Source organism: Marmota monax, unplaced genomic scaffold, assembly GCF_021218885.2.
Source record: "Marmota monax isolate L192 unplaced genomic scaffold, Marmota_monax_Labrador192_F-V1.1 WCK01_AAM20220418_F8-fsc00055, whole genome shotgun sequence".
NCBI classification, from domain to species: domain Eukaryota; kingdom Metazoa; phylum Chordata; class Mammalia; order Rodentia; family Sciuridae; genus Marmota; species Marmota monax.
In genome coordinates this window covers 7,650,704-7,791,355 of record NW_026695205.1, presented here as the reverse complement: position 1 = coordinate 7,791,355, position 140,652 = coordinate 7,650,704, and the positions used below count along the sequence as shown (strand labels likewise).

The following is a 140,652-nucleotide window of genomic DNA, read 5'->3' as shown; positions in this document are numbered from 1 at the left end:
TTGTTGGAATTGCAGGTATGCACTACCATGCCTGATCTGTTTATTTAATTTTTAATTGATAAAAATTGTAGACCTTTATCATGTTAAACATAATGTTTTGATTAAGTGTACAGCGTGGAATGACTGAATCTAGCTAAGCAATTTGTGCATCCTTATCATATTTTGTGGTAAAAACACTGACAATCTGTTATCAATTTTTAAGGATTCAATACATTGTTGTTAACTGTAGTCACCATGTTATATAATAAATTTTCTAACTTATTTTTCCCATCTAACTGGCTAACATCATTCCAGCCTCTGGTAAGAACCATCTACTCTCTGCCTCTATGAGTTTAGCTTTTTATAGGTTCCGCCCATAACTTAGCTCATGTGTCATTTGTCTTTCCGTGTCTAGCTTGTTCTTGACATAGTGACCCCAGGTTCATCCATGTTGTTGCAAATAATAGAATTTCCTTCTTTTCTAAGGCTCACTAGTTTTCCATTGTGTATATGTGCCACATTTTCTTCACCAATTGATTGGTAGACACTTAAGTTAATTCTGTATCATGGCTAATGTAGTGAAGACAGGAGTGCAGCTATCTCTTTGACGTATTGATTTCATTTCCTGACTATGTACTGAAAGTCAGTCATTCTAACTCAACAACAGCTGAGTGATAAAAGTTGGCTTTGGTTCAATTTGTTTTTCAGAGTTGGTAACCCTCCCCTCAATCCTTTCCTCTTCCAAATTTCCAACTAGTTTTTAGAACTTTTAAGAGTCGTATTTTAGTCAGCTTTCATTGATATGACAAAATACATGAGATAATCAACATAAAGTTAAGAAGGAGACACTTATTTTGGCTCAAGGATTCAGAGATTTCAATCCATGGTTGCTGGGTCCTGTTGTTCTGGGGCCTCTGCAGGCACATCATGGCAGAGGTACATGACAGAGGACACCTGTTCACCTCATGATGACTGGGAAGTGAAAATGGGAGAGGAGGAGCCAGGGTCCCAATGTGCCCTTCAAGTGACCTAACTTCCTTACAGGAGGCCCCACTCCCCAAATGTCCCCCCCCCCTCCCAATAGTGCACGGCTGGTGACTGAGCCTTCACACATGGCCTTTGGGGGACATTTAAGATCCAAACCATAAAAAACTGCCTCTCAGGTTCCTCTGAACATGTTCTCTCTGCCACTGGCACCACCCTCATGCATCTCTTTTTGGAGGCTTTCCTCTGAAGATGTGGAGAGTCTCCACTGCAGCCGCCAATGCCGGGTTACTTCCTGCTGCTGGAGTTGCCACCGTGGCCTGCAGAGGAGTGCTCTGAGGAACTAGGGGGACCTCTGGCCTTCTGTCCTGAGGGTGCATATTTGTGCCATGACCAGCATCTTAAAGGGGGCCTCTTGCACTTCTCGTTACTCAGGGGAGTGCTTATTGGCACGTCCTTTTTTTGAAGATTCAAACTACTTCATGCAGATGGTTAAAAAGGCCAGTTTCTCTGAGGACTCATGCTTCCCTCTGTCTGATTCAGGCTGTCTAGGAAAATGGGTCCTGAGGAAAGAGCTGCTGGTGCTCCTCAGGAAGGCAGCTCAGAGAGGAAGAAGGGAGTGGGGGGCGGTGACAGGAGTGGCAGCAGTGTCCCACTGGCTACTGCTTCGCTTGACCACAGGGTGCTTGCTGGGCGTGTAGGGGTGCATCCAGTAGGAGCAGCTGTGGACAGGCTCTGGTGTGAAGAAGGCTTGGTTTGGAAAAACGTCCCAGTGCATAGTGCCGAAGTCAACCACCACGCAGGCCTAGAAACGCTCGACTGAGTTTTTCCCATTTGTACAGGGCTAACGCGCCATATTAAATACGTAAGGCCTTATGGATGTGGGTTTGATTTACAGAAACAAGTAAAGTATCCTCTAAATAATAAAAAATAAATTTTAAAAGGAAAAAAGATAAATGATGTTTGGGCTGGGCATATGGCTCCGTGGCAGAGCACTTGCCTGGCTGTACAAGGCCCTGGGTTCCATCCCCAGCAGTGCATGCATACACACACACACACACACACACACACACACATACACACACATGTGCGCATGCATGAGCCTCAGAGTGGCCCAGGGGTGAGGAAGAAGAGGATGTCCACCAGGGTCACGCACACCTGCTTCCCTCGCCCTCTGTGGATGTTTGCTTCCTGGCTGGGGGATCCTGTCATCTTGAGGGCTGCAGGGAGGTCAGATTCTGGACTCTGTTGCACACTTGTGCATGTTCTCCGAGTCGGTAAGTAATGGATGGCACAGACACCCAGGTGTCTGCCGGTTGGCTGGGGGAGAGGACTTGGTGTCCACAAAGCAGAGTCTGCCCACCTAGCAAAGGCCACTTGGTGGGCTGTGGCAAAACAGTGAGGGCCCCAGGGTGCTCTCCAGAGGCGCTTATGGCAGTGGGATGCCCCCTCACATCTCCACCCACTCTTCCCCCAGTTTCTGGTCATTTGAAATCCACCAAGAACTCCATGATTTGGCAGAGTTGGTTTTCTAGAGATTTGTGCTACATACATACAATCCATGAACTTTTAAAAGTTTCAGGTATGAATCAGTTACAAAGCTCTGGATCATGTCTTTTTTTTTTTTTTTAAACTAAAGTACAGAAATGAACAGCTTTAATTGAATAATGTTTTGAGGGTTTTGTTACATACTTTAAAGATGAAAACAGAAGTATCTAGCCAGGCACAGGGGCACACACCTGTAATCCCAGTAGCTAGGGAGGCTAAGGCAGGAGGATTGCAGGTTGGAAGTCAGCCTGAACAACTTAGTGAGGTTGTAAGCAACCCAGTGAGACCCTATCTCAAAAAATAAAAGGCTGGGGATGTGCCTCAGTGGTTAATCACTCTTGGACTTAATCCCAGGAAGGAAGGAAGGAAGGAAGGAAGGAAGGAAGGAAGGAAGGAAGGAAGGAAGGGAGGGAGGGAGGGAGGAAGGGAGGGAGGGAGGGAGGGAGGAAGAAAATATCCGATATCTCACATAACAATCAAGATGACACCATGAAAGCTTCTAACATAAATAACCTAGAAAAATTCATGTCCACCTTTAAAATGCCTCAGACTTTTTCAAAGAGAGGCAGAATGGATGCCAAAATGTAAACAAACTAAAATAAAAACCAATGTACCCTGAAGGATAGGATGGTTTAGCTCACACGGAGGAATGAAAAGTGGTTTTTGTTTGGGTCTTTCAGTTTGTTTTATTGTTATGGTTTTAAGTTCTCTGAGGTTAGAGCTCTAGTAATTTTCTCCTTTCCTGCTTTAAAGAAGATGGTAAAGATTTTATTTCATTCTAATGTTTGGAGAAAAAGATCTTCCTATTCCACATCCAGAGATAAAAATATCTCCCAGCTGAAGACTGTGGGGGCCGGGGCCAGGTGCCTTCTCAGGAATTTCCTTCCTGAACTTGGCCCTTCAGCTTCTGAGATAATGATTGTTTTTCAGCTTTTAAAAAAATCAAAATATTTACCAATAGGGGTTTGTTTTCTGACACTGCTTGCCTTCTTCAGCCTGTTGTGACAGTTGTGTCAAACTGGCTGACGCTGAGAAGGCAAAGTGCCAGAAGAAAACCTCTGAGGTCAAAGGAAGAGGCAGAAGAGCACCAGGAGGAGCAGCCTGGGCCATCTGATGTGCAGAGGGACCTCAGATGCGCTGCCAGGCCCAGCCCACAGAGAGGAGTTCCCTCCATCGAGACCCTGCCCTTAGAATGCAGTTCCTTTTGGCAAAGCCCTTTCTCTTTAATGCCCTTGATAGAAACTGACTGCTTGTTGCCGTTCATGAAGAACAAACAACAATATTTTAACATCTCCTGATACTACCAGAATAGCAATTGGTAATAAGTACGACATAATAAGCAGTAAATGTAGTATATAACAGCAATAGGAGCTGGTCACATAGCAGCACCTCCCAGGGGGATTGCAGCTCACTGGTGCTGTCCGTACTGTTTTTGGCTTGGTTTCATATTTAAAAATGGATTTGGCAAAATAACTAGATGCTTCTGCCTGCCTCCCCTCTATCCCATCCAAGTCCTCTTCATTTTAATAAACCGAGATCAGAGAAATTTGGCAGGATACTTAATAATAGTCTGTCACATTTACACATGAAGAAGGCGGACGTGGCCTTTTGGAGAGCACCTCTGATGTTGGTTCCCCAATAACTAACATTAAATACTTAGTAATGGCAGAGCTAGGCAGTGTTGGAGACCCACTGAGGCGGTTTGTGGTGGAGAGGGATCGCACTGTTTGGTGTGTACTTTTCAGATCAGGATAACATCCTTCAGGGCAGACATTCACAACAGGAGAACATTTCATCTGTGGACCAACCTCAGGGACAATCTAATACCCTTACATCTTCTTTCTTCTTTTGAAACCACCCTTAGACATAAAGAAGGCTGATTATTTGAAAGGAGAGGAAGGTAGAACTAAGGTTTAAAGAGAGCCCATTCTGCATCAGACACGGCCAAATGTTCTACGAATCTTATTTCTTCAGTCTTCACAACTTCACCTGGTTCTCTTATTTCTAAATTAGATATGAGCAAAGTATAGGTTCAGAGGGCAATAATTATCTTGTCCAAGGTCATACATCTGGAAAGAGGGAAGGTACAATAATAACCTCAGAACCATGTTACATTTGCTTCCTGGTGGAAGGTGTGGTACTGCTGCTGCCCAGTTCCCCCTCGGGACTGATCACCCCTCCCCTAGCAAGAGAGTGGCCGTCCTGAAGGGCACCTGCAACCAAAGGCCAGTGGTTGTGAGGATAAGTCCCCTCGCCTTGATGAGAGGAAAGGGTGTGTGGGTAGAAGGCCCCCGGGATCTGCTGAGGCCTTTGGGGTATTGCAGCTCAATCTGCCACTCTGCCCAGGGCTGCTTTCTTGGCCCTCCTGTAGCTGTGCTCAAACATACTCCCCAGGAAACTTCAGGACACACATCTCCATTTCAGAGTGTGTTTCTTTGAAAACCCTGATTCTCACAGCCTTCTGGGTCCAGAGCACACATCAAAACAAACAACAAATAAAAAGTCCAGATAACAATAAAAATCTAAATGTCAGGACATGAAGACAAGAAAAATAAAAATCACCTTTTCCATAATGTCAGTATAGTGCTTCAGTACTGTACATAGGAATATCCAGAAATGGCACGTATTTCAGGTAGAATTTCATAAATCATAGGTTTTACGCTTTCTAGGAAAAAGAAGAATATTGGGTTCTTTTCTCCTATCCTACCCTCATCTGCCTCCACATCATCATTCAAAAAAAATAAATGAGGCTTGGGAAGTCATGGCTCCTGCTGTGGTCACAGGGCCCTTGGTAGGTTAGGACCCAGAGCTGTGTCTGAGACCTCACCACACAACAGCCAAGGTCATACAACATTTTAACTCAATTTCATTGAAAAGGCTTTAATGCTAGATGTCCCATCCCAGTTATAGAACTACTGACACAGAGCTGTTATCAAAACCACAGATGATGGCCCCCTCCGTGTGTGGGAGTAGACGTGACCATCCAGGACTTGGCGCAGACCTGCCCTGTTCACTGTGCTGAGCTACTCCACACAGCTTTAGGTAACGCATTTCCTGTGCTAATTTTAATAGATTTCACCACATCAACGATTACTTGTTATCCTCCTCAGAGGGAGTGTGTCCAGTGTGCCTCCCAGGGCCCTAGTGTTCCTTTCCCTTGGTTTATAAGCAGGGATCTCAAAACAGAAAGATTTGGTTCTGAGAGAAAACCTTCCCTCCAGGATTCTGCCCGGTGACTGCCACCTCCTCCTTAGGCACAGGACCCCGTCCTCCATCCCTCCATCATGAGAGGACGTGGCCTTTTGTTTCACAGTGTGGATTAGCACTGCTGCGTTGCTTGAAGGGAGAAAAGACTTTCCAAGCTGTAACATGCTGGACGTGTTGAGAGTGCGTGGTTATGTAACACCATATTTTTTAATACAACTGACAGTCTGTCTTGAGATTTAAGTGTTTTTTGACAGTTTTTATGCACCTGTTAATTCAAAGCTCTTAACATATGCCAGTTAAAAAGAGCCAGGCACTAAAACATCTAACTTTAGAGGCTAAATATGGCTCAGCTGCAGTCTCAGGCCGGCAGGCTGACGGAAACAGTTTCTTCCTCCAAGATGGAAATCAGCTGTAGCCTCCTCTGCGACAGAACAGGCTATTTCTAGGTGTGAGTGTCTGTATGTGCACCAGTGTGTGTGTGCGTGCATACATGTGTGTGTGTGTGTGTGTGTGTGTGTGTGTGTGTGTTTGGGGGTGAATGCAACACCATTTGATTTCTTAAGAAACAGGCCTCAGGGGGCCAACTCAGGTCTTCAACATGGTAGGTGACTCTGGATAGTTCAGTGGTGTTCTGATGGCTAGTGAGGGGTTTGGAAAGACGTTTATGTTCCTGTGGATGCTCAGGGTGGTGCTTGAGCAACCCTGGCCCTAGCGTCTGTTCACTGCAGCTCTCTGTGGGTCACCCACTCTTCTGCTCCTCTCCCTACCCACTCACCCACACCCAGTAAAACTGAAGGCAAATGCCTGATTTTTTTTTTTTTTAAGAAGTAAGGCCCTGCATTCATCCACAATATAAACTGCAGTATTTTCTGGTGTAAATAATTAGTTCTCATAGACCTTAAATGATTATGAGATATTCACTTTAGCGCCCACCACATGTCAAAATATAATCTCTCCATGCATACAGAGAACCTGTAAGTCAACAGACAAGAGCACTATAGGACAGAAGCTAAGTAAGCATTTGCTTCTATTGCTTCTGAGACAACCTGGAGCAAGGGGTGGACTTAACACATTGAACTTCTGAGATTCTAGATCAGTCTGGTCCAGCAGAAATACAATGCAAAAATGTAAATGTAAGCCAGGCGTGGTGGTGTAATCCCAGAGGCTCAGGAGGCTGAGGCAGGAGGATCGTGAGTTCAAAGCCAGCTTCAGCAAAATCAAGGCACTAGGCAACTCAGTGAGACCCTGTCTCTAAATAAAATAAAAAATAGGGCTGGGATGTGGCTCAGTGGTTGAGAGCCCCTGAGTTCAATTCCCAGTACCAAAAAAAAAAAAAAAAAAGCAAATGTGAGCCATGTATGTAATTTAAAATTTTCTAGCAGCCACATTTAAAAGAGTAAGAACGAACAAGTAGCTACTCAGGATGCTGAAGCAGGAGGATTGCAAATTCAAGGACAACTTCTGTGAGACCGTGTCTCAAAAAATAAAAAGGACTGAGGATATAGCTTAGTGATACAGTGCCCCTGGGTTCCATCCCCAGTGCTGCAAAAATAAATAAATAAATAGGAAAAATAAGAAATAAGTGAAAAGATTTTGGATAATGTGTTTAACTCATATCTCAGATATTATCATTTTGATATGCAATAAATTAATTTTGAAGTATTTTATATATATATATATATATATATATATTTTTTTTGTGTGTGTGTGTGTGTGTGTGCTATCTGGAATCCAGTGTATGTTTTGCACATCTCAATGAAGAATAGTCACATTTCAGGTTCTTGATATTTCAAGTCACATGTAGCAAGTGTAGTTCTAATTTGTCTGCCATGAAAATTTTTCAACAGATAACATTTAATGACCCTGGATAATATTACTAGCAACAAGCTAGTGGCCAGGAAACCTAGAGAGTAATTTAGCAGCTTTTCTTTTTCACCCTATATCATAAACATTATTGTTCCATGTAGTTAATTGTTTCTTTTGCCTTCACAGTGATGGTCAGGATAGCATCTGAGCACGGTTTCAGTGGTGATCTGCAGTGATGCTATGGTGGCTTTGTGCTGTGTTCAAGCTGCATCAGATCCAGGACACAGTATTTAAGAGCTTGCGGTTTCACCAAATAGACCTGGATTTGAATCTCAGACTTAGCCATCCACATCTGTGCCCCTGGTTTCCATCTGTGTAGTGGCAAAAATTTTTACCATTTTGGGGTCTCCATTTCCTATTTGCAAAATGGAAATAAATATTTCATAAAATTGTTAGAAGAAATAAGTGAAATAATTTATCTATAGCTCTCAACCTATGTTGCAAAAGATATATTATGATTATAATGCAAGCATCAGAAAACTACCTATGGATATTTGACACTAAAGGTAAATTCAGAGTATGTTTGCCATTTAAGATATTATTCATTATGCCAGACTACGGCAGCCTCCTATAGCGTTTTCTCAACATGACCATCATGATCCTATAGACCTAGTTAATGGTAGAGCACGATCGTCCTTTGTGAAGGAAAGTTGGTAACTAGACTTCAAGACAATTTGAACCAAAATGCTTCACTGCAAAATAATTAGTCTTATTTTCTTCATAGGGTGGAGGAAAGAACTAACTTTCATTGAGTGTTATGTTTTATTTCCATGGACCAAGCACTTTCTGGATTTTATCTTAAGAATCTCTGGATATGATGTTCATTTGAGGTGTAAAGAAATGAGGTTCAAGAAGCCAAGGCTCACACGTTCAGTGCATGTCATGGTTAGTGTGTGGATGCAAAGCTGTGGGAGTGGCAGGCTTTGGCCTCACTGATCTGGAGCCTCCAGTCAGTAGCAGAAACTGATAGAGTATTTCAATCAACACTGAAAAGCAAGCATAATGGTTGATTTTTTGACTGTGGTGAAAATCCTTGTCTCCTAGTCACCACTTTCTACCCCTAAAAGGGATTTGTGCTGCACTTATAGATCACCACTGCTGTCCACATCATGATCCGCTGGGACTTGGTCTCTTGGACTTGGTGCAGTACCTCTGAAAGTTTCAGCCTGTGGAGGGGCTGATGTGAAGCATCCTGGAAATGCGGACACATTAAGCAAAACAGGTATTTCATAAGACTTCTCTCAGAGGCACAGGGAACTCTTGGGCAGGGTGGCTGCCTTAGAGGCAACCTTCCTCTTGTGTCTGTCCCAGCACAACCTGAGTAAGGCTGGTGATGGGGCCGGCAGGGGAGTGGAGTGTCAAGGGAGACCCATATGAAATAGATGCTTGAATGCCACCCTGGACAGTCGTCACTGTCGGCCTGTGAGTAGTCACCACTGGTGCCTTTGGAACATGTCTGTCTCAGAAGAAAACAGAAGTCTCCGGCAGCTGAGGATCTGCGCTTCATCAAGTCTGGTCTCTGTGGCCTGCAGGGGAAGGGCCAACAAGAATGGCCTCACTGTTGCCCTAGCTTTCAGAGAAGCCGAACTTCCCAGTGCTTTGATAACAAGGAAGAGGGGAATGATCCAGTTCAAACTGCATTTGTATTTCTTATCTGGAAGGTTTTCAATTTAGTTTAAACAAATTCCTGGAGCTGGGGGCTGCTCAGTGGCAGAACACTTGCCTAGCATGCATGAAGCCCTGGGTTCAACCCCAGCACTCAGGGGGGAAAATGTGTTTCCTTTATGTTTTCTCATTCCAGAAGAACTCTTTGCACAAATTATACATAATCACTGATCCTGGTCAAAGGTGAGAGTGGAATTAGCATCACAATGGAGAACTTTCTCTTTGGGTGTCCCAGATTGCACAGTTCAGGGTGACTGGAGAGTGCTAAGCCTCCCTTGACAAACAGGAAAGTCCAGCAGAACCCATGAGGACAGTGTTAGAGATTCCTAATCACAGACAAGCATTTCAGACATTCATTACCACACAAACCATCAGTGGATTAGATCTAATAAGCCAAATACTTTCAACCCTCAGCCCTAGGCTGCCCAGCCTACTCAAAGCAATGCAGACTCAAAACTGGCCCTCTTGCATCCGCCTGGTTTTGAAACAGCTATTCTTCCTTTGTTACAATGGCCTGGAAAAAAAGAAAAATCCAGTGGTCCCCAACCTCCTCAAAAGGATTTGTTAGGAGACTAGTTGGAAGACAGTAAGCCCAGACATTTGGGTTTTACTACTTTATTTGGTTGGACACCCCAGGAAATGAACTACACACACACACACACACACATTAAAACTGTAGTAAATTAGAGGAGGTAGAATTGGGGGAATGTGGAGAAGATGGGGGTGGTCTATCCACTATTTTAAAGAAGAAAAACAAGTCATCTTTTTTTATTAAGAAATTGCTAAACATTCTTCCAGAAGTAAAAATTTTTATTTTTAAAAATAAAATACCTCTGAGATAGAGGCCAAGTCCCGCTCTGAAGCCATGTGAATCTTTCTCTCGTGCTTTTGTCAGACTGACTCCAAAACCATTGTATTCTCTCCTCATTTCTGCCTCTGTTCAGTCTGTTTTGAGTTAGTCGCTTCTTGGCATGGCTTCTGTTGGAGCTGGATGTGCCTGTTCTTTCTTTTTTTTTCTCCTCCTCCTTTTTCTCTCTTTCATTTTCAAACATCTCTTTTGGTGTTTTTTCTTAAGAGCTCCACAGTGGCTTTGCAAAAGTTGCCAAGACCAGAGTAGACAGTGTCTGGATGTCACACTGTCCACCTGCATCAGGCCTTCTCCCGGAACCCAAGGAGCAGCTCCCAGACGTGTTGGAGAATGCCAATGCCAGCTACCTGGACCCACTGCTCTGCAAGTCTGCGCTCCCACAGCCTTGAGCAGACCTGCTGCCATTTTGTGTGGAGGATTGCCTTCAGAGGAGCCTTTGACTCTCTGAAGAATTTCTTTTGGGGGAAACCCAGAGAGCAGAGGTTACTACGATCCTTATTTATAGGACTCCTTTATCTTTTATCGAAACGCCTTTTTTTTTTAACTGGGTATGTCACAATGTTTCAAGTTGTAGAAGAGTGGAAAATATCATCCTACTACTCATATAACCACATATAGACCTGCCAAGAAGATATATATTTAAATTTAAGCAAACAAGTTTTGAACATATATGGAGTAAGTTTTAAAGAGCATCTTGAATACTATTCTGTAATGTGGAGTGCAACACCCTGCCAGGACACACCTTTGAGGTTTGGGGAGCTAGTGTAGATTTTAGCTGGTGGTCAGACTTCAGAAAGTCCACTTAATTTCAGAGTACACTCATGTATGCTTCAGATTAGCAAGTGAGGGAAAAAAAGCAAAGTTAATTCCTCTAACAAATCAAGAGTTACTTAAACTTGAATTTGATCTGTAGTCATAGGGTGCAGTAGAAACCAGACTGTGTCTGGCTACATGGCCCCAAGTTCACGGACATTCTGCTTTGTGGGGAAGAATGATGGTAAAGTAGGGATCCCCGCTGTGTTCCCGTAACCCTTGAAGTGAGGAGTCTTTCCCTCTAAGCTCAACTGACAAATTTTTTTTAAGAGATGGAGGAATTTTTAGCTTATGTGCATAGGACTTATAAGCAAGATCGAACCCCCCCCCCATTGTATATAGATTTATGTTTTTTCAGGAACCCAAAATAAAGTAATTGATACACACAAATGCAAAGATGGATGGAGGAGAAAGTCTTGTCAGGGTTAGAAGAGAGAAATGTAAACTGGGATAATGAGGCTTGGCTACCTGCAAGAAACATTGTCCAAACCTCCCCCCTTTATTCGTGCAGCCTGGAGAATGTCACTTCAATCACTTTGCAACTGCTCCACCAAGGCCTTTTGAAATGCCCTGCCTCTATGGATGCCAGGCCCCCTCAGCAGAGAGGGAGCAGAGCTTGTGACTGTGTCTGCATGATGCCTAACACCTGGATAAAAACTGAAAACACTAGGCCAATACCTTGGCTTCAGACTCGCAGGGCTTTGGCTTTGTAAAGGGAAACAATCCAGATAGCTGGCCACACCTCTCAGTTTTCATTCTGATATTTGTTGTTGAGTGGCTATATGCAGTGGCTTGGTAAGTATATGTTCTCCCCAACCAAAAAAGAAAAAAGTTCTATATGCAATAGCTGGTCCAAGAGAAGTAAATGACAGAAAAGACAAAATAAGCAGCTCACCCATGATGACGTAGTCACTTCTGTATCTTCGTTATATGCAGAAACACACACTGAAGATCAACAAAAATACCCAAGCAGGCCAGAATTCCCCCTCTACCTATTTGATATATTATTTTAGCCATGCTCATCCATAAGCCAGATAAGGCCTTTAAGCAGAATCCTGGGAAAGTACATGATTTCTCTTTGTAAATCTGTGAACCATTTTTCCTTCTAGTACTTGAAATATTGTTTCTGTGGTTTTGGTTATGTGTGGAGTATAGTTTAAAGGCATGGTTCAAACCAGAATTCTCTGAATTGCTATGTTATTTTAGTGATCATATAGATACTGAAATGTAAAAATCGATATGCAGAAAAAAAAAATTTAGCTTTAATTCCTAAAAATATGCTTAATTTTTTAAAATATTTTATTTTTTAGTGTAGATGGACACAATATCTTTATTTTATTTTTATGAGGTGCTGAGGATCGAACCTAGGGCCTTGCATGTGCTAGGTGAGCGCTCTACCACTTAGCCACAACCCCAGCCCGTGCTTAATGTTTTTAGCAGAAATTTTTATCCAAAGAGTATGTGATTAATAATCTTAAATTAATGCATTTGAAATCAAGATGATGAGAATAAATATTTTGTGTTTTTGTAGCATAATGTATTTGCCAAAGGAGTTCCCTTAACTTATACTAATTAGAAAATGTATAAATGATGTGCTACATTTAAAGTGAAGAAACACATTATGGTTGATTTTTTTAAATGGAGTTTTAATGATTTGTAAAATAAATGGAAAGAAAATGTTTAAACTGTTTGATAAAAGTTGCTTTCCAGAGCCACGTGGTGTTCCACCTACAGACCTTTCCCTGGCATTCCCGGAGTTCTCCTGCTGAATCCTGTTCATAGCCTGGGCCTATGGGGACGTCCTCATCACACCCAACCTTGTGTTTCAGCCATTAATTTTTCAGGAATAATTCCTCCTCCTGTTTTCTCATTTTTAAGTGCTGTTGCCTGAAGGTCATATGTACATGAGGTGGCATTCATCTTCAAGATATTAAATAATTGAGGTCATTTTTAGATAAGAATCAGCATTTTCAAGGCAATGCACTTGATGATCTGTGCAAAGACATATTGTGTGTCTTTAAATAAGGTTGGGATTGTGTGGGGTCATCTATAAAATTGTAAATTACAGTGCTTGAGAAAACAGTTGGAATGGGCACTGAGAAACCATATAATTAAATAAAAGAGGAAAGCTTTGAACATGTCCAGATTACTGTAAATGGCTTCGCAGACATAGATTTCATGTTTTAATTTTAATAGAAATAAAATATTTTGTGAATGTTTATTCACTTTACTCAATTTAGAAAGTATGGCATATAGAGCATTTATGAACATGTTTACCACATATTTAAAGACAGATTTTAATGAGGCATAGATAGAAATCCATTAAGGTTGGCATGTCAACACTGTTCTGTTGTAGAAAAGATTTTCCTTCCTCTATTTCATTTCTGAAAATATGAAATGTTTGAAGAGCAGGGCGAGCAGGAGGAAAGAGTGCTGTGATTCTGAAGGTGGGTCGGCTTCCCTTCTTTTTTTTCCCCACTGGGAACAGAAATAAACGTATTTGTGCAGTGGTGGAATGACATAGAAAATAAGAAGTGAGATGCAGGGTTCCTACAGTGACGACGGAGGGATATTATGGTGACAATGTTAGCAGCTCAGTCGACCGTCCGGCATCACCGTGTATCTGCTGGGTCAGATAAACCTTGGGAGATCTGTTTGTCAGACTATGAACAGAGTTTCATGATTTTGAAGAAGGCAAATTAAAGTGATTGCAAGCAAAATGTTATTGTAGAAAATAAACTTTTAAAAATATCCAGAAAAGAGAAGAAAGAAAGAGAAAGACGTTATAACCTGGGAATGGTATGAGAACGGAGAAATGACTTAGAGGAAGGGCAAAAGAAAAGGGGGGGGGGCAAAGTTAAAAGCAGATCAAAAGAGTCTGATAAAAGAATGGAACATAAACTTTAAAAATATAGAAGCAGAATGAACATTCCAAGTACGGCCTTAACAAACCCCAGTTTTCAGGCTTTTCTGCTGCCACACGAAAGTGTATTTTTCAAGAAAATTGGTTACAGCAGTTCCGCGCCTCCCAGCAGCAGTGAGCAGAAATGAGGCGCAGGTCTGAAAGGCTCCCAGAGCTGTCCTCTCCACCTCTCCAGCCCCTGCGTCTCCTCCTCCCCATATGGAATCCATCCCATTCAAGGACGCAGCTTGGAAGAGGGGCCTGAGGAAGCCGGGCTGCTGCTGGCTGTTTTAAGGCATGCCACAGGGAAGTTTTATTTCCAATTGATTGGTTACAAATCAGATAAATATCGCTTCTAATGAAAGCAGCTTTGAACTGCTGGAAATGTTATCTATAGGAGTCTGGGGTTTATCAAAAGTCAAATGTAGCTTTAATCACATCAGCATGCTAATTACAGGCAAACAGTAAAAGCTTTAAGAAATGATTGTGTGGGTTTTATTACTATTGACAGTCACTGAGGTATATTTATTTCAGGAGGTAATTGTCAGAAGACTTTCTCCAGAAAGGCTTGTTTGTATAATTAAGTGTGTGTTATGCAAGCTTATCTGCGGATCGGCTTCTGCTAGTTATGTCCCTGCTCCCCCAATGCCACAGGACACAGAAGCAATTAAGAACAAACGGCTCAGGGAGATGGCTTCTCAGTAGTTCATTCGTGAGGGATAAAAAAAATAAAAGAGCTAAAATAGCCTGAAGAAACAGAATGTATTAGAATGAGAAATGAATGAATCAAACAGTAAAGGTGAGTAGGAGCCCTTCTTGATCTGTGATGTAAAAATAGGAACAATTAGAGTAGAGCATCACAGCTTCACTGAGAGTCAATTTGGGGTGGTGGGTGGCAGGGTTTTTCTCTTGGGTGTGAAATGATCATTCAGTGGAATGGTGTGTCCGACCTCAACCTGAGGGAAGCATACAGAACAAAACAACGCGCGACTGTGTACACCCCATGCATGGGGTCTGTTATTTAATGTGGATTTGTTATGCAATTCAAAAATGCCTCAGTTAAAACTTTTTTGGTTCTAAAAATTTGAAAACAACACCCCAAGGCTGCACAGACAGACCCTGATGCTTCTCCTTCCAAATAAACAACAAAGGCAAACTAGGGGTTGCAGTTGCCTGCTCTGAGCAGTTTTTTTTTTTTTTTAATTTTTATTTTATTTTTTAGGGCAGGACACCTGAATTTTTAAGAATTTTTTTCCATTTTATTTTTAATGACAAACTGACTGCACTGTGACTGGAACAGAAGGGGAGAAATAAACCTTACAAACTATGAACTCTTTGTGCCATAAAGAATCCTTCAACTGCAAAAAGGGGTAAAAAAAAAATACCTAATTTAAAAAATATCATAATTATATTGAAAGGTGTTGGACTGGATTTAATTCTTTCCATTCCCAAATATTGGACTCAGTTCAGTTTCAAAAGCAATTAAAAATGTGGTAAATCCTTGATCATTTTTTTACCCTTAAACAGGGTCAGTTCTGAAGTTGTTGTCACATTTTAATGGGTTCAGACTCAGTTTATGCAAGAGACAATCAAATGTTTGCTTTTAAAAGCCCTATAAAATGTAAGAGCTTTTAACCTTTTGAATGCATTAATAAAATGCTAATGACATCATGGCCGAGACCACATTTGGAGGTCCCCAAAACTCCAAATGACTGTTGTGAAAAGAAAACAGAATTTTAATCAAATGATCTGTTATTTTAATGGCCACTTACAAAACAGGAGATTTATTGAGAAGCATAAAGTTTGTTTGCATGAGTGGAGGGAAAGCTTTTAAGAATTACCTTCTCCTGGTTCCCTCCACCCCCAGTTGCTTGCAACATAATACTACCAAGTATTTGCGAATGTGACTGAGTCTGCAGTCTTATTTCTCACAGAAAATAAAAAGAGAGGCTGGAGAGTGAAGATGGTGGTGCCAATTTGTCTGCCCAGGCTCTGATTTTTGGATGCAGATTTTTTTCTGTCTTTCTTTCAGGGGAGAAGGATTTAGTGCGAATGTTTCTCCCTTCAGGGTGAGATATCCGATATCCATCCTGAGACCAGTCATCAGGCCAAACTTGCATGCAAAACTGCACAAGGAGGGAAAAATTAAGTCTTTGGGTAACATTCTTGTCTAAATTTGCCACAGATCGCTAGTTTCCGCTGGGCAATTATGGCTCTTTTTACCATTTCTGATTGCAAAACACATTGATTTTTTTAAAGTTATTCCTGATAACTTGAGAACCTTCGATCCTTTCCCCTGCCCCCAACTCTTCTTCCTCCCCTTTGAATCTCTGTTCCTCATTTCTTTCTCTCCTGTCTAGAAGTGCTATCCAGTGACCCCTGGTGCTGATTAAAGTTTCTCGGGTGACCCCTGAATGCATTTTATTGCACGGCTGGTCATAAAATCTGCTTGAACGGCTGCCTTATCCAAACTCCTGACTCTTCTGTGGATAGCCCCACAGTCAGTCCCCCTCAGACAGAGAAGCCACACCGAGCAAACCAGGGAAAGACAGAGAAGACTGGAAGGCAGTCCAGAGAGCCTCCGGTGGGTGAGACAGAACAGCTTGGAAAGACAGCAGACACCTGCACGTGTCCAGAGGAAGCTGATTTAATACTGTGTAGGGGGGACACCGAGAGGTAGAAACACAGGTAAAACAAGAAACAAAACTCTAAAGTCATATGTTGCAACACTGAAATAGCTTGCAAGATACTATAAGATAGTATAGTGTGACTCTTGATTCTCCCAAAGGTGTTAAAGGCTTGGTCACCAGAGTGGCACTATTGGGAATTAGGGCCTAGAGCAGGTCTTTAGGTCCATACCCTTGGAAGGGGATTACAGGACCTGGGCCCCCTCCTCACCCTCTCTCTTGCTTCCTGGTCCTGAGGTGAGCAGCTTTGCTCTGCTTCATGCTCCTGTCGTAAGAGGTCCTGCCTCACACCAGGTCCCAAGCAGCTATGGTCTGGAATGTCAAAAATTGCAAGTCAAAACAAAACTTTTCTATTTGTAAGTTGATCATCTCAGGTATTTTGTTATAGTGATGGAAAACACAGGGAGAAGGTGGGGCATCACTAACTCAGGTTAGTGTAAGATGATCCCCAGGAAGACATTTACTTGGATCTTGGAAACAGAGAGGTTGCTGGAAGCCTTACCAAATTTCTGTATTTACTACATTTGGATAAAAACACATATTATTTTATTTACATGATTCAGAAAACAATTTACAGTTAGCTTCAACTTAGCTGTTTGTTTTCATGAGCTGCTGGGTGCTGAAGGGAGACAAATCTGTCACATTCACCACCCTCCGTGGACAGATTGCAGGGGCAGGGAAGGAGTGGTAATGCTTGTCGGAAGGGCCAGAGAAGTCAGCCTTGAAAAGGAGCATGGTGCTATTCGTAACCCAAGAGTACCAAGCCCTGGGCTCCCTGGCACTAAGACTGTAAGACTGTGTGTGTGTGTGTGTGTGTGTGTGTGTGAAGTCCAGTTTAACATTTGAAAGTAAGAATGTTTTAAATTCCATTCCCACTCACGAAGTATGAAAACAAATCAGCAGGGCCAGTTTTGATTCCTGAGCCAGAGCTGGACACAGTGAACGCTGGCCCAGGGCAGTCCACTCAGCCTGGTTTTGATCTGCATCGCCCTGATGATTAGGATGGAGAGCGATTTTTTCACACACTGGTTGTCTATTTATAGCTTGTTTTATAGAAACATCTCTTTAGGTCTATCACCAATTTTAAAAATCGTATTATTGCTGTTATTTTGCTGTTTGATTTCTTATAGATTCTGGATATCCACCTTTGTCAATATTTCCTGCCATTCTGTAAGTTGTTTCTTAACTTTGTCATTTGCTTCTTTCACTGTCCAGGAGCTTTTTAGTTTGAAGGAATCTCATTCTTCTCTTTTTACTTGTGTTGCCTGTCATTTTGGGGTCTTGACCAAAATATCCTTGCCTGTTTCAGTGTCTCAAAGTGTCCTACCTGTTCTCTTCGAGTACTTTCACAGTTTTAGGTCTCACGTTGGGTCTTGGATTTATGCTGGGTTGAATTTTGTAACTAATGAGAGCTATGGGTCTAGTTTCACGCCTCTGCTCTCTGAAGAGACTGCCCTTTCTGCAGTGTGAGTGTGTGGCAACCTTGTTGGAGATCAGCTGGCTACAGAGGCTTGTGCTTACTTCTAGAATCTCCATTCTGTTCTCTTTGTCCTGTGTCTACTTGTTTATGCCCATACCATGCTGTTTTAATTACTATTGTTTTTTAACACCTTCAAAAATAGTGTAATGAGATGTCTCCTGTTTTTGTTCTTTTTACTCAAGATTTCTTTGGCTATTTAGGGTATTTGTGGTCACACATGAATTCTTTCCTACTTCCGGAAGAATGTCATTAGTATTTTAAGGGGCATGGCATTGAATCTACAGGTCACAATAATGTTTATGCATATTCATGAATACAGGGTGTCTTCCAGGTTTTCTCTCTTCTTTCTTTAATGTTTCCTAGCTTTCCTCTCCTGAGGCTTTCTGGCTATTCTCAGTCTTTTATGGTTCCATATAAATTTTAGGATTGTTTTTTCTATTTCTGTGAAAAAGTCCTTGGTATTTTGATACGAATTACATTTTATCTGTAGATCAATTTGGGTACTATGGTCATTTAAACAATATTGATTCTTCTGATTCGTGAACATGGGATATGTCTTGTGTGTGTGTGTGTGTGTGTGTGTGTGTCCTCTACAATCTCTTTAATCAGTGATTTATAATTTTCATTGTAGAGCTCTTTTACTTCCTTGGATAAATTTATTTCTAAATATTCTATTTTTTAGCAATTGTGAATGGAATTGCTTGCTCAATTTACTTTTAACAAGTTAATTAATAGTATATAGTGAACTCTTTTTGTATGTTGATTTCGTATTCTGAAACTGTACTGAATTCATTTGTCAGTTCTAATGGCTTTTCAATGGAGTATTTAGGTTTTTCTGTAGAGGAAATCATGTCACCTGCAAACATGGATAATTTTAATTTTCCTTTCCAATTTCTTTCTTTTTCTTATCTCATTGCTCTTGCTAAGATTGCTAAGAGTGATGAAAGTGGACATCCTTCCTTGTCCTGTTCCTACCCTTAGAGGAAACACTGTTAGCTCTTTGCACATCTTGTAATTGAAGCAACTGTGCATTCTGTTATTTTCCATTCTAAAAATTGTTGTCTTTCTTTTGTCAATCACTTGAGCTACATGGTGAAATCTGACTCCCCTTTGGAATGTAGTCGTAGATATCTCTGGCCAGTTCAGTTTTTGTTTGTTGGTTTTAGTTCCTATTTGCATCTTGTTTTAGTCAGCCTTTTCATTGCTGTAACCAAAAGACCTGACAAGAACAATAAAGAGAAGGAAAAGTTTATTTTGTTCAGAGTTTCAGAGATTCAGTCCATGGTTGGCCTGCTCCATAGCTCTGGGCCCAAGGTGAGGCTGGACTCCTCGTCAAAGGGTATGGCAAAGGAAGGCAGCTCAGGACATGGCAGTTGGAGAGCAGAGAGAATGCTCCATGTACCAAGGACAAATATAAATCCCAAAGGCACACCCCCAGTTACCTCTTCTTCAGCCACACTCTACCTGCCCACAATTACTCCCAGTTAATCCATATCTGCGGGATTAATCCTCTGATTAGGTTATACCTCTTATAATCTAATCATTTTCCTCTGAAGATTCTCACATTGTCTCACACACGAGCTTTTGGGGGACACCTTATGTCTAACCACAACTCCTAGTGACCTCCCCTGCACTGTGTAGCCCCAGCCAACAGTTAGCCAGAAGAAATGCTCAAGCATCTCAAGACATGGTCTCCTGACCTCCATAAGGAATCTGCGGGTAAGAGAGCACATTCATCCCCTTCCAAGTCTTTCTCGGGCTCTGCTTCTCACCAGCCCTTTCCTAGCTTCCTTAAGCTCATGCACAGCCTCCCCGTCGGCCAGGGGTGCAGGGATCATTGGCCTCTCTTTGGTCTGACTAGAGTGTGTGCAGTTTCAGCAAGGAATAAGTTTGTGCCAACCACAAGTGGAGCCCCAGGCTAAAAGAGACAAGCTGTTGGCCCCCCTCTGCCCTCTGGCCTCCCACAAGTCACTAGTAATGACAATACCACTGCAGTGGGCACCACACAGACCTCCACACTGGTGGAAAGAATGCTACTTCCCACTCACTGTGTGCCGGCTCTCACAGAGCCTCATGCTGGCAGACGTGGGGGAGCAGGAAGGGCCAAGCCCCAGGCCAGAAGCAACTGAACTTCTGAAAGTCTCAACTGAACTTCAGCTTTTTCAAGAATAATCATTCTCTGATTGCTACATGCCTTTGGTTGGTTTCCAGAAGCCAAAAATGACCATTTCTGTTAATTTCCCCAGTTTTAGGTTGCTTTTTGAGAGCGGGTTTGCCAAATCCCACACTTGGCCAAAGCTAGAAGTTAATTACCTTTACACAAAATGTCTTTATATTTACCCACATAATTGCCATTTCTGGTGCTCTTCTTCTTTTATATGAATCCAAATGTCCATCTGGAATAATTCCTTAAAGTGCAGGCCTGGTGTGACAAATTCTTTTAGTTTTTTTTTTATATCTGAAAATGTCTTCATTGAACTTTTGGTTTTGAAAAATATTTTTACTGAATAAAGGATTCTATGGTTGGCAGTTTGTTTTTCCTTTTTAAAAAACACTTCAAAGATTTGCTCTAGTGTTTTCTCACTTTCATTACTTCTGATGCACTGCAATGCCAGTGCTGGGGAGGCTGAGGCAGGAGACTGAAGCTTGAGGCCAGCCCCAGGGACTTAGCAAGACCCTGTCTCAAAGTTTAAAAAGAAAGAAAGAAGAAAAGAAAAATTAAAACATCTCTTTTTCCTTTGTATGTAATGAGTCTTGTTTGGCGTGCATGTGTGTGTGTTTGTGTGTGTGTGTGTTGCTGTGGATTGAATCCAGGCCTCTGCTCCGCTAGGGCTAGCACTCTACCACTGAGCCACATCTCCAGCCCTTTCTATGTCGTATTTTGATAGAGGGGTTTTCTGGGTGGCCCAGGCCAGTCTCTAACTTGCAGTCAGTCCTCCTGCCATAGCTTCTCGAGTCACTGAACCTACAGGCATGCACCATCAGACCAAGCTTATTTGGCCATTTTAAATAAATTTTCTTTATTCATATTTTTAAGAAATTTAAGTTTGATGGTTCTTGGTGTAGTTCTTTTCATATTTTTTGTTTCTTTGGGTTCTTTGAGCTCCTTAGATATGAAAGTTTATACTTTTCATCACATTTGAAATTGTTTTGGCCATTATTTTGGCATTACTTTTTCAGTGTTTTTACTGTTTCTTTCCTACTTTGAGGACTAGAATTGTGTGTATACCTGGCTTTTTGAATTGTTTGTTGAGAGGATTTAATAATACTGTTTTGTTTTTCTTTTTCAAAAACATAATCTTTTAAGTTTTTTTTCTCATTAGTCCTTTTAATTTCAGGTTATATCTTTATTTAAACTTGAGTAAAATCTATTATTTTGTTTTTATTTTTTGTAGTTCTTCTTCTTCTAAAAAATTCCATTATTGATACATGGGAATCTATATTTCAAGGTTTTTTTTTTGTGTGTGTGTATGTGTGTGTGTGTATGTGACGTGGGGGGAGGATAGATTTCCACATTTTTGAAATATTATGCTGTGCTTTCTGATATTATTCTTACTTGATATTCTGGGCTATTGCCCTAAGTCTCAGTAGTAACCATCCAGCCCATCAAATCAATGCATTGTTGAGTTCAGAAATTATGGTTTTAGACACAGGAAGTGCCTTTGGGCTGTATTTAAATCTCTTTAAATTGTCATTTGACCTCTTTCTCAGCTAGGTGATGTGTTCTGCGCATTGCGATTGTCTTCATGTGAGCCACAGGCTTTCCTCAGTAGATCATTTTCATCAAGAGATCAGTGTCTAAGTATGAGCATATCTCAAGTGACTCTACCCCCCATACACACACAACTTGAAATACAGAGCAGGAGTACCATGTAATGGAACTTCCCTGAGAAGGCAGGAGGTGAAGGAGACTTTACAAAGGGACAGGCAACAGGTGACACTCGACGTGGGCCCATGCCAACATCCCGTGCCCCTGCTCTCCTCCCTCAGTCCCAGGAACAATGATAGTTCGACATGCTCTGCTCCTCCTCAGTTCCTGAAGCTCAGAAGACCAGGTTGTCTCTGTGGAACCAGTGACACTTCTCTTAGAGATCCACGCTATATGAGGACCGGGAACCTTCTTTTGAGGATCCACAGGTTTCCAATCTCCACCCTGGGGATCTTGGTCTAACTTCCAGGCTCTCCTGACCACTCAGAGGAAAGCCCTCTGTAGGGCTTCTCTGCTGGGTGTCCCAGGGAGCTCAGTTTCCCGGCGTGTGAGTGTGTATCTATCAGCCTTAGCAACTCTGTAGCTCAACAAACAGTAGAGTGACATTGAAAGAAGACAGAAAGCAAGCTACATGCAGGTTTCCCTTTCCTAGAAACTCCTGAGTACGTTCTGTAGAAATTATTCCCACTGACAGCATACAGCAGAAGAGCAACAGACACTGTGGGAAACCAGGGCACTCCACCAGCTGTGGATGGCCCCTGGAGAGGGAAGCTTGTGCTGCCACCTTTCTCCACTTTTATTTTTTTTGAGACAAAACAGAAATCCTGAATCTCATGTGGTATCTTTCCATTTCAGAATGTTAGTGATTTGCTAAATTGTTGATTTGAATACTGTGTGAGCCAAACCAAACAGGACTGAAAGGGGAATTCATCCTGTAGGGTCAGAGGTTAGGATTTATGCTGTAGATGGTTCTTGTATTACAGATGGACACTTCTATGTTTTGTGTCTTGGAAGGCCACTGTCATGCTTTCTCCTTGGGCAAGCTCCTTGGAGGCACAGGCATGACCTCTACTTACTTCTGGGTCATCCAGGCTACCAAGGAGAGCATAGGATTTATATGGGACATTTAAGGCACATTTAGGAAATGAAGACAGACAACCCTTTGTCACTAGCAGAGACTAATGGATCACTGGTCTCTGTGAATATAAACAGTGCTTCAGTAAAGGGATCTGCAATGTGGCAATTGAAAATTAGGAAGGATGAAGCATGAGGGCACTAAAATAAAATTCCCTGAAGTTGATTTTAATAGAGGTAAATTAAATGTACACTTAGGTGCTCTCTGTAAGACCAGAATATTTTCAAAATTTCAACTGTCCAAATTTTCCACCAAAAATAATTAGCTGGACCGTGGATCCCGATTAATGAGGAAGAAAGGAAGTTTTGCCCCAACCTGTTCATCTGAAATTTTCACAGTGTGACAGCCATCTAAATGCAAAGCCTTGTCTACTAAGGCAGAGTCTGAGAATGAGCTCAAAACAGTAGATTTTATTTTTTTCTCTATATCTGTGCTTCTGTAAGAAAAGAAAACAATGAAATAATTGCTCTGTGTTTTATAAACCATGCACTATATTATAATACTGAAGAAATAGTTGAGATGATTCATATGATTTCAAAATAAGGCAGAAAGGGGGGAAATAAGTTTTGAATTACAAATCTACTTAATCCTCCATTGGTCTCTGACAGTCTGTTCACCCTGCTATCATCTGTTAACCCGAGCCCTATTCCTAAGTACGCCCTGCTTTTAGTTTTCCTAGATGGTATACATGGGATTAACTAGACAGCGGTAGACACACCATGTAACAACTATGAACACCGTATCCCCTCAAGAGTGTACAGAGAGAACGATTTTCTGGGTCCAAATATTAACGTCTGGACTCCAAGGCTTCTGTTTTATATTATTATTCTGAAAACAACAATAAAGTGTCATTCTGTTGAGTCAGCAACTGTCTTGTGTGTATCATTCAACCCATGTCATTCTCCCTCCTCCCTCCCTCCTCCCTCCCTCTCTCTCTCTCTCTTTTTTTTTTTTTTTTTTGTGTGTGTGTGTGGTGCTAGGGATGGAACCCAGGGCCTTTTGCATGCTAGGCAGTGCTCTACTACTGAGCTACATCCCCACTCTCATATTTTACCCCTCATCTCAAAAGTTTTTGTTCATTAAGTTTCTCAGAGTTCAAAAACATGAACTTCAAAACATACTATTAACACAATACTAAAGAGTATGGGGAGCACTTGTGCAGGATAAGATCACAGTGTGTGCAATACCACAGCCCACATGGCTTGTCACTCGCAAAGTGAGGTGCTGTTCAGAATACACAAATGAGACAAGATCATCTCTGCCTGGAAATTCCAGGGCTCTTGTGTGCCCCAAGAATACTACAGATGGCAGTTTCTCTAGCACTGTCACAGTGCCCTGCCTCCAAAGAGTGTGACACCCAAGGAGGGCACAGCTGTGCCATCATCACAAGTTTAAATTTGACACTGGTGATATCATAGCCATGGAATATGGTCTCTGAAAAATATCACAGCTGAGTTTTCAGATTGCATAACTTGTCAATAAGAAGTGAGCTCCATGGGGCCGGCTGGGACTGCTGACATTCAAGGACACGTGATGGAGGGAGTCTGCTTTGTTGAGGCCTCAGCTGCACACACTGTGTGGGGCTGTAATACCCACTGCCTCACTTGGCCTCATGACAGCCCCTGAGCTGAGCAGTATTGTCCTTCCCCCACAGATGAGCAACCGAGGCTCTGAAGAGGTTAAGTTGCTTCCCAGCACAGCTGTTAAGTGACAGCTCAAGGAGGCTCACCAGGTCCCACTGACTCCAAAGCATGTGCTCTTCCCATTACAACTGGAATGTTTGGAATTCAGATTAAATTTCATCTGGGCCTGAATTAGAGACCTGCTCTGGGCATCTCTCAGAAGCCAAATAAAACAGAGGATAATGAAAACAGCTGATTCGACTCCTAACGAAGCACAGCACACCTTCGTAACAAGGAGCAGACCCCACTGTTGGACTCAAAGCCGCAGCAGCACCAGGAGCTCTGTGCCCATGCGTTCCAAACGCTCACAGATGCTGGGGTTGCTGAGCCTCAGTCACGAGTGTTCTTTCCTGTGTTCCCTCAAATAAAAAGCGAGCAACTGCAATTTCTCTGGAGGATAAGAGGACGTTGTACAAGAACTCATTTCCCGCTCAGGTGTTTGGTGGCCAGTCAGATGGCCGCCTTCTGAGGAAGAGCAGCCCACACGTTTTAGGTGTGCAGAAGGCCGTGAGGTGAGAATGGAGTGAGACCAGGGAGGAGTTGAAGGAAGCCTGTCTCACCTTCTTCTTGGGTCAAGCCCTAGACGCAGTATTGAAAAAAGGGAAAAGATTCTGATGTTCCCTCCTTTGGGTACAGCAGACACAAGGGCTGCAGTTTGTGGCCGTGTCCTTGATTTGAAAGATGTCTGCCTGAAGATAATCATGCTGCTTATACTGTGTTCTAGAGTAAGCTGATGATTTGAGTCACTTTAAAGCGAAGCACTGGCAATAGGTCTTCTGTGAATCATTTATTTTAACAATTTTGATAACATCGTGCATGCAAAGTACAGTTTGAGAACTTAAGAGATTTCTTCCTCTCATGAAATTTGCCCTTTGAGCATCACTAAGTTTGAAGCATAAATCATGGATTTGACTAACTTTGATACTAGACAGAAAGCTGTGCAAAAACGTAGAGGGAGACAGTGAATTATTCTGTGTCACTGGCTTTCCCACTCTACTGAATGCCGGGAGCATCATGTAACTAGATCTAGAAGGCATCGCAGACGGTAAGGGTTAAAGGACAAGAACCAAATTCCTGCCCATAGTTGGTAGAACGTGAAGTTCCGTTTTTAAGGCTTCTGAAAAATCACTCTGCTCTTCAGGAGGCAGCACCAAGGGTTGTCACAAGGAGACAAGCCCGTGGACTTGGCAGCCACGTTGTGCAGTGAGAGATGGAGGGTCTGGCTCTGTGCCAAGGAGGCCAAAGCGATCAATATGACATTCTGCAAGCACCAATGGATCCTTTGTCCCAGCGCTCGCACTTCTGGGAGATGTGCCAGAAGATTCACGTGTGCACATGTGTGCACACACAGCAACACGATGATTCAGGAAATTCAGTCATATGGGAAGATCAAAAGCACAGCAGGCAATTCCTGTGACTCTGGCATTGGTCAGCAATCCTTCAATGTCCACATCCAAATATGAAGGCCGCCGAAAGAGTCTGCAGATGGAAGAAAAACAGAAACTTGAAAAAGCGTACCAAGGCAGCTTATTTTTCTCCCCTTGTCCTTCCACCTACCACGAGCTGTCCTGGTGCATTGTCAATCATTCTCTCACACCCTTTGAAGTATGACTCTGTCCCTGAGTCCCACAGAGTGGGTGCCAGCCTGGCCTGATCTCACCTCTTTGAGCCTTCTGCCCTCCGGCGCACTCACAAGTGTTTGGACATATACTGGTGACTGGAGGGAATACGATCCCAGACCCAAGTGGAGACGGCTACTAGACCACGCCATGTGTCTGGCACTGAACAAGAATGCATTGCCAACTGAAAAATCAACCAGGTGACCTCAGTTTTCTTGGGGGAAATAAAAAGAAAGGCCATGTGTTTAATGAGAGAATAATGAAAAGATAACCCCTTTCCACACAAAGATCATTCAGCTGAAAATTGGGCCATATTTGGGGTCAGAAAAAGATGTTTAGTGGGTAGCCTTAGCGGAAGGGCCTCATCAGGCTGTCCTGCTACTGTGGTCTTTACAGATAAATTTTAAGGACATGTGGAGCCAGGGAGGAAGTGAATATTCAATTTAGAACATTTTTAAAAAGACATTTAATATCTGCTTCTCTCATCATGTGTGTGGTTTTTACAGGCTTTGTTGTGAATAGCTTCTTATCACATCTTGAAGAGGGAGATCATCATAATTACAACCTTATGTTATGCAGAACAGAAAGAAATGACTTGGCAAAGGTCGTGTGGCAACGTGGTGTCCTAGACAGCCAGGGAACTGACGATCTGGACGTGGTTGTGAGCTGTGCACTCCAGCGTGCCTGGCAGGAAGCCGGGCTCAGACTGCCCTGTCACTGCCTGCGCTTCCTCTAGGCACGGGTGCGGGGCATGATCATGACGTCACCAAGAGGAAGTTGAACGTGAGTGGTAACAACATGAGCAAACTTAATGGAAGACATTTCCAAATTACTGTTACTAATATGAACATAGGAATGGGACGGGGAAGGATGAACTGCCCTTTAGTCCTGGTTTAGCATTGAACGGATGCAAAACCGACCCCTAGCCAACAACCTATCCTTTGCAAAGGTGTTGAGTCAGGTAAGGGTGGGTGTTCTTTCAGGATATCCTCCAGGGACTTACTTCTCAGGGTTCTCTTGTGGTCCACATGGCTGTGTGGTAGACCCAAACTTAGAACCTAGCATACTGCTTAGCAGCAGGAGTTAGATGTTCAAATAATTTTGGAAATGAAATATGAAATCCATATTTCTGCACAATGAATGAGACATTTTCAGATCTTACCCAAATTTAGAGGTATTTTTTCCCACCAGAATTAAAGAATAACAAACCCATCTCCACCCACAATACAGAAGAGAGTTAAGATTGAAAACTCAGATGAAACAAAAAAGCTGTAGAATCAGTATCTTCCAGAATCTCCTTATGAGTGTAGTTGGATAAAAACAAAAGCAAATCAGAAAAAAAATCCTGCATTTACTGTATGAACTTTGAAATATTTAAAAGAGAGAAACCAAGTACTTTCTGTAGTATTACAATTCTGAGGCATGGAAGTACACATTTAAACATAAGATACAGGACAAGAACTTCACTAGGGTCAGGAAAAGTCTACCAAAGGAAAATCACAACCCAAAGTACATAGGATAGACACATCTCCCCTGGCCAGATCTGAACAAGTGTCTTCCCCAGTTCCCCATGAAGAAGGATTAAATGTTAATGTTCTGTGTGTTTTCTATGTTTGTTTCTAATATTTAAAAGAATTTATTGCAAAATATTCCAAGCATATAGAAAGTAGTATAGGATCACCGGTTGTATTTCAGCACCTTAGGATTTTGTTTTGTGTTAGACCTAATTTTTTTGTCAGAAAGAAGACAGAGCAGGAACATGGAAGCCTGCAAAGGAGATTCTCCTCCCCCACAACTGAATTTCCTCCCCTTTCTGCACAGTGTAACCTGAAATGATGTGGGTTTGTTTGATTGTTTGTTTTTGGTACTGGGGACTGAACCCAGGGGTGCTTTACCACTAAGCCACATTCTCCAGCCCTTTTTATGTTTTATTTTGAGACAGGTCTCATTAAGTTGCTGAGGCTGGCCTCTAACCCCAAATCACTGGGATTATAGGCGGGCACCACCACATTATTTTCATGTTTTATTATATGTGAAAGTATCCAAATCATTATGTAGTAATTGTTTGTTCATTTTAAAACTCTGCCTAAATGGTTCATTTTTACATTCTTTTTTATTTGTTTTTAGCCTTGCACAGTTTCCAACAGTTAGCCATGTTGGGTTATATGTATCTAGTTTAATCACTGTAAACACTGAAATTATCTTGTATGTGTGTTTGGAGGCAGATAATACCTTTAAAATTGGTGCACTACTATTATTTTTAGTCTTTGTTGTACATTTTATTTTACTGTTTTATTTTTAATTTCCTTGATTATAGTGAGATTCATTTTCTTTTCTGTGATTTTCCTGATCATGTTCTTTGCCCATTTTTCCTCTGGGTTGTTTGACTTCCTGAAATTAACTTGAAGGAGTTTTTTTTGACATATTCTAGATACCAATTCTTTGACAATTATTTGCCTTGCAAATAACTTCTTTTTAGCTCATCTGTGTCTTAATTTCTGGACTGCTGTATGTAAAGGCAAGCCCCAGCTCTATTTCTTGAATCAGCCCTATTCTCCATACACAGGTGAAGAGCAAAAATGCAGTACAGCACCTTCACTTGACCTTTCCTATCAACCCTATTCCTGTTTGTGCTGACACACATTGCTTCTGACCCATGGCTCCATTTCCTTTCTTCAGCTTCACATACGATCTTTTGTTTGACATTTGAACTTAAATGCTATATATATATATATATATATATATATATATATATATATATATATATATATATATTTACATTCTGTGCTTCTTAAAAATGTTGTCAAGCACTCAATCTGTGTCATCTCTGCTGTTTCCCTCTGTGTACAGATTTTTGAGATCTTAAGTAGCTCGCTTCCCATGTTCTATGATTGTGGTAAACCAGGTTCCGTGGTCTAGCATGCAGCTTCCTATCAAATGCTCAGGGTTCCTCCCTGATTTTCCTTTGGTTGTACATCTGTGTCTTGAACCATCATGCTCATGTGTTCTATTGCTTCTTTAGCATCTATTTCCTTACTCTCCATCAGCCTACAAGAGTTTAAGCTTCATAAGAACAAGAACTCTTTTTTTTCCACCACGGTATTCTTGATATTTTTTGAATGAATGAACAAATCCAGATAATATGCTTTTTGCATAAAATCTGATCTTTGGAAATCTAACTCTAGCACAAGTCTTTCCAGTTGAAGTTCAATCCCATCCTTGTACCATAATACACAGTGAGTCAACCTTAGTTAATCATTTTTGTTCTTATTTCATTCTCATAAAACCCTGATAAGTTTACTAAACACATTCTTTGTTGAGCTTCCATGAATAGGTTGATTCTACATCCCCTTTTGATTCAGGTGAGCTTGTGATGCTCCCTGGCCCTGAGGTTAGGCTATGCAGTTTCCACCTTGTTTGTTGGAATACTTGTTCATGGTGTCTGAACCATCATGTAAGAAGTTCAGCTATCCTGAGGCCACCGTGCTGTGAGGAAACCCAAGCCATATGCGAAGGTCACATGGTCACATGTAGGAGCTCTAGGTGACAGTCCCAGCTGAGGCCTGCCTTTGATTTATCTTAGACCAATTGCCAGACATGTAAGGAGTCTCAAATGATTATGACCCTCAGCTGTCAAGTCATACCCAGCCATTTAAGTGTCTTCAGCTGAGGCCACATATGCAGCAGAGCAGAGACAGGCCATATTTTCTGTGCTTTGCTGAAAGTCAAAATATACTTGGACAAGAGGCATGACACACTGATGCTGAAGGCCAAAATTCTGCTATTTAGAGTGGACAAACTGAATCAACCATATCTTTAATTAAGAATTATATCCAAGTTGATGATTATTGAGATTTACTACGAATGAAAATTCAACCCAATATGTCAACTATCCAAAGAAGAAATATTGCTTTCAATACTTTTTGGCTATTATCATATGTTAGGAGAAATAGGAAGAAACATTTTAAAATAGAAGACTCTAGCAGATATGTTTTGAAGATTTCCTATTTGAACAAATTACTGTGGAAGTACACTTCATCAAGTTGCCCAACGTAACAAGACCCTTTGGCCCAATAGTATCTGGGAGCTTATATAATGAAGACCCAAGGACCTATTGTTGATCAACATCAGAATACCTGTGAAGACTCTTAATATAGAAATGATGAAGAGTCAGTACAAATGAACCAATATCCAGGACATATTCATGCTTGTCCCTAAGTCCTCCTCTAACACCAGTGGGACACTATCGGCCCATGCTATAAATACCTCTTAGAGGCATTTTATCCTATTAGTTGTTCTCTTTGAAACTCTCTTCTCCTTGGGAATCTGTGATTCCTGCCAACTATCTAGCTTCATATTCTGCTCTGTGGGTAGACATGTGTACCTTGATGGCCTATGGATGCCCTAGCATTTCTGAAAATTGAATTTAATTTTAGACAGTAAGCTATATGAGAACTTTGTCTGATTTATTCAACATTGTCTATCCACACTTAATAGATTGCCTAATGCAGGAAGGCAGTCACTATTGACTGAAGAGATGAGTGAATGAATAGATGAGTGGATAAAGTAATTTCAACACCATCTCCTTCCCAGCAGCACTCCGTGTTTTAGGAATGGAGTCGTCATCTCCATTTCCCCAAGTCAGGACCCTCAGTGACCTCTTAGACCTTCTTCTATGAGCCCCAACACACTCAATCGTTCATTGGTCTGTCTGTTCTACTTTTGGACTGTCTATCCCTTTTCTCCATTGCCATGACCATTGCCCTAGTTTATCACCACCTCCTTTGTCTTGCACATAGCTATCAGAGGGGTCAACACGAGCTGTCTACATCACATCCTACCCAGCACTGCCAGCGAGCTGCAGGACCTAAGACGAGTAGCTTAATCACACTGGCCTTGCTGTGAGTGTGGCGCTTCAATGCATTGTCCTAGGTAAATGGTTTAGAACAGAGGCTTGGTGACAGTGACCTTTGATATCACTCAGTGCTTCTGTTTTCAGAGCCCACTATTCTTCAGTGAATCCACTTTGCCCATAGGTAAACAAAAGGAAGTCCACACAGAACAACAGTCCAGTTGCCAGGCATGCAAGGCCTTTCCCATCTGATGGCTCACTGGTCCTGCGTCATTTCCCACTCTTCTCCTTCTGAATTCTAGTGATGCTGAATCGCTTTGCATTCTCTGTACCTGCCATGCTTCTTCGTACAGTCGCATACACTGTGTCATCTCTTTGCAAACTCCTCTGACCGTTTAGATCTCAGCTGTAACACTGTGTTCTCTGCCGAAGCTTTCCTGACACCTCTAGATGAGGCCAGGTGCTTCCTTGAAAGTGTCCCTTAACTTTGTGCCTATGCCACTTACAGCAACTGCTTCAAGTGCTGTAATCTTCCTGTAAAATTAATTGTTAAGGTAGCATTTCTCTATATTAATGAAATTGTATACTCATTTTAGAAGTAGTAGTTATTCTTGTCTGGCATATAGTATGTTATGTTTAATAATTATTTGTTGAATAAATAAGTCATGCTGTCATTAAATCGTTAGGAATGACCTATATTATTGATAGGTGAATATTTTGAACAAAGGAAAACCTTGCCATCACTATTCATGACTCTGCTGACAGTCTGTCTAGTGATTTAAGTATGTACATAAAACTTTTCTTTTGAATAGTCTCTATGTTTTGTTATATAGTTTACCTTCATATATTGTATCTATAATAGGAATACAGGTAGGATTCAAATTTCTGACAGATCACTTTCCTTATTTCTGAAGAATTTCTTCTAATTTTTTTTTGCAAAGCAGATCTGCTGACTGCAAATTTCCCCAATTTTTGTCTGAGAAAATCTTTATTTCCTTTTACTTTTGAAGGATAATCTCATACTATTTTAAAAAACTATATTAATAGGAGGAATGTCAAGAAAGTAGAGGAAGGCAATCGGGGAGGGAGGAGGGAGATAAGGGGACATACTGGGGATTGAAATGGAGCCATTTATGAGTATGAAAAAACGAACCCCATAACTATGTAAAACTGCAATGTACCAATAAAACATAAACTAAAAAAAGAATTCTAAAATGTTTTTTCCCCCAACCATTAAATACACTTCACTCTTCTCTTAGTTATGGTTTCTGGGAAGTCCAGTGTAATTCTTACTTTTGCTCTTCTTTAGGTAGAATTTTTCCCCTCTGTCTGGTTTCTTTCAAGATTTCTTCTGTATCTTTGATTTTCTCCAGTTTGAATATTATATGTGCTGGTCTACATTTTGGTTTTGATCTTTCTTGATATTCTCTGCACTTTCTGGATCTTTGGTTTGGTATCTGTCATTAATTAATGAGCATATTCTTGAGCTGTGAGTTTCCTAAGTACTTTTCAAGCTTTTCTCCCATAGGTGAGTGAGAAATCCTCAGTCACGATTGCCTCAAATATTTCTTCTGTCCCTTCTTCTACTCTCTTTCTACGATTCTATTATGTACTCGCTGTACATGTTGTAGTAGGTCCATGGTTTTTGGATATTCTGTTGTCTTTTTCATTCCTTTTTCTCTATGTATTTTACAAGTTCTACTGACATTTCTTCAAATTCACAACAATTTCTTCAGTTGTGCTCATTTTTTTTTGAAGAGCCAATCATAGGAATCCTCCACTCTTGCTAGTGTTTTTGATTTCTAGAATCTCCTTTTGATTCTTAATATCCACACCTACACCTAAATCACCTATCTGTCCTTGCATGTTATCCACTGAAAAGGCATTAAAGATCTTTCTCCGTTACAGATTCCTGCATATTAGTCATAGTTGTTTTAAATTTTCAGTCTAATAAGTTCAAAATCCCTGATGAGAGTCTGGTTTTGATGCTTGGTCTGTCTCTTCAAACTGTGTTTTCTGACCTTTAGTATACTTTACAACTTTTTGTTGAGATCAAAACATAATATACTGAATAATGAAACATAGGTAAATAGGTATCTTGTGAAATTTTTATGTTCCTCAGACTTGGAGTTAGGCTGTGCTTCATGTTTGATGTATCTGTAGGTATTAGGGGTCAAAATTTCCTTTGGTATCCTCCTATCTGTTCTCTCTGTTGTCTTTTTGTTTCCCTAGAGGTATCTTCTTAGATGGAGTCTGAGACCTGTAATTCTGTGGGTTGCATTCCCTAGTTGTCCTCCGCGGACTGTACTGATGCCATGGTAAGGTGTGGGGAGAGAGGAACTTTCCTATGGTCCTGTTGTTAGGTCTGGGGTTTTAATGAGCATGTTCTTGAGCTGTAAGTTTCCCAAGTACTTTTCAAGCTTTTCCGCCTTGGGTGAGTGAGAAATGCTAGAGGGGACTGGAGTCGGATATTTCCCTTCTCCAGGTCAGTTAGGTTTTGGCAAAAATCACAGCTGTTTAGACTCAGGTAAATTATTTCTCTAGAGCAGGCCCTGTTGATGCTCTGGGTGAATTTAAATGGCAACTTTTATCCTTTCCTGCTGGAAACAGAAGAGTTTTACCAGATTTTTCCCCTACCCTGCTAGGGCTCTTGGAGGTAAACTTACTAAAGCATAGGTGCTCCCTTAAGACTGGGCCCCTCTGGGGTTTTTAACTCCCAAACTTGTCCACAGGATCCTCAGCAATCTGTCAGTCATAGTGTAAAACTTTCTGTGTTCGTACCGGTTCTTGTAGAAGTTGATTCCTGCGCTTTGGCTCTGCTAACTTGTGATTCTCTGTCATCCCTGCCTCTCCAAGTTTGGGCAGTGGTTTTCCACATGACCCCAATTTTCTGATGGATACAAGAAGAATTGCTGATTTTCACTTTGTTCATCTTTTTTTCCTTGTTTTCAGGATAAGATTGACATTTTCCAAGTTCCCTACATGCTGAGCTAGAAACCAGAAATCTAGTTTGTGATATCAAAAATTATAAACCATGCTCATGAAGTTGCTAATAGTTTGTTCTCTAAGATAATAGTGACCATTTATTTGTCCAACTGTGCCTAAATGACATGGTTGCGGAGAGATGGGTAAATAATATCCCAGTGTCATCTATAATCTGTGTTGAGTGTTGGTACCCACTGTGTCAGATAAGTATTGTCTTTTAGCAGTATTACTTATACTCATCGTGATGTGAGAACAGAAATTCTGAAATCAGTAGCTGCTTAAAAGTCTAAAAGAATTCTTATTCTGGTAAGCTAAATTCCACAGGATGACTTTTTTTCCTGGTAAATGATGGGGCAGCTCAGGAATGGCTGCTTTTTGTGAGAGAGGAAAAGTGTGGAAGAAAGTGATCCCAAGAAAGCTGGAGTCCTTCCTTAAAAAAAATATTTTTGATAAATACATCTTTCATGAGGCAACTACAACACAGACCAAGGCATACAGTTTTCTGGATAGCAACTACAATTTTTCAATATATGTTTTTTCTTTTTTACCACAAATCCTGATGTTTGAATAGAATAGAGTGCTTTCTGTTGGGTTAGTCTTTGCTAATGCTCCAACAAGGACATCACCAATGTACAAACTCCATACAAATTCTAGAAAGCAGGGTCGCAGTGAAGCACTGGGAAATCCCCGAGGTGCCAGAGTCTGAATGAAGTGTGATTTTGCTCATACTGTTATCAGAAAACAACAATAGCTGTTGATCATTTTAATGAACTCAGATTGTACTGAGTTTTTCTACCCAGCAAGATAAGGAAGAAGTTTCGATTGGATGTGTCTTCGTGGATGGTATGAACTCTGGTGTTGACTGTCAGTCAATGCGTGAAGGTGTAACTGGTTTGAGACCACTTGAACCTCAGTCGTGTGCCTGGAATTCTATTTTTATATTAACTTATCTTTTTCTGTATTTTTTACCTTCTCCACATCCAAGACTTCTAGTCCTTCTCTCATTACCTCAGAAATACAATACAGGATAGGGAAATGAGCAAAAATAGACCAAAGTTCTGCCTAGTGTTTCCTAAAAGCCCAAATTTAGGAGAATTCATTGGTTATGGAGTTTGCTGAGGAGGTAGAAAGAACCTTTGACAATATGGACACAATGGAAATGATTTCCATTATATTGCTGTCCCCTTGAGCTAGGGGAATGGAAAGAGAAGTCAGAGATCTGTGAACTCTTAGAACGGAAGAGACCTACATCCTGCTTCTCAGGGGCTACAAGAATGTTCTGGAACCTGCAAGAGGAAATGGCTGAGCAGTCCTCAGCAGGCAGCCTCAGCAAGAAAGGATTCTATGCTTCGCACATGACAGGAGCAGAAGGAACCTGTTGGTACTGAATAGGCCTTGTGCACAGCAGACATCCCAAAGGTCAGGAATGTGGCAGAAAGAGCCAAGTCAAGATGCCTATCCCCCCACCCTCACCCTATGGAAGAGCTGAGAACTGTGGTGTGACCCAGGATGGAGAAGTTCAGAACAACTGAAGCCTATGGTTTTCATCTTGTGAGCCAGAGCTCTTAAAATTAAATTGATTTGGTGGTGGCTGTGGGGTTTACAACATTTCTTTTATAGGAAATTTGTATATATTTTCACTTTTATTGGATCCTTATGCTCTTCTTTAAAACCAAAGATAAAACAAACCTATCATTCAAATTATTTGAGAGAATGGTTATCTAAGTCTCTTTTAACAGAAATTGTCATCTTCAGAAAATTAATATACACAGAACATGGAAATCTTCAGCATCTTATGCTTTTTTGCTGCAAAACCTACTGTAGATTAGACCCCCATCTAATGAGCTGAGTGTAAAAGTGCAGAAACCCAAGGGAACAAGGAAAATAATGACAAATAAGGAGCTCAGAGGAATACCATGACCCCTAAGACACCGAAGTCCTTCTGTTGGACCTTTTTGACTCCTAGGAATTCAGAATGTTTCCAATGAGGATTTCAGTTTGCCATAGACTTCAACTATAACATGCAGCTGTGACCCTTCACTTAGTAGGTCCACATGCTAATATGAATCAAATAGCAAGGCAGAGCGTCCATCATGGGTGCCTTTGAGAGTAATTTTATAGCATAGCCAAGACAACAGCTTTCATTCTGTCCACAGGACGATAGAGATTGCTTGTGAATTTTTTCAGTTTCATTTTATTTATTTTTAACTGACAAGAAAGAATATATATTTATGGTGTGCAACATGTTATATATATGTGAGTATATGTGTATGTACACACACATACACATACACACACACACAGTGGAATGACTAAATCAAGCTAAGTTAAATTAGTGAATTACTTCACATACTTTTTTTTTTAGTGGTGTGAACTTAAAATCTATTCTCAGCAATTTTCAAATCTACATTATATTTTTCGTATAGTCACCATGGTGATAGCTACCATGAACTTAATTCACTGAAATCTTGTGTCCTTCAACCAACAAATTCCAGATCTTTCCACTGCCCTAGTCTCCAGTAGTAACCTTCCACTAGGTATATACCGTATGTTTTTATCCACTCATCAACGATAGACACTTAGTTTGATTCCATGTCATAACTATTGTGAATAATGCTATAAATAGCAGGAGAATGCAGATAACTCTTTGACATACTGATCTCACATACTTGGAATATATCCTGGGAGGGAGTTACATGATAGTTATACTTTTAACTTTTTCAGGAGCCTCAATACTATTTTCCCTAATATGCGCACTGCCCCCAATCTATATAAGTGTTCTAATTTCTCCAGTTTCACTGGGCTGACATCAAGGCCAAGGAAGGACATTTCCAATCAGGGTGGTGAGCAGAGATTAGGTCAATGCAGTTTTCTGAATGAAATATAAATGAATTGTTAATATGAAAATTTGGAGGCCCCTATTTCACACCCAGAAGAAACAAACACGGCGCACCTGCTTCTGTAATCCTTACATAAGTGAAGGAAGAGCTGTGACTTAGACTTTTTTGTGGTTTCTTTGGCCTCTGTCTGCCCCCAAAGAAAACAAACACACACATACACAGCTGTTAAAGCACTTGCTTTCTGCTCCAGAGAAGGTTAAGTATGGAATAGAATCCTTGGGTGCCCTCAGATATTGCCTAATAACTAAAAAGTGGCAAACACAGCAGGTCTCTGGGTTCCCAGCAAGGAGGCAATAGTTCATTAAGAAAGCATCTTGCGGGCTGGGGCTGTGGCTCAGTGGTAGAGCGCTCGCCTAGCACCTGTGAGGCCCTGGGTTCGATCCTCAGCACCACCTAAAAATAAATAAATAAAGGTATTGTGCCCAACTACAATATATTATTCTGTAAAAGAAAGAAAGCATCTTGCACCTGCAGTGATGGCTCTTCTGTGTGTCAGAGGTTGTCCTTGCATGACTGTGTGAGTGTGATGCCGTGGAGAAAGAAAGCAGGACGCTATCCCAAATCCCAGAGAAAGGTTCCCCAATTCCACCGCGACAGGCCAGTTTTCCAAGGCTTGGTCCCATCAAGACCAAGAGTGTCTCCAGCTGAGAGGTGGAGAGCAGAGATTAGGTCAGTGGCTTTAAAAAAAAATGAGGCAAACCAAAGATTTGGGGATTACAAATCATGCAAAATTTAAATGCCTCCAAAGGGTCATACAACTGCAGTACAGTATGGCATTTGGCTGAGGTAAGAGAAGTCAATGAATTTTAACCGTTGCTAACTCTTAGAGTTATTTATTCTCTCCTTTGCAAATTATTAAATTATTAGTAGTAGTAGTATTAGATTCTGTAAATTCTGTTTTTAATACATCTGCTCCTTTGTGTTCCTTAGCTTTTGTGACGGTTTGGATGTGAGGTGTCCCCAAAGCTCTTGTGTGAGACAATGCAAGAAGGTTCAGAGGAAAAACAATTGGGTTATGACAGCTTGACCCAAACTGTGAACTAATCCCAACGGGATTAACTGGGTGGTAACTGGAGGCCTGTAGGTGTGATTGGGGAGTGGGCATGGGGGGGGCGTGCCTTTGGAGTGTGTATTTTGTATCTGGTTAGAGGAGTCTCTGCTTCCTGATCCTCATGGGAGCTGCTACCCTGTACCATACTATTCACCATGATGTTCAGCCCCACCTGGAGCCCCGAGGAATGGAGCCAGCTGTCTATGGACTCAGATCTCTGAAATCATGAGCCCCTAAATAAACTCTTCCTTCTCGACAGTTGTTCCGGGCAGGTCTTTCAGTCACAGCAGTGAAAACAGCTGACTAAGACAGCTTTGATTTCCAGCTACTCCTAGGGAGTTGATTGTCATTTTTCCTGGTTCATTGGTAAGGCATTTAAAACCATATTGAAGGCATTAGATTTGTCTGGGTACAGCTTTGGTTACATTTGAAGGTGGGACAGTGTGCGTGTTTGTTTGCACAATATAGGTGTGTTTGGTACTGTTTATTATTACTACTTTGTGAAGTATTTATCATTATATTCTTCACTCTTATCTTTTTTGGCAAACATAAAACATTATGAAGTTGAAGTATTTTTGTTTTCTGTTCTGTTTTCTGTCCTGTCCTGTTATTTTCCCCTTTCCTTCTATAAAGGCAAGCACTATCATGAATTTGGTGTTAACCTGGCAATTCTGTATTTTTAAACTTTTACAAGTCCACAAACCCAGGAACAATATTCAGTATTGCCTTGTGTTTTTAAGTCACCATACAAATGTTACCATACTGATATATACTTGTACACATTTTATTCAATGCTATTTTTAAAAACTATGCTAATAGTCCTACAGATCAATCAGTGTAGAGATGTACAAATATTGACGTAGAGCAATCATTTACTTTTAGCTGCTGTATAGTATTCTATCTTATGACTAAAACAGTTATTTAAATTGTGTACTTATTAATAGTTCTGCTGCCCTGTTTTTCTGTCTTTAGTTATGATTTTGGTTTAAATATGTCATTCATTGGTATTACAATGCTGGATTTTTCCCTTTAAATCTTTTCTGACTAACTATGGATAATGAGCTTGATCTGTGTGTACTACTATGGGTGCTGATATGCTTAGCTTAATGTTTTATATTAACTATGTACCCTCACATTTTCTTATTTTCTTCTTTCTATTGATTTTATTGTATTTTCTTAACTTTTTATTTTCCCCTTGTGGATTTGAAATTATATGTTCTATTTATATTTTTTTGGTGGTTAACCTCAAATTTGTAACATACAACTTAATTTAACTAAATTTAAGAAAGTCTAAAATTAACCATTTTCTTTATCTTCCTCACAAAGGCCTTAGAATTATTTCACTCCATGCTTTTATTTTCCATGTTATTTTGTCAAGATTTTGGTCAAATTTGATTTTTAAAAAAGCCATTTTAGCAATTGTTTTTATAATTCCTTATAAAAAATTACAAACATCACAAATGAATAAGCTACCTTGAAGAAAAGTCATTGAATACACAAATGGATTTTTTTTTATGTTCAAGAATGATAATAAATCAATCTTAAAGAGAGTAAATATATTCAAAGTATTAAAAAATTAAAGAAATAATAGAAGACATTAGGGAAAAACAGGAGAGTATGAACAAGTCAATTAATGTTGATAGTCATTAAAATAAAATGATTACATAGATGGGTGGAACAGCAGACCAGATCTTGCTAAAGAAATAGCAAATAAATTGGAAAACAGATCTGAGGAAGTCATTCAAAATACAACAAAGAGATGTTAGAAGATATGAAGGATGATGCACTCACCAATTCCAATACATTTATAAATGCAGAATTGTATCATGCTTTTATTTCATCATTTGAGATTAACATGTAATTTTTCCCTTTCATTCCAAAGTGGTGAATCACATTGGCTGATTTTTGAATATTTAATCAACCTTGCATTCCTAAAATAAACTCAACTAGAGTGTTAAGTATTAGGCTTTGTATAATTTTATTAGATTTGCTAGTATTTTGTTTAGAAGTTTCATGTTTCTATTTGTAAAAATTAGCCTGCAATTTTTGTGTGATTTCATTTTTTTGTAATGTCTCCTTTTGATACTGTTGTAAAGATTATATTGGTCTCATAAAATAAGTTGAGAAGCATTTCCTCTTTCTTTATTCTTCCTCAGAGTTTTTATAATGTTACTATTATTTTTTAAATCATTGGAATTATTGACCCTTACTGCCATCTGAGCTTGAGGATCTTTTGTAGGGAAAATTACACATTCAATTTCTTGAAAAGATATAAAAATTACTTATATGTTTTAATTATTTGTGTTAATTTTGGTAATTTTTATGTGCACATTTCTTCTGAATTTTCAAATTTATTAGAATAAAATCATTGATGATCCTCTCTAAGGATTTATTTGAGGACTGGGGCAATGAGAGAGCACTTCCCTTTGAGGAGCAAGGCCCTGGGTTCTCCCCTCCTGCAAGAAGGGGAAGGAGGGAGGGAGGGAGGGAGGGAGCAAGCAAGGAGAAAAGAGATATGGATAATCTACAGGTTGATATCAATGTTCCCTTGTTGCCCAATATCAGTAATTTATTCTTCTCTTATTCTTTCTCAGACTCTCTAAGAATTTATTGCTTCTCTTGGTCTACTTGAAGTACCTACTTTTAGCTTCACAAATGTTCTCCATTATACCTTTTTTCCCCTACAATATTAATTTTCAACTCTTCCCTTTATTGTTTTCTTTCTTCCATTTTCTTAGTGTTCAATCTGCAGAATTTTGAGATTTTTTGAAATGGATATTTGGATCACAGTTTTTTAGTCCTTTTCTCCTACTATATCTCAAGACTATAAAATCCTCATTAAGTACTCACTTAACTGCATTCTGTAAGTTGGATATATGGGATTTTCACTGTCATGTAGTTCACAATGTTTCTAATTTACATCTTAATTTCTTCCGTTGACCAATGGTTAATGGAACTGAACAGCTTAATTTCCAAGCATTCATTTTTTTAATTGATGTTTAGCTTAATTCCATTTGAATTCTAGCTTAATGACTTAATTGACTAGTGTCAATACTTTAGAAACTTGTTTATGACTCAGCCTATGGTCATTAACATTGTGGGTAAGTTCACCTATGAGTTTGGAAGAACGTACAATCTGCCACTATTGACTTCAGTGTTCTGCGTTTGTCAGGTGGGTCAAGTGTTTTCCAGGTATCCATCTTTTTTTTTAATATTTTTTTTTAGTTGTCAATGGACCTTTATTTTATTTATTTGTATGTGGTGCTGAGAATCGAACCCAGTGCCTCATGCTAGGCAAGTGCTCTACCACTGAGCCACAACCTCAGCCCCGAGATATTCATCTTTTTAACAGATTTCTGTTTTTCTTTTCTTGCCTGATATGGAGATAGGCATATTAAATATCCTTTATGATTGTATATTTTTCCTCTTGGTTTAGCCAATTTCTGAGGTTTATTTTTGGAAGCCTCATTGATAGATACAAAGTTAAAATATATCTCCCTATAACATTGATTTTACTGTCCTTACTAAATATCCTTCTTCATCTCTAACATGCTTCTTATTTTTAAGCCTATGTTATGGGATGCTAATGTCATTTTGCTACTGCTTGCATGAAGTGTTCTTTTCATTTATTTGCTCTCCACTTCTCTTTGACTCTCCTAGCAGCCTATAGTGGCACAGCACTTAAGGCCTTTGTATTGGTATAGTCAGACTATTTGTTTTTAATAAAATTATTACTATATAGTCCTGTGTGGCTTGAGCACAGGGATGTCTTTTGAGATGTGCAACATTAGGTGATTCATCATTGTGCAAACATCCATGCACGTACTTACACAAATCTAGATGGCAGGGGTAGATCACTTGATGTGGGTTCGTGATGTGATCAAGATGAGCTGTGTGAGGCAGTGTGTTTAGCACAGCATACCATCTTACAGTAAGCTTTTTTATTGCTTATAAGTAGGTGTATACTCCAAGAAAGAATGAAAAGCGTGCGACATGTTAGATATGAAAACCAGTATGGTAGTAACAATTAGTAAGTATATGTACTGTACATAATCACGTTGTACTTTTATAAAGTGGGCAGTGATTTCATTTGCAGTGAGTTCGTTTACAGTGAGTTTGTGTGTGCTGGGGGAGGCAGTTCCTATGCTTTCCTGCAGAGTGGGCAGTGGATTCCTAAAATACAAAGGCACATACCACACAAGAGAGGTATATAGTGACTTAGAGCATAGAAGTAGTAGGTTTGTGATCTACAGAATATTTAAAATAATATATTATTTCATTTTTTTAAAAAATCAAGTTTCTCAACTCTACTATTTAAATCCTTGTTTGAGGTGATAAATAGCAAGATAAAAATAGTAGGAAAAGATAATGGAGGTAATGAGAGTACAAAGGGTCTTGAAGGCAACCTTGCCTTTTACACTTGGTGACATTCGCACTATCTCAGTGCCTCCCTTTGAGGCAGACAAGAAAAAAAGTCTCCAAAATTTTGTTACCATTATTTATTGTGTGGCAACACTTGATAAAAGACAGATGAAAGTATATTTAACAGAAGAAAAACAGGAAAAAAGGAGGGTAAAAATATGTACTTAACCTAACAGGTGTAATTAGAAAAGCAACTTCAACCAGCCTGGCTATTTACTCATGAGCTAGCATTTTAGGACAAGTGGAGAACAGAGAGAGGAGGGGAGGGGTCTGCTTAGAAAATTAGAGATTTGTGGCAGGATTTGGGGGAGGAAAGCAGGTAGAGAAGTAGCCTGTGCTGGGCTCCAGATTTATGGGAGCAATAAGCCAAGGAAGGTTATCCAGAGTGGCTCACCCACTGGATACGCCATAAATAAGCAGTAAAGTCAGCCCAAGACCGCACAGGGTTCAACCAGCCAAACCTACTCAGGCCTAAAGCATTTTATAATTGTCTTGTAAGATTCTACCTTACTTCTGCCGAGCCTATAAACAGAGATCCAGGGTCCAAAACTTAGGGATCTCGAGGTTTATTTTTGGAAGCCTCATTAATAGATACATACAAAGTTAAAATATATCTCCCTATAACATTGATTTTACTGTCCTTACTAAATATCCTTCTTCATCTCTAACATGCCAGCCTGGGATCTCTACCCAGATGTCTTCTATAGGGCCAAGAATCTAGAGAGCATGCAGATTCTTTAATTCCCAGAGTAAGACACAACAATCCCACCAGGAATAAACTCTCTTCCTGCAGGGGATTGAGGGATCAGAAATTGTTTCCCTGGTGGCTTTATGTGCTGCTGCTTGCCTAGAACCATTCCCAGTTTTAAGCCTCTTAGTTACCTGCATATGCCCATCCTTAAAGGATTTTCCTAAAATCCTTTCCAGAACTATTAAGAATTGAGCCACATATTCTTCTCGTCCAAAAGAACCTATAACCTGGACCACCTGAGTATGAGGGAAAGAACAGAGGAAGGGAACTAACAGCTGTTGAGTACTGACTATGATGAAGCACTTCCCTTTATTTTCCTTCTTAATCCTCCCAACAGCTATTTGTGGTACATTTGAATTAACCTGGTGAGTAAGGCTTGGTTTCCTCTGGGCAGAGAAGGTATGGTACCTACACTCAGTCTTCTTCTGAGGGCATTTGGCAACATCCTTTTACCACTAATTGATGTGTGCTTATATAACATAAGCATACCTAATGTCATACCTCTATACTCACATGTAGTATGGTTGATTCACCTGCTCCAGTATTACTTAATCTTCAGTTCCAATTTCATAAGCACTTGTCGATCATTTTGTTGCAGGGGCAGTGTGATAGCTAGACAAAAAAATAGATAGACTCCAGTGATTAGCTGGATAAGCTGGAGGTGGTGTTAAGAGGGAGGAATTTGGGATAATTCCTTGGTTTTCTACTAAGAATGAGGAGGAGAGTGGGGAGAAGATGGTTAGTCAGTTTGGGGGGTTAAGTTTAAGTTGGTTTAATAAATGTGCATATCCAGCAAGAAGGTAGCTGTCTTAATTTTAAAGGATTGCTATATGCTAAACACTGGGTTAAATGGACTGCATGCACTTTCACTTAATTTGCATAAATATATGTTGTTGGTTTCATGATTAGTCTTATTTGAATGAGTAAATTGAGAGTGGTAACTTTTCCATTTTGTCCAAGGCAACAGAGTAAATAGGTAATCAACCCTTGGACTTAAAATTTAGACATGTTGACAACAAGCATTAGTTAACCCATGAAAATGTATGAGACCTTCTAAAAAGACAACTTATTTATTGTGATGGACAGTAAGGATGACAGAACTCTGGAGAATATCAGTAGTTAAAAGGGGAAAATCTACTCTAGGCAGGCCAAAAGGCAGTGGTTCAAGAAATAAGGACATAAGGTACAGGAGGAGAATTTTGAAAAGAGAGTGCTTGACACTGTCTATTACAGCAGAGGTGTTTAGTGGAATAATGCCTAAGGAATACTTACTACATTGCCAATATGCAGCCACTGGGGCCTTTAGCTAACGCTGTCCCAATGGTGTTTACAAAGCCAGTGTCCAGTGGTTAGACGAGCAGATGGGTGCAGTGAAACTGCATTAGGTTCCAATTGAATTAGCTGGGCTTACCATACTGTGATAGAACTACCACTCATTCCTTGGAAATGTGATTATTCCTGTTTGCTTTCAGTATTGAAAAAAAAATTCAAAATAATGTGATATGGCTATTGGATGGAGTTGGGCATGGGTGGAAAACATTTGGCCATGGGCATGGGTGGAAAACATTTGGCCATTCTTCCAACAGGAAGAATGTTTCTAAAATGTCACTTATGATTACAAGAACCAGAATTGGAAGGGCAAAGGAGCAGTCGGGCCTAAAGTCTCCTCTTCAAAAACATTTAAAAAATGGGCACCTGCAGAATCCATCTTGCGTTTCACTCTTTCCTGTTTCATTGTTAATGAATATTTACTAGATTCTTAACCATGAGCAAGAGAGGGTTTCCACCCCACAGCATGTTTGTATTGGGGGGAAACCGTCTTCTTTGTGTGTCATGTAACCTGTGGCCTGTCATATGTGATTACCTGTCTGCTTATTAACATGTCAGGGAGTGCAGATCCTGGCTTCTAGTTAGAAGAGAAGCAGAGGGTGGGGGCATTCTGTTAGCCAGATGAGGCAGACTTCTGCCAGCTTCTAGTGCCAGGGAAGCCCTGGACAGTAATCAGTACCAAACCTCTGGGTAGGACCACCCAAGGCACAAGGCTGTGAATTGAACCTCCTTCCTACCTTTGTCTGGTTTCTTGGCAACTTCTTCTTAGTCCCAGCTTCACTCCCACTTACCTGGAGAGGAATTCCCAAATGGGAATCATTCTAAAGGGGGGGTGGGACCAGAAGGAATGGTTGGAAAGCCACTCTCAGAAGCTGGAAGGGTCCTGAGGAAGAGGGTTCTGGTTAGTTACATCATCCAGGGCTTCAAACTTTAATAAATATTGATTGATGGGTGGAAGTCAAAGCTAAATCTGAAGGAAGGCTTACACATGTTCAAAGATTTTAAGCTAGAAATGTTTTCCTTCCAACTATTCCTAAGAGGAAGTTACATAGGGAAAGCAAAGGAGTGATTAAGGAACTACAGGGGCAGCAGCGGCAGGCCACTTTTCTCTAGGGCCTTCCAAGTTCCCAGACCAGGCCTGCTGCCTGCTTGGGAGATGAGCCTGTGCTGTCAGACAGTTTCTCCTCTCTGGACATCTTTCTGCCATATGTTCCTTCTCGAATTCTGGAGGCACTTGGCTCTCTTGGGTAAGTGCAACCTGAGCCTGGAGAACTTTGGTCCACCCCTCTAAGGAGCACTGACTGAAGCCTGAAAGTAGAAAGGATAGGCGCAGTGACCTTTGGGCTTTGGAAGGAATCTCCCCAGCCTGCAGCTGGGAGTGCTGGGAAGAGTGACAGCCTGGCGCCATTCTGTAAATGCATTTGATGCACCTTTGGTTCCTTACTGGGTAAATGTACTGCTTTGAATTTCCCTGTAGAATTGTCCTGATAGTTTTAAATTACAATCCAGAATCTCAACAAATTTCAAATGTTGTGTATAAACATAATCAGTGCAGATCCAATACATTTTTAATTATTCATAGGAAAAAGAAAAGAAAGCACACACTCAAATACCTCACCCCCCAAATAAAAACAGGTGATGCGGGGGACAATTTTGAGGGTGTTGCTTGCCTTGAGAATTTGCTTCCCAGCGGATGTGTGGAATGCAGCCCACCGGGCTGCCGGACTCCCAGTGCTGGGTGATGTGGGGGCAGGAGGACACTGCAGCTTAGACCCTATAGCTGAGACATATGGGGGTAGTCCGCAAGGAGAAGCCTCTCTTGAGTGGTGAAGGGTCCCTTGAAACTTTTGAGTTCCGGCAACCTTCCTGGCATGCCCAGAAAACACCCAGTGTTGGGAGGGGACCCTGTCGCCTGCCTTTCCTTCCTGGGTGGCTGCAAACCTGTCCCTTTCCCTGAGCACGCTAAGACTCTGCCCTTGAATTCCAACTCAGAGCGTTGGGAGTACATTCTGTGCCCCCATAGTCTTCAAAAGCCACACCCTTTGCTAGAGCGAGGGTTCCCTGCCTCTGGCTTCTTGAGCTGAGGCTGGAGCTACTCTGCCAGGGCTGGAGAAGCCTTGCGCAGTTGGTTTGCATTTGAATTTTCAGCCCGAGAGACATTTTGGGTAAATGTTGCGCATAGAAAATCATATATAAACATATTTAGTCGACAAATGTTTAGCAAGTATGTCCAGATGTTTTTGTTGAAACCGTTAGCATCCTAGCTGGTATTGGTACGATTGGTTGGTATTAACAGTAGGCGATTTTCAAAACGCGCCTGATCCCTTTGGAAGAAAGTGGCTAAAATAAGTGGAGACGTCTGACCATGGCTTCTAAGTGCTCATCTAGGACCCGTTTTTCCTTGGTCTCTAGCCATGCGCTTGCACACTGGGACAAAGTTAACTCCCTTCAAAGGGCGAGGTGCCCCCAACTGACGGAAGTCGCTGGGTCTTAGGTGGAAACAGCCTGTTTCGGGATGCCAGAAGTCCCGACCCCTTACCCAGACCTTTGTCTGAAAGGGCAGTTCGGCTGGTGCCGGGTCGCAGAGAAATGCAACTGTGTAAAGGGTGTGGAGAATATGAGAGGAGGGAGAAGCGAGAATCTGCTTCACCGGTCTCGGAAAGGCCCATTAGCCGTGGGACGTGGGGACAAACCGCCGCGGCGTGGTGGGGGAGAGAGAAGGGCCCCTCTGCCTTTCCCCGGAGGACACAGGGCAGGGCGCGAGGTGCCTTCGCTAGGTTCAGTAGCTGCCACCCCAGTGGATGGCAGAAGCTCGCGCGGCAAAGGGCTTCTCTCGGAGGCGGCGGAGCTGGCAGTCTCGGCAGAAGGCAACCCGGACACGCACGCGCGCCCCGGCTCTGCGCCGGCCCATCCCCACGCGCGTCCTACTGGCGGTGCCCGGACGCCAACAGATGTTTATCGCCTAGAGCGGGTTCTGCCGAGACTGAGCGACCTGCGCGGCGCACTGCGCGGCGCTGGCGGGGCTCTGGGCTCCCGGTCGGGGGTACAGGCGGCCCCCAGGGAGAGGGAGGGAGTGGAAGGAGGAGGGGGAGAGGGTGGACTAATGATGAAAAAGTCTCCTCCATCCTGGCTCCTTAATTAAATGCATGGAAAGAACCGAGGCAAGCACATCTGGTTTCAATCTGCAGCCCTTTGATGGCATCAAATGTTCTTTTCCCAGATCAGGGCTGGAAGTTCTGGGCTAACTATGCTGTTTGGAGCCCAGAAACCATTTACACACACTCGGACTCTTCTTTCTCTTAAATCGACCCTCTCGGCTATAGGAGGGGAAAAAAATCTAGCAATCAAGGGAGTAAGGAGTGTGTGTGTGTGTGTGTGTGTGTGTGTGTGTAGTTAAAGAACATGAAACGCTATAAATAAGCATGCAATATTTCACTTACTAGTCATATAGTAACTCATTTCTAATGAGACTATTAAAGCTGTTACCAAATTCAGGTCATGAAAAAAAAAAAAAAAAAACTGCTCAGCACCTCTCTGTCCTCTCTCAGGGCTCAGCAGACGACGACAGAGCTTTGTGCGTGGCCGCGGAGGTGCCTTCGTGGTGGGGGTGCCTTGGTCCTGCTCTCTAACCCCGACCGCACCCTGGCCGGACGCAGAGCAGCGCTGTAGCCTAACGGTACAGCTCGCCCCGGACGTGCTCCTGTCAGCTCCGAATTTGGGCAGTGGGACCCTCTGGGCTTAGTGTCGTCGCAAGAGGACGCGATCTCGGCATACCAAAAAGTTTTCAAAAATGGCAGGATTGAGGGGACGGTTGACATACTTCTAGAGTCCTTTCCTTCAACTAAATAAATCTTTAAATTTTCTATTGCCTTTGGCCCCGAGATTCCTAACCGCAGGGATAACCACGAATCGATTTGGTGCCTTCTAGTCCCGGATCTGTATTCGGTGCGCAGGAAAAGCATGGGAGAGCCTCCCATTATTATCGCTCTTGTTATTTTATTACATTTTTAATAGGCTGTCTCTACTGAGCAGACTAATATGCTTGCTCTCTCGCTCGCTCGTTCTGACTCTCTCTGAACTTCCCTCCCTCCCGCCAACTATTAGAACAACAGAAAACGTTAAAAGGGGGAAGAACAGAAGGAAAAGAAAATTTGTGATAGTCGTGGATTTTTTTTCCCAACAAGTTTCCCTGTAGTTGTTATCAAAACATGCAAATGAGATTTTCCAACAGGATCTTAAACAAATCTGGAGGAGTTAATACCGAAGCAAAATAATCAGCCCGTTTGAAGTGACTGTGGGTTTCAGTTTGTCTTCTCTCCCCGTGATACTATTGCAGGGGAATGATAATTAGACCTTACTTTATAAATCCAAAGGGGCTCTCTCATTCCCTTCCCTCCCTCTTCTCTCCCTCCTCCCTCCCTCTCTCTCTCTTGCTCCTTCCCTCTCCTTTCTCTCTGGCTCTGATGTTGGCAAAGGGGGTTTTCTTAATCAGACTGTTTTTTTGGTCAGAGGGAAAGGAGGAAGAAGGAGATTGTGATGGAGAAAGGGGGTCTGTAAAACGTCAGGCGCGCACAAAGGCTTTGCCACGTAATTACAGGCTCCTATTAAGTCGAGATCTGCCCTCCCAGGGGTCTCCAATTTTCTTGTATTCCCTACAAAGCCTCCTCTGCATGCCAGTTTGTGCCTTTTGAAGTGCCAGAGAGCTTCTTGATCCAACTGAGAAGGAAAAAGGCGCTCAGCAAGAAGAGGGAGAGAGAGAGAGAGAGAGAGAGAGAGAGAGAGAGAGAGAGAGAGAGAGAGGAGAAAGGGGGGACCCACGCCACCCTCCTTCCTACTCTTGAAGCCCTATTTTTTATTGTATTTTTTTTTTTTTACTCCTTACGAAAAGTGAGAATCCTGCTCGCTAATACATCTGCAAGACATCACCCTCTCCTCCTGAAACTTTAGTCACTCCTGAGAATCCACAGGAGTGCAGAGAGGGGGGAACACGTTTGCTTGAAGATGTTTTAAAGCTGGAACAAGCCTTCTTCTGTTGGTGCTTGAACTCTTGCCGGGGAATAACTCCTTTAACCTTTTTTTTTTTTTTAACCCACTTTGATACTTCTCTCCCACCCCTTTTTCTCTCTTCTTCTGTTTGCCTAACTCCCCCGCCCTGCTGGCCTCCCCTTTCCTCTCTCCCCCTTATTATTATTTTTAGTGTGTGCGTGTGGATGCTTTTTGAGAGTTGGAAGGGATTTTTTTTTTTTTTACTCCTGACTTAAACATAGGGTAACTTTTTAAATTTTATTTTTTGGTGTGGATTATCTCTTTGGATCGCGCCGGACTTGGCTTCAGGAAAGCAACTAAGGCTGCAGGAGGCTGCGGGTGCAGAACGCTCTGCTCTGCTGAAAGGGGTCCCCCCCCCTCTTTTCCTTTTTTTCTTTTGGCCTTCCTATCCTTTCTCTCTCCCCCTCTCTCTCTCTCTCTCTCTCTCTCTCTCTCTCTCTCTCTCTCTCTCTCTCCACTCCCCCCTCTTTCTTCCCCACTCGGCTCCTCTCCCCCCTCTCGCCCACAGCGTTTGGTGTTGATTCGAGCGGGAAGAGGGGGGTGGGTGGGATTGGAGGGGGAGACCATGACCTCCAGCTACGGGCACGTTCTGGAGCGGCAGCCGGCGCTGGGAGGCCGCTTGGACAGCCCGGGCAACCTCGACACCCTGCAGGCGAAAAAGAACTTCTCCGTCAGTCACCTGCTAGACCTGGAGGAAGCCGGGGACATGGTCGCAGCCCAGGCGGACGAAAGCGTGGGCGAGGCGGGCAGGAGCCTGCTGGAGTCGCCGGGACTCACCAGTGGCAGCGACACCCCGCAGCAGGACAGTGAGTGAGGGGCGCGAGCCCAGGGAAGTGTGTGCCGGGGATCGAGGGCGGAGGCCCAGGTAGGGAGGCGGGAGCGCGCCCATGACCCGGGGAAGGAGGTCGGGGTTTTCTAGGAGAGGTGGTGGCAGCCGCCAGAGAAATGGCCGGTCAGCATATAGGGCGCAAGGGGCGAGGAAAAGAGGCTCCGCGGAGGGCGTAGCCGAGGCAGTCGGGGAAAGGCTCCGTGGCCGGGAACGCTCGGAGGCCTTGCGGTCTGGGGCAGGGACTCTGACCGCCAGGGACTTCCTTAAGCCCTCAGTCCCGGGCGAGCGCCGCTGCCACGACATCCGGCAGGCGGGGCGAACGGACTGGGCTCGGGAAGGGTCCTGCTGGGGCGCAGCCTGGAAAGCCAGCTCGGTCTGAGCACAGCAGCGGGTTAAGCTGCTGAGTGGGGTCGGGAAGGCTTCTCCCGGGTAGGTGGGAGTGCCCGGTGCGCAGGAGCCCCACTGCCGCTGCGCAGGCTGCCCACCCAGAGCGGGCACCCAAGGCCTGGCAAGCCGCGAGCAGCGCGGGTACGCCCGCCCTCAGTCCCTCCGGCTGCTCTCTGTCCCCTTCTTTCGCCTCCACCTGCTGATGGGTTTGAGACTTAGAAATCCGGTTGATTTGGGTAAAGTCAAGCGAAGCAAAGGGAATGCGCTTTAGAAGTAAATCTGAGATCCCCGTCCGGAATGATTCCGCACAAGAGGGAGACACCAGGAATCGCGGGCTTCATTGCTGAAGCTGGTGTCACGTTTGAGTAGCTCTATCTGTTGGCCTCTAACCCTCCAGAAAAGCCTACGCTTAAGTGCCCGTCCCCATCCTCACCGACTGATATGGCCCCCCCTCCCCACCACCATGAAAAGCTCGCCTGGCATTAGCTTTGTCTCTAAAACGTAACTGCAAGTGTATTCCATCCTCCCTGAGTCTGTAACAGACCTGTCACTTGGCTCATTCCAGGTGACATAGGCCGAGATATGCTCAGATACTACCTCTGTCCTCCATCTTGCCAGTCAGAAGGGGCTGGAAGTTCTGAAATGATTCATTTCCACACCATTATTTGCTAATAGCTGTTTTTTGAAGTTTGGAACCTGTGGGTGCCTGCTACTATTCTAAGATTCTCACAAACATTATCCATCTCTGACTTTCAGAAAATAGACATGTAAAGCAAACTGGACTCAGAAACAGTTGGACTCAGTGGAAGTAGGTACCAAGGGAGAGGCCTTCTCTGGGGTCAGGGTACCACTCTTACCCTGCTTTTTTAGCTTAGGCCTGGAAGCCCCTTGGTGATTTTCGCCAGGAGTGACCTGGGACCAATCTACCCAATGCCCACTTACTTTATGCAGAGGGCCTCAGGGACTGACTGGCAAAGGAGATTTGCCAGGCCCTTAATTAAAGAAAGGCAGCCAACTTTGAGGAATGAAGAGTCAATATCCAGAGTAAGGGCTAGGAGCTGCCACAGGTTATTTTAATTTAATTTTTTTTTTGAGGGGGAATGGGGTGGGAGATGGGGGGTTTGCAGCTTTGGATTTTCTGCCCCTGCTTGCAGTGCCAGCAGCAGGACCAATGTGTTTGCTAGGCTCTTTTAGCAGTAACAAAATGCACTGTGAAATACTATGATTATTTTAAAACATTTACCAGGGAAAATGTAAAAAACATGTAAACACTAGAAGAATAGTAGTTGGAATCTCACAGCTCTTATTCTAATATTCTTACTCTCTGCAATGGCTAATTATTAATTACAACATTTACACTGTCAGAGGTCTGAAGGCTGGACCCCCAACAGTAAACAGGACTGCAAAGAAACTGCTGCGTAGACCAGGGTGGAGCAGGAGAGAAAAGTCACTGTTGCTTTGCCCCAAGAGAAGGCAGGAGGATGGGAAATGCAGGACCAAGGCCCTGGCCTCTGCAAGCCCAGGGCCAAGGCCACGGGTGAACATCAGATTCTGCAGGGATGCAGAAGGTACCTGTGTTTTGGCTTCTTTGAGTGGATGCCAAGAGAAGGGAGCTCTGGGTTTGTTATGGTACTCTAGTAGGTACCTAGGGAAGCTAGGTGTAAAAGCTGGCTACAATACCCAGGAATGATTTGTAAGTCAAAGGAGATGGCTGGGAGACTGCCTGGGATTGGTGAATGGCTCCTGGAGCCACCAAGGCCACACCACACATGTGGCATTTGCTGGGACATTTTAGGGTTGTGGGCACAGTTGGGACCATTTATTCTGGGAGAAGGGTACAAAACTATGGGAATCTACCCTGGAGATACTACAGCCTATCCCCTACATATGAAGAGTGAAGAGGTCTTGGGGGAGAGGACCCAGAAAAGAATAGACTCCAGAGGCCAGCCAGGGAGAGGATTTATTCAGAGGATGGTCAATAATTTGGGAAGGAAGTTACAGAATGCAGAGCAAGGAGATGAGAAAGTGGCTGAGAAAATATATATATGTGGAAGGCCTTATTTCCAGAGACCTGGGTTTGGGGCTATGCTAACAAATAGTTTGTTGCTTTTCCTTACCTCCTTCCTCTCCTTGGGGCTATGCTAACAAATAGTTTGCTGCTTTTCCTCACCTCCTTCCTCTCCTTGGAAATGATAATGCGAGAGTCTAAGGATGATGGTGGAGTTACTGTCCCTTAGTTCTCAGGCTCCCACCAGGAGTTGCAGAGGAAGTTGTAAGCTGCTTGGAAATCAAGACCTGTGGGGTTGAACTGGTCCTCCAGCCTGCAGTGGACCTGAGGATGGGTCTGTGAAACAGAGGAGAGGGGAGTCTCTGGGCAGAAGAGTGCTAGAGCAGAAGTCCTGGCTTCAAGGCACACTGGGAGTCACAGGGATTGAAAAATTGCATCAGGAGCCCGGTGTTTCTTACAGCCAGCTGAGAGACTCCTCCAGAGTGGAAAAAGATAATTTCCATTGGAGAGATGGAGAACAATGAAAAGATAACTTTGACTTTCCCAGCTTACAGAAACGGTTCTTATCCCTGTCCTTTCTAAACTTTCTGTTTGGAGGAAATTAGCAAACAGCCCTCAACTTACTCTTTCAATATTAGCTTCTTAAATTTTGCAAAAATTTAAATTACAATGTGGTCCCAGTGTAGCGAAGAGGAACTGAGCTGGGCCCAAAGTGAGTGCTTCCTCCTGAACTACCCCACTCCCCATCAGCATCCCAGCTCCACCCCTGATGTTGAGATTCATTCTATTTTTCTTTCAATAGAAGGATTTATTTTCCCTTTTAGCTGATTCTCCTGACCCAGTATACTTCTCATAACTTCTGGGCTCTTTAACACCGCTAGGAATCCAGTGGTGAAGGTGGAAGTTCGGTGTGTGAATGGGGGTGATGGCAGAACAGGGGTACCAGGGAGAGGAAAGAGGAACCGGTCATAAAAAGACGCAGACCTACCCCTAGAAGGACAGTTCATCTCGCTTTTGTTTCTTAATCTCAACTTCTGCAAACTGTTAAAAAAAAAAAAAAAGCGCCTACCTTCCACGTTCCCAACCCCTAAATTAGTGAAACCAGATTGTCCTAATAGGACCTTTTGTTGGAAACACATGTAGTCATAAAAAGGTAGACGGAAAGTCAATTAGACACGCGCGCGCGCACACGCACACACTCACAAGCCGCCGCTAAGTGTGTACCGGGCGCAGCTGGGCCCCGGGCCTGGCGGGATGCAAATGTACCACAGCGGCGCGGGAAATCGATTTGTCACAAAGGGAGAGGTGCAAACGCGGCGCGAAGGCCTACCCTCGCAATCCACCAGCCGCACTCCAGCGGGCCCAGCTTCCCCAACTCCTCCTCGCCCGAGGAACGCCCAGGAGAGAGGGAACATTTTCTGGGGCGCTCCCCGGTTGAATTCGTATCAAAATAATATCAGTTCCCCCTGTGTCTCAGCATTCGCGATAGTTATGGCGCCCGAAATGTCTTAAGCGGCACCACCCTGGGACCTCCGGTGCTGACGCTCTGAATTTGAATTCTGCTCTCAATTAATTCAAGAGGGGAGCCAATGAAATAGATCGTCTTTAGGGTAGCCAGGAAATTTTTCTGTTTAGAGGGGAGGAAGGTGAAACCCAGAATCAACGGCGGTCACTGAGCCCTCTAAGCCGAATGCGAAGGCCGGTGGTGAATGTTAATTTTGCATGCAGGGGCAGGGGGCTGAGTGTCCTCCTCTTAAACTGTTGGATGAATGGATAGTTCAGTGACTCTCGCCCGCTTTCGGGCCACAGGCAGAAGACTTGGAGTTTGAGGTGTCAGGGAAATGGGCCAGTAAAGTCCAAGGCGCCAGGCTGCCAGTGCCCCCGGGGCTGCAGATCTCCAGCTCTGCAGACCATGGGTCACCGTCCCCGCCGTGTATTTCGCCGGTGAAACCCTTTCCGCGGCTCGGAGCCTTTCTCCGTGCCTTGGATGCCCTGCGATCTTGCGTTTTGTTTCCCGACCTTATACTGGTGCACTCCATCGGAGTGTGGGGCCTCAGGCAGGTAGCGATGTGTCACACCAACCAGTCCGCTCTCCTTCCTTCCTCTTCCCAGGGGCGTCATTTTAGATTTTACAACACGAGTGCGTAAATCATCTCTAAACCAACAAGATGTCACCCCCCTCATGCCCTCTGCAAAATGGATCTTTCTATCAGAAGCAGCAGTGCATTTCTATTTCACCCACCCAGACCCGCTAGTTTTGACCCCTGCTCCGGGACAGCAGTCACCTTTGGCACTAAATGACAGCTGTAGATTTTCAACTGCGAGTATCTCTAGATCATTTTGATTTTTCATTTTAAAAAGTATGTTTATTTTACAACCTTCTTTACCCTGTTTACCTGCTAGCTCTATTAGCTGGGCCTCACCAAAGCAGATCCCTAGCCGGGGGAGAGCGAACCCGGTTGTTGCAAAAGTCTTACTGCAGGATGCGGTGCGGGTTCCACCCTCGCCCCCCACCCCCATATGTCTCCAGCCCCTGGAGGTGCCCACTTTCTACCGCGTTTGGAATATGCATTTTCTTTTAACCCCTTAGAAGAGATGGAGTCATCAGAAGCATTATAAGGACCGACTTTTTGAAAATAGGGGAGTATTTACAAAGAAGGACATAAGGCTTGCTTGTGCTCTTGTGCTTATTAATTTTTTGCAAGGGTAGAAGAGTTTTTTTGTTGTTGTTTTTGTTGTTTGCAGCGGGTGGTGGTGGCAGATAGAGCATTCTCCTTCAAAGTAACACCACTGCCAGGGCTCAGCATCCTTTATCCAAGTCTTTGTTAGTTTAATTTCAGGACTCTTAGAGTATTCCTGAAAGCTTGAGACAGACATTAAAAAAAAAAAAAAAGGTTTGGATAAGGGGCAAACTCCCTATGGCCATTTTGTGTCTAAACATTTGCAAAGCTACCTATAGGTGCACAGCATGACAATTGGAATGGGCTCACGCTCTTTGTTCAATTCTGTATTTTACTTTGATGAAGCCCAACAGTGATTTCCACAGTTTGGTGCTCTTTAGCTCCCTTTTAAACAAGATAATGAGGACGTATATATCAATAGCATTGTTATGTATCCAGGAGAACTTGAACTCTTGAAAAATCAAATATCTTGGTATTCAGGCTAACAATGCTCCATTAAAAACCAACACTCTCCAACAATATAAAACATCAACAAACTGCCACAGCCTTTCCCCCCCTAAACACCGTTTCTTATTAAACCAGGAAAAATGGAGATGCACTCACTGCCTACAAGACTAAGGATGGGTCTTTGGTGTTTATCAGCCGGCAGGTTTGTTTTGTAGCTGTGGAAGCTCTTGGAAAGACATTTCCACTGTGGTCTGATTATTAGCAGTTTCTTAGCAGTAATTGTATTTAATGCATCAAACTGGAGGATGTAGTCACACAAACAATTATGGCTTATTGATTATGGGTTTAAGACTTTAAAGATTACTATAGTTCACTGGCTCTGGAATTAATGATATTTCCTAATGAAAAAATATCTGAGAAGCCAGTTTCGGGGCTGATAGCCACTCCAGCACAGGGGACGGGGGATGAGAAATAGAGGTATAAATGGTTAAGAAAGTTTTATGAAAGAAAGAATATGTCAAAACAAATCAATTCCATGCACAAGTGACTTCTCAGAAGAGTCAGGACAGTCAGAGTCTTAAGGAGTCTGCAGCCCCGTGGTCCTCATAGACAGAAGTAGAACATTCTTCCGGTACTGGATGCTCCAGCCCTTTTGCAGCACTGCGGAATGAGGAAGCTCTAATTCCTGAGAACTTTGGGGCTTACTTATTTTTATGTTACCAGTTCCACCAAGCTCAGCGTCAAATGAGGAATAAATTTGGAATATGTATGTTCATTTGAATCCCCACTATCCAAATTGTTAAAAAGATCTAGGTTGCTTTCTGGAGTTATTTGCAAGTGACTGGAAATTTTCTTAGCAGGCAAAGAAAGAAATAACACCCAAACTCAGACGCAGGAATGAAGCTTGCCATGGGGACTGAAGAGCAGTTTTTTTTGGGGGGCTCCCTTGTTGGGGGGAGTGAGTGTATGTGAAATAAGTACATGAGGAATTAATCCAATGAAGAATTTTAACTTTTAAAACACAACCCAAAGTATATTTTTTGGTTTTAATTGTCCCTGTCCCTGTCCAGGAAAATATGCAAACCCTCCCACCCAACCTCTGCCCTTTTCCTGCAAATTGAGGGGACTTTGTGTGGGGAACCACCAGCCTAGCCAGATGTGCTTCTTCTTGCCATCTCCCATCGATAGGGGGCGCAACCCCCCAGATTGAGGTTGGGATGTTGCCCACTCTTAAAAACCCCTGGACCCAGGCAGGAGAGACAGGCTGAAAGACTCCTTTACATTAAGCAGCAAAACGCGAGAAATAGAAATAGTGGGGAAACTCTTCGGGGACTATCTGAATCTATGTTACACACATGTTGACAGAAACATGGAGGGAGCTGGTAGGCCGCTGCCGTCCTCACCTCCTTTGAAATGAGGGTGATCAAGATTCCATCCTGAGCAGATGGGCAGCAGGAGGTAGAACAGACTACCGACCCTCTGGAGTCAGTAGCTACTAGAATGGGTGCCCAGGTTTCATGGGGAAAGAGAGGGTTTGACCCCATAGAGGGGTTTGTGTATTTGAACTTGTTTAAGGAAAGAGGGGCAAATGTTTAAGGAAAAGGGACAGACTGACAGATGGAGACCCGGCTGCCAAACTGCTGCAGAGACCCTGAGCCATCCGGAGCCTGGTTTTAGGCCATGGTGTTAGGGTAACCCTCCTTCCCCCCAAGAATAGTAATTGCCCCCGATTCTTGTGTGAACCTGAAACTTAAGCACCCAAGCCATTTTCAAATCTGATTCCTGCCCTCCAGTGATCTCCCCTTTCTGGGCAAGAGTTTCAAGGGACTTACAGGACAAATGAAGAAAAATTCTTAACCTCCTTTGTGAATTTTTTTTCTTACTGACATTGGGGGTCAACAAGATGAGGCAACCCTGGAGGAAACAAATCCACTGAATGAAGATATTGTCTTCTTAGCATAAATGGTGGTTAATACATACCTTCCAGGATAATCTGAGCTGGGCTGTACCCTAGAAGCAGGAGCATGGGCCAGAACTGTGAGGGAAATTGCTTTCCCACAAACGTTTGTCTGAGAGTAAGAACATTCACCCCATTCACTTAATTTCTCATCATCAGTCATGTCATTATAGTTTAAAGGACCTCACATTTTTTGTGCTGGAAGGTGGTGTAGTTATGAATAAGCATGAAAACAGATGAGTGCTCTCCCAAACACTTAGAAGGGGGCCACATCATTCAAAGAGGACTCGGATCCATAACTTTAAAGCAAAGAGGCCCAACTCAATCAAAATCTGAGCTGGATGTGCTGTACTCAGTCAGTCTGACCATGGGCAAAGTGTGAGCCCTAGCCAGCACTTGAAGCACATGCAGAGAGCCACATTTCCTCAAGTTCCATGTCTTCTTCACACAAATTCAGTGTTGGTCCGGGCAGGGCCTGGTAGAGTTGGCTTGGGCCTCCTGGGTTGGGGAGGCAGTCGACATTTCAGCCCCCTGTCCTTGACTACTGGCCTTTTTCTTCTTTGTAGTTCCTCAACCCCAACCATCATGTGGAAGATCTGCGTGCTGCAGAGAAAATTGGGAGATAAAGGCCCCCCTAAATACTGTTTTCTGGAGTCCTCAGAAAAAGAGAGGGCTATCAAGCTCATTTATATGTAATGTATCGGATACCTACATGCAATTTTCCTCCCTGCTGATTCATTTTATAATAGCCCAGCTTGCGACTTCTTGTGGTTATCGTTCTGTTGTTCCTTTTCCAGGTAACCCATAAATATAGGGGATTTAACATTTCAAAGTGACAGGCATCTGCATATGTTAATATCAATCCAGACTGGGAGGTGATGTTAAATAATTATGTACATTTCGATTTTCCTTTCAATTTTCTCCAGTGCTGCTTCCCTAGATACTGGTCTAGACTACAGGAACTGTATAACTCTGAGACAGCTGTCAAAATGTTGCCTGTGTCAGTTAATGCTTACTAAATAACAGAATGAGCTCCTCGTGTTCTGTTACATGCCTTTCTATTTAGCCAAAGTCCTAGGCCCCTCACCCTCTCCTTCCCATCTCGTGCTCTTTGCCTGGTACTCTAGGCCCATCATTTCAGTAACCACGAGACTCCAGTTCATAGCTTTAACACCTCCGCGTTGGAGGGTGCAGATCCATATATGCAACCCCCTATTTGACATCCTCATTTGAATGTCATAAAAGCGCTTCAGCCTCAGGAACAACAAAACACGAACTTCTTTTCCCCAATCTGACCTTCTTCCAGACTTCACTGTTTTCCTATGTGGCACCACGTCAGTACAAAACTCGAACATTTCAGACTCAGACCCATCCTTGACTCTCCTTCCTTTATGCTTCTGTCCAAGCCATCGCCAGTTCTCAGCAAGTTTGCCTCCTAAAATTACTCGAATCATCTACTTTTAATATCTCTAGTGCCTCTCCCCTGCTCGATGTACTGCCTTCCTAAATGTGCATCCTGCCTGCTTGTCTTCTGGGTGGAGAGGATGAACAGAGGGTAAATGGATCCTCCAAGCTTATTTATTGGATGATTGAATAACAACTTAGTTTCTTCTACAAACACGTTGATAAAAAATCATAGCCCTGCCCTTTAGAGTACACAGTATCTTTTCATTCTTTTCCACATCAAGGCTGAATTGTTCACAGTCTACCCTTCTTTCCCGTTCCAGCGTCTTGCCCATTCACAGACACAGGGCAGATGGGCATCTCTTCCTATTGCCCCCTCGCGTGCCAGCCCTGTGTGTGTCCCCTGTGCTCTGCCTCGGTTCTGTTTCTCTGACTTCTTACCTGAAATGTCCTTGCTCCTGCCTCTTTCTGCAAACCTGCCCCGTTCTTGGAGGCCTCCTCTCACTCCCTGGTTCCTCAGTGTGTGCTCTGGAAATGATCAGTGCCTCCACAGGAGTTGTGTGATTATTGTCTAAATATTTTATGATGGTTAACTTGCCGTAAGAATTTTCTTCAGACTAGAAATGTGTGGGGGAGGGTCTCTTCCACACTGTGCATCACAGCAAATAAGTTCACAGGTGATGGCCTTGTGTGCTGTGGCTCTGCCATCTTTGCTGTCTAGCTGAGAGTCACTTTTTAATTACAGAGTAATACCAAAGTGTGACATATGCTTATTTTTAGAAAAAGGTACTATTTTACATCAAAAATTCAAATGAGAAAGAAAGGCCATCTGTATTTCCTACCTGAAAGTAGATACAGTTGCCATTTTCATGTTTAATTTTGTACGCAATTTTGAATTATATTGTATTAGCATTCATGATGACTGATTTTTTTAATCAGAAATTAATGTCATTTTTCAGATTTTTTTTTCCCCAAATTAAGAAAAGACATAAACATAACTCACTTGTTCTCATCAGGAAAATTAAACAAACAAGCGAGCAACGGTAAACAGGTTTCCCAGGGTGACGGGGCTGTGGCATCATGGCCGGCTCCAGCCCTCCCAGGTTCTGGGGGAACGCTCTTCCAGCCCTGACGTCCTTCAGAGAAGCAGTTTCTTTTTCTTTTCCGCTTGTTCTAGCTGGGAGCTTTCCTAGACATGAGCACATGTCTCCTTTTGAAATCGGAAAAGCCTGCGTGATACCTAAAGGGCGTGCTGGACCCCACGTACAGGGCCTCAATTCACAAAACTGAGTGTTTAAATGGCTTGGTAAGGAAGAGCTCTCAAAATGACCACAAAGTGGGGGAGAACATATCATAAGGGACTGAACATTTTTTTATTATTATTGACCCCGGATCTTGAATTTTCCTTTGTTAAATATCTTAAAACACATTTTTTTTAAAGGAGGAAACAGCATTCATTTCTCTATGCTTTATAGAATAGTGATTATGATGATCAGTTGGGATAGTGGCATGTTCCAGGACATGGTCGTGTGTTTTCACAGAGAAAGAAGCACTTACAAAAATAAGGGTTGTGTGTTTTATCCAGACATGAATCTTTATTAAAGTGATGATTATAAGGAAGATATAATTTGGTTGGATCCTGGGGATTTGAACCCAGGAGTGCTCTACCACTGAGCTACATTCTTATCCCTTTTTATTTTTTTATTTTGAGACAGGGTCTCACTAAGGTACTCAGTCTGGCTTTGAACTTGCAGTCTTCCTGTGTCAGCCTCTGGAAAAGTGTGCCTGACTAAGATATAAATTATTATTATGAAGTTTATCAAAAAATCACTTTCAGGAAAGTTGACATTAGAATATTTGCCAGATGAACACCAATATTTTATTGAGGGAAAGTATCAACAGGTGATATAAAATCATGTTGAACAAAATTTGAGTTTGAACAAAATAATGAATGAGATGCATCTTCTCTATGTTAGTAATTAATGTATCTCCTCATGAGAAGGGAGACAGAGAGTAACCACCATTTCTGAGAGTTTAAAACCACACTTGCCCAATAAACGTTCCTGCAGTTCTGCACGTTGCGTCTTCCTAAGGAAGGAAAGAAAGAGCCACCCGGAGAGCTGCTGGCCCGCAACCAGATGCGCTGCTCAGCAGCTCCAGGCCTCCGCATGGGGAGACCACAGGGTGAATCCACAACACATTTCAGAAATACAATGTAATTTAGTTCATTAATCATGGAACTGAAATCTGCAGTTTTGCTAGACATATTTCAAACACCGAATCCCTTCTGACAAGAGAAACAGAAAATAATATCACTGCACACTTGACTCTAACAGTCTGTTCTTAACTGCCCTCAGGGAGGAAGAGATTTTTCTGAGTATGACCATTTTTTACTCAGAATATATGGGCCGCTATTTAAATTTTTATCTTCTCTCTTTCTCTCCCTTTTCTGGAACATTTTTCTTTCTTAGGGTGGCAAGAATATCTGTTTTCTGTACAGTTGGGTTTTTTGTTTGTTTGTTTGTTTGTTTTTGGTTTGAAGTTTCAGAGCTACCTTGAGCATGAAATTTCAAGGAAATTTAGCCTGTGTTGGGGTAGGCCTTGAAGTACAATCTTTTTATCTCAATTAATATACTAAAGCTGCTGGCTTGTTAGTTCCTTTCCGAAATTACTTGTGTGAACTGATAACTTCCTTTGTCATAAAGTGTTAATTAATATTATGAGAGATAGAGTGAGGTGTATAAAACTACTTCACAAACTTTAAGAATGTAAACAAATACCATTATGTTTTAAAAAGCCAGTTCTGAGAAGTAGGAAAAGTTAGTATAGTTATTTTCATCTTACGGTCAGGAAAACTGTAGCTTGGAGACTTTGAGTGGGCTATTGTGAATTGACATGTACCATTTCAGTTGTCTGCACCACACCCCACTTTTGAGGTCAACCAGATTCTTTTCGATGCATTATTGTCTAGTGACCAGTGTGAGTTAGGATGAGGAGTCCAGCATGCCACCTTGCTGTGCTGTGCAAGTATTTTTAGACTGAACGGACTCACATTCCTCATTATAAAGAAGGCGTATGATTGCTGTGGCTGTCTTCCCCAGGGGAATGCAGTAGGCCAAGAAAAGGTTGCGTTCAGGAAAATTTGAATATTTGAAAAATAAATTTGAATATTTGAAAAATAAAGGGATAAATATATGTGACTAAGAATAAAGGGATAAATATATATTAAATAGCTAAATATATATACCACAGGGATCCATGGAGCATTTTCTAAATTAAATTATCAGTAAAGATCAAAAATATAAGAATGCATTTCATTAGAGTTATACCAAACTCTCAAAAAGCAAGAAACCTTTGGGGTTGGGGGTGTAGTTAAGCGGTAGAGCATGTGCTTAGCATGAATGAGGCCCTGAATTCAATTCCCAATGCAAAAAATATTAAAAATTAAAAGGAGGAAAATCTTTACTGTTGATTTATGGACATCGGGAGTTTCCATGTGTTTCACTCTGAGTTCAGAGAATTCTGTATGACACCCTGGCCCCACCATTTATTTGCCAGTTGATTTAAGACAATTTTCTGCATATCAGTGTGCTCATGGATAAACTGGCATATTAATATCTGTTGCACAGTTTCACGGGAGGAATGAGACAAGGGACGCTGAGCCCTCCACCCTCTCCTCTTCCCACTGAAAGTGTCAGGTAGACGCTTGCCTTTCTCTAATTCTCCACTGAGCCGGCGTCTCTGACAAGTACCACTCCTTCCAGGCTAGGATGGACAGTCAGTGTGGTTTCTCAGACACTGCTGGAGGCTGACACTGCTCCTGGAATTGTAATATTCCCATGCGCTAGGTCCCACTCACACAGCGTGTCACTGAAGAGCGGCTAGACATCGGTTTTTAATCTGCAGTTAGAAGCTGGTGCCTTGTGACTCTTAGCAAAGCCCTCAAGGCCCCACAGTGAGAGCCAAGCAAAGGCTGGAGCTTTCTGAGAAGGGTCCCCACCCTCTGTCTGTCCAGGGTGAAACAGTCCTGCAGCTTTTGCGCTTCAGATGACGTGGTCCTTTTCTGTTCCAACACTGCAGTCTCTCCTGAGGAAGACTGATCCCTTCCTTCTATTTAGCTTCCGGATTTTGTAGGAACTACATGATACATGCTGAGGACACAAGCATCAGCCCGACATAGCAGTAAGTTTCCTGATAGGTCACGTTACCTTCTCGCTGTAGTTTAAGACCTCCAGCGTAGCTCTAACTCACCACTCCACTGAGGTTCCTGTGGGGTTTACTTAATTTTGTACCTCAATGATACAATTATGTATACAGCTGCCATTCTTCTTCCAATTCAGACTTCCTAACCAGTTGAATAAGACAAACATTCTGTCCTCAGTTTGATGTGTAACTTGTTTTTGAACATATCATTTTGAAATCTGATATGCGAGGTCATATAGACTGCATTTCTATACCATGAAGCATCCAGAACCCTATTTTTACCAAGCAATTAGCAATCAAGTCTCCCTGGCATTCTTGGGTAATACATTGGCTTAGCTAACAGCTGTGGTCCATGTGGAGCAAACCAGTCCCTGTGGGTGAGGCACTGGAGACAGTTTATTGCAAAGCTGGTGTTCTAGTGTCTAAGGAAGCGACTGACCATGAGGCCATTTAGGATCCAGGCAGCCAGCCCTGAACATGCTAAGTGGTGTTAGACACAACTCTGTTGGGAACAGCAGTTCTGACGTGGAAAAGTGCGTGTGCTGCCTAAAAATGCTGATTTTCTTGGCTCTAGCTCTTATGGTCTGCTTGGTGATGTGGGTAGCTCTGGGTTACTGCTCTCCTTGGGAGAGCAGGGGCCCTTCCTCATCTGGGGAAATCTGTCTTCAGCCTTGGTTTTCTTCAGTACTTTCTTCTGTCTATATTGCTCCCACAAGCAATTAATTTCTCATGACTCAGATACAGAGAAGTAACAGAGCACCTTCCCTAATGTGCTTGTGTCCTAATCCTCTATGTCTTCAGAGTGGGGCCCAAATCACTTCTTTGGAATGAATGGAGGCATCTTAAAATGAAGATTCCAGGGCCCGATCCATACCCAGTAAACCAGAATCTCCAAAATGTGTGCATTTCAAATATCCCAGGTGATCTCTATGTACCTCAAAGTTTGAAAACACTGACCTAGACCTCTCTTCCATAATGATTGGTATCAAATGAGTATTTCCTATGACGTCAGCTAAGTCTTGTGTGTTCTTCTGTTGTTGTTTTACTCTCCCTAAGAGTTGGTCTTGTGCCTTTAGTGCATGTAGTTTTGAAAACAACGGCAGAGAAGCAGACAATTTATAACTCAGAGCACTTGTCATGGGGTTTTTCCTACTAAATGTGGCTAACAATTATTGAATAAATGAATATATGAGCCAATAAGTGAGAAATAAAGAGCATCAGCCCAGCCTTTACAAGTGCCTGGCAGTGTCCTAAGCACATTGCAAAGAAAAAATGTAAAAATCCCAAGGCTAATGTTAGGCAATGGCTGTCTCAGCACTTAGAAGAAAAATCATATATTGAAAAAGTGGCAATCGCTCACAAGGATCCTAGTATTTGCAATTAAGTTTTAAGTGTAAGTTCTCAGATCAAAGTACACCACATGAATGAGTTAAAGGACAGTACTTTCGATTTTATAAACTACTTCCATGCTTTCAGATGGTTGATAAAGCACAATTTTTGTAATATTTTGAAATTTGGTTACCTATTTTCTATGTGGTCTGATACAGCCAATTTTTAATTTACCTCTTTTCTAGATGTGGACTTATAAAATGGATGTAAATGAAATTTAACCATAGCTTTTGGAAATGTACCTTGTTTAATGACAATTGAATTTATTCTCTTAAGTTGGCACATACTAAGGTTATATTTTAGTTATCACCTTTTAAGGTATGCTCCAGGGCTCTTGTCCTAAACTTATTATTTTCTATTCAATATCAGGTAGCATCTAATGAGGTCTGTATAGTTGCAGACTGCTGTCCAAAGGGTCTGCTTGTTGGTCTGTCTTAACCGATAGACCACTGGACTGATTTAAAGGTATTCTGTTTAGAAAAGCAGGAGGAGGGTGATTTAGTAAGCTCAGAGGAAGAGAACAAGAAAGGACAGCCCTTGCAGAGATGAAAAGGGGCCCGAACCAGAGGCGAAAGGCTCTCCTGGAGCCAGTCTGAACCACTACTGAGTTATAGGCCTCTCCTCCCTCTGGGATCCTTTGGTGACATGAACTTTGCTCTAGTGGTTTATGACGTCACTGGAGCCCCCTTGGTGGAATTACAGCTTCATAATTCACAGTGGGCTCTTGTTTATTTTAGGTTGAATCATTTGTAGAGCACACTGGCTGCACCCCCAGGAGCTGTGTGCTCACACTCCTGCAGGCCTCCCTGTGGCACAGCTGAGTGCGTCAGAGTCACCCAGTGTCATAGCACCCTGTACAAGCCTGGCAGGTGCTGCGTTTGGTTGGCTGTGTTGAAAGTCAGCCCAGCCGACTCACCTCCTCAATGAGTCTTCTTTTTGGGGAGCAGTTGCCAAAGATAGATACTGGCTTAAGTCCACTTTTCTGAGTAGCAAGCCTAATGCTTCCATAGGAAGTAATTCCCCGTGTGAGACTGACTTCCACAACGGAACCGTGAAACATGGCTCCAGTGGACCCCTGGGTACACAGAGGTATCAATGAGACAAGGGTTCCTGAGTAAACAAGGAGACTCTGGGTTTTCCTCCAGATTTCTTTGTGTTTGGCTCCAGTAGCTCAGAATTGATTTCACTTAACAGAACCTTGGGGCCTCCCAAGGGGAGAAGGGGACTAGAGGAAAGAAATTAAGATTTACTAGTATTCCAGGTAGAGTGGTGGGTGATTTATACCAATCATGCTATTTAACTTTGCACAATCATACTGGGTGGTGGATTTTATCAGCCTCAGTTTATAAAGAGGACCCTGAGGCTCAGAGGAGGCTTAGTTTGCCAAAAGCTTCAAAAGCAGCTACCAACAAAGTCAGAACTTGTCTTGGCCTCTCTGGCACATTGTATTCCATTTTCCTCTTATTTATCTTCCAGTGGCTAGAAATCAGAAGGCAGTAGTTCCATTGAGTTGCTTTTCTGTGGCATTATTCATTGAAGTACAGGGCTACTATATCTGGGGCACAAGGCTGTGTATTGGATCTACAAATTTAAAAATGCAAATAATCCTCAGAAAATGATATCTTTGGGCGGGAGGGAAGCTTCCTGATGGCCCTAGATGTTTTGATGTCAGTTAAATAGCAAAATTGAAGTTAATTACAGGGCTGAGTGAACTTAAATGAAGGAGTTCGTTGGAAGACAACACTGGATGATAAACAGGGGTGAACCCCAGTCTGAGGGCTTTCCTGAAAGTGAGAAGTTGATTTTGACCATTTTCCCCCATGCTGGGATTCAAGGCAGGGCCTCATACACACTAGGCAAATGCCCTAACACTGAGTCACACCCCCAACTCTTGACAGTGGCTTTTCCAAACAGTATGATTGGAACATGCTACCAAGCCCCTGTGAGCCCGTAACCCTGTGGATAGGAATACCAGCATATCTTCTGGACATGTCCCTAGAATACTGATTGCACCAGCTGTGTGTTGGTCTACCAAGGTCCTGTTTAGGTCAGCTCTAATGCTGGATTTTAAGACAGTGGAGAAAAAGTGACAGGTTTTTTTTTTTTTGGTTGTTGTTTTTTGCTGTAGGAATGAGTCTTTTAAAGTTATGAATTGAATTTTGTTTGAAAGATTCAGGTCATCACTTCTGATTTGGCTTTTAAGAACTAGAAATCTATTCATTCAGACGCAGTGTTCTAAGTGGTGATGAGGTTCCCAGGCAGCCTCTAGGTGACTAATGAGGGTATGATTTTCACCTGTAGTGTAGATAGAAGCAGCTGGGGTGTCTGCATCCTGGAAGAAGTGGCTTTGTGGCTCAGCGATGAGGAAGAGAGGGATGGTTCTTCCCTCTATTGGTATAGGACCCACGTGGGGCAAAATTTAAAAGTGGATGCATTTAATCTCTGGGCAGACTTCATAATACTCCCTTGCCTTGGCCACCAGTATCTGAGTTAAGTGTGTGCATTGTCATGTGGCATGGTCCCATGGTTCCTTTAAGAATGCCAGTGAGGCTTTGGGGCCTTGCTGATTTTGAGATTGACCATGTCTCCCTGTGCTGGGGATTGAAGCCAGGGCCTCATGCACACTAGGCAAAGTTAGAACACTGAGTCACACCCTCAGCCCTTGAGGTGAGTGATGGGGAAAAGAGGAGGAGCAGGTTGGATCAAGAACCTCAGGAGGGGACATGTGTGTGAGGCTCTCCCTCTTCTTAGGGTTCCCTGTGAGGAAGATAGACACAGAACAGTAGCTAAGTGGGAAGACCTGTCGTGAACTATCATCATTTGGGTGAATGATGTACATGGACAGCCCACCTACCCCCGTGCGTCGTGCCCTGTTTTCTGGGACTTGCTGCTATAACAAATGGGAGGCCTGGGTTGAAGTCTGTGCCTGGGAATGTTGCACAGGTGCAGAAGCCACAGGGCAGGAACAGCCCTGTCTGTCCAGGGAGGAGACAGGAGGTGAAGGTGGCCGGAGCGGAGCAAGTGATGGGAGTTGGAGAGAAGACGAGGGAGAGTGTGCAAGAGGGCGGTGGCAGGCGCTTGAAGGTGGAGGACCTAGGACTAGTTCTAAGGTCAGCATGGGGCACCACTGGGGACATCTGAATTGTGGAGTGTGGAGTGTGCTTTGGTTTTTCAAAGAACCACCTGCCTGCTGTTGGAGTGTGGATGGTAGAGGAGCAGGAGAAGCAGCTGAAAGGTTTTTACAAAAGCCAGGAGAGAGGGTGGTCTCCTGAACCAGCTGTAAGGACCATGTCCTGATCAGAGTGGGGGGCGCCCCAAGGAGGCACTACTCAGGGGCTCAGGAGGCTAAAGGGAGCTGGCTGAGCTTGGAGATGAAGGAGAGAAGAGGGGCCATTGTCACCAGGGCGTGCAGCCTGGCCCAGGGGACTCGCTCAGGCCACTCATTCTCTCAGCCCCATCTTTTCTGTTTCTCTCAAAACATAGAAACCAGATTTTCTCTCAAACTTCTAAGCCTCTCCATGGGAGTATTGGCCAGAGGAGGCAGAGCGGTTGTATACAATTTACGTACTGCCTGGGTTTTTCTCAGAGGAAGCATTCTGTTTTAAATTCCGCAGAAGCAGCCTCTTTGTAATTTATGAAAACATGGGAACATACCTTGCTAAAGATGGCAGTTCAGATGTGTGAAGTAGTATAAGGGAAATGTCTTAGGAATTTACCCGCGTTTCCTAGGCCTGAGCCCCTCCACTTTCAGGTGTGTGCGTTAATGGAGCCAAAGGTCAGAAATTAAGTCTTTTCTCCAAACAGTGAAATTGAAATCATAGTCAAAGTCAATCTGATTTTGATGGGTCAAAATCAGAAAATTTTGCCTACCACTGGCTATTCTGCTAACAGATACTGTGTTCAGGGGTGCAGCACTTTGGAGGATCTTGAAGAAGTGTGTGACACACCCTGTTGCCAAAGCAGCCAGTCATGTGGTTGGGGAGATGAACCTAATGCCCAGCTCACGTGTCCCCGCCCGCCCCCCAGGTCCTTGAACCTGCTCCTCCTCCTTCGCCATCACTCGCCTCAAGCCCCCGCCTGGACCCAGCTCACAGTTGGCACAGTAGCTATCCCGGCTCTTCACTCTGTGCCTGTATCTAGGTCCGTCTCCCTCTGCTCGGTCACATCCCTCCTTGGAGTTGCTTACAGATGGAACTTTCTATGTCCCTGAAGTAGTTCCAGACTGGAAACTCCAACCTGTAAGAAGTCACTAGTTGGAAACTATCAGAAGAAACTATTTGTTCAGCTTTTCAAGAAGCCTTTGAGACTCAGCTATCTTAAGCATTCTGCAGCTTGGAGCGCCGTGAAGGAGTTAAGAAGTGCCTTACTGTCTTGTGTTTCTCAGTGTTCTGAACCTTCCAGCACTTTCCAAGATTTAAAAAATAATTTGGCAAATGACAAATTGTAGTCAGCATAAACCTTAAATTATGCAATGGATTAAGAGAAGCTCAGTAGTTGGAAGGAAAAGCTGGACTTCATCTAAATTGAACCTTGGAATGAGATAATAGTCATCCGACTTCAGAATGACAATTTAGAGCCTATCAGTTTATTGACTCCTCAGCACAGGAAATTTAATCAATATTTTTCCTAAGGCTGAAATATTGGCTTAGGTTAGGGCTTATCTGAGGTTATTTGAGGCTCCTTCCTCTCTTCCTCTGAGCTCTCACAGATGTCTTCATCAATGAAAACAGGAACAGAGGAAATTGGGTCAGGATGAGCCCCAGTTTCCACTGTGGCTGGACCCACCAGGCCTACTCATCTCCTAATACAGGACACAGGCGGCTGGTCAGGCTGAGAAGCCAGTTAGTGTGGGATCTGACTTGGAAGTCCTTTCAGAGGGCCATTCAAGTTTGGAGTAGCAGCCGAGTGGTCAATCTCAGCTTCTCAGCAAGACATCGGAATCCAGGGGCTGTGTGGGCGATCTGTAAGACCATGCATGTGGGAATTGAAGTGCTCTCACCCAATCTTGGAAATCTGAAAAGTATTCATTTTGATAGAAGGAGACTAAAAGAATTTAGAGTATATGGAGTTGGAAAATCTATATTTCAGTGCTGCCTGGTTCTGCCTATGGATGCCACCCTTTGCTCCATGACTGTCTAAATGATAATCTCTGCTTGATTTCTTTCTTTTTTTTTTAAATAATAATCTTGGGGTCTCAAGGGGGAAGACTATTAAGGAAAGGTTGTGTATAGTTTGAGGTCTGATGAGCATTTCTATAAAGTTCTAGTGTAATGTGAGGGTAACAAACTGCTGTGGACTCAGAGGCATGTTTTTCACATCTTGCAGGGATGCAGAAGGAAAGGCTTCTGGAGGAGGCAGTGTTTGAATGGGACTTGAGGGTAGTAAATTTTTAGAAATTTATTCATTAGTGCATTATAGTTATACCTATTGGTGGGGTTCACTTGGGCAAACTCTTAAATGCATACAAGGTAGCTTTCTTCATCTCAATTCCGGTACTTCCCTTTTCCCTTTTACTTTCTTTCTAACAAGTGAGAATAGTGTGAGTAAAGAACAATGCAGACACCAGCAAAGCAAATTCAACATGACATGTACCTGTTCAGTCCCTCCAGAGCCCTCCTGGGGCTGAAGCTGGGGCCTTGTCAGAGCTGTCCTAGCTTCCCTCTGTCACAGCTAAGAGTCTAGACCCTCCACCTCCAAGGCTGCCCATCAGGTACCTTTCACCAGCTTTCAACCCCCTTTAAAAATGATTTGAACAGCACTACATTTAAGAAAAAAGAAAAGGCCTGGAAGATTTTTAGTTAAGGGCAAAAAACAAAACAAAACAAAACAAGTTGATGTTTGTGTCCCAGATATTTTTTCAAAATATAGTTTGGTAAGTGGAGAATGGCATCTTGGGAAAAATGTGGGCCCAGAAGACCAAACTCCTAAAGGGGCAAAGGCGGGCAGTTCTGCGTTATGACCCTGTTTTCCTTTAAAAGGAGCTATGGCAGCCCTGGAGATGAGGGAGAAGGAGGGAAGGAGGACAAATGGGGAAGAGAATTCCCGTTCAAGAAATCCCGTGGTTTTCAGCAAGGTCAAAAGTCTGAGAGCTCTGTAGTGCCTTGGGGACTGGGACTAAGAAAATGTGACTTGCCAAGGTCAGGATTCCTGACACAGATTCAAATTCTAGCCTTAGGGGGGTAGTATTTCATGAGAACAGAGGAAGAGGTGGCATGAATAGATGACATTTCACATGGGTAGGAGACAGGCAGCCCCGCACTTGTGCAGTGATTCCAGGAGAGACCTTTCCAGAACAAACAGAGTCACCTCTTAATTGCCTGCATCTGGATTCCCCACTTCATGGATTCTTTGAACAATCCACAGTTGACATGTCTAACTTACACACTCTGTAGCTTCTTCATGATCAGTCTACACCATGAGAGTCCAATACCACTTGCAAACTATACCCAGGCAAAACTGGTGAGAAATGTTAACCCAGGTTCATAAAAATGGAGAAACTACATAGTGTTTTCTAAGGATCAATACACAAAGCTTTTTGACCCTGTGTTGTCTTGGGGGGTGGAACCAGCCTTCGTGGAGTGTTTATTCATGGTCACGCTTTGCTTCTCTTCATTATTCGGAATAAAGGAGAATTCACTGTGCACTTTTCCATCCCCAAATGCAGGTCTTCTAGGTCTTCTTATTCAGAGTTGCCTTTTTCAGAGTAACCCCAAAGTTAAACAAGAAGCACAATTTCTATTAAAATCACAGCTTTTTTTTTTTGAAGGTCACCAAGCCTGCCTTCCTTTCTTCCCCCCTCCCTCCTTCTTTCTTTCTTTATCAAGTCAGAGTACAGTGAGTGAGGATATAAACACTTTAAACCCATATGAGAAAGACCCTTAGGCTCCGGAGAAACCCACAGGTCTCTTGCTCGCAAATCTCCTTCCCCAGCCTCCTAGAGGCCGTCTCTGCGGGACTCAGGGTGCCCCATGACTTTTGCAGATCCTCTCCTTTCTTCCCTGTCCTAAGCCAACAGTGGACGAGCTGGCTCTGTGGGAGAAGCAGGACTCGTGGTGCAGATGTGGGTTTGGGAAGCATTCTTTCCCTGGGCTTTTTTGTTCTGCAGAGCTGTTCTCTGAGCTTCCCTTCCCTTTTCTCTAAAATGAGCCCCGTTGGCTCCCTTGGAGTGTGTTCTTGTGGGCATTAAATGAGATAATACCTTGACTGTGGTCAGTATTGTGCCTGGCATGTAGCTAATCTTTGTCAAATGAAAGTTATGTTGTAATAAGTACTTGGATCTTATTTTATAATTGAACAGACACTATGGAGTCTTTTATCACTCAGCCATAAAAGCTATGTGAATATTTCCTTGAAATATTTGTAAACATCTGGAAACAATTTAGTCTGAGGACACTTTAGGTAACTAAAGGGAGTCATTCTCCAAATGAATATATAGTCTCAGAAGGCTCTGAGGTCAAAGAGCAAGTGACCAAATACTTCTGCTCAATCCAAAAAGCTGTGGTGAGAGAAAAGGGGAAAAGAACAGAGGATGAAAGACTGGGAAAGAGAAATGGATTTTGCTTCAAGCTAAGCGTCAAGATATTTAGATTGAGAAAAATGTGTTTCTTATTCTCTGATTCAGAAGCCCAAGCATCAAGGCTACACAACCATTTACTTGCTGTGTGACCTCCAAGTTCATTGTTAGACTTCTCCAAAAGTCACTGATATGATTATTTTTCTATTAACCTAGAGATCTTGAGAGATAAAATAAATCCTAGAGCTCTCTGTTGACTTTGGAGCCAGAAAGCAACATAAAATAGGAACTTAAAGAAACATTAGCACTCAGAGTACAACGTGGGTCAGAAAAGGGCGATGTCACAGAGTGCTGATACTTATTTCTGTAACGGGACAATATTAGGGCAGAAAACTTGAGTATGATTTTTTCAGTTTTTTTAAAAATTGCTTTTATTCAGCTAATCCATTTGAAAATCAATATGCTGCTTTAGATTTACTCTGAAAGATAACACAAAGTCAGGTATTTTCAATGGCTCATAATTTTTTTTCTTGAAAATTATTTAATATTCATGCTTTTGTTTATCCAGACTATAGAGATTTATTTACCAGTAAAATTTTATTTTTAAAAATGAGAGCTCTTATTTACATAGCTAAGTGAGGGCATTTAAATGAACCTCCTACCCTCTGCTGACTGTTCATTTCATAAAGAAAAAATAATATGACTATATGCTCAGAAGAAAACAAGTGAAGAGCTCACTACGACGTTGTACTTAATTTTCCCCATTTTTCTGGTGGAACTTGAAAACTTTGTTGTTGTGTTTAGTGGGATTATTTGATTGAGGTGTGATTTTTTTGCTTCCTATTATTGAAAGTCAGTTGATGATTTTATAATGACTCAATTCAAGTACAAAGATCTTATTATTCTTCAGTTGTGCATCTTTTGGATCTTGGTTCTATGACAATAGAATTGTCGTCAGTATATGTTGGCAACTGATGGGACATTTAAAACCAGGTGCAGGGTGATCTGGGCTCAGTGCAGACATGTGAGACCTTTTGTCAGGAACCATTGACTCAAGTCTTACTTCACCCACGGCTCATACCTTTTCCTCATCCGATGGCTCCCAGGCTCAGAAACCCCGACTTCCTGAGGGCAGTGATAGGGACCTTGATTTATTTTTTCTATTAAAAATAGCCTAATGAAAATGTGTGCTTACTGTTCTCTCCACAGACAAGAGAAGCTTCAAGCTCTTTTGGTTGGATTGATACTGATTCTGTGACTCTGTGGAGAGAAGTCACAGAGAGTCCTTTGGTCATGGTGGGGCACACGGAGGAGCTGCATGAATGGCATTTCTTGCTGTCACAGGCTCAAGTGGGAAATTTTGACTTTACATAATGCAAATGACAAAATATTTTATTTAGTAGATTTTTTTATTTAATAAAACATATTTTATTAGTTGAAAAGGTTTTTAAATGTGGAACCCATGGGAGAAGACCGTGGAGCTGACAAGATGGAAAACATTCATTTTTGTTTTTATAAAGATGTCAGTGGAAACAAGTCTGTGTTTTGAGAGGAGGGTTTGTATCTTTAATTTTGCGTGTGAATATATATTTAGGTCAAGATACATGATTTTTTAAGCTTTCAGTGTATCCTCAAGATTATGATATTTATTATCCTAAAAACAAAAATCATTTTCGTCTCCCAGGTATTTTTCTTGCATTTGGGCACCAGGTGGCGACATGGGGCGGGGCGGGGCGGAGGGTGCATGGGGCACAGAGTTGGAGTCACAGCTATGGAGGAAGAATGTGGAGAGCAAATGGATCAGATTTAACGTGTGTGTGTGTGTGTGTGTGTGTGTGTGTTTGATTAAAGACACAAACCTTCCTCAAAAGAAAAAAAGGGAAAAACCTTGTGAAGATTTGGTTACATTTAAAATTTTTTTTTAGTTGTAGATGGACTGAATACCTTTATTTTATTTATTTATTTTATGTGGTGCTGAGGATCCCAGTGCCTCCCACGTGCTAGGCGAGTGCTCTACCACTGATCCACAACCCCAGCCCCTGTTACATTTTGACTAAGGTGTAGGAGCCTCCCTCATCTGAATACTAAGCTGTTCTCAGTGGATTCTGTACAGTAGTCACTTGAAAAGTCCAGGGGCTACAGTTCTCTAGCCCCCGCTGGCCGTTCTGATCCACCTTTGTCATGTACCAGGTCCTTGCTCCTCTTCTTCCTCCTTTAACTCAGCATCCACCGAAAGCCTTCCATGTCCCATGCACTGAGCAAGCCCTGGAACTTCGGTGTCAGATAGGTGCAGTGGTGCTGCCCAGGGGCTCATGGTGGGCAGAAGCAGACCCCACACCAGCCACACGCCATGGTCTGTGGGACGGAGCGAGGACCAGGCAGGGTGCAGAAGGGTCGTGAAGGATGGAGTTGTCAGTCCACCAGGGAAAGACAGACTTCCTGGGAGATGGGAACTTTGGGGCTGAAGAATGGAGGATGAGCAGTTCATCACTTAGATTGGGGAAGGGAAATTATTATGGGAGATAGTGTTCTCCTCCCCCCAAGAACAGTTCGAGCGTGTGTGGTGTACAGGAGAAAAGTGGGTTGGGACTTAGCATTTATTCATAAGCACCATCAGGAGCTACCATCAGTAGTCTAGTTTCCAAATTTAAAAATTTGAGAAAATACATATTTCATAAAACTCAACTTCCCTACATCCCTGCATACATGAGAATTTGTGTGACAAGAATCATTGTAATACAACTTGGGCTTTAAATATTTAAGTGTTTAGATGGGATCAGGAGAGATTAAGTGTAGGCAACCTGAACTACAGGTCAGAGAGGTCCTAGAAATGTGACCACAGGAAGAATATGATTAAAATTAAAATAAAACAAAAGAGCACAGCCCTCAGGATTTAATGTAAAGTAGGGAATACTAGTCCTGTGCTTGGGGAGTGAGTTTCAGCAGCTGGTTTCAGGGGCTCTGGGGCCTGTGGGGCTTCCTGCCTGTGGAGCCGGTGCTCTCAAGCTGCTTCATCACAACTGTATTATTCAAGAAGTATGGGGTGCACAATTACTGTGTGCTTGGCATTGTGTTAAGCACTCAGAGGGGTGCACAGTTGCTCGTCCTTTAAGAAACTTAGGAGCTTTGGATGGGTCTAGAATCCAGACTCTACACATATGCACAGATAGTACCAAGTAGAAAATGACACTATAAGAAAGGAAATGACAGTCTGTCCCTGTCTTGCAAAGTCTATCTTGGAGGGACAAATTGGAATAGAAAATATTCTTGTTTCCATTTCTAGGAAAGAATTTGCATTTATGTTAAGGCTTTTCTAGGTTCAGGAGGCCTTCCCTAACAAAAGACACAATCCTTATGGGTTAAGAATCCAATTTCTTACTTTCCTGAAGTTGTAACATTTTTGATTAAATTTTCAGTTTGAAGAGTTTAACTCAAAAGAAAAGCCTTAAAAATCCCAATAACTGGAGCTGGTAAGCTGCACGGGATATTCTTTCTGGATTCACTATAGAATTATATTTTTAGAAAGTAGCTAACTTTCCCTTTACGTTTTTATTAAATTGCTGAGTGTATTTGGTGAGCAATTGAAGCTGTATTTTATTTAAAGCCACTAGGGTTCTCTTATTATTTAAGAATTAAATCTGTCTTGATTATAGAATCTTTTTTTTTCAAGACAGGAAATGATAAATCTATGACAAATATTGAGAATTGAAATGGGTCCAACAAGGAAACTTCATGAAAATGAGTGAAAGAAACTCTTACTCTCCCCCGGCCCCAACACACATACCGCTCTTACATTTTTCTGCAGCTGAAACTATAGGAATTTTTATGTCATCAACAATGCTTGCCTTCTGTAGAAAGTCCTTGACCCAGAGGTACCTTGGGAAATTTTAGGAGCTGGTCTAATCCTATATAGAGTCCAGGCAAATTTTGACAGCCTTATTGCTTTTCATCCTTAAGTGATCCTGGAATTTTTCCTAAATAGTCCAGCGTGTTAACACTGCATCTTGATTCAGTTCCAACCCAACCTCCAATTTATTCCATTTAGGCTAGTCATAGCATTCTTCACCACTCCTTCTGTGACCTGCACCTTCCAAGAGACTGCTGTGTGTGCTGTTAATATTTGTAGAGTTCTCAGGAGGCAGGAGCTACAGAAAAGCCTACTACCAGGGTTTTGTTATTACTACTAATCACAGGGCTCTACCTCAAAGGAATGACTGCAAGAAGAGATGAATTAACATTGATAAATGACTTGCAAAATAAAACATGCTGCAGAAAGGTTCTAAATACACTGGAAAAAGTGGAGACAGCATCCAATATGATTAGGGAGGTGAGGTCAGAGGGTGCAGGCTAGAATATGGGTGTACTTAGGGTCATTGTGACCAGAGCCTGCCGTGATGTAATTTCCTGCACATACCAATCTCAGAAACAGCTCTCAGGAAGCAGGCTGTTATAAGGCATTACTGCCTCACTTATGAGGGGTCCAGAATGGAACAGCATTTGACTTTCTTGCTGGACTGTGATCCCCTCTTTCCCTCTGGCCAACCCTCCCCCCTGCCTCCCACTAAATTCCACTATCACCATTGAAAATAATTCAAAAATGTGTTGTTAGGTAAAACTTGCTTGGCCAACTTGTTAAAATAAAAAAAAAATTTAAATAAAAAACATAAATGTGAATGGTATTATGGATGGTAGAAAATGAGGTCCATACAGCCATGTATTACTTAGAATTTCTTTGGAAATTGAATCAGAAAGACAAGAATCTTAGACCTTGAATCAGACTAAGTTCACAAGATGAGATGGAGGATCAAAGGCCATGTATTCTTAGAGAATACATGAGGGGGGCGGGTGAGATGTACTGGGAAGGCAGTGAGTCTAAACAGTTGAAACTCCATGAGTTTTGCACTTTCCAAGTGAAATGGTCAGGAGTAGTCTTTCATCTTATTTATATGTATTTCATTTCTAACGCTCCTGTTTTCTGCCTTTCAGAAGACTATTTTTCACCACAGATGAAATAAATAGGGTTTTAATTTTCTAACGCACTTTGAAGGACCCTGCTGCCACAGAGGACCTTATTACCGCATACTTTGCTTTCTAGGTGCAAGTGTGTTCAAATCCCAGGTGCAAATATACCCAAATTCCAGCACCATAAGGTTTTATTCTCTCACCTGCACTTATTATGGTGTCTGCCAGTGCATGAAATGCGGGAGAAAGCTTGTATCCATTTTTTGTAGATGAATTTAGGAAACAAAAATTGTAACATCAAATCTTTGAATTCAGAGTTGAAAGAGAAGCTAGTAGTAATCAAACAAACCTATTCTGGGAGGTGAAATTCCTTCTCTGGTATTCTTGGCAGACAGCACCCATCCTTGCTAAAAGGTTTCACAGACAGGGATTGCACTATCTCACAGACCAGCTGTTTCCTTCACAGGGTGGAAATGATTGTTACAAAAAATGGTTTGAAAAGTCTGTATGTGTGCGTGTGTGTCTGCATATTCCCTGCATAGCTGTGCTTTCTTATTCACTAGCAGTTCACAAGGCTGAGAAGTGTGATCATGCTTGTGGGGAACGTAAGAGAACCGGACAGTCCTTCAGACCTGGGGGGGTGTGCCTGCAGTATTTGTCACGGTTTTCAGAAAGCACAGTTCTGTTTTGGTACCAAGCACAACTGTTTTATTGATTCAGGATTTCTACCATTTTACAATGAAAGCAGATTGTAAATAAAACTTTACTGATTCTTTTCTTTTTTCTTCTTTTCCTGTAGTAACCAAATGCCTTCAGCCACTGGAGTCTAATGAGTAACAGCTGTGCTTGAAGGGTTCCTGTAGATAAAAATCAAAACGATGATAACATCTTGGATTTTCTGTTGTTAGAATAACAGTGGGCTTAGGAATTAAGAAGCGGCTAACAGCAGCAGTTCTTCTAACTTGTCATTCCGCTCTTCCTGAAGCCAGCTAGCAAACTGGCAGAGTAGAAGGACTGGGAGAGCTGCCGAAGCCAGGTGCCCTGCTTCTCGTTGCAAGAACTTGCAATGGGGAGGGTTTGATGGAGGTCTTTGGAAGCCTGACATGCAAGATATCCGATAGTGTGACTGAACGCAATAACTGTACCCCACGGACTGTTGGAGTGAGAAGGGCGGCTTTCCAAACACCTCATTTACAAAATGAGGAAACTGAAGCGATTTGCACAGATCAGCTAGTTAGCTGGAGAACTGTAACTGAAACCCGAGTCCCTCTTTAATGGTCATTATGTCCTACCAATGGCTTCCTCACAGTGGCAATATGGTTGCAGCCACTCAAAATAAGGTGCTATATAAGTACTATACATCTGAACTTTCTGTTGGATGTTGGTTTTTCCTTCCTTCTACCAGTATCTTTGTGAAACATGTGATGCTAAGCATCACCTGTCCACGCACACTTGCGAGAAGGAGCCAGTGTTCTGGGTGGAGAAGTCACTCTCCTATGCTGGGGCTTTGTGAGATCCACAGCCGCCGTTAGACAGAGGAAAGTATTTTCTTCTTAGGAACCGGGACCAAAAGCATTTGTATTGCCAGTTTTGAGTTCTTTTCAAGAAGACATATCAACTTCTGGTGAATTATATTTCCCCTTAGTTCAAACTCAGGTTTCCAGGCAACAGGAAATCTGTCAGAGGTCTCTGAGCGTACTTTCTCACACACATTTCTCCTAACTGTCCTGACCTCTACCTTCATATTTTTTTTTTCTATATTTTCTGGGCCCTTTGTTAGACTCTCAGTTGAAATCATAGCACATGCCTCAAAAGCAACGTAGGATGTTTTTTTCCTGGGGTTGCCAGATGTCCAGTGTGGAGAAATAACAATAGAATGGCTTTCTCTAAATCTCAACATCGAGGCGCTGATGCTTTAGTCCCCCCGCATCGGTGGTGGGCGACATGTCCACGTGCTTCACTCCTGCACTGGTCACTCGTGTGGGGGGCAGACCAGGCAGGACAGTAGAGAGAGTGGCACTGAGCAGTCCTTGGCCACGCAACAGGTGAGCCTGCCACGCCAGTCTTCTGCTGCTTGAAGAGGTGGCACAGCAGGAACTGTGAAGGCATTGTCAGCCTTGCCCGGCAGGGACATTCTGTGTTGGAGAAGAGGCAGACCCACAACCCACTCTCATACTTTATGATTGACATTGTGAGCTCCTCGTGTGCAGTGCTCAGAGAGGAATGCACCCAGTATTCCTGTAGTTATGAAATGATAACTCAAAGTGCAGCAGGCCAGCCAGAAAGGATGTGTGGTTAAGCTTTGTCAAACTATTTGAAGCCATTTATGAGTAAAAAAAACCTCATCAAGTGTCTCCTACAAATCCAATTTTCCAGTTTAAAAAAGAAAAGGCAATGAACATACTCCATTTGTGCTAGAGATTAGTATCCCTTTATTTAAATGCAAATTATTTTAAAAGCTAGGAGAACCTATAAAATTTTAAATATTCCACACCAGGGGCTAACTAACACTAAAAGTCTTTGTCAAATAAAATGAATTCTCCCAGATCTGCTTTGAGCTACTTTCTTTGCCTCTAAGCACAGCCTCTCTTAGAGGAAGGAAACAGTAAAGTTCTCACAGAGAGAGAAAACGTTTACCACTCAGTAAAACTCCCGGGCCTTGCTGTGTGAGAGCTTTAATTCAGCCCGGCTCACTCCTCCATGAGTTAATTTAGAGTGCCAATAAAAGGAGATTATTTTTGGACTGCGAATCTGCCTGGCACATTCTTTGAACTTAATAGAGCTAAATAAAGTCTCCGAACTCCTGTGATTTTTGGAGACGAAGGTCACTCACAAGTGATAGCCCTGTGACAGTTTTTATGAACACAGCAAGCCACATGTGAAAGAGCATTCTCTGATCTGGACAGATGGGGGTGGTATGCATGAATAGACCCACTTCCTAGACAAACATCCACTGGAGAAGACATGGAAGGTGAGTCAGTAGCTGCAGGGCACCCATACCTGTACACATGCACCTGTCCAGAGGCCACAAGAGGAACTGGGTAGCTCAGGAATGAGTGAGACAGGCAGGATGCGTGTCACTGTCCCTTAGCTCTGGTTGATAGGTGGAGCTGAGTTCCACTGGACAAAGCATTTAGCCTCTTTGAACCTCAGTTGCTTTATTATAAAATGGGAACCATGATTTCCTTTGGTGGGTTAGAATATTGTATGCATAAGTTTATTAATTCATAATCCCCATGTAATTATAGTATCTTAGTTTTGATTGTTTTCCTTCCCAGTATTGACCTTTTCAATGTTCTTCTGATGATACATGCAAGACAAGCACTTCATAGAAAATTAGGGAATAATACAGAAAGGAAGAAAAGGAAAAACCCATTATTGTAATCTCTCAGAGGTGAATGCATTTTCAACATCATGGTTTATTTCCGTCTAGTCTCTTTGCTGAATATTTTTTATACAGTTAAGAACATACCATACATGTGTCTGGGATCCTTACTATACACGCACATCTCAGTGTTCTTTCATGTCATTAAAAAGCCTTCACGAACACAGCTTCCAGCAGTGCGTCGTGGTCTTCTCTGCGTCGGCGTCATCTTGAGATCCTCAGCTTTGACGAGGTGCCAATCACACGTAAGCAGTTCACGTGCACTTGGTTCCCACGGATCATAGATGTCTGCGTGCTGGGGCAAATATGGCAACAAAAACAAGAATACTGAAGAGAATAATATTCATCTGTACGCCTCACTCCTCTGACGAAACTTGAGGACCGTTTAAACTAACTTGATGGCAAGAAGGTGACCATAACACAGTAATGACCCCGTGCTCGGTGGCAGTTAGAGCTAAATGAGGATGCACGCCTATCTGTTTCTTGAGGGAAACCTGTCACCATTATATAGCCACTTGAAAAAAGATTCTTACAAAACATTTGAACAACTGAAAACAAAGAATCTCTTTGTTTTTCTGTTCCCAAGGAACGAAATCATTTAAAGATGGGTCAGTCCTCCTCCGTGCCACGCAGAGGTGCCTTCCGAGCACACATAGGCATCACTCAGGGTGGGGAGGCCGCTTCAGAATCAGTCACAGTCGAGGCCTTTGGCTGATTAAAAGCCACTCTTTTTTCTGACCGTTTAGCCTCTTGAAGCATGGAGGGGAATAACACCACGTTATCTTCAGCTTTCAGAAGTCGGTCTCGTGTTTTCCTTTTTATCAACGGAGCACATTCAGCGCCGAGCTGGGGCCGAGGTGCTGCAGACTTTGGCCCGGGAGCCCTCAGTGCCCACTGCCGAGCTGCCGCGTCTTTCTTCTGGAAGCTCTTGGCCTCCGGCCCCATGCCCCCGCTGAGTGGAGGGAGAGAGCTGCGGACGAGGAAGGGTCGAGGCAGAAGGGCCCCTGGTCTGACCCTCCCTCAGCCAGGGCAGGCCACAGGGACTGTCTGTACCCTGCGTGCGGCGGTGTTGATGGTCTGTAATCCCATGTCAGGGTAATTGACGGTGAAGTCTGCACTTTTACAGCTAATGATAAATAGGTCTTTTAAAGGTTGTAATTTCTTGTTTAACCAATGCCAGTTGCAAATACTTTGTGCTGAGAAATAATTTCTCTCTGCCAAATAAAACACAGTGGAAGTCTGTGGTGTGCTTTTCGGCTTATTGTTAGTCACAGCCTGCCTGACAGGGCACTTTCTATGTGGGAGATAAATGCCCAGGCCTTGGCTGCCAACTTCAGCACAGAAAGGACTTTTCTTGTGGAAAAGACATTTTTGTTTCTCCAGCAAACATTAATGAAGTTTTTTTTTTCCTCCTTCTTCTTCTTTTTTCTTTTTTATTCTTTTACAAAACCCCTTCAGAGGAGTAAATGTTTGGTTCCTTGAAGTGAGAAGGGCCTTTGGGTTTTAAATATTTCTCCTTTCTTTCTCTGTTCCACTCAGGAGTCTGATTTGCACGCAGTCCTCCAGATGAACAGGGGAAGGAGCTGCCATCAGTTCCCAGATAACCAACTCTCTGGGCAGATTCCTCAGGACCTGCACGCTTCAGCACTGAAGGGTCATTGGCAGTAAAAGGTGCCTGGAGAACAGAGAGGAGGGACACAGGCCTCTGTGGGCCCCAGAGAGACAGGGTTCCAGGATCTAAGCTGATCTACTCCTTTGAAATGAAGCAAAGCACATAAAGACACACTGAGAAGTGTGTAGCTTCATAGTACAAACGGATGGGCTTCTAGGGCTTTCATATACACCCACATAAAATCATATCTACATATCATACATAACTGTATATCGTAGATATGATCATTTAGATGTCAGCAGAGTTAGCAACTTTAAAATAGCATACAGTCATTTTGTTAAACAAATGAATTGCCATACCTGATTTTATGCCTTTTAGAGAATTTTTAATGAATCAGTTGCTTGAGGTGGGGCTCTCCAGGAGCCCAGGAAAGCTGGTTCTAGATGGAGTGCTGGAGTGGGGGTGCGCCCAACCAGTCCAGGCTCCTGGGGGAGCACTGCTATCACAGCTGCCTTCTAGAGGGTGCATGGACCCTTAGGATACATGTGTGGACCATCTGGAAAGTCCTTCAGATCTCCCCCTTATACTTAAAAATTACACGCCTCCATGTCTTGAATTCATAGTTTGTGTCTTTGGTTAGTGGGTACATGGATACTTCATGGATTGAGAGAGAGACAACCAGGAGCCTTAACAACAGACCTAGACAGGGGACAACATGAGAGATGGGCAGAGATATTATGGTAGGCATTTAACAACCAGAGGGGCTGTGTGTCCTGACCGTTAAATGTAGCAGGACAGGATATATTATTAGTCCTGACATTTCGAATCTGCAACACGTGGTTGTTTGTCTCAAGCCCAGCCCAAATCAAGCACCATGCCATCACAGGATCTGTGAAAGACCAAGCTGCTCCTATGCCCACCTTTCCCATTGAAACCCTTTACCAACCTCCTGCACTGCAGCATGAAGTCCCAAGGCCTTACCACCCCGTCAAACTCCCCACCACCTGGCTCCACATGCCCTGCTACAGCCCTGTGGTTCTTGTCTTCAAGACCCAGGTGCTCAGCAGACCAGCCAGCAGCTGATCCTCACGACCACGCATCTTCACCAGTCTAGTTTTCTGAACCTAAAATTAGGACACCCACACCCTTCTTAGGGCTGTTGTGAGGAAGAAATGAAGTAGAAGCCCACTCTTGGAAATGAGCAACAGCCTCTATCATCCCGCTCTGCCAGGCACAAATGGTCTTCTCCCTTCCTTCAAAATCTAGGGCAACCAGTTGCCCTGTTCTGGGCCCCTTTTCTCATGTTTCACCTCATCTCTAAGGAGGAGTTGATCCCTTCTTCACGCCACGGCTTACAGTAGCCCCTTATTACTTTTCTTAACTCAGTTTTGGAAGTTACTTGATTATGTATCCGTTTACTAAATTGTGAGCTTTTTGTGGGGGTGTGGCCTGTTGACCTTTCACACTGACCAGTCTTTGTTCAACAAGCATGAGTCACCCCAAACAGAAAGAAAACACAAGACAGAAAATCTAAATCGTGATTCACCATTGCAACTGAATTTAAATTTCATGACTTAATTAAATTAATTTAATTTGCGGGCATCTGATCATTTCATCTGTATTCAGGACAAATGCTTTGCTTGTTTCATTCAGAAATTATAACCTCAGAGCTATAACTTTTCCGTCCTAGAACTAGGAAGTGGAGAACTGTCAGGAAATGGATCTGTCAACCTCCTCTCTGCAGAGTTGGGAGTGCTGGGCACTGGGTGTGGCGACTGGGAGCAGCTCTGTGCTTCTGCACTCAGATGTAATCTCCAAAACAGAACAACTCAGGAGAGAACCACCCAATGTGGCTTCTTAAGAGGCGACGACCAGTTTCTTAGGTTGAATTGTCCACATTCACATAAGAAGAGCCCACATTTTGAGTGGTTTCTTTGTATTTTCCATTGTCTTGTCACATGAGTATTCTCTGAAGAGTAAATGCTCAAAGTCTTAATTTTATTTTTATAGTACCTAAGATGAAGACAGTATAATACGGCTCTCCCACAAATGGTAAAAGCAGAGTTATTTCCAGCAACTTGGGATTCCAGAAAGCTGAGGTTGTGGCAGGTGGGTGATTTATGATGCCAAATAATGGATGGGTACTAGATCTGTGTGATTACCTCCTTCCCATCGGCCTCACATAATCAGATTTATGCTCCCACGATTCAGAGAGGGGTTTGTGACTGGTGGGTGGATCAGGGGAAGAGTAGAAATATCCCACAGGCTGGAACCTCAATTCTCAAAAACAAACCAAATATACAGATTTTGAAAGTCATCTAATCACAACCCAATCATATCAAGAAGTTGATCCATTTATCTATTTCAATTTCTGGGTACACCTAATACTTTCTTCAAATTCCTATCCACTTCTTAAATATTCTTCCATTTCTTAACAGCTGTTAGGAATGACATTTTATAACCTCTGAACTTATTCAGGATCACTGGTTGCTTGGATGCCCAGGAGAGCAAAGGCATTTCAGAGCTTGAAAGATGCTTCACCAGCTGGGAGCCCTGGCCACGCTGCTCAGCTGCACTCCAGGTTTCCTTCTCCTCAGGACAGAGACAACAGTAACTGCCCAGGGCTGTAATATGGAACAGATTGTGCAAAGTGCTTAGCACTGGTTCTTAGCAAACAGTAGGCACTCAATAATTACTTATTATTCAGAAATATCTGTTCGGGATTTCCTAGGAAATCGTCCTGACCCAACATCACCTTAACTCCTAGGAAGTGTAAAGGAAATCACGAGCTACACTCTCTGCCCTCAGAGTTCATGTGGATGACGTCTGTCTTGATGCCTAGTGATATTTAGAAAGCCATCTTGTTTGAACCGCATGACACAATCCTTTGAGACACCTGGGACTTCTCTTTTCTTTTTCATTTGTTAAGAATCCGGAGGTCAGAAAGGAGGAATTTGCTGAAAGACGGAGAGTGGCAGTCAGGGCTGGCTCTATGCAGCAAGTGTCTAGTTGAGACTAAAATATACAGAAAACAAAGAAGATAATATGAAAACATGCAGCAAGGTGCTAAATTGTGTGAATCAGGATCAGAATTAAGAAAAGAGAATAATTAATGTGCCTGACTAAGTGGGGAAAGGAGAAAAAGCTTTTGATTAAAAGGTAGAAATAATGAGTTTACTATTTTTTTTAAATCAGAAATATTACTAAACACAGGTTTCCCTTGCACATTACATTAGATAAATGTGACTTAGTTTTGCCAAAGTATATTAATTATTAGTTGTTTGGTTAAAATCATATCAAGTGCTCTTTTGTTGTTCTATGAAGATATTTGGAATATAAATGAAATACCATATGTGATGTGTTTTATGACCTTTGGAAGAAAGTCACTACATAAATGCAGCCTCTCATCCTTCAGAAGTTATGAACCCAGTTCCATTTTCTCTGATGGACGTCTCTCTTTTCCAACTGTACTGAAGTATAGTGGGAACATAGATTTCTAGTTGTTTTTTATGAAATTCAGAATTCTCCAGGCTATGGTTAACTTTTGGCTTGAGACCACAAAAAACACGCTGCAAATATTCATCATATCCATAGGTGAAGTTGGGTACACAAGATGTGATTGATTTGTTGGCCATCGGTCACCGCTGTCACTGTGAGGACTGTATACAGACTTGCTCTCTTCGCTCTGCTGTGTTCCTGAGAGCCTTAGGAAGCAAGACATTCTTTGACAAGGAAGCGGCATACATCTTCCTGTCTTCTGTCCTTAGTCCCCACACAGGATGACCTTGGAGAAGCTCACCTTCCTAACAGTCTTTATTGGAGCAAGTGAAATGGTAGGCAGATTCCCCAGTAGATCTGAGCCCTGGCTGTACTATCCTGTGCACCAAACTTTTTCTAATCTTAGATATTCGACTTTCACACTCGGTCTGGGGAGCCAGTGTTCTTCTGGACCCTCTCCTTTTGGAAGAGGCATCAGCTTGGAATCTGACCAACAGGCCTACTTTCTGTTGTTACTGGACGCTTTGTGCCATTATTTTTCCAACCCTGACAAGAAACTGCTTTTCTAGAGGGACCCCTAAAACTTACATAGTGGCTCTGGTCTGGACTTTGAAACACTCCATAAATGGTTTCAAAGGTGGGATAGTCTCAATGTATTGACTCTCAGAGTTGATATTGCAGAATCACCTCAGTGATTCATCCTCAGTGAACACCATTGCTTTCCCCCATTTCCTTTTCTTTCCATGTTGCATCAATGCGTGATTTAAGGTCCCATCGAAGTCGTGCTGGGTGGTGCCAACCAGCACGAGTTGGCAATTGACTTCCCTTGGAACCTTGAGTACTGTGCTTAGTTTATTTAAGTTTTAAACATCTGAAATATCTATTTAAGTTTTCTTTTGTTTATGACTGAGTTCAGCTGGCAGTGATGTATGAGCCATTGTCTGGGAACTCCCACCAGAAACTCATATGTCAAGGTGAGTTACCAGATACAGTTAGTGCTGGACTAGGTAATGACGCTAGGTCTCAGCAGTTTAGTGGGCTATGCAAGAGCCCAAACAAGTAAATCTTTCTCAGTGCAACAAGTTGGACTTTTCCACTCTGGGCAGTTGGCTCTGCTTTTAGTTCTCATGTTTATAGCACTGTTGTTCCCAGTTTAACTGAGGAATCTCGGAGCTAAGTCACACACACACTCCACATCTTTTAAAGAAATTATATTCCTCGACTTTAAACATTAGATTATTTAAAAACTTTATAGCCTTACAAAATAGTTTCCATCTTTACTTTCTTCTCAAATGTTTGAATGACTGAAAATCCTCTCCATTTTTTAAAAAACTTATCTAAAAGGAAATAAGTATCCATACAGTGTTGAAATAACTCTGATATCTGCAAAGATCATTGTGAATCTTATTTAAACATCAAAGACATTAAAAATTTGACTATAGAAATTATACGAAATCAATTACACAGTATCTAAATCAATCCATTGTTAAATTCATAGATTTCAAACTTGGATATAATTTGTACATGAATGCATTATTCTTTACTGTATACCTCATTGAGGGCATGGATTTATTTATTGGTCAGGTACTTAAAAAGAAATACTGTGCCCTTTCTGAATAGCAATAGAAATAGAAGTGACATTCTTAGGATTACACGTTTTCAGGCCAGACACAGGGTGAGAACTCAGGTTGTCTCACTTTAACCCATTGGACAGTCCTCACCCTTGCCTATCATATGATGTGGTCTTTCTCATAAATTTCTATGAATTTTTTTACCAATATCAGATTTTTGAAAATATAGAAAAGGTTATAAAATTACTATTGTGTAAATATGGTCTGGGGCTATGTCTAATTAAACTTTGACATAAAAAATTAGGTTTCTCTCATGGGGCTGGGGATATAGCTCAGTTGGTAGAGTGCTTTCCTGACATGCACAAGGCCCTGAGTTTGATTTCCAGCACCACAAAAAAGAAAAAAAGTTAGGTCTCTTCACTCAAGAAGTTAACTACCGGTATCACTTGATGGCCGTTTAGGATTAATGGGCAGGAAAGTTCAGTGTCACTCAGCCTTGGGAAGCCCCAATATTGGTGCTCAAAGTAGACATCTACAGGGAAGACCATGATAATCTTTCTAGCCAAGGAAATTTTCCCCCAAACTAACAGGAATATGGTACAGGGAGAAGCTTAATGACATTATTAAGGGACAGTGGCAACTACAAGCCCCGGTACAGAAACATCAACAAACTCAGCTGGGGTCTGGACAGCACAGTGGAATAGCAGGAAACCAGGAGAATACTGCACATTTCTCCTGACCAGAGAGAAAATTTAAAATGTAGCTTGGCATGTCTTCATTTTTGCCTGAATCAGTTAAAACACACGCAAACATTCACACACACACACACACACACACACACACACATTGTTTAAATGACTTATGGCAAATGCTATATTTATGAAATCTGGTTTTCTAAAATTCCTTCTCCCATCGACTCACCTAATCAGTATCAGTGAGTCCCTTGAGCTCATAAAATCTTCAAGTTTATTCCTAAGGTATTTTATTTTAAAATTGCTGACTTCTGAGTAAGTTAAACAAATTATTAAGCCCTGTGTTATTTTAATCAAAATTGCAGAAAGAGAAGAAATACGAAAGCTGGCAAATCTAACCCTAGCAGTTCTGGGGACTAAGGCAGGAGGATCACAAGATCACAAGATCACAAGTTCAAGCCCCGCCTCAGCAACTTAGAGAGACCCTAATTCAAAATAAAAAATGAAGAGACTGGGGATGTCTTCAGAGGTTAAGCACCCGGGTTTCAGTTGAAAGGAAGGAAGGAAGGAAGGAAGGAAGGGAAAGAAAGAAAGAAAGAAAGAGAAAGGAGGGATGGAGGGAGGGAGGGAAGGAAGGAAGGAAGGAAGGAAGGAAGGAAGGAATCAAAGTCTCACAGTGGTTGGGGAACGCTTCATAGTGGAATCAAACATGAGCCTGTCCTAGTCTTGGTTCTACATTTTACTATATTAAAAGTCCTTAAAACAATTTAAAAATTGGAAAACTTTAAAAACAGAGGAAACCTAAATAAAGGCCCAAGGACGTGGGAGGAAGGACTCTGCAGTGGATACAGGTGCCAAGGAGGGGTGGCAGGTGTGATGAGAGCCCTCCTCCCTGTCCTCGGCTGTCCTCCTGTACAGATTATCCTTCTCTCTTTAACCAGCAGTACTTTTTATTAGTCTCTCCTCCATCCTGGCTTCTTCCTGCCATGAGCTGAGCGGTATGAACTCCTTTGCCAACTCTTGGAGGATGGGGATTGGGACGTGGTGGTCAAGACATGAGTCACAGTGACACATAGATTACTCATGGGTTTCCACGCCAGGCAGACAGAATCACCTATTAACAAGGACTTCTTCAGGGCTGTTTGACAGCAGGGGACGTGATTCAGTGGAATAAGATTGTTCCACATGGATTTTTGGATATTTTGCCCAAATCTGACTTTTTTTTTCTCTCATGACCTATGACCTTAGTACATCAATTTCCTTACGAGTGAAAGCAGTCACATTTCCCTAGAGAAGAAATCACTGTGGAATTAAGGTTTAGGCGGTTGACAGGCTGCAGCGTTCCTGTATGTTGGAGAATGAATTAACCAGGCTTTGGCTCAAGCTTCTTTGCCAGTGAAAGGGAACAGAAAACCCAGGACTGGTAATGACTAACTAGAAGAAAATATCACCTAAAACTAAACGTGTTTTGGGAACATTGAAATGACTGTGTCAGATCACGCCTTTTGAGACTTCCTTCATCTTTACTGGGAGCAAGATGGCCAGCGGTCCATGTTCCTCATTGTTCTGAGTCGAACATTTATTGAGGGCTACTAAGAAGTATAGGGCTCTGGCCCTTGATACAAAGTCATGGCCATAGGAAGTACATGGAAGGCCTGGGTGACAGCTTACCCTGGGGACTTTCCATGCCTTTCAGAGACCACCAAGCCTTTGTCCCTGGAAAAGGTGTGTGTCAGGACCTTCGCATGGAAACTGATCCCTGGAAAGAGCTGTCTGTTTGGGCGGCTAAGCATGAATTGAGCAGGGTGTGTGGGTAGACACTGTCACCAAGCACAGTCTAACATTCACTTAGTAAGCATAAGAAGAGTGAGTGCCTGGAGCGTGTTAGGCAGCAATGCTAGGCGCTGGCACGCCACCGACACCAGGTCCCACAGGTGCCTGCCTCATGAAGCTGCTTCACCTGGTGCAAAGGCAACCAACTAGATAATCAGATTGTCGCTGATGGAGAATAATGAGAAGCCTGTTGAGGAGAGAGGCTTCCTGCAAAGAGTGGCAAGGTAAGTGAGGCCTGGAGTCGGGCAGCTGCAGTTGTAGAGTCGGTGGGTGAGCGAGGCCAGCACGTGTGGTCAGACAAAAAGAAACAAGCTCCAAGAAGCAGATAGAGGGAAGACCAGGGAGTGTGTGTCTGTGACCATTAGCAGGGCCACCAGAGTGGGCTGAATGCAGTGACCAGCGCTCGTGCAGTTGAGAGAGGGACGCTGAACTTCAAGAGACAGAGAGCAGCTGCAGCTGACAGAGCCCTGTGACCCAGCACTTTGCTTTGGCCCCTCTGTCCTCCTCCTGGCCCACGGCTGGCCCTGAGGGCCCCGCGACTATGGGGAGATACTCTCTGCCACTGTACTTTGCAAGTGCTGTTGGCCTCTCTCCCAGGTCAGCTTAAGTTCCATGAGAGCAGCCTGCAAGTGACACTTCTCTGCTCAGAGTGTCTCCTTGCCTGTAGGTCCTCAGTCTGTTCAGTGAGGATGACAGTGAGAGGATATGAAAGTCCAGACTGGTTTTGGCCATGGTGAGTGGCACCAATTTGGAGATTAGCCTAAAGTGGTTGATACAAGCTGTTCTCAGCAAGGTCAGTGCCCAGGGCTGCATCGTCAAGGATGGTGAAGGACAGACAAGAGACACATAGGTGTTGTTACTTCCTTTTATTAGTTTAAAGGATAAACTGACTCTTAGGAGCTTGCTAGCTTTCTTTTTTCTCTATAGTTATAGGTGAACTAATTCATTTATTAAATAAAAGTTCACATTAATTTCAGTCTGGAGACTTATTCCTGCCGAGTGCTTTGGGCATGAATAAGTAGGTCACCCTAACTTTCCCAGGCATGGTGATCATAACCCAGGCCTCATCCAGTCAAAGTTTTCCTTAAAAAAACAAAACAAAACAAAACAAAATCACCACCCACCACCAAAAGAACATAATCCAGTCATCACCCAAAACAAACAGTTATTGAAAGTTTTCTGCTGGGAGGTGCTGGCATTGTGCAGACTGTCCCAGAACCCTACGATCCTGGACCTGAAGACGTCCAGTCATGAGGCTGGCCTGTGAGAGCCTCCAGTTAGGACATCGAGATACAGACTTGGCCAATAACTCTCCTGTCGTGGAGTCCAGGCCTCCAGTTCCCCAACCTGTGGCCATTTCTGCAATGGTTCCATCAGAACTAGCACATGCTAAGATATAAAGCCAAGTTCAAAGAAGTACGTGTCACTAGTTGTTACAATTTGCATAATTTAAAAATGTATGTGTTCTTCGTATCTTAAATTCATTGTTATGAAACAAACCTTTACATCCCCACAAGATCCATATGTTGAAGCCATAGTCTTCAATGTGAGGCTCTTGGCAGATGAGGCTTTGAGAAACAATAGGTTTAATGAGGCCTTGACGGAATCAGTGCCTTACGAGAGTAGAATGCACGCCCTACGCCGCCTCCCCTCATACCTCGTGAGGATACTGCAAGAAGACCACAGTTTGCAAGCCAGAAGGAGGGCTCTCAGCAGATGTCAGAGAGGCCAGCACCCAGATCCTAGGCCTTCATGGCCTTCAGAACTGCTGTTTAAGCCAACTAGTCTGTGGTATTTGGCTATGGCGGCCTGAGCTAAGACAGCAACCCATTTTACAGATAAGAAAACGGAAACCCAGAGATGTTACAGAGGGGTACTTTCCTCTAAAAATTTTAAGCTATAAGCAACTATTTACCCTTTGTACTTTCTTGTTCTTTAAAAAGGATTTTGGCGGGTAGGATTATGGCTTAGTGGTAGGGCACTCAGCATGAGTGAGACCCTGGGTTTGATCCTCAGTACCACATAAAGATAAATAGTATTGTGTCCATCTACAACTAAAAAAAATTTTTAAAAAGAGAGGATTGTTTAAAAAAATTCTTTATTTTTTTACCTAAGTGGAATTCTAAAATGTCAAGCTTCTCACATTGACCACATCAGCATGTTTCTGTCTTCATGTTATTTTGGTATCCAAGACCAGAGTAACAACTGAGAGGGACTAATTTAATCTCCTGTGCAGACCTGTTTGCTTACGCACTGTTACAGAATCACCCTTGGTTCTCTCTCTCTCCGTGATGAAAAGCTTATTCTGCTTCCTGAGGTTTCTGGTCTATGGGATTCTTGTCCTTTTAACTGAACGTAAAAATGAGGAAGAATGGCAAGTCATGCCTCTATTCTCAAGAGTTCAAATGCCTCGTAATTATTTTTGTTCAAGCAGAAGAGCTGTCCCTGCTGGTGACTCCCGTCCCTCTGAGAGCTGAGCTCACCCAGTAACTGTGTCCATCTTCTTCATTGTCCATCTTCTTCATTGCTGCGGCTCCCACCAGTGTTTCCCAGGTTTACCAAAGAGCATGAAAACAATGACCAAAAAAGAAATTATTTAAAAATGACTTGTGTAGCTGCTTCTAGTGAGAAGATGCCAGTTTCTGCTGCCGTGTTGTGATCAGTGTTGTGTCTTTTACAAAGTGACAACAGTCCTAACTACAAAGCAGGAAACCCACCAGAAGCAGGCGAGCAGCATACACCCCGCCAGCGCCCGTGATCCTGACCAAAGGCCGGGCTCTTCCGAGGGACCACACACCTGCCATGATGCAAGTTTAGAAAGATTATTAAGTCTTGGAATCACTCTTTCCCCCCAAACTTTGCCTTCCTTGGTTTCTTTTTATCTTTTGGAATTTCCCAAAGTGCTCAGACATTTTTTAAAAGTCATTGAGTAAACATTGAGTAACATGACCCAATTTTTGTGTTTTTAGACATGTGGCAACCAAATTAGTTAACCCAAAGCAAATGGGCTGGGAAATAATTGAATTTTCATGGCCGGTCTTTAGCCATTGGCTGCCACCTTCCTTTTCCCTGTGTTTTGTAACAAACCTAATTTCTAGTATGATTACTTGTTCAAGGCATCGATTCTTTGCCTGACTGCTCAATCTGCTTGCTTTCTGAATATTTCTTTTCAAAACTCTGAATTTAGAAAGAAAAATTGGCTTGGTAGAAAGCCAGGACTTGACTAAGCAGGAGAGGGGCCACATAGAGCTTTGGGGACAAACATCTATGTGTGACTTCCCGTGCAATTTTCTGTCTCCCACCATGCCCCGCGCCTGCTGATGTTTAAAGTTTTTGTTCATTTTCCAGCTCCCTGGTTCTCAGTGATGCTCTTGTCAAGGCCAACCATGCCATGTCACCATATCTGAATGACTTTCTTGCTTCGTTGCCAGTCATTTCACGGAAGGACAGCAGAGTGCCAGCAGTGAGCAGGAGCCGAGGGCAGAGCAGCCCTGGCTCTGAGCAGCCCATTTCCCTGCAGAAGTTGCAGCAGCTGTGGTAGCAGTGAGACCCTCACTTAGAAATGCCTGCTCTGTGCTGGACTCTGTGGCCATCTGAGTTCCTTAAGTCCTCCAAGGACCCCGAGAAGTAGGTAGCCTTACTCTCATTTTATTGTTATGAAAACCAAGGCTCAGAGAAGTGACATGCATCATCCGAGTCCACACAGATGGCAGGGGCAGGGGCAGGGGCTGTGGGACACAGGTTACCCCATCTCTGAGCTGGTGTGCTTTCTACTCCACCCCACCCTGTTCCCTTTCTGGTTATCGTCAGTCGGCTCTGATAAAGATTCTTATTTCCTACCTTTTTTTTTTTATTTTGGTATCCTGCATTAAATTGAGAAAATAATGAGTGATTTGTCCATAGAGAAATTGGGAGTAGCTTACATGTCTGAAACTAGACTTGTGTGCCTTTATCACAGAGAAGGTGTCCTGTCCAATAACTGGGACACTACGACAAGGACACTGATATCTGGCTCCAGCACACCTGGTTATTAGCTTGTACTTACTGGGGCGGACACGAGCTTCAGTCAGGTACAGACACAAACCTTGTGCTCTGGAGCTGTAGTCCAACCTCGACTCACAATCACATGGAAACGGCAGCCTGGTACTCCCAGCACAGCCCCAGGAGACGCTGGCGTTCTGCTGCGGGGAGGCCTGCTCTGGGTGGGAATCTGGGGACCTGACAGGAATTCTTAAGGACAAATCCTGAAGGACTGAAACAGATAAAGCAGGTGGATTGTGTTAACCTTTTTGGCCTATAGAAGTGTATTTGTCCTACAGAGGTGGACGGACATATATGAGATGAAGTCCAAAGCAGCAAAAGTCACATTTGGCGCCTCTTGTTCCCCAGGGTTTTCTGTCTCACAGGAAATCCAGTATGACCAGGAGCTAGCTGAGCACTGTCCGTACAGCCATGGTGACTTCACTGAGCTTTGGCTCATCATTTTGGTCAAAACCATTCAGATTAATGTTTTTTCATACTCTTCAAAGCATTTTATTCTCCAAAGAACATAATGCATCCTCCAAATTGCATTGGAGGTGTTTTAGTGTTACTTTCTAGTCCTTAGAGTGCTGGCTGGCTGAGCCCATCTCTGCTAGGTGTGCTGTAAAGGGAAACACACTCTATTCTACGGGCAGAGCCCAGGCCTGGCAGCTCTGATGTGATGATGCCCCCAGGATGGACAGCAGCTGCACAGTTGGGCGTTCATGTTGGCAGAGCCTGGCACTCTGGGCAGGGATGCTGGGATGCTGTGGTCCAAGACCACTGGCCCCTCTGCCCTGGAGAGAGCGCCGTGTGCTGCTGATCCCAACTCTGATTGAGCTGTGCGGAGCACCACTGTTCTGCAACAGTCTTCCTGGATAAGTGACCTGTGAGCCATTTATCAGGGCATATGTTAAAAAAAAGCTGTCCTAATCTCAGATGAAGCAGCCAAAGAAACGTCAATGAGTGCCACAGGCGCGTTTCACTGCTTTTCATAGGCCTTGCAATAAAAGCTAAACAGTTTTAAGTGGCTTTTGCAATTATACTTCCTTTCAATTTTCCAAAGGTTACAGGGCCTGCACCACACAAATCCCATTAAAGTAAGTAGCTGTTGTGCAATATAAGTGCCTTTGGAAACATTCTTCGATGCCCATAAAATGATCAGCGGGCTGCAATGTGGATCCGCTCGCCTGCCATGTTTTCAACCAAAAGCGGATGAGGAGCTTTGATGTGGTGGTTGGTTTCTGCTACTGAAGCTGGAGTTTTATCTTCTTGCACCAGATTTCTTCCCAAACTGATGTGACTCAGGCATTGGAAACACATTTTTTTTTCTGATTTGATTTTATTTCTGAAATATATTCTTACCGTACCTTTAAATTATGCTAGGGTGATCACGGATTTGGGATCCCCGAGTTCCTCCCACAGGACCCAGCAGAAGCAGGCAGGGACTGCTGGGGTTAACAGAAGCCTGCGCAGAGAGCGAGGCCTTAGTGCATAGGGCTCCCACACGCTGCCTGGTCCCCACAGGGTGACTAGGTGTCACTAGTGCCTTCTCCACCCTCCTCCTGGGCCACCTCTGCAGCCCCAGGAGGAGTCCAGAGCAAGCCTTGTGCTGGAGCGGTGCTAGGGCCCCTGTTCCTTCATGTCCCATCTGAAGGCACATGGGGACTCTACCTTAGGCTTCTTTCCTTGAGAAGAGCCTCACATGTGTGCTGATCCCCAGGAAACACCGCCCTCTCCAACATTTTGCTTAAATGATTCATTTATTCTGTAGTTGTTTTTCACATAAGGGATAAAAGTGAAGTCTCATTCCTGCGTCTATACAGGAAGAGGATCTCAAAGCTTCCCATCTCTAAATCTGATACCCAAACTATCTGAAGAAAGAACACTGTAGAAAGTTTATTTTCCCTCTACAGTTAAAGTCATGTAGACACAAAGACAATACCAGCCCTAGTTATTGTCTTTGCACTATTAAAAAGAATAATCAGAATTCAGAAATCACACACCCTTTAAGATTTTGGATGAATTACTCAGGTTCTAATACTTTGAGCTAATTCTACACCAGAATACCACTCTAACATTTCCAACTTTGTCATTTGATTTGTCAAGGGTCCCCATATTTTTTCGATAGGAATACCTGGATGCATTAAGGTGACAGGACATTTACATAAAATGATTTTAAAAAGTTTTTGATGAGATACTAATGTATGTGAGTATATATATGAATATCATGTATGTGTGTGTATATAAATGTGTGTACACATATATATTATATGAATTCAGAGATGGGGGAGGTCAATATGGACTGGAGCTATCCAGAAAGTCTTACAGAGGAGGTAAGATTTGAGATGTGTCTCAGGAAACAGATTTTGGACCTTATCTGAAAATGAAGAAGTGAGAATGTGTTCATGGGGAGAGAGTAGAGATGGATGTGCACTCCTGTGCTACGCTGACCCTGCACGTGCTCATGGAGGCCCTTGGGGAAAATGCAGCAAAACTGGACTGGATTGAAATGGCTGTCCTAGCCCTTGCCTGTGTAATGGCTGTTGTGGTAGGAATGACATGATACACGCTGATCTTCTTTCTTAGATATAATTAGTATGGAAAGCTCTGCCTGGGTGGCAGCTCCTATCTTACTCTGGATGCTTCATTATTTCTCTCTTACACAACATGGGTATTGTAATTTGTTCTTAAGAGTAGAATAGAGGTAATTTGGTGAGGCCCTAAGCAACTTGGCGAGAACCTGTCTCAAAATAAAAAAGGGCTGGGGCTATGACTCAGTGGTAGAGTCCCTGGATTCAGTCCCCAATATGAGGGGATAGGGAGGGAGAAGACTGGCAATACTTGCATATTTGCAATTAATTTAGACCAATAAAATTATAAAATCTGCAAGTACTTTGGATTTGAAACATCATGATTTTGATAAAAACACATTTACTCTGAGGCTTGGTGCATCCCAACCAACAAAGAATGAGATGCATCTAACGTCCCGTCAGAGTCACTCTCCCTGGACAGTGTGGAGTCACCCCTCACTGTAGCTGTTTTCACAAGATGATCCTCCTGCCATGACGAAAGTACACTGTCCACTCCCTGATCCTCAGCCAGGGCCAGGAACCCGAGAGCTGTGTCTACCCAGGCCCTTCAGGTGCCTGCATTTGTAAACTTGTGCAGTTTCTGTTTCCCCGCAGGCTGGTGCAGATGCTGTTCTGTGCTCAGGACAGGATCCGACCAGGTCTGCGAGACAAGAAGCGAGCGAAGGGCAGCTGCTGCAGCGCTCCCTGTTGCCCGCCCGTCGTCTCTTCCTATTATACTTCCACTTAGAAGGACATTTGCCAGATCCAGACTCCAGGGACCCCTGTTATTTGCGTGTCTTTTCTCACCTTCAACATGATCTGGTCTGATGTTTTCATTTGTTAAAAACAACAAGAACGTTCACTGGGAAACTTCTGCTGGCCTGGTTTCAAGTCATCATAGCTATTTATTCCCTGTCATAAACTGTGATTCTCCGTTTCCCTTACTCCCACGTCAGGGGAGTTGGTGGTTTATGGTGGACGGTCAGTGGAATTTGAAAGAACAGTGGAAGATTTCAAAAAACTACTGGGGGATTACATAGCAGGTTGTAGCACTGAGAACAAAACATAAAGTATTCTTGCTCTTGATTGTAGTTTGGCAACACAAGAAGAAACTTAGGAAGACTTAGGAAGCAGCATAAAGGATTTAGGGTTTAAGGTTCTACCTGAGAAAGAATTTTATATGAGGGAAGAAAAGAAATCATGGTATTGACTTAACAAATGATTCCTTTATGTGATTAAAAATAAAAGCTTAGGTATAGTTAGTCTCAGTGGGAAAAACATGGAAGTCAAGGACATTTTGCAGAGTCTTGTTTATTGGGAGCAGGTGTCAGTACTTGCAGAGCCCTGGAAGAGCCAAGGAGATCGAAGTCCAAGCCATATAGCACTGTGGACAGAGTCTGTGAGAAGGAAATGTAAAGACACATGCTTCCAAACATGGAGCTGAGCAAGAGGAGACACGTGTAAGACAACGGCTAAAAGGTGTTTGATCCTCAGTGTCTGAATTCCATAAACTACTTTTACTACTAGCTAAATAGTGGGATAATCAGTGACGTTGGTTGGAGTATTCTAGGTTCTGCATAGACTCCAGAAATTGGGATTAAATTGGCTTCATTCTCAAGATGTGGCTGATCTGATATTCTCACTGAGTGGCAGAGGTGCCATCGAGGCAGGCTTCTCAGGGAGGTCCCTCAAGTGTGAAAAACCAGAGGGGACCAACTGGGCACACCCAGGAAGCACAGAGAATGCTACAGGAATCTGGGTGAGATCATACAAACTCTGGTACAAAGACAGTTTTCTAAGGACAAGAGAAGTTTCATGTCTTCCCTGAAAACACATTCAACAACCGTTATGCATGGGGGTGCTCTAACTAACTGAGGAAACGCCAGGCTCCCCTACTTGGAGCTCCAGGGCTTCCTGGAGAGACAGCTCTGCACAGAAGGCCTTGGAGGCCTGGCTCTCTTGGACTTGAGCTGCACTTTGGATCCAAATGCGAATCCAGAACATGTTCACTTTGTAACAAGAGTATTAGAGCGAGGCGGCTGTTCTGTTCTTTGGACATTGTGGTTGGTGCTGGTAGTTTTGTTGAGAGTGTTCTGCGGTTAAAATCACAGGTCAAGAGACTATACACGTTAAAAATAAATAGCTGAGAGCTACTTTCTGCTGAATTTGGAACAAGTGGCCAGGTTCTCTTTTTTCCCATCTTCACTCAAACTCCTTGCAATTTTCTTTGGGCTGAGCCTTTCAGGGGAGAGGTATGGAAATAGAGGGTCAGTTCCTCAGGAGAACTTTGGGCCTGGGCAGTGGGTGCTGTGGGTCTCTGGGGGCTGTGCAGGCCCTTGGCTGCTTGGGGCTCTGCTGTTGGCTGGACGATGGTGTTAGCACGGTGGGATTCTGCTCCGCTTCACAATCTATCACTCGTATCTAGGGCTTGGTGGGGCGGCAGGAAGGGGCACACTGCTCTCTGACGGCCATGCGCAGGCTGTGTGCCTGGCCTTTGGGAGAGCGAGAGCACAGCACGGCGGGATCCTGGCAGGGCAACACTTAGGGCTGGGATTCTCCAAAGGTCCCTAAATTCCCAGGGCCCTAAGACTCTCAAGTTTGAGTGAAACTGTTTCAGAGATCTTGGGACCTTGTTCCTCATTCTTGGGTTCTCACAGGGTGAGTTCCAGGCTCATGCTGGCTTGGGTTGAGGGTGCTGGGGCCCTGTCCCCGATCGAGGCTCAAGCCCCGGAAGCAGGCCTGGCAAAGCACCGAGCTGCAGGTGAATGCTCCTAGGACTTATCTGCTGTTTCAAGAAGAGTACAGTGAAACAGAAATCTCTTTAGTTGGTGTGAACACAGTTTCTTCTCTGCAACTCTGTGTTTGTGTTCATGTTTGTATGTTTTGGAGAAGGAACCAGGAGCTACTTTTTCTACTTGGTTATGAAACTATAACAATGAACATAATATTGTCTAAGACATGGTCCAAAAAATTCCTCCATCTCTGGTGAAGCCAGAGAACATGGCCAAGAGTGAGATTGTCCTTTAGCTTTTGAAAGGACAGGCTTTAAGGAACATGTAAGCAGAGTCTCTCCAGCTGTTGGTTCAGGTCTGGTCCATGCTTAGAAGCAAAAATCAAGCATCAGAACCACTGGGAGTTCTGGGCAAATGACCTTAGGAGCACCAATGCCAACATTTGCACAAGGAACATAGGACTTTTATAAGGATGCGAGCAAATGAAGCAATCTCTAGAGAACTATAAAAAAAGAAAAAAGAAAAAGTGCTAACTGGGACCTATAAGGTGAATTTGGATCCTTATCATGAACTTCTCTGTTCCAGATGATCAGCTGAACTCAGAGGAGAAGAAGAAGAGAAAGCAGCGGAGAAACAGGACAACCTTCAACAGCAGCCAGCTGCAGGCCTTGGAGCGTGTGTTTGAGAGGACGCACTACCCGGATGCCTTCGTGCGGGAAGACCTTGCGCGCCGTGTGAACCTCACCGAGGCCAGAGTGCAGGTAACGCCTGCTGTGGGTGGGTGGCAGCGAGCACCCCCGCAGCTGCACAACTGTCCAGACTGCTTAGTACCCATGTTGCAGCTTTCAGACCGAGCTGGTACGACTGAGGTTGCAAGTGGGCAGCACAGAGACAGATGCACGCTTTTACCTGTTTGCTTGGTATTTTTAAGAACCAGATGGAATGCATTTAGGTGGGGCAGCTTGGTATTTGCTCCAGGTCCACTCCTCCCTGGTGTTATTGACCCTTCCAGATTCACGTTACATACCCTGTCCATCTGAACATTTGACTCTGCACCCCAGCTTACAATTTGAGCATCAGTTTGGCCAAAGAGGTTAATTCTTCTCAGCTCAGCTCTCCTCCCCGGGCTTTGGGAATGTGCAAACCTTCCAGAAACTCGCTGTGAGTACACAGGGTTGTGCACAGCCTTGGAAGTGGGAAATGGAGGGCAAGGAAGTAAGAACACATTCAAGTAGGTGACTTTTACATCTTCCCCGTGTCCCAACAAGGACATGTAGACAGGGTAAGAGGGAGGAGCAGTTCTGAGCAGCATTCGTGTCATGACACACTGACTGCAGCCAGACATCCAGAAGACGATATGGCTGTGACTGTGTTCTTCAGCAGAGATGACAGTACAACACTGCGGGGTCCTTGCTGCTTTGTGCTCTTTGATCCCTAATCTCCACCTTAGTTCAATGATGTGGGCAGTCTTCTTTATCTTGCAGGTGAGGAAACGGAGGCAGAGAGAGGCTCAAGTCTTTTGCACAAAGTCGCATATCTAGGAGGTGGCTGAAAGAGGATCTGGATGCAGATACAGAGATCCAGAGTTATTTTTTTTTATACAGCAGACGTGAATCAATGAGTCCCCTGCTTAAATGCCTTTTCAAGGGGTGCTTTGCCGTCTCTGCTGACAGAGCTTCTTGTCTTCCACATTGCCAGGGGCAAGCTGCTGTTTGGATCAGGAGGGGGGTCAGGTCTCTCGTCTTCCTGAAGGGACTGATGTTTATATATCCGTGTTCAGTCTGACTCTCAGGGATTTCTTTCTGTAAAGGATAAACCTCTAGACAGATGGGGACTTGAGCCACCTCTAGGGTCTTGACTGGGGCAGTGCTGTGTCTGTCACAAGGCACAAGACACGGTAACAGATGCTTGCTGAGTCGATTGGAGGTCCTGGAGGTCCCTCCAGGTTCCAGAGAAAGTGTGAGAGTTTTTCCAAGGGGGATCAGGGACCTCACCTCAAAAGATCTGCTCCCTAAGAGACAGGAAAAAAAATGTCAGTGACAAAAGAGGAAAGTTCACCCTGGCATGGTGACACTCTCCTAGAGCGCAGGAGGCTAAGGCAGGAGGGCCGCAAATTTAAAGCCTTAAAAACTTAGCAAGACCCTGTCTCAAAAGAAAAAAAAAAGTGGTTAAGGATGTGGCTCAGTGGTTAAGTGCCCCTTGCTCACCTCTTTCCAGAGCAGCACTCCATGAAGGCCCCTAGGGAGTGAAGGGCAAGTGCTTCTCCCCAAGGGAAAGTTTTATAGAATCCATGTGGCTCCTGAGGATAGTGAGGAGGTGTGAGTGAGGTGTGTAGTAACTGGTGGCAGTTCTCAGGGATCAAGTGAGAGTGACCACAGGGACATGGTTCAGTCCAGCTCTGCCCACCCCACCGTCCTGTGATGAACTATGATGTCCCCTTTCCTGCCCCCTCTTTCCCTAGCTGCTCATCACACAGTGCTCTCCAGTCCCTTCTGCTGCCTCTCCATCCCTCTTATGCCCCAACCTCAGCCTGCAGTGGAGTCATGAAGAGGTTCAGGCCAGGAATCCACAGCTGCCATCAAGTCCCACGTTTGCTATGGTGCTCTGAATTTTACAGAAGGAAACCTGAATAATGCAATGGGAGGAATTAAAAAAAAATGTGGAAGTCATGTTTGGGTTGGGAGATCATCTTATCCCTGTCACAATGGGCAATGCATGCAATATACACATTACGTATTATCTGTGGATATTGACTCATATGATAAACAGAGGATGAGGTAAATGTGGATAGATGGACAGATATGGTGGAGCTATTTTTTCTTCCTCCTTTCCCACCTGCTACTTCCTAGTAACTTTCAGGGCTGTGAACATTCCCTAAGGGGAGGACAGAACTGTCCCTCCAGGATCATTCTAACTCCCTGGAGTTCAGCCCTTTCCCTGTTGGAGCCCGCCCTGACTCCAGGCGTCTTCATATTTAGGGCATTTATCATAACATCATGTGTGCTACACTGAGCTGTCTGTGGCCAGCTTCTTCCACTAGACGGTGGAGTCCTCTTGAGTGGAGGTCACGTTTTAGTCATCTTTGTAAAATTTGTGGGTTTTGGTTTTCATTTTTCTTTTCCTTCCCATTTTTTTCCCTGAAACACTTATGGGGCACCAATTATACCATTGGACCTGCTTTTGGTTTGCTGGGTGAAGGAGACCCTGGCCTTTTCCCTGAAGGTGCTCTGTTCTGGGGCTGAGAAGACCCGAGGTGTGATCATAGTCTCGATGCTGTAAGGTGACTCCTGCACTAAAGGAGTGTACAGGAGTCAGCCATGGACCAGAGGCCATGGGGAAAGGGAGGGAATGTTCACTGACTAAGCACCCCCTCTGGGCCACTCTCATCATCCTGGAAGCAGGAACATTACAGCCAAGGAGCAGAGAAATTAAATAACTCTCCACGGTAAATCTTGAACATAGTGTAGTCAGCATTGTTATTCATTTCTGTTGGACCTTAAAAGTCATCTTCCTTCCACTACAACTCTTCAGATGTTAAAGTTGAGTCTTAAAAAATATATGGGCTTTAGCAGCTGGAAGGAGAAGCATGTTGCGGGCAGAGGGGTGTCTGCTGTGATGACGGGGGGGGGGGGTAGAGAGCTGCTGGACCCATGCTGGAGTTAGATGGTGTGGCTTTGGGTGGACAAAGAACTAATTCCCGAACGGGCTTTGGATCTATGGCAAGGTTGTCATTTTATTCTGTCACGGGAGGCCAGTGGATGTTATCAATCAGGGCAAAGATACAGTTATATTGAATTTTAAATTGATAACTGTAATAGCAACAGGGAGAGAAGAAACAGAAGAGCCAGGTCCTGGAAGTCAGAGAAGGGATGTTCAAACCTTTGTGGATTCCCACTGTGGCCCCCTGTGTTACCTGACTCTGGGGCAACAGTCCCATGATGCTTGGGGTGCATGTTGCCCAGAGCTGTGCAGCTGCCTCTCCGTGTGCTGAATCCCTCCCCAACGCCTCGCCAGTGTTTCTATAATTGCACCTAGATTATTTATTTTGTGGTTTTCCATGCATACTCCTCTTCCTCTGTAGACTGTGAGCTGCTCGAGAGCAGAGAGCACGCCTTGCTCGCCCCTTTCCAGAGCAGCACCTACGAAGGCTCCCTAGTGAGTGAAGGAGCAAGTGCAGTTCATTGCCTGGAAGGTCTGGGCAGCATGAGGTGGACATCCTTGACCTAACTCAGCCATCGGGCTGGGGCTGCAGCTCTGGGGGAAGAGCACCTGTCTTACATATGCAAGGCCCTGGGTTCCATCCCTCACTGCAAACAAGAAACAACAAGCAAAAGCAAACACCCTCACCCACCCAAACACAACAAAACAGAAAAAAAAGGACCTTAGCTATTTATTGTTTGTGTGAACTTCAATAGCTTAAGCTCATTGAACCTGTTTCCTTAACTTGAAAATAGAAATAACAGAACATTATTTGGAATTGTCATGTATGTAATGTGCCCCTCCATGTTCCCAGTCCTGGCAGTGCTTAATGCACAAGTTTATTATGCAGTAATAATCCTCAAACCCTACAGATAAACGTAGTCCAGCCAGCTTCTGATGTGTAGCATCCGCATTTCCTTCCAGAACCTCAAGAGACCTCCTTGCCTGTGTTTGGTATGTCAGAAGTGCTGGGATGTTAGTAACTAATGATTGACAGCAGCCAGGGTACAAGCCCCCGGCTCCCTGGCCCCTGCAGGGGGATGACAGAATGTGTGCCACGGTGGCCGGAGTCCACAGGGGCTTGGCGACGCTCTCTGCAGTGCTTGCTCCTGCCTCTCACTCCCCAGTGGAGTTCCTTACACCTTGAAAACAAACCATTTGCTTCTTCAATCCTCGTCAGAGTGTTTGGAGAAATAGATACTTTGCTTTAAACACCTAGTAATGTGAAAGGAGATGACATTTTCACATTTTGAAGAATTTTGAAAAAGTTTTTAGTGAAGTCATTGTATCCGTGGCGGAGGTCTAACGAGATTTTTCCTCTTTTTCTTGATTACAATTATGATAGGAATGATGCCCACATTCTGCTGTGTGATGAGTCAGTCACAGAGCCTGTCTCAGGAGTCCAGATTACTGGAAGAACCTCGTGTGTGTGTGTGTGTGTGTGTGTGTGTGTGTGCACGTGCGCATGCGTGCTGGGGACAGAGCCCAGGGCTACATGCATGCTAAGCCCACACTCTACCAGGAGCTGCACCCCAGCCCCACCAGCCCGTAGTCCTAACCCTTGAGAGCCGTAGGCAGGCCCCGCCAGGGGAGGACTGGGGCATGTTCTTTCCTGAGAGGAATCCAGACCCATGCTGCATCTTCTTTGGGAAGGCTTCACACCGTGCGTTCACATGATCTCTTCCTTGTGTCTCCTCCCCCTCCTCACGCCCTTCTCTCCTCCCAACCCTCTGCCAGGTGTGGTTTCAGAACAGAAGAGCCAAGTTCCGCAGGAACGAGAGAGCCATGCTGGCCAACAAAAATGCTTCCCTCCTCAAATCCTACTCAGGAGACGTGAGTGCCGTGGAGCAGCCCATCGTCCCTCGTCCTGCCCCGAGACCCACCGACTATCTCTCCTGGGGGACAGCATCCCCATACAGGTGAATGACTCACCCACCCTCCCTTGCTCCACCTCCACACGCTCCTCAGCCATCCGTCATGCTCAAAGCTGCGTGTGCTGACATTTCTTACCGGGTTACCCTCTTCAGAGACACTCAACTTGCTGACATCCCCAGAGTTTCACAGGACATTACTAGTTGCCCCAGGAGCAGGGTTTGGGGCAGAAGAGAGAGAGGGGCAGGCCCTCAGCAATCTCCTCTTGGACTCAGGAACTCTTGCAAAGGTTTCAAAGATGGGGAAGAATCTAAAAGAAAAGACCGATATTAAGCCGTGCTCACTGTCCCTTTTTGCAGCCGTTCTGGAACAGAACTACCCCATTTCTAAACTTCAGATAGGGCTATTTCATTATGCTCAAGTAGGGAGTCAACATGTGAGGCTTCACAGTGAAACTGATCTTGAATTAAAAGAAAAGAAAGAAAGGAGGGAGGAAGGGAAGAAGGGAGATGGGAAGGAGGGAGGGAGGAGACAGCGACACCCACACAAGGAAAGGAGAGCTAAGCTCATTCCCATCACTTTGGAGACTCAGTCCTCACCAGTTAGTAGGGGAAATTTCTTAGGATCCCAGACGCTTTCCTATTCTGTCGCCAATTCTGACCTACTTATCTGGAGATTTCTTTGGGGGTCAGTTGTGTGTGTGTGTGTGTGTGTGTGTGTGTGAGAGAGAGAGAGAGAGAGGGTACGCGCACTTGTGCATGTGCACATGTGTGTATGTTTTGCATAAAAAAGATTGTATAATTTACACTAAACTTTTATATTAAAAAGGTGACATTTTTTGAAGAAGCAAGTGGCAGAGTGCTGTTTCCACCTCATTGAGACTTTGAACCTCAGTTCATTGTGCTGTTCAGAACACACTGCTGATGGCAGAAGGCAAACTGAGACACTGTGCTCAGCACCCTATGGCCAGTCCAGGGTGCCTGTCTTTAAACCTAGACCTGAGCGTTCTAAGAAACCAGGTCAAGGCTGCATGTTCTCTTCTGCTGATTTCAATGGAAGAAGTATTCGCAAATTCACTTATTGTGCTTTTTTTAAAAATCTTTTTATTGTCAAGTTCATTATGGGCTTAAGGACAAGCTTAAGACTAACAGAGTATGTCCTGGCAGAAACCTAGCCCCTGAAGTGAAAAGCCACATTCATGAAATGCACATGCTTTCCAAATTTATAGCTCTAATTCAAGCCCAGAGCCTCACCTAAATGTTCTTTCTATACCAAATCAGTTCTTGAGAGAAACACCATAAGTGCATTTGGGAATGTCTTTTATATTCCTTGTTGTAAAATTAAGCTGAATTAATTCTGGTCTTCGTACATGGAGACCCCGCGTTTAGGAAGTCCTATTCTTGGACCCCATTACTCTCAGCCTTGCTGATTTTGAAAGATCAATTATATCTGTGTGTCCTATTTAAAATGTAGACCCTTCTTCTGTAGGATTTACTAAAAATACATTTGAGGACCATTGTGACATCACATATTCTTTAATATCTCTTTTATGAGTACTGGTAGTCCACAGACTCCCTAAATAGCCTGTGGGATGGTCTAGTTCAAAGCCTGAGGCCTCAAGATCTTGGGTGTGAATCTGGTGGTAACTGGGAAGCATTGCTTCTCCTTTCTGCCTGCGTCCTCCTTAGGGTCCTTGCCAGGGAGAAGCTGAGCGCAGACCCCTGCTCGTGGGGACGAAGTCCTCTGGAACTAGTGTCGGGTTAGACACTGGCCACAGCAGAAGCCAAGCCTCAGTGCCCACACCACCGGAATTTTGTAGATGATCATCAAACTGAAGCTATTAACGTGGCAAGTCATGTGTGCCTGTTTTGGAAAAATTCTATTTTAGCTAAAAAGATGATGAAGAAAATCTAGAGGTGTTTTCAAAAGACCATACTTGTATCATCTTGATATAGCTAGTTTGTTCATTTCTGCAATTAGAGCTCAATATTTTATATAGTGTAGGCTTAGTGTACATATTATTTTGTATTCTGCTCTTTTCACTTAAGATCATATAACCTACTACTTCTTACTCATTTCATCATGTGCTTTTATATCACTTCTCCCTTAGATACAAGAGTTTGTAAAAATTAAAACAGTATTATAGAACCTGATAGTTCATATTCTGTATGAAGAATAAATTAATCTCCAAATTTAAGTAGAAAAGTGATGGTTTAATGCAGTAAATTAATATGGTTTTTTTGCCCTAATGTTGTCTGAAGTGTTTATAGTTTGTTTAATTTTTAAAAGCGGCCAAACCCATTTTGCTACCTGGAGGTCTTCTTGCTGTTTAGAATCAAATATGTCATGATTTCACAGTTCAAATCTTGCTAGGAAACATGACTGTTGTTAAAGAAATACAGAAGAAAAACAAGTGATGAAAAGCCGAGGAATCAATAGACATTTTGTGTTATGGAAAATTCACTCGCTATTTCTTTTGGTCCTTATGTCAAGTTAGTGACATTCATTAAAAAGCATTTGTCTTGGTTAATCTTTGGGACACTCCTGTGTGATAACTCTGTCCTTGCTCCAGTTCCAAAGAAGAGGAGGCTGAACACTTGCCCAAGTTTAAGTCTTCAGGAAACAGTGAGAACCCGTGCTTGTGGTCCCTGTTTCTGTCCCACACCTTAGGACACCTGACTATTCTCATTCAAATTGAACCTGCACTGTATTGGATGCAGCAAATTGAACTGTTGAAACCATTGTTTTGAGGCAAGGTCTGTCTCAGATGGGTGTATGGGCACTCCACGGGATAAGCCCTGTGGCTTGCTCCTGCAACCTGGGGACTATGAGCAGACAGTTTTGCCAGAGAGCAGCTGGCTGACTTCCAGGGCTCTTCCCTGAGAGGAGAGAAGGAAGCCAAGGCACAGAACACTTACTCTCTAACGCTCAGAACTCTGGACTGGGGAAGAGCCAATGAGTCTTTTTCCTGGCTGTCATTTGCAGTCAGACTGGTGGCTGTATACCTTGTCATCCAAACTGGGACACTTTTGAAAGTGAAAGGGAACTGGTATTGATAATTTCCGTAGGATGGCGGGCATAAACTGGGCTTGTCCGTGGCAAACTGAGACACATGGTTTACTCCAAGGCATGTCATGGACTTGTTCGTTCCTTGAGCGTTTTACAGGAGATGACAGGCAGGACTTGAGTCACCAGAGGAAGCAAAGCATTCGCGAACATGGATGCCTCTTTCTGGCAGGTGTCTTCTTTATTTCCCTGGGGTCAGCTGAAGGAATCTTTCTGGAACACATACCCACCGCTTAGCTCAGGACAGTTATGAGAACGACCCCACGCACAGGCCCTGCGGCTGCGAGGACTCGCTGGTAGAGCGCTTTGCCTCTTGGGTAGCAGTGACCAGCCAGCTCTTGGACTGCCGAATGTTTTTTGAGATGAAATAGCTAAGACACCCTTCCCCAGAGACCTCAGTTCCTGTGAGAGCAGAGAGCTGGCCCGGCTCTGCAGCCCTGGCCCAGAGTGCTGCTTGCGGAGGGAGGGCTAGACGAAAGCACCAGGGCAGAGCTCCCTCCCCTTCCTCATCCCCGTCACTTGGTGGTGGTCCTGGTGCGGCCTGACATCTGCTGAACACCTTGGCTCATTTCTCGCTTTCACACTTTCAAACATAGATCCTCGTCCCTCCCAAGATGTTGTTTACACGAGGGGCTTCATAACGGATTCTAACGGAAGACACTGAAAAGGTAACTTGTCAGAGGGGGAAGAGGGTGGCTGCTGGGGGTAGGGCTGAAGGGGAAGCTAAGTGTGTTTAAGAAAGTGGGGGTTCAACTCCTGGAGATGTGAGCGGTGAGGTCCTACAGCGGGGACTGTGGTGAGCATCAGAGCTACCGGAGAACCTGTCCTCAAACCTAAGGGTGGCGTGAGTTGAGAGCACCACTCCTCACATGTGGCTATGCCTGGGACTCGCCTGGGACCCCGTACCTGGAGACTGGGGTCCACTAAGCCTAGGGTGGGCCTGAGATTCTGCATCTGCAAGTTGTTCCACTCCAAGATGATGGAAGTGCTGTCCACACACAGGACAGGCCTTACAGAGTGAGGCGTCAGGTGACTGACTGTAGGGTATGCCCCAGCAGTCAGAAGAACTAAGTTCTCATCCTGGCTCCTGGCAGATCATTGACTTCTCATGTAAGCTTGTATCAAAACTGATCCACTAGCTTCCCTATTGCATACGAAAAAGAAATATCAAAAAAAAAATCTGTACAATAGAAAGATGCAAAGCATCCGCATGCCAATATTTGCATATTTGTGTATCAGACATTTCTAGAAAGAAAAGGGAAAGCTTGCAGAAATATGACTAAACATGTAGTACACCCTGAAGACTGGCTGATGAAATGTGGTCCAGGCGTGTCCAACTTGTAAGAGCTAAGTATACACCAAAAAGCAACCTCTGAATTTCAAAAACAGAAGTTGCAAGTGATTGTTAAGTTCTCATAAGAACGTTTCCAACAGGATGTAAGGGCTGTCACTTCCATAGTAAGTTTCCCGAGGAAAACCAGTATTGAATTTTCTTAGATGGAGCCTCCACTGTTCTTGTACTGCAAAGAACGCACCAAAGAGGCGGCCTCTGCCCTCTAGACCACAGAGCCTGGGAAACTGAAGGCTCTGCAGCCTTTGAAAAGCTAAGTCCCCGCAGAGGAAACCTAGATTCCCAGGAAGACCCACAGACTTCTTAGGCTGACAGATTTGTCTTTGGAGTAAAAATTTAAACAGCTTGTCATCGTTTGTTCTTTGTTCAGCTAGAAGGCCACGTTAAAGTTGAAAACATAGTCAAGTGCTATTGTTTCCCAAGCCATCCTCAACTGTTTTGTGATTTGTAGGGTTTACACTACGGGTGGCGAGAAAGCAGAGGGAAAGATGTCCCTGAGTCTCCTGGCTTTGAGATCGTGCCATGAGTGGGCTGCTGGGGGCCTCCTGGGTGTCTGGCAGTTAGTTCAGCACATTTTCCCTCACTACAGCCTTTCGGAGCAGTTCGATGGATCATGAATGATCCGTCCCCAGTGAAAACCGTCCTTCAACCCTGAGGGCGGGGCTGGCATTGTGCTGCCTGTAGCTGGGCCACATCTGCTAGAAATCTCCAAATAAGGAGATGGAAACATTCCAAGCCCACTTCAACGTGTCAGCTCTGTGGAAGTCCCAGCACCCCCTATTGAGTCAACAGACGGGAATCAGCCCTTCTTTTCCATCTCCAGTGTTTCCATGCACGTTATTCCAGTGAAGTCCTTTCTTGGTCACAAATACAGAGACCTTTACTAGAACTTAAGTAGAAATGGGCTTTAGCTAAACCCTATAAAGTCAGGGCCAGGAATCAGCTCGAATTGCACTCTGCCTTACTCAGAAGGTAAGCCCCGCTGGTAGGAAGCTGGCTCTCTGTTGTCTTATGCTTAACCTACGATAGACATCAGTTTCAGTCTTACCTGTTGACCCCAGGAGTTTTGATAGGAAGGAATGGTCATTTCACGTACTCTGAATGGCCTCATAAATTGGTTGAAAGCAGCTAATTGCCCTGACAGCTCTCTCTCTTGCAAGATGATGTTTCAGTGTTCTTTCTTCTCCTGAAGCAGAGCCTTAGGAGTTTCCATGACATACGACAGGTGGTCACCAACAGTGTCTCAGATTGGCAGCCATGCAAGGCTCTCTTGCATCTGCTCTCCCTTTAGGAAGCAAGTCCTCTCCCTTGGCTACTGCCATGCTTAACGTGCATCTAGGCTGCTCCTTGAACACCCACTCAGCAATTCGTCTTTTCTGACCTGTGACAAGTTGTGTCCATCACTGGTATGTTGAAGAACCACCCACTGTCTGCCTGTAAAGCACATATGGAATTGTAAGCCTAGACCCAGTGGAACTACTATAGGGAAGAGAGGCAATTCCTCAATACGTGTGCAAAATAACACTGTGGTCTCTATTTGAAGGATGATACATTCTAAACATCAGTTAAGAGGCTGGGATGAAGGTGACCTCTCTTCTTTTATCCTACCAATCCTATCCAGATTGGTTTCTTCGACATTTACAATTTTTCTAAAAATTACAAGTGAAATGTTATCCCTTCTGAAGCTTCGAGGGAATCACAAAACCCATTCATTAATATAAACAGCTTTGTTCTCCTCACACCCCACTAATGGGAGGATTCCTATACAGACTCGCCCCTACTGTGGTGTTCCTATGATGGCACCACCATACCACTGGGCAGGCCACTGTTCTCTACTACAGAAGCGCAGGCTGCATCATTCAAGAGACAAAGTCTTGGGAGCATCCTGTGCAATACATGATCCTAATTCCCTACTAATTCATCTTTGAGTAAAAAAGTGGGTCAACATTCCTCTGAGTTTGGATTTTGTAGTCTGGCCTGCATTAGAGAGAAAAACTCAGTATTTCTAAGAAACGTGCTACCTTTTAAGTCCCAGACCAGAATCCCTAATGACACAGGTAGTAGATTGTGGAGTAATGAGCAAAACTGGCACAGAGTAGACAAAACTTCAGTCACTGCTACTGCAGACATTTCTGGAAAACAGTGGAAACAACTCCAGTAAACTACCGTAATCTCCCAAGGTCGCAGTTTGCTTTGTCTGCCAAGAAATAGAAAGGGTGAATTGCTGTTAAGTAGGACTTTGCTTGTCTAGACTCTCAAAGAACGGAAAACACATCTCCAGAATTCGGCCAAGTCCTCCATGGCTGTCTGCACTTTGCCACCAGAGCTCATCTCCATGTTCTGTCATAAAGTTTTACCATGTGTGCTCAGAGGCCATTCAATTCCACCCTCAGTACTTTCCAAATGATGCAGATACCCTGTGAGTCCAGCTTCTCCCTGTGTATTTAAAATGGCACCTTCTATGTATAATCTTCAGTGCTTTATTCTCTCATACTCCTGGTTGGGAAAGGCTAATTTGGCTGATTTTATAATAATCCATGATTTAGATATATTTCCCAAATCCACTCATCTCTTCGGTCTTTGGTGTGTCCGAGAAATTCCTTGACAATGGGTTTTATGGATTTGCATATATTTCTGGCAGAATCTTGAGTGGAAACATGTAATCAGTCTAGAAGCTAAATGATGATATGTGTATGAGTTTTGAAAATAAATGGCATTTCTTGGTGCATTGTTAAAAAAAAAAAAAAACCTTTCCCTATCTTAATGGGTTATTCTGGTCATTTGTTTCACTCCTAATTAATCCCACTTTAACTGGAGACTCTTCTGCCCGTGCCCTTTGGTGGAGAGTGGGGAAGTGATAGTCTGTCTCAACTGTATGAATATTGGTTTAGTTTTACTGTGAGAAGATATTTTTGTGTATCCCAGAATATGCAGTGACCATCCCCTTTTGCCATGTCCTTCTGACTTCGTTTTTTCCATTAGGAGAGCGAAATTTACAGCAAGGATGACTTCTAAAGAGTGAAAGCACATTGGTCAGATTAGTTTTTAAGAAATCATCACTCATAGCAGGATGACAGAAACCAGTGATAGTGATCAGGAATCGGTTAAATTGTAGCCCATCTGCATACATCTCACTCGTCTCTTCACTAAATAGTTTACTGAGTGCTTAGTGTGTATGAGGGGCTGGTCAGCTCTACCAAAGGATCCAGTTGTGAACCGGCAGAGGTGGTGTCTGGTTCGTGGAGCTTACAGCTGAGAACAGTGATAGATGATGGAGAATTTAATTAAGTGGGGCTGGGGCAGTGCCACAGTGGTAGAGCACTTGCCTTGCCCACATGAGGCATTGGGTTCGATCTTCAGGACCACATAAAAATAAATAAAGATATTGTGTCCATCTACAACTAAAATAATATTTTTTTAAAAAAATTAAATGAAGTGATAAAAGCAGAGTGTAGGGTGCTATAGGAGGACCTGCCTTGAAGTAGCAGGGAGAGCATCACGCAGGGGCACTGGGTAAGAATGAGCGGGCAAAATGAGGAAAGGCAGCAGGCCTGGTGGCACACACCTGTGATCCCAGCAGCTCCCGAGGCCGAGGCAGGAGGTTCGCATGTTCAAAGCCAGCCTCAGCAACTTAGCAAGAACCTGTCTCAAAATGAAAAATAAAAGGGCTGGCATGTGGCTCAATGATTTAGTGCCCCTGGATTCAACCCCCAGTACCAAAAAGAAAAGAAAAGAAAAGAAAGAAAGAAAAGAGAAGGAGGAGGAAGTGAGGGAGGCAAGACTCTGTAACCCTTCTGAGTCTTCTGTCTGTCGTGCACACACACACAGTCTCTGTCACACACACACACACACACACACACACACACACTTGCTCACACGCTTTATACCCGTGCGGCAAGCTGAAGATTTGTATTTCTGGAGAGAGGGAGTGATCCGTAACCTTCTATATTTCTTTATCTCCATTTTCCTGGGCTAATTGCTAGTCACCAAGTTGAACTAGGCTACGATAAGTCTGGACTGTTCGGGAGAGGTGTCAGGGATCTGTCCTTCTTGTAGAGCAGCTTCAGTTTTCTCTCTTTCTGATCTTGTCACTTGATCCCAGAGCCACAGGCTCCTGTGTGGCTGACAAATTCCACTGGAATGCAGGCCCCAGAAAAGCACATGTCATTCCATTTATAAGTCTGTCTATCCACCCCGCAGTTGAAAAGGATTTTGCGATCTTAGAAACATTTTCATTTAGTTAAAATTAGTCTTCTTTTATCCATTCAGTATAAAGGAAATAATCTGAGTACAATTCTGCAACACCATTTCTTTTTTCCTTAAAAGAGATTCATGGATGCAGTGATCAGAAACCCACCAGGACAGGGGCTGGGGCTGGGCTCAGCGGTAGCGTGCTTGCCTGGCATGTGTGAGGCACTGGGTTAGATTCTCAGCACCACATATAAAGAAATAAAATAAAATTTTTAAAAGAAAGAAATCCCCCAATGACAATTTTATGCCCAGTTCTTGGTCCTAAGATCAGTCTTTGACAATGACAACGTCAAGTTTTTGTCGGCAATATTGACAGTGAGAAACAGTTATCTCTAAGGTCAAGGTTGCTGAAACTGGAGCCTTTGATACTTTATTTTGGAAATTTAGACATTTCCAAAATAATTGAGCCAAAAGCAGCGTGTGCTCCGCAGGAAGTTTTGGGGAGAGGTCAGGACATTGAGGCCAGTCAATAGGCACCTCTTGATTCACAATGCAGGTATTATCAACCAGGGAATCAAGAAGGACTGGGAAGTTCCACTGGGGTGCTAACTGATTCTCTGAGCACATTACTTCTCATGGTATTTAATCAATTACCTAAAATGTGTTAGAATTACAGCTATTTAGAGTGAAGCAGCAAATTTTCCTTTAGTTTTTTTGTCCCAAACTTGCATTTCTGCGTCACCCGTCCCATGGGCTAGGGAATGGAGGCAGGGAGATTAAATGCTGTTTTAATTAGTCAGCTGATAAAGCACCTGCTGCTCAATTTGGGCAGCTCTCATCTGTCACCCCAGAAATAAATCATTACTCACTGTACCCAACACAGCAAGTGCCCCTCCCTCCCTCCCTGGGTCTCATTCTCCTCTGCTTTCTCCTGCCCTGAAAAACACAGCCACCTCCCCAAGTGCCTTAGACTAATGGAAAGCCCCAGCTGGGAGAGACCTATCGGTCACCTAGTCCAACCCCTGCCCTGCCCTGCCTGGCCCCGTCCTGAGAGTGCACCCACCCGGGGCCTGGACTTGCAGCTTCATGAAACTAATGCCTGTTATTCTCCCTGCTTTCTCCTTTGTCCCCACAGCGCCATGGCTACTTATTCTGCCACATGTGCCAACAATAGCCCTGCTCAGGGCATCAACATGGCCAACAGCATTGCCAACCTGAGACTGAAGGCCAAGGAATATAGTTTACAGAGGAACCAAGTGCCAACAGTCAACTGAGGAAAAAAAAAATTAAACAGGCCTAAGAAGAAATCAAAAACCATAAGACACCTATCCTGCTCTGTCATTTCTTCATCCGCTGGGAAAAAAAAGTAAAAACAATCAAACAAACAGAACTAACATATTGGGACCATGGCAGAGAAAAACAGGAGAGGAGCAAAATGAAAATTAGTTAACAAATGTTCCTCCTCCCTCTGGAATTCCACCACCATTTGTTTCTGTGTGTTTATTTTATTTTTCTTTCTATTCATGCTTTGATTAATATACTCCAAGCTTCTTCGGTTAGGGTCAGCCCACCCACTCCCATAATCCTGAGAGGTTTTGAAAAGGTCTGCGGCAGCCACAAAGCCACGTACACACAGGCTCAGAGAGATGCCCCAGGCCTTGTCACCAACCTGTGAGAACCTCAGTGCCTTACTCTGAGCCCCTCCCACTTCTCTCCAGGAGCTTTTGCAAAGCCAAAGTCTTTCTGAAGATCTGTGCCTCCCATGATTCCCTTTTCACTCTCTCTCTGTCTGTCGGTTATGGTAAGGTTTTCTTCCGCCAGCTGCTGGAAACAAAAATTGTGTACAAGTTTGGTCTCTGGTCTGTCTGATCAGCGTGGCTGGCTGTGGCTGGCTGTGGCTGGCTGTGGCTGGCTGTGGCTGGCTCACTCTAAGCTCTCGGCTCTAGGTCTGAGCTCTAAGCTATGCACCATAATATCACCAGCAACACCACCCTGCCCCGTTTAGACAATCAGTCATCTTGAGTTAAAGTTATTTGTTGTCACAGGCTGTTTGGTAGAGGAAATATGTTCACTGAGAGGGAGAGAAATTTCTCTAGGAAAACAAAGACGGAATTGTGAAAGACATGGCCTACTTCTCTTTGGTGCCTTAAGGGTAGTCAGATGTGCACTTATATATATATACTGTACATATTTATATATATATATATATATAAAATATTGCAAGCTTGAGTCTGTAGTTTTTCAAATTCTACAGGAAGCAAATTTCACACCATCACCACAGTCCTGATCTCTGCAGTGATGAGACATTAGTAAGGGATCTTGCTTCTTTTCTTATATTCTACACAGAATTCTCATTAAGGCCACGCAGCAATTGGCAGGGCAGTTGTTTGAGAACAGTGTCGTTTTTGCATTAGGGCTTTAAATGAATTACAAATTATTTGAGAGAACAAAGATGTCCTTGAATTTGGAGCTGGGGCTCTGGTTGAATGCTGATATATTCTATCATGGGAATTATACTTAGAGGAGGAAAAGATAGTCATCTGCTTTCTCCACTCAACAGAAATACGAAAGACAGGACACATGTTTTAAGTGGAATATTTAAAGGTTTGTCGAAATTCCAAAAACTTTAAAGGCAATTGTGGACTTTTTTTTTTCCTTAATGTTTTGAAGTAAAGTTTAGCATCTAGGGTTAGGAGCCAAGACTGATCCCTATTTCTTTCTCTCTGTTTCCAGCCTTGCTTTATTAACTTGCCAGGTGGACTTGACCCAACCTTATTGCCATGCCGTGCCTCAGTTTGCCTGTTTATAAAATGGGTTTAGCAATACCTCCCTACCTCACAGGGGTGTTGTGAGGCTCTATTCCTGTGCTCCTTTAAAGATTTCTGTGTTCTCTGCATGTCCAGCACTCTAGCCTTGGGAGGAAGAGGACTATAAAAGTGTACAGTGTTCATGGAGTGGTGCCATACCAGGAAGCCTTATTCTCTAGCAAGGAGATGCTCCCTTGCTGTACATACGTAAAGCTTTGTATTTGGAAGCAAGAAACAGGTTTATATTTTTAGATGTCTGAGAAATCACACCATTTGACCAAAGAATAATTTAAGACATGCAAAATAGACATATATTAACTTATATTCTTATCCTGGCCAGCTTGATTCTAATACATTTAGTTACCTGTGATTAGAAATCTTTAGATTGATTTTGGCCAAATATGCCAACTGTGCATGATAAGTGACAGGCAAGAACTTTGGGTGTAAGATGCACTTTTAGCAAACATTTGTATTTCCCTTGGCATATCAGATTGAGCTAATGGTGATATTTTTTCCCAGACTAACAGCCACTCATCTCAAAATGTATTTCAAATGTCTATTCTGTACTTCTTCCAATAATAAGAAGAAAGCCCATCTTAGGCATTTTGCTTTCACAAACTGGTCCCCTCTCCCTTTAACCCACTATGAAAACATTTCTTAGAGAATGGTTCACGTAGGTGAACTGGACAATTCACATTAGGTTGGCTGGACAATTCACATTACTTGCTTCTGAGAAATCTCTCGACTCATTCTTCTGTCCCATGCATTTCTGTGGATTACTGAGTTTCAAAGGAATAGTATGACCTTACAGATGGAAACATTATTTGATTTGTGAAGTGAGTGCAATCCAAAAAAATGATGAATTTGAGGGGTCTGGAGTTTGGAGAGAATAGCTAAAGGAGGATTTGGGTTATAGGTAAAGAACAGAAGTCATGCATGGAAAGGGGAGACGCTTAGAAAAGACAGTTACGTAAAACAAAATCTTTTGAAACCTTCATCCTGACATACGTTTCCAGTGGTCTACAGTAAATCCTGGCCCCATAAACCCAAACGGTGGGGGAAACTGGGAGGTTCTGTCTGACACCTTAGACAAGCCATTTCTGGGAATTGGAAGTGATTGGTGCCGGTCAGGCATGGGACTGCCCATTGGTAGTAAACCAACACTACAAGCATCCATTATTTGAGCACTTGATCAAGAAGTAAACCATCTAGTACTAGCACTCGATTTACTATTGATTTTTTTGAAAACAAGTTTGCTATGTGATTTGGAGAAGTAGCTTCTGGCTGTTAAACCAGTTTTCAGAAGAAGGTCTCAGGGCCAGACCTCAAGGCCTGGTCATGCCCAGACAGAGATGAGCACCATGAGCTGTTGCCCCACCCCCCTTCCAAACAGGATGCTGATGTGTAGGGTAGTCGGCAGGTTAAATTAAATCAGAAGAAGAAACCTAATAAAAAAAGGAATGACATAATGGTATAAAGATCTCTTAAGAAATGTAATATGTAAATTATATCTTGCTTTATGATGTAAAATATACATTGTTTGCGCTAGAATAGAAATGTTTCCTTTTCAATAAAATGAAAGAAGGATATTTCAGTGTCTTTTGTTATGTACATTAGAGGCTGCTGATTCTTTTCTTTCTGAACTTCAAAAATACCTATCTGCCAAGATCTAAAATCACATTCAGAAGAGGTAAGAAGCTAAGAAGTGCTGATAAACAAGAGAACTTTTATCAGAGTATGATATTATTTCCTATAAAAGGGGGAAATCATGTGTTATTCTTCAAAGACAAAGACAATGGTGGGAGGAACTGGGTAGGTATGGAGCAAACCTTTTGTGAGAGTCCAGCAAGCTTTACCAACACGTTTAGCACCCACATTACTTGATTCTATGTGACAAAAATACTTTGTATAGAGCACAGCCTTTTAATTTAGAACAAAGAAATAGCACAAGAAAAAGCTTTAAAGTTGTACCTAGCCCAGGCTGGGCGGTCCAGGGGAGAACAGAGGGTTGCATATGTGGCACAAGTTCTGCTTTTCAAAACAATTAAAATCTAATTTAAAGGCAGCTCTGGCAAAGACAAGGTTATACAACTGCATAAGACAAGTGTCAAACAAATAGAGCCAACAGAAGTTTCCCGAAGATGAGGAAAGAAAACATGGTGAACTGAAGAGGAAGAAAGGTTTCCTTGGGGATCTGGGGCTTGAGATCCATTGTTAAGAACTTGGGGGGAGGAGAGGGGGTCTGGGGAGTGGAGAAGAGGGAATCAGGGCAGGGACACAGGAAGGAAGAGTTTGGATTTAGGGCGAGATGGGCCTGGAAAGGACGGAGAGCCTGTTTTAAAGCAGAACAGGAGAAAACACTGAAGACTGATGCAGAGCCTTCGTCACCAGATAAGGGATTTCCTCAGGCCACAGACATCCATGGAAGGTTTTTAAGTAGGAAAAAAAAAAGCCATGCAAAAATTCAGCAATTTATCAGGGTTGGGTGATTCTTATAAAAGAATGAAAGTGGAGCAGAATAGGACCTGGGAACAGGGTAGGCAGAGATTGCCGCAGGGGCCCGAAAACAAACGAAGAGGAAACACCTTGCAAGAAAAGAATGAAGAGGGCTTGTGGGGCAGTAAGAGCACAGACAGCGCTGGTCTGAGAGCTGGTGACTAGGAGAAGGAGTCACTGGTAACTCCGGCAGAGCCCAGCAAAACGAGGGGAGACCCAGTGTCAGGGAACACTCCAAATATAAGTACTCTGTCAACACTGTCAACGCAGGAAATAGGTCTTGATACCAAGGTCAAGGATGGAGGTAGAAGTTTGAGACTCATTTTTTAAGGATATGACATTTGGAGGTACAAAAGTGAATGGGTTCTTCAAGATGAGAGAGCGCCATGTGACTCAAATTATCAATCCCAATTAGTGGATGTTAGAAGTAGCTTCAGCCCCAAGAGCCAGGCTGAACTCTGAAGAATGTCTATAATTGGGCAGAGGGTTACAGAAGTCAAAGGAGCTGTTTGAGAAATAGAGGAGGATCAAACTTTTCCTTTAATATTCCAGAGTTAAGAAAAGAAAGGTTTCCAAAAGGGGGAATGTTTAATGCATCCAAATGCTACGGAGCAGACCAGCCAACTGGGAATGAGAGCAAGGCCATTGGATTAGTGACTCTCATGAGACCAGTTCAATACAATGTTGGAGGGAGAACGTTGATTTAGCAAATTACAGTAAGAATAAGTGCTTTGAAACAATGAGAGCCACAGCTACTGACCACTTGCAGGACACTGAAGGGATAAGGATTCTTTCAGCTGCAGGTGGCAGAAACTCACCCAACTAGATAAAGATCACAGAGAGGGTTTATGAGAAGGGCAGCTCACAGCCCAGAAGGTCTGCTGGAGTCAGAGAGGACCAGGGATCCTGGACACTGCCACAAAGCCCACGCTTTGTCCTGGTCTGGTTGGCTGCTCTACCAAGATGCAGCATAGACACAACAGACATTCGCATCTCACGGCTCTTCAGGCTGGAGGGCCCGAAGGTGAAGCTCTTCTTCCTGGGCCGGCTGTCCACTTCTGCAGCCTCCTGTGGTGGAGAAAGTGAGCCCTAGTCTTGTCTTCTTCTGATAAGGACATTAATCCCATCAAAGGGGCTCCACTCTCAGGGCTTCATCTGAACCCAGTGACTTTCCAAAGCCCCACCTCTGACCACCCCACTGGGAGTAGGGTTTCAACATGTGACTTTTGTGAGGTCACAAACATGCAGTCACACCCTTAGGCCAGATAAGGCCTGTACCCTACCCTGCGTTCCTCCTGTGCCCTCTGACTGTGCTGTCCCCTGGGTGGATCATGCAGGTGCCCTCAGGAAGCCTATGCCCCCATTTCTAGACCACACTCAGGCACTTGGGATTTGGAATTCCCCTGTTGAGAGCCACAGCCGAAGGGGCCCCAGCAAACTTCCAGCTGCCAGCAAACTTCTAGCTGCCGGCTGATGATTGGCTCACAGCGGCCCCAGCAACATCTAGCTGATTGGCTCCTCTGCAGTGATGCTCATTGGGCTGTTTCCCTGCCCTTTCAGACCACGGAGCTGCTCATTGGGGGACTTTTTTGGCTCCGCCCACGCAACCCAGCCAATCGCCTCAAGAGCAGGAGGATGGTGGGAGGTGGTGAGGCTTGTGGGAAGCCGGTGGTGGCAGTTCCGGCTCTGAGGGTTTTTCCTGAGGAGCTGTTTTGTTTGGGGTGTGTGGTTCTAAAAATAAAGTTAGTTTCTTTTGACAAGTGCTCCTGATTGTGCCCAGCCAGACTGCGGGCAAATTTCAAATTTCACTTTCTAAAAATGACCCAAAGTCCCACACAGGGACTCCTGGTTCATGTGATTGAACAGTGGCCAAGAGGTTCATGGGGACAGGGGGTGCAGATAGACCTGAGGCATGTAAGCACATGTCCACTTCTAGTGCGGGTAGGGCAGCAGTGAGGAGTGGACAGACCTACTGAGCATCCCCACACGGCCATGTTCTGGAATGGAATGCCCAGCAGTCTGGGAACAGGGAACCTGGCTTTTTAGGTTTTAACGAAGGTGTGTTTGTTAAAGTAGAACACGATCTGTTTAACAGTTTGTTAGCTTGATTTCTAACATAAGCATGGAAGTCAGAACACAGGCCTTCAGTTTGTCCTTTGGCCCTGAGCACTGGACTAGAACAAGGTGTCAACACTCTGTGATTCTTTCCTTTGTCACCTATTTTCTTGTCTCTTATTTTCATTGTTTCTAACTGATTGGTCTTTGAGCAGACAGGAAACAAAGCTAAAGGCCACTTGGGGCTCACGTTCTGTTGAGAAACAAAGGGTCTTCTGTGCTGGTTCTCTGAGCAGAACGGTCCAACACAAAGATTCTCGTTGGCCATGCTTGGGTTTCATGGATTTTGTGAAACTGCACTGTGGTCAGGGCAGTGGGGTCCCCTGATTGGCCAGAACACTTCAGGTGGGCTCTTCTGGCTGGCAGATCCCCTGGCACCAAGTGACAGTGGTTGAGCATCAGGAGCAGCCTCCTGGGAGAAGGGGAAGTGCATTGCCAGGGGCGGGGATGACTGGTGGTCGCACTGCACACCCAGCACCGTGGGTCTCAGCTCCCAGGACGCCCACCTTGGTCCCACTGACTGTACCTTAGCCAAGCGTGGTGCCAACAACTCCCTGAAGCGCTTATCCCAGCACTTAGGGGCGCACACATTTTCCAGTCGTATTTGCAATGGTCTCTCACAACTCTGCAGTCTATAGACAAATTACTGTTTGAACTATCCCCAGGAGTGCCGAGAAGAAGGGTGGCCACGGTGAGTTTCCCTTCAGGGCAAAGCAAAGCGGGGCTTACATTTAGTGTTCACTTCTCATGGCATATGACACCGGGAACATGGAGGATCCAGCCCCTTGACAATGGAGTTCCTCGGCCAGCTGGTCTACCTGCCCCCAACTTCTGCCCCCTTCCACCTTTCCCACCACAGCCAGGCCCTGGGGAAGCTCTGCCAAGAGCTGTGCTGCCCTGGTCTCTCATGGCTTAGTGACACATGCCACCTTTCCAAGACCTGACTCAACTCTGTTGATTCAGTGACTCCATAACTGGTAACCAAGGCCAGAAATCTCGCCAGGCCATAATTCTTGAATCTGAATCCATCACACTCCACTGTTTTTTCTTTTTTAACAGTACTCTGAGATCTGCTCATCCACCTAGGACCTCGGTTTAAAGACTTCACCCTAGCCTTCGGCTTTTGGACAGAAGGAAGTTTGGGGCCCAGCTGTCCCGCCTCTGTCCTGGGAGCACCCAGAAAACTGTGACTTTCAGTGGGCAGTGGTGCTGGGGGTGGTTTGTCATAACAGCCCAGTGGAGAGCTGGGATAGCAACAGAGGTTTGGCAAACAGCTCAGAAAAGAACCTTCCATTTTTTTTTTCTCTTGTTGCTCCCTAAGTGTCAACGCCATATTTCAAACCTCATGCCTTGGCTTGAGGGGGGGAAATGCACTTAGAATTTGGCAGATTCTGACCCCAGTATTGGAGAGCTGACTATGAGCTGCCATCCTCCACGTTCCCCAGATGACCACAGGCCATCCGGTTCTCAGCTGGAAGGTGTATAATTGGTAACACTTTACGTTTCAGTTCAGGTGTATTTCAGCTGTAAGTGGCAGAAACCCAAATCAAATCAGCCTAAGATGGTTTCATGAGGATTTGTGGGACGGACAGTCCACAGAATGAAAGGAAGAGCTGTAGAAATCACGGTAACTGAGAATCTCAGGTGCGGGTCTGACATGTGACATCACAGAATTCTGGCTCTGGCTCTGCGGTCAGGTTTCCTCCATGCAGCATGGAAAGTGGCTCCCGGAACTTGCAGAATGACATTCACTCAGCTTTGGAAGAAGTTGAGAAACAAGAAACTATTACAACAAGCTAAAAACTGGTTCTATGGTCCTCGCTTGGTTTATGCACCCCCGGGGCCCAATCACTGTGCCGGGCAGGTGGGGTGGACTGAGTTACCAGATGGGGTCCTGTCTCTATCAGACATGGCTGAGCACAAGTGCAGCGCCACCCGTGTCCATCTGCAGACCAGTCTCTACTGCAGTGCTCCTGTGGTATTTTCACCAGCCCAGAAGATAGAACCTCAAATCAATGGTCCCCACTTTCCTCTGCGGACGTAAACTTTTGGACCTTCAGTCCCCTTAGCAATGGTGGCCCCTTGGTCGTGCAGCGTTTTCCCTGTTTGATGATCATTCTCCTGATAAGCTTTCTGCTTGTTAACCGCGACCACCATCTCTGCTAAAATAAGATCCTATTGGCTTTTGCTTGGAGCACTGTCCCAAATCTACATGGGTTGAGTGGTGAGGGCCCACTGTTCTCAGAAGAAGGAGGAGGGAACCAAGGGTAGGCAACAAAAGTAACAGTGGAAGTAACCAGAGGAAGGAAGGAAAGAGAGCGCTTTGATGGTAAACTGTATTCCAACTCAGCTGGTGTTCACTCTCTTCTTTCTCATGTTAACAAACATTTGCTGTGAACACTTTGACTGAACCGAGACCAATTTCTTTTCTCTTTCTTATGCAAGACAGAACTAACTTTTCAAGAAAGTCCACTTGCTCTTCTTTCTGGGCCCACAGGTAGTTTTCACTTCCCAGCCTCCTTTGCAGTGAGCCATGGCCTCGAGGCCAATGCCTGGCTCCAGGCCTGGCCCAGACTCCCATTTGTGCTCCTTCTTGCTGTCTGCTCCAGCCGGCGGATGGAGATGACTGTCTCTGATCAGCTTTGGGAGACACATATTAAAGATGGTAAAGCTGCAGGGAGCTTGGGACCCCGAAAAGTGACTGAATAAGAGAGGCTGTAGCCCTTGCTGGCTGGGAACCATCCTGGGGTGTTATATGAAAGAAAAATACGGTTCGATTCTGTTGAACATTGCAAGGTTTATTTGTCACTGTGGCTCTGCCCATACTAATATGCCCCTTTCCCCTTTCCTACCAGTATTCTAAGTTCCCTGCTGTAACTCAGATTTATTCTCTCACATTGTGCATTTAAATATAAAATATATAATTATGAGGCATCATGTGCCCTTTGGATTAGAACCTAAAATGAAGTTGAATGTTATAGTAAATAAATACACTAGATGTCACTTTCAAGAAATTAACACCTGACTCTCTGGAGTTCCTGGAAAAAAATATCTCAAAATGTTATTCTAGGTATAAAAAAGCAGCATTCTAAAGAGGAAAATGGCCAGGTCATCCACAAATTGAGGGCATCTGAAAACTATTTCTTAGAGTCACATATTTATTTGCTTAGTGTCACTCAGTTTAGCAGAGGTAAAATAAGGCCAGCAATTCTGGGCTGCTAGAAAAACTCGCACATGTGCACAGGAAGACAGGAACAGAAATGCTCACTGCAGCATGGTTTGCAATAACACAAAATTGGAAATAAACAGAATGTCCATCAATGGGACGATAAACAGAATGTGATATGTTCACACAATGGAATATTATTCTTAAAAAAAAATAACGAATGACCACAACCACACATATTCACTTTGTTACCTCTCACACATTACTTTAGTGGAGGGCACACTGCAGGGAGATGTGACATTGGATACAAAGTTAAGTCTTGTATTGTTTGTGAACACATAAATGTGTGGTAAAAATATAATAAATGCACAGAAATGAGAAATAATGTCAGAAAATTCTGAATTGTTGTTCCAGAAACAATTTTGGTAAATGAACTTCGGAGCCAGAAGGCAGTAGATGGGACTGAGACAGGAAATCTGTGTGCTTCAAATATGTCTGAAATATTTTATTTCTTAAAAAATATGAAAAGCAAATATGAAAAAAATATTAAAACCCAATAAAAGCTGAATGGTGAGTACAGCATGCTCATTATATTAATTTCTGTACTTTTTTGTGCTTGATGATACATTTCTAATTTAAGTGTGAAAAAGCATCAGGCATGTAGATGTTATAGGTTCTGTGGGGGAGGTGTAGGGCTGCAGTCGGGTGGATGTGATCGTGTAATGACCAGCTTTCTCTAGTCAAGTAGAGAGGAGAGATGTCATCATATGTTTTTAAGAAGAAAAAAAAAATCCTGCATCTAACTTGACTCACCCAATCAAGGTTTTCAGTACAGAGAGTTGGTGTCTCTAAAAGATTTCTACTGAAAATATCTCCTTCGGTTTACTTCTGTAGGTAGATTTCCATCATCAGAGACATATCCCTGCCTTCACTACGTGGTTCCAGAGGTCTCCCAGCTACTCTGCTGTGCAGAGGTCAGGTTCAGCCCCTGGGTGGAGGTGACTCTTAGCGGTTTCCATGGCTGCAAGGCCTTAAGAGTAGGGCATAGATTTGATGCATGGGATGGGTGCAGAAGAGAAGGATGGCCGCGGGTCTGGGAGACCTACTGAGAATGGCAGGCGTGAACGGGAACCAAGGGGGGAATTGCAGAGGATGGCATGACGTAATGGAAAACACGGACCTTGGTTCTAGTCCCCGAACAGCTACTTCCTTTTAGTGTAACCTTGGGCAAGTTGTTTATCCTTTGAGTCTTTTTTCTTCTTTTGTAAAATGATGACTCTGCCATAGATGGGTGGGAGGGTTAAATGAGGCAACACACACCAAACAGGAGCACAGACAGGCCCATATTCTGCTCTGGGCTCCCCTCTCCTTCCCTACTGCCAAGGCGCAGCTCAGATGTGGTGGCCAGTCTGGGCTGGAGGTCAGGAGACCCAGCTCCATGAGGCATCACAGCGGAAGGCATTCAAAGACAGGGCAGTGTGGCGGTGTCTGGACGGTGTGGGGCTGCCTGGCTCTTCTCAGAAGCACCTCGAGATGTTCTCCCTGTGGCTTAGCTGCTCTGAACATCCAGGGCTCGAGTTTTCCTTTTTCCTTTCATGCAAAAATGGTATCGCAGTTTAAAAGCCCCATTTCCCCAGTCAAATGGAAATTCTACCCAACAGCGACTGAGGAGATCTCTTAAGAATTTCCTTTTTTTCTTTAGGAAGGACACAGCCTAGCCCAAGGCAGCAGAGGGCAGAGTTAGTGCAGGGAAGTCAAGGTCCAGCCCTGTTGTTCCTGGTCTGTGCAATGTTAGAGGCAGAGGGGGACACTGTTATGGTTGACATAGGAGGTGTCCCTCAAAAGCTCAGGTGTGACGATGCAAGACTTCAGAGGTGAGATGATGAGGTTACAGTCGACCTAATCCGCTGACTGATCCACTGATATGGATTAACAGGGCAGGTAGGGTGCGGCTGGAGGAGGTGGGACCTTGGAGTGTGCCTTTGGAGTTTATATTTGTCCCTGGTGAGGGGAGCATTCTCTGTGCTTCCTGATTGCCATGTCCTGAGCTGCTTCCTTGTACCCACCCTTCCGCCTCACTTTGGGCCCAGAGCTATGGAGTCAGCTGACCACAGACTGACCTCTGAGCTCATGAGCCAAAATAATCTTTCCTCCTCCAAGCTCTACGAGTCAGGTATTTGGCCACAGTGAGGCAAAGATATCTGAAACAGGCGCATTCCTGGGGAGTCGGAAGCTGGTCCGCTGTGTTTCTTGTTGGGGGAGCAGACCCTACTTCTCCTCACCTACCCAACCCCTTGGCTACGGGTAAGTTTTCAAAGGATCTACTTGAAAGGGTCTCCTTCTTCCTCTCAGTGAAGAAAAAACCCAGTCGACATGTAGGTCTCGGAGTGAGTTCTCTGACAAATCAGAGAACCTGGGAATCTCTGAACCTAGGAAGTCCATATCTGGGCTGGCTCCCGGAAGCCCCTGCTCCACGGGCACCTGGCGCAGCTGCTGCCTTTGCAGAGAAAGAAGGCAGCTCCTTCCCTGTCTCTCCCAGCACAAAACAATGCTGATGGGTCGATGGAATTTTTAAAAATTCTGCAAATGTGCTGTTGTCAGGAGATGCATCAAATGAAAAGGTAGACTTTTGAAGATTAAAAATATGGGGAAACATGTATGTCAGCTGAATACTGGGCAAAAGAACCCCGTAACCAAACACAAGAGGCTCGCCCCCTGAGGAACAAGGCCAATAAGCCTGACCAGGAGATGGAGAGTGAAGAAAGGTTCATTACTCGGGCAAGGAAGGACCACACTCAGGAACACTCTCAAATCAGGGTCCCCCGAGGGGCCTCCAGTGAGGAAACTCAGGCATATTGGAAGTCTCATCACAAGTAGAGGTGGGCACATTCCTGAGCATGCTCGGGAGGCCTTTTAGAAATCAGAAAATTTACTATGGCAGGATTTCTGGATCCTTCTACTTGATGGCTCTATTCTCAGACTGTAGATGGAAACTTGAAAATGTTCAAAGGATTTTGAATAAGTCTCTCATTTCCCTATAGAAAGAAATGGAGGCGAGTGAGTGAGACGACGAGGAGGTACTCCTGGCTGGGAATTCCAGGAGGTCAATACTTATCCAAGATGATGCTTCTTCATTAACGTGCTTCAGGACTTGGCTGGACGTTCACTTTTCCTCAATATTTTGCTGAATTACTTGTATAAAATAATTCATGCTTATAAAAATTCTAAGTGACCAAGCCTTAAAAAATGGCTGGTGCACGCAAATCATAGGATTCAATTTGGGATGGTCCTCATTTAAAATACATATAGACAATGGGTCAGTGGTATCCTAATCCCACAGAAACGAAACCTACCTGAAGAAATATCCTTTAATACTCTGAAGGATGAAAGTGCACAGCACACGCACTAGAATGGCTAAAATTAAACATTAAAAATTCCAACTCCTGGTGAGAACATGGAGCAGCTAGAAATCTTCTATACCACTGGTGGAAATGAAAAGTTATACAGCCCCTTGGAAAGCCGTTGGTCAGCTTCTTATCCAGCTGAAAATATGGTTTCCATAGGACTAAGAAATCCCACCCTTAAGTATTCATTCAAGAGAAATTGAAAAAACATATGAATGTTGTAGGTGACTGGTTGTAGCAATTTTGTTTCTAATAGCCCTGAACAGAGACAACCTCAATGCCCACAGCAGCTAAAGCATCTGTGTTGCATGCCTGAAATCGGTACCGCTTGGTAACCTCAACATGCTGGAGTCGCCAAATGCTGGGTTGAGCATAAGAAGGTAGAGACAAAGAGTGCCCAGGTGTGATCCCACTCTGTGAGTCACCAGGAAAGGCAAATCTAATCTACAGGATAGAAAGAGCTCAGAGGGTTGCCAGAGGCTGGGGCTGGAGGGGGGCACTACAAAGATCACAGGGATCTTTCAGAGGTGTTGGAATTGTTCTCATCCCTCACTGGAGACCCTACACACTTGTCAAAGCTGTACACATAACATGTGCCCATGTCATTATAGAGTCACCACTTGGTATCCATGGGTGTTGGTTCTAGGACCCCCTGGGAGACTCGGTGGATGCCCAAGTCTCTTATTAAGTGCCACAGCATTTGTATATAAGCTGTGCATGTTCTTCGGCACACTTTACATTGTTTCTAGATTACTTATAATACAGAATACGATATAAATATTCTGTAAATAGATGTCACACAGTATTGTTTAGAGAATGATGACAAGAAATTTTTTTTTGCAGTTTTTTAAAACTATCCTCCTCCCAATGTTAGCTAAACCTGTAGATGTGAAGAGCTACTGAATATAAATCATGCCTCAATTAAAGTTGATTAAATCAGTATGATTGTAGGACCCTAAGAAAAGGAGAAGATAGACCAATAATATACACAAAATAGAAACAGAGGCCCCAGGACTGCCTTGAGATGAGGGGACTGAGTGCAGGGAGAAAGGAGTCGTTGGACCACAGTGTGGACTCAAAGCACTGAATGAACCTCGCTATGAGGCCGACTCATTCAGTTAATTGGACATCCCACCAAAACATAAAATTTAACTATGAATCCAGAAAATATGATATGTTCAGAATTGCCCTCAAGGCCTAAAGGATATTAGCAGGGCCTGAAAATAAGCAATAAAAACTATTATTATGAAGCTAATTATTACATCTGGTTATATACACATGTATGTATCTTGGTGAATTGTACATTTATATGTTCATTTTGAAATTTAAGTACAGTCTCTTATGGGAAGACTGTAATGTTGATACCAAACATAAACTGAATATGAATTTTCTAACATGAGAGAATATGCTTACATTTGCTAAGTAGGGTCTCACTGTGCATCACCGAATGATAATGATGAGGAAAACTGTCTATAAAAAGTTAAAATTTACAAAAAGCTAAATATTGTACTATGGAATAGGAAATCCAGAAGATAATTCAGATAAAATAACAGACTTATCTCCCTTGGTTCTGCTAAGAGGCACACATCAAGTGGTTTCAGGGGCAAGCCTAAAAAGGAGAATTCTATATTAGTCTCTGCAGAAGGAGGCACACCAATCTGAGGGATGGAAAAGTGACTACATTTCATTCTGAATTTAAATCACGTATCTGCATGGGGATAATCTTCCACACCCCTTTTATGCTATTCGTATGTGTTTTCAAAGCCTGAGTGGTCTGGCACCGGGACCGCCAGTTGGAGCTTCCTGTTAATTGACACAGTGCTCTTCTTTAGGTACACTGTGGGCCTTGCAACTCTTGAATTTCTTTGAGTTTTTAAACCCTCTGTGGAAAAATCAAACTCAAAAAAGTAAGGAAGAAAAAAAAACACAAAAGATTCTGCTTGGTGGGCAGACCCATTACAAAAAAAAAGAAAGAAAGAAAAAGAAAAAAATCAGAGCAAGACCTTTAGTGATGACAGATTTCCCTAATTATACCTGAGAACCAGACCTATAGTTTTGAGAGTGGCTTCGTGTGTGCTTCTCAACTTGAACTCTTAGAAATTGTCAAATGGCTAAACCAAGCACATCCTAATTTTGCCAAGGAAAATATTCTATTTTCCTATTTCCTGTGCTCCATCAGGATGCAAAACACAAAATAAGCCAAAATTCCTCCACAGTGGGCTTGCAATCTTCAGGAGACCATTATTTTTGAGGCAGAAAGGCAAATATTTTTTCCAGAACCAATTTTCTTGCTGACCACACTGAGCATTGAGAAATCAGTGAGAGCTTTCTTGGGAAAAATTGAATGGATGGAGGCATTTGGCTTGAGAAAACAGGAAGCGGGTTTCCGTTGCTGTCCACAGCCAAGGGAGAGTGGGGCGTGTAGATCACATTGTCGAAGGTGTGTGGATAATCCCTAAAGACCGTGTCTACTTTGGATCCTTATCTAAACCAAGGAAAGGTGTATCCATTACTCCTCACTTACAGACAAAGCTGGGCTAATAGCGATGGACTTTTCCTTTCAAGGAAGAGGAGATCAACTTGGGAAAGACCGAGTCAACGCTTTCACGAAGTCTTGAGCACAAACATATTTCATCCATTAGGGTAATGTTTTCCTCAGGCTTGTCCAGAAATAAGTCCCACCCTTCTCCTCGTAGGATCCTGAAGACACAGCTGATTTGTTTTCGGTTGGGGCAATGAAACGTTTAAATGGAAAACACATGTCCAGTTGGTCTGGGGAGGGCATGCTAGGGCGCTTCTTGCTCAGGAGGCCCCCCGCTCAGGGCTGTCTCGTGGCCACAGAAAGTCCAGAGGAGCAGCTGGCAATTAGCTGCTAAATGATAGTTCCTCCGGGGATGATGGTGGATTTTAATTCCCTGTAAAATTACCTAATGTGAGCTTTAAAAGGTTCTTTATTTCAAAAGGGAGGAAGGGCTGTTAAAACCTTATTTAGTTGCTGTTCTCCTTCTGGGAATGCAGACCATCTGACCTAAGGGCTCCACCCCAGCACTGCTGCCCAGGTCACTGCTAACCCAGGTAGTGCTTCCTGTGGGTCTGTCTTCCTGGTGTTTCTTTTCACCCATGTGCTTTCCTGATCCTGAATCCCAAGCCAAATCAGCTAAGAAGTTGGGGAAATGTGAAAAAGTATTATTTTCAGAGTAAATTAAAATTGATAAAGAAAAGTCACCTAGTCAAGAAGTCTCAGGACAGGATGAGAGGATCGCAGCCAGATCAGCCAGTCTTGCCCACAGCAGGTGGTACCTTGGTATTGACGTGTGCTTACAACCCTGTGTGCAGCTAATGGTGGGTTGTTCTTGTTAATAAAGTGAAAATTAGTAAGTTGATCACACAGGATACTTTATACATGTTCTCGGAGTGGAGTTTCAAGAAATAATGGGGGTTGAAGCCAAACAGATCCTTAAATTGGTGATGTCAACATGCAGTCTTCAGTATTGCTGCTCATCCTTCAGATGATATGAATGCACAGTACTAAAATTCTACACTACAGTGTTATCTTCAAATACGACCCCATGCTGTTTCCTGGTGCTCTCCAGCGTTTGAATATTAACTGTATGGAATGGTTCCTTTTAGTAACCCCAAACAATATGCATTATTTGCTAATAGTGAATATTATTAACAAATAAAATTTATTAAGCAAATACTTTTAGATGTCCCTAATAATGTGTAAAGAATACAAAGAATGTTGGAAGTACTTCAAGACTCATTTAAGATTAACACCTTTCAGAATTTGGAGCACTAGTCTTGGGTGAATTTAGGAAGAAATATCATTCTAGAAGGGAATGCTAGGGCCCTGATGTTAAGTACCACCACAAAGAAATGGATGGTGAGGATTTTTTTTCACTTGTTTATTTTTTTTTAATGTGGTGCTAAGGGTCTTGCACGTGCGAGGGGATCGCTCTACCACTGAGCCACAACCCCAGCCCCATGTGAGAATGTTTTGAACTAGGAAATGGGAAGAGCTAGAAATAATCCTTCCTTCAGGGACTGACCTCCAGGGGGCTTGGGTTAGCCGATTGGCCTCCTGAGACTCCTCTCCAGTGTGGACACACCGATGCTTCCCGTGTGTGTCCACAATGGAGAGGAGTGGACGAACTCAAATAAGGTTAGGAATTATACTGCATATCATTTAATGACCTCTAGATGAATAAGGGTCAAAATCACAGGCAATTATCTCAAGAGAGCTGTATGAATTTTGTGTGTCCATGTGTAATTTTGAGAAGGACTACAACTGGGGTAAGCAGTAAATATTTATTGAACAAACTTCTTTTTAGTTCGCTACAATAATGAGCAGGAGTGTTAAGAATGTTGGAAGCACTTTGAGGCTGACTGGGCATTGGTGGAAGCAGCTCTGGGGTTAGTTCCCAGTGTTCTGCCCGCTGTGAATGGGCTTCCTGGCGTACAGAACAGGATCGGGAAGGAGGTGGTGAATGGTGGGTGGGCTTTGAGCTCCAGGAGGGTATCTGTGACAGCCTCCAATGAGGCTCCAGATTCAGGGTCCTTTCTTTGTTCAAAACCAAAAAATCTTTTACCAGCCTAGTGGGAAAAAACAAGAGAGGGGTCAGCTAGAGAGGAAAACCAAAGGTTGGGTGTGGTCCAAGAATGGTACTGACCGTGTCAGGTCATTAGGACACCGTAACCATCCATGTTTTCCACCATTTCCAAACTTCAGTCCTCTAAGTACCATTTTATACTTTTGACAACATCTGTGTGCCACCTGTACTCTTATTTACTCAATATTTTTCTTTAATTTGGCCCATTTTTAAACTTAGCCTTGTCCCAAACAATAATAAACATGAAGTTATTGATTGATGTGCAAATTGTATCCCCCAAAAGCGCATTTACATAGCTGTTACATATATCATAACACACTGGTACATATCTAAGACACTAAACAAACGCCCATCTGTGTGCCATCTAAAGTCACCCACTTACCACTGGGCCATGCTTTTGAAAGACGCAAAAAGATCTTTTCACTGAGCTTACTGACGGGGTGGAAGGGCATTTGCCTTAAATGTTCTGGGAAAGCAAACCTGTGCTGTCCTATCTGTCCCACACTCAGAGGGCCCCGTGGCTTGGTCTAACACTCTACTGTCACCTTCTTAAACTTTTTGAACAAGAGTTTTTGCAATTTTATTTTTCATCAGATATAGAGTCAGTCCTGAGGGGATACAGAAATATAAAAGGGTTGGCAGCAGAACATGGTTCAGCTGTGACACTGAAAGTTATTTTCATCCACAGCTTCTTATAATGGTTCATTAAGTAGTTTTTGGGACAACCACCATCCTAAAAGTATGAAAGATATCCACACAAGATTTAAAGGGAATAATAGACATTTATTGTCTAATACTAGAGTTTGTAGTCAGGTTGGGGAGAAAAGATTGATTGCTTTTCATTAAACAATTAGATCCCACTGGGAGGAGTCACACTGAATATTGTGGGTCGTGATTACAATGGTTGTGTGGAAAACAAAGACATCTCTGAGGGTAGGAGCAGTGGGAGAGGATGTGAAAGAGAAAATTTTAAGCCCTTAATCAGCTTACATGTCTGTTTTTTAAAAAAATCTCTGCTGAAACTGTCAAGTGAAACCCTTTAGAGTTGAGTCCCAACCTTTTTCTCCAGCTTCATTTCTGATAAGTCTCCCAAATAAAGAGCTGTCCCTAATATTTACAAAACCCAGTCAAGGTATCAACGAGGGCTCACCTACCATGCGTTTAGATATTTAGAATTAAATGGCCGGGGAAGAATGTGGCAAGTGGACACACTGAGCTCTCCTAGGCTGGTTGTCCTTCCTTTGCAACATTCTGGAAGGGGAAGTCCCAATGTGGAGTTCTGGGCTCCTGGTAGTTCCGCTCCCACGCTTGGTGCCATCGGAGCCACCTTGCAGCCTGCTGGGCCTCTCTTCCTGGGTCCCTCCAGCCTGCAGTGTGAGGGCCTTGTGCCCAGCACGTGGGCTCCAGCTGACACTGCCAGCTCACTCACACCCATCCCCATGGAAGAGTGCTCCGTCAGCTGCGGGAACTGCCCAGACTTTGGGAGAAGTCCCCTGACCAGGGGCATGTGGGCAGGGAGCTCTGCGTCCCAGGGAACCAGGACATTGTCTGCAAAGTGTGGGCAGCTGGCTCTGGTCAGTCAGTCCCCTAGCCCCCGGTCTTCTTGTCTCTTAGAAGGCATGCTGCCGACCAGGGGCTGAGCCAGGGCCAAGGACAGATACTGCCAACTGCCTGCCAGTGTCCTGTGCCCTCCTGTTTTCTCCTTTTCCCTGAAGGGTGTTCTCAGGTATCGCTCTGTCTGCACAGGTCACCCCTCATTTCCCGCTTCACTTAGAACACCCACACCTACTGGGTTTCAGTGCCACCTCGTCTCTGAAGCTCTGCAGATGCCGTGGACACAGAGCTCCTTTCTCCTTGGTGTTCACTGGCGACTTGTGGCTCCCGAGGGAGCAGCCTTGTGCACCCGGCACCAACAGGCTGTGAGCACTGTGCACACGATTGGTCTTTTGTACTGAAGGAGTGATCTGTGACACCATCCTTACAAACTCACTGAGAGAAGGAGTCAGGGGAAGACACTCCTGGGTCCCATGCTCTGTAAAGCTTACTTATGTCGCAGCATTACTGGTTTCTGAAAGTCGACAGAAGCATCCACATGGCCCCATCCTGGTGGCAACGGAGTATCCAGCTCTCCAGATGTTGGTGTCATGTGGATGAATCCCCAGATTCAGTTTTCACTGGAAGATGGGTGGTGGGTGTCTGTACCCGGATGTTATGGGCCCTAGGACCCCCAGCACGGTGGGTCCAGAAGGTGACTGTCAGAGACACAAATGCTCAACCAGCTGGTCTCAGAACACAGCATTCTTCATCACATCACATACCCCTCACGTGAGCTGACAAGTTCAGTGCCAAAGGGACTTCAGTTCACGGGTTCCTATTGCCATTATCAACTAGCGTGTATTAGGCATTCACACGGGCAAAGCACATTCCTAAGTGAGGGACACCATGACCAATGCCAGCTGATGAGAGGTGCTTTTTAATTTTTATTATTTCTATTTTTTTATACTTAAAGATCTCATTTAATGAAGACATAATTCATTAATAAGATTAATAAGACATGATTCCAAAAGCCCGCCCCATCCAGATCAAGGCCATATAGAACATTTCTGAACCCATCAGTATCTTTTCATCTTCAGGATGCCGGGTCCCCAGAAACCCATTCGATTATCTTACTTCATTTTCAGACTGTATTCTTCCTCACTTCTTCCCCAGTGAGTGCTCTGGGCATCTTGCGTGTACAAACAGAGAAGTGTAGCATTATTACAGGAGCTCTCAGGAGGAGGACAATGGCAACTGGTAAATGCACTGCCACAGTAGTTAGAATGGGTGAGGAACCCATTTGGGAGACTCTGTTGGGAAGCGTTGGTGCCTTGAGAGGGCAGAAATACTCAGGTCGAGCGTGCATCCCTGAAGATGGGATTCACCTGCTGGGAGATGAAGGTAGTTCTCTGGCTCAACTCCTTTAGCTTAGCTGCTCCCACCTAGGTGCATGTAGATCGGATCCTCCTAGGATGTCACGAATGATATGCTCCACATCCCCTTTAAAGGGGACTTCCACCGTCTTTCCCTCTGAGGCCCTGTACTCTGCCACGCCACCAGTGTCCTTCTTCATGGCCATTTCAGAGCTCATTCCATAGAAGAGTTCATACTTCTTGCCATCCCTCTCCATGAGCTAACCACCTGACTCACTGTGCCCATCCAGCATGCCACCCAGCATCACAAAGTCAGCCTCTGCCCAAAAAGCTTTGGCCATATCCCCAGGGCAGCTGCCACCTCCATCTGAAATGATGTGGCCTTTGAGGCCATGAGCAGCATCTGCACTCTCCATCACTGCACTGAGCTGTGGACACCCCACTCCAGTTTTCTTCTGGGTTGTACACACAGAGCCTGGCCCAATCCCCACTTTGATGATGTCAGCCCCAGAGAGGATCAGCTCTTCCACCATCTCTCCCGTCACCACATTCCCTGCCATGCTGGTGTGTGAGGGAAGCGCTTCCGTACATCCTTTACAGATTCAACAAAGTGTTCAGAGTAGCCCTTTGCCACATCTAGGCATATATATTTCACCTGGGGAACAGCTTCCAGGATCTGTTCCAGTTGCTCAAAGTCAAAAGAGCCTGTCCCTGAACTGGCAGCCAGATACTCAAGACAATCAGGATTCTGGCCAGCAAACTCTTGCCACTGATGAAGACTGTAATGTTTATGGACAGCAGTCAAGAGGGAGAACTCACAAAGAACCTGGCCATTTCAAAGGTGCCTACTGTATCCATATTAGCAGCAACGATCGGGACACCAGTGTACATCCACTTTGAATTCCAAAATGAAAAGGATCTTGTGAGATCCACCTCACTTTGAGACTGTAGAGTGCTGCGTTTTGGCCTCAAAAGAACATCCTTGAAGTCTCGTTTCACGTCGTTGTCGATATGAGGCATGGCAGGGTCTGGAATCTGAGTGTTCCTGTTGCCTTGGTGTCAGCTGACCCGCTTTTTTTATTTTTTTAAGCCATGGAACCAACTTTCTGGCTGCTTGCTAAGCTGTGTTGTAAGAATCCTGCCTCAGGAGAGTTTAAAGCAAGTACCACGTTTTGATTATTAAAATTCCACTCACTGCTTAGAATTTCCCTTTCCCCTCAATTTCCCACTCGATGTCATGCCTCTGTCCCGTCTCTTATCCCCACCTCCTTGTCCCGGGTGTGCATTGGTTGTAACATTGTCCTCTTGGCATGGGTAGCTGAGGTTCAGCAGCAGCATAGCTCCACCTGGGGCTGTCACTTGGTGATCTGAGGAAGACCATTTGCCCTCTGAGAAGCTTGGTTTCTTGATCTGCAATTATCAGTACTTTCCTTACAGTGTTGTGAGGAAGAATCAGATAGTGTGTGAAGAGACCTCTGAAAACTCCCAAGAAACACAAGAACATTCAAGGGTACCTCTGTCTGCCTTCTGAGCATCGTGGCACCTGATAGAGGGGCTGCCTCTCTTCCGGCACAATCTTAAATGGAGTACAAGGGATGATCCTTTAGGGTGTCTGGATAAAGAGTGAAAAGTAAAAACTCAACACAAACTTAATAAACACTAATGATGACAGTCGAGATGGAGAGAAGACAGAGAGCCTTTTAAAGTACGGATGGGAAATTCCAGACCTGAAGGTTGCGGACTTTTTCAAGGAGATTTCAGGATTTCAGATGCAAATTCCAAAGCTCCACACTACTTCTCCTGAGCCTCCTTCCCCTGTGAGAGCTCTCCCCTGGGGAGTTATAGAATGAGACCTAATTGTTCATATGCTTTTATGTGACTCTCATGATGAAGAGCTGGAGAGCATCAAAGGACCTCGCAGGCTGGTGTGTCCAAGTGATGCCGACCCACGCACAGGCCATGTTTCTTTCCCGGGGGCGGGGGGGGGGGGATGGCTTGTGGGCCAAGCACCACTGTCCCATGTGATGCTGTAATAAAACGTGGCCAGCCAACAAATACAGAATTTTGTTCCTTCTCCAATCCATGGCACTGGTCAACGTGACTAGTGGATTTTTCTGAACAAACATATTGACCGGCCATGTCTTTCTGCTTCTGGAGAAATTTGAGAACACAGCTACTTAAAGAGCCCCACAGGGGTGTGGGGGGAGGGGATGTAAGCACCTTGTAGATCTGGCAGAGCAAGATTCCAAAAAGACACTCGTTAGGTTAGAACAGGTGAAGAGAAAGGCCAAATTGGTGACAGAAGCAGTTTTAATTGCACAACAATACCACTCGGTGGCTCCAGGAAGAACTGCACAGAGCGAATAAAACCTCTCAGAGCAGATTTCCCCTTGTAGCTCCTTGCTTCAGGACACTGTGTGAATCTCACAAAGCAGGCATTGTGGAAGTTTTGCTGATTATCACAAATGTATGTATGTACAAAGAAGTATTTGAAGTGTTTGCATTTTATGATGGCGCCCGGGAGGGCAGGAGACCTGCAGTGCTCTGTGTCTGCTCATTGCCCAGTCCCCTTGTACTTCCCACCAAGAAAGTGTCCATTCCTGGAGGACACTGCTGTTTCTCATCCCTGAAAGGTGGGCTAGTTTGGCGAACAGGCAAGTGCTTCGCGAGACGCAGGTCTGAGTTTCCACACTCACTCTTCCAGGATTATCTCTGTGATCTAAGGAAAATTATTTACTTGGAAGACTCATTTTTCCAAAATCTGAACAGTGGGGATCAAAATGACTACCTTAAAGAGTCATTCCAAGGAAGATTGGCTCATGGGTGAACAGTGCCAGGTTTTATTGGGTACTTAGTATTTGTATTTATTGCTGCATGAATACAAGGCGTAACTATAGCATATATGCTTGCATTTTTTCATTTTGAAGTTGGTGAATGCAGTATATTTTCAAAAATGCAGCTAAAAAGCACTAAAGTACAATGTTTCCTTTATTTTCCAATCTTAAGATGTCTCGGAGCCCACGGGATTTCCACAGGTCCTTTGGTTCACATAAACCCCAGTCTAACCCCTAGGAGGCTCCTTGTTCCTGTCCCCTTTCTCTTTCCTTCCCTCTCCAAGTAAAATGATCTTACACAGAGGGACCTTATTTAGGCACCTGTCTGTCCAGGCAGCACCCAGCACTCTGGCCTGTTAGGCCTTACCTTCAACCTCAGGTGGTTTATCAGGACATTTCCCTAAATAAAAAAAAAAAAAAATCCTAAGCCAGCTGTTAGGCTAGGAAGCTGTGTATAGTAGGCCAAGGATCGGATGGAGAGGAAGGACATTCTGCCCATCCTACAATGCAGCTCTGGAGCTCTGGGAGTGGACAGAGTGAGGAGCATGGGGGCAGCACTGGGGACAGCAGGACAGCAGCGAGGAGGCCCTGCAGCCTGGCTCTGTGAGACGAGGGCAGAGGAGAGTGGGGAACAGAAAGAGTCACGGAGAAAACCATCAGGAATAGGATGCAGGCTGCAGAGGGAGGCCAATTTGTGAGCACATTCATCACTTCTGGGGGACTTTGAGGGAGAGTCTGTGGAAGCCAGAGGTCCCCTACATACGCAGGCACAAGAGACAGGAAAGCTGCCTGTGACTGAATCTTACAATTGCAAGTGAGGCCTGAGGACATTCGTGTTGCGATGTGAGTGACCCTCGCCCTGTGCTGGGAAAGCAGATAACCTACAGGTTTGCTTTGGGACACAAGGATCATGTGACTTCTTGTGGCGCATTAGCATATTTAATTTTAAAAGCAGAGCACCTTCTCATTGGTTACTTTGAAAATTAATTGGAAAAACACTCATATTTCTTAATGGTCTCCTTATAACTTAATCCAAAAGACAAGCCCAGAAGAAGCTCTTCTGGAATCCCGTTCGCACTTCCCCGACTTTGTGGAATCTGAGGCCAGAGATGTGCCGGCCACGGAGATAGGAGACACTGGTGCTCAGAGAGCCTGCTTCACACTGAGGCTCAGAACCCCCAGCCCTGCCGTGGCCATGAGCCTGCGCGGGTGGAGTGTCTTCATAACCTGAGAAATGAACACAGATCCCAGCCATGCTCAGAGACAAGGGACAGATCCCACTCTCACATTCATCACACTTGTGGGGACATAAATACGGGCCCCTCGGTTAGACTGAAGCTGTGGGTCATCACAGCTGTGGCAGGTACGTTGAGGAATTAAGGACATAAAACAGTTTTTAGTTACTTTAGAAAGAATATTTCCATCCTAATATATTATTTGTAAGTGTATCCACTAACAAAGTATATTCACGGTAGTCATCTAAACAGACCACCCTGAAGCAGAGATATTCTTTTTGGGTGGAGGGTACCAGGGATTGAACTCAGGGACACTCGACCACTGAGCGCATCCCCAGCCCTATTTTGTATTTTATTTAGACAGGATCTCACTGAGTTGCTTAGTGCCTCACTTTTTGCTGAGTCTGGTTAAGAACTCTCTATCCTCCTGTCTCAGCCTCCCAAACCCTGGGATTACAGGTGTGTGCTAACACATGGGCTGAAGCAGCAGTATTTAATCATACTTTTTAAGCTTAATTTCTGATGTCAATTTGAAAACAATCTGTTAAAAATAGTTCACTATTTTTATTGGTCACTTCTTTGAGTTAAATGGAATTATTCAAGTTTTGATTCTGCTTTCTCACAGTGATCAATTGCATTTGAAAACTGTTTCTATTTTCTACAGAAAGACGAGGGAGATACAGTAAAAGGGGCGTTAGATTGCAATAGGTCACCTGGCTTCCATTCCAACTGGGCTGGATCAAAGTTCACTCTTTCCTTCCCTCCCTCCCTCCCTCCCTCCCACTCTCTCTCCTTCTCCTTCCTCCCTCCCTCCCTCTGCCTTTTTCTTTATTTCTATCTTTCATCTGCGTAGGCAAGTGCTCTACCACTGAGCTCCACCCAGCCCTAAAAGCCAGTAGTGAAGGAGACCCAACAGCTATGCCCTGGACTTCCAAGTCCTCATCTACCAAGTGAGGACCCGTCCGGGACCTCTGGGTTCCTGCCAGGACCCGGGACCTCTGGGTTCCTGCCAGCTCTGGTTCTCTGAGATGCCAGCTTTTCCTTGCTCTTCCCTTTGTTCCCCTTTCTTTTCCTTATTACCTCTACTCTTTGAGATCTGAATCTTGCCAGCTTTGTTTATTTATCTTCCCTTTTTTCTATGCCTTTATTTTTATCTGGTGGAAAAAGTTGTATAAGGACCCCACGTCCAGCCTGATGTTAACCTCATGCTGATTATCAGTGTGTGGTTTCACAGTGTGGAAGGAGTGGTTTAGCTCAGGTGGACCTGGGTTGGAGTCCTGGCTCTGCTATTTGCTAGCTGAGGCCTTTGGGCAGGTCGTTGAAACCTCTGGTTCACCTGGAGAATGAACAATGTCTTCCTCTCACATTTGCTGTGAAAGTGACCTGATCTACTGACTTTTGCCAACATATCCAGTTTTCTCCTTTGAGCTTCTGGCCTTTGAGAAACTACCATATTCAGTCAAAAATGTTCACTGAGTGCTTCCTGTATGCAAGCACACCCCTACGTGCTCAGATGCCTTGGCGAACAGAGATGCCCGTCGAGCTCATGTTGAGAGACAAACAGCAAACTGTACATAATGGTGGGGATTCTAGAGTGAAGTAGAAGGTGAGAAAACAAACACCAGAGAGGAGAATCAGGGAGGGAGCAGGTGGAGTGCTGACCGGCCAGGTCCAGAGGGGGCCAGGGATCCCTGAGGAGAGAGCCTCCCAGCCAGAGGGAC

General features: G+C 43.7%; 1 protein-coding gene and 1 pseudogene across 2 annotated transcripts; one reads left to right on the top strand and one right to left on the bottom strand.

Annotated features, from left to right (window-relative positions):
* The first annotated feature begins 48,935 nt into the window (after positions 1–48,935).
* Positions 48,936–117,751, top strand: Prrx1 (paired related homeobox 1). 2 transcript variants are annotated; one of them, XM_046430122.2, is made up of 5 exons: positions 48,936–50,286; positions 99,762–99,937; positions 104,613–104,794; positions 108,410–108,481; positions 114,491–114,627. In XM_046430122.2, the coding sequence occupies exons 1-4, from the start codon at positions 50,046–50,048 to the stop codon at positions 108,462–108,464; spliced, it is 654 nt and encodes a 217-aa protein (XP_046286078.1). In that variant the 5' UTR covers positions 48,936–50,045; the 3' UTR covers positions 108,465–108,481; positions 114,491–114,627. The 2 variants fall into 2 exon arrangements, with proteins under 2 accessions (XP_046286078.1, XP_046286076.1); XM_046430120.2 differs by lacking the exon at positions 108,410–108,481 and having other exon boundaries at positions 48,937–50,286; positions 114,491–117,751.
* Positions 117,752–134,906: 17,155 nt separating this feature from the next.
* Positions 134,907–135,882, bottom strand: LOC124083379 (GMP reductase 2-like; annotated as a pseudogene).
* Between the last annotated feature and the right edge of the window lie 4,770 nt (positions 135,883–140,652).

Bases quoted from the DNA above. Each gene is read 5' to 3' on its own strand.
- Prrx1 (XM_046430120.2), top strand. From the start codon at position 50,046: ATGACCTCCAGCTACGGGCACGTTCTGGAGCGGCAGCCGGCGCTGGGA. The intron at 50,287-99,761 runs GTGAGTGAGGGG...TCTCTGTTCCAG, and splicing joins CGACACCCCGCAGCAGGACA to ATGATCAGCTGAACTCAGAG. The intron at 99,938-104,612 runs GTAACGCCTGCT...ACCCTCTGCCAG, and splicing joins TCACCGAGGCCAGAGTGCAG to GTGTGGTTTCAGAACAGAAG.